Source organism: Phocoena phocoena, chromosome 5, assembly GCF_963924675.1.
Source record: "Phocoena phocoena chromosome 5, mPhoPho1.1, whole genome shotgun sequence".
Classification (NCBI taxonomy): Eukaryota; Metazoa; Chordata; class Mammalia; order Artiodactyla; family Phocoenidae; genus Phocoena; species Phocoena phocoena.
In genome coordinates, this window is record NC_089223.1 from 75,231,952 (window position 1) to 75,337,971 (window position 106,020).

General features: G+C 38.3%; 1 protein-coding gene and 1 pseudogene across 1 annotated transcript; both read left to right on the forward strand.

Annotated features, from left to right (window-relative positions):
* The first annotated feature begins 7,566 nt into the window (after window positions 1–7,566).
* LOC136123645 (bifunctional methylenetetrahydrofolate dehydrogenase/cyclohydrolase, mitochondrial pseudogene) lies at window positions 7,567–8,621 on the forward strand (annotated as a pseudogene).
* An 18,862-nt stretch (window positions 8,622–27,483) lies between these two features.
* On the forward strand, window positions 27,484–105,441 carry RFC1 (replication factor C subunit 1). The gene is made up of 25 exons (XM_065877248.1): window positions 27,484–27,570; window positions 39,422–39,550; window positions 43,996–44,071; window positions 46,964–47,086; window positions 66,829–67,070; window positions 67,911–67,988; window positions 71,291–71,368; window positions 72,718–72,814; window positions 73,866–74,140; window positions 74,854–74,961; window positions 76,033–76,212; window positions 77,585–77,689; window positions 80,787–81,186; window positions 82,770–82,879; window positions 84,607–84,721; window positions 86,233–86,324; window positions 86,533–86,670; window positions 96,698–96,793; window positions 96,917–97,015; window positions 98,207–98,361; window positions 98,488–98,605; window positions 100,889–101,034; window positions 102,376–102,589; window positions 103,684–103,875; window positions 104,899–105,441. Exons 1-25 carry the CDS (start codon window positions 27,484–27,486, stop codon window positions 104,974–104,976), a joined length of 3,531 nt encoding a protein of 1,176 aa, XP_065733320.1. The 3' UTR covers window positions 104,977–105,441.
* Window positions 105,442–106,020: the final 579 nt, after the last annotated feature.

Consider the following 106,020-nt stretch of genomic DNA (forward strand, 5'->3'; position numbering starts at 1 on the left):
ACGCGGGCCTCTCACTGTTGTGGCCTCTCCCGTTGCGGAGCACAGGCTCCAGACACGCAGGCTCAGCGGCCATGGCTCACGGGCCTAGCCGCTCCGCGGCATGTGGGATCCTCCCGGACCGGGGCACGAACCCGTGTCCCCTGCATCAGCAGGCGGACTCTCAACCACTGCGCCACCAGGGAAGCCCCATTTAATGCACTTTTAACCAAAGTCCTCTAATCCCAAATTTTAGTTCAACAAAATTATTGTGGAGGTTCACTTAAAGAATAAATAGGCAATCATTAAAAAAAAACTGAAAAAGAAAATAGTGAAGCTGTTTACTACCTTCAGATATAAAAATATTAGAAAACAATTTAAAGAGCATTGTCTGCAAAAAGAATAAATAAAAAGAAATATTACAGAATCTATAGCCTCCAAATAACCTTGAAAATAGTTAAAGTTTTAAATATTTGAAGCATCACATACTAATGAGAGGCAGAGTGGTTAATGGTTTGGCCCCTGGAATTAGACTGCAAGTCATACAGCTATGTGACTGGGGACAAGTTCTTTCACCTTTCTGCTCCTCAGTTTCCTCTCATGTAAGATAAGGCATAATAATAGTATCAACTGCCTGAATTATTGTGAGGATTAAATGAGTTAATACATGTAAAGCACTTCGAGCAGATACTGGAACATACATAGTAAGTGCTCAGTGAACATTACTTATTTTTATGTGAAAGGTAAGGATTATTCAGTAAGTGACGCTAGGACTTAGCATAAGAGACACTAAGTTCTGGCTCCTGCCTACATTTTTAGCTTCATTTCTCATCCGGTAACCACAAGTAACCCCCTTCCCTGCAGTTATAACAAATAACTTCTAAATAGCTGTGCACACATTGATCAATCCCATCCCTGTGCCTTGGTATGTGTGCTCTCTGCTCTCTGCATAGGATGTGTTCTCCCCCCTTCAACTAGCTCATGTCTGCCTGTTTTTCAAAACTTCAGTACCTCCTCTGGAAAGCCTTTTTGACTCCCCAGTTTGATTTTATTTATTTTAAAATTTAGATTAAAAAATTTTTTTAGTTTATCAATCCTCTTGTGAAAAATCTTCACAATCGCTGCAGATAGTCACTGCAGAATCTACTCCACCTGTGTCCAATCTCCAGCTCACATTATGCCAGTGTTAACATTGGCCTTACAGTCTCCTGACTTTTCTTCATTCTGTTCTTGCATTCCTTTTGCTTGAGGTATGCTTCTTCTTATACAGGCCACGTCTTGCAAGTCTATGTCTGCGTTCATTTTTTTGGGTGTAATCTAAGGAACTGTAAATCAGCTGTCTTGTTACCACCAAAATAGGTTCTGAATCCAAATACAAAGATGACATCTGGTGTAGTCTTGTACATTTTAGCTAGTTTTTCTCGAATTTCTGTCTTAAGTACTGTTGTGTTCCCAGGAAGAAGGACGTCAGTGACCAGTTGTTTCTGCTGAAGTAGTCATTTGGTTATGAACTTCCTGGTCCAGATAGTTACAGTGTCATTCATGATGGCAGTTGATCCTCAGGCAGCCAGGGAGTGAAAAAAGCCAGTTTGATATGATTTAGATGGATATTCTCTGTGTCCCCATGGCAGCCCATGCTTTTGCTGTTTTGACACTTAACATACAATACATTTATTTGTATCCTCTGTTTGACTGTCATCTCTCTCTCTTTTAAAAATAAGGACCGTTACTGTTTGGTTCCCTGTTGAATAACTGGGGCCTAAAGTATATGTTGAATGAAGGAATGTACCTATGGTATACTATGTATACCTCTATCACTGTATTTATCACATAATCTGGGAATTCTTTGTCTCCCTTACTAGACTGTAAGAATATCTCTTATCTAAAATTTTATCATCGCTTATCAGAGTAAATGCTTAATCACTGTCTGTTAAGTGAATGGAGTTGATGCAGTTAATTCCCTATTTTATTTGTTTTTTTTTTTTTTTTTTTTTTTTTTTGTGGTACGCAGGCCTCTCACTGCTGTGGCCTCTCCGGTTGCGGAGCACAGGCTCCGGACGCGCAGGCTCAGCGGCCATGGCTCACGGGCCCAGCCACTCCGCGGCATGTGGGATCTTCCCGGACCGGGGCATGAACCCGTGTCCCCTGTATCGGCAGGCGGACCCTCAACCACTGCGCCACCAGGGAAGCCCAATTACCTATTTTAAAATAAAAATTTTCCAGGTTTGGGACTTCCCTGGTGGTCCAGTGGCTAAGACTCCACGCATCCACTGCAGGGGGTGCAGATTTGATCCCTGCTCGGGGGACTAAGATCCCGCATGCTGTGTGGCGCACCAAAAAAAAGAATTTCTAGGTTTATTGAAATTTAATTGACGTATAACATCGTTTTAGTTTAAGGTATACAACATAATGATTTGATATATATGTATATATTATGAAATGATTATTAAAAATAAAAAAATTTAATGTAATAATTTGAACCCTCATAAATATATTTATTTCAAAAATACATAGCCACAGACATTTAAGATGGTAAATTTTATGTAATGTGTATTTTACCACAATTTTAAAAAAGTGTATATATATAGGGAATTCCTTGGCAGTCCAGTGGTTAGGACTCTACTTTCACTGCTGAGGGCCCAGGTTCAATCCCTGGATGGGGAAATAAGATCCCACAAGCCATGTGGCACAGCCAGAAAAAAAAAAAAAAAAAAAAAAAAAAATATATATATATATATATATAGATAGAGAGAGAGAGAGAGAGAGTAAGAGAGAGCCACCGAACTCTAGAAGAAAACAGAAATAAATATGAAATTATATAAATATATATTTTATATGATCTTATGTATATATGATCACATATAATTTATAATTAAAATATTTGAAAAAATAAAAATTGGAAGACTAATAAGAAACTTGAAAAATGAGCAGATATAGAAAGAAAATGGCCAACTTTTTGTGATATAAGTATTTCATTGCAAATCAATAAGAAAAATACTCTAAATCAAATAAATGGGCAAACAACATGAATGAAAAATATACAAAGAGGACTGTGTAGCTAATGAAAAAAATTTAAATGAGCAATAATTAAAAACACATACAGGGGCTTCCCCAGTGGCACAGTGGTTGAGAATCCATCTGCCAATGCAGGGGACATGGGTTCGATCCCTGGCCCGGGAAGATCCCACATGCCGTGGAGCAACTAAGCTCGTATCCCACCACTACTGAGCCTGTGTTCTAGAGCCCGTGAGCCACAACTACTGAGCCTGCGTGCCGCAACTACTGAAGCCCGCGCGCCTAGAGCCCATGCTCCACAATGAGAGAAGCCACTGCAATGAGAAGCCCGCGCACTGCAACGAAGAGTAGCCCCTGCTCGCCGCAACTAGAGAAAGCCTGCGTGCAGCAATGAAGACCCAACACAGCCAAAAATAAAAATAACAACAAAAAAAACACATACAAAAAAAACTACATAATATTTTCTTTTATGAAATTAGCAAAAATAAATATAAGTAATGAAAATCAGTCTTGATGAGATTGTAGGACATTGCTGCTTAGAATATAAATTTGTACAATATTCATGGAAAGCAATTTTTCAATATATCATGAACCTTAGATTTTTGTCATATCTTTTAATCTAATAACTTCAGAAATGTATCATAATAAGTTATTACAAATATATAAAATGCTATATGTGCAAATATTTTTATAGCAGCATTATTTATGACAGAAGGAAATTAAAAATAATTTAAGGGTTTATTCATAAGAGAATAATTACCTAAAGCATGAAATATTCATTTGGTGAAATGTTGTAGAGTCATTAACATTTTCAAAGAATATATAGTAACATTAAAATGTTGAAGATAAAAAACTAACTGAAAAAATCCAGATAATAAATTGAATAATAGTATGATTATAATGATGTAATAAAAGCTATAACGAATACTTAGAATTATAAGAAAATACCCACATTTTACCATATTGTGTTTGGATGGTGAAAAATAGGTTATAATTATTTCCTTTATTTTATATATTAAAATTTTTTACTTTTAATAACAAAAATGAACATAAAAAAGTCAATATTAGATATAAAACTTTATTGATGAGAAATTAGATAGTTTCCTGCTAAGATTAGGAACAAAGCAAGGATTTCTACTCTCACCACTTCTGTTCAACGTCATACCAGAAGTCCTAGCTAATGTGATAAGACAAGAAAAGGAAATAAAAATTATTATTTTTATAGATCGGGAAGCAAGAAATAAGACTGTCTTTGTAGATGATGATCATTGTCAATGTAAGAAATCCCAAAGAGTTAACCAAAAAAAAAAAAAAAATTCTGGAACTAGTGAGCAACTATATCAAGGTTGTAAAGTACAATTTAATATACAAAAAAATCAATTGTTTTCTTATTTACCAGCAGTGGACAATTGGAATTTGAAATTAAAAAGATAATATCATTTACATTAGCACCAAATAAAGTTAAATACTTAGGTATAAATCTAACAAAATATGTGCAAGATCTATATGAGGAAAATTACAAAACTCTGATGAAAGAAATCAGAAAGATCTAAATAAATGGAGAGAGATTCCATGTACATGGATAGGAAAATTAAATATTATCAAGATGTGAGTTCTCTGTAACTTGATCTATAGATTCAATGCAATCCCTAAAAATCCCAGCCAGTTATTTTTATGGATCTTGACAAATTGATCCTAAAGTTTATATAGAAAGGCAAAAGGCCCAGAATAGCCAACATATTATTGAAGGACAATCCAGGGACTGATGATACTTGACTTTAAGACTTTCTCTAGGGACTTCCCTGGTGGTCTAGTGAGTAAGACTCTGTGCTGCCAATGCAGGGGGCCCGAATTTGATCCCTGGTCAGAGAACTAGTTCCCACATGCCTGCCACAACTAAGAGTTTGCATGCCACAGCTAAAGGTCCCACATGCCACAACGAGGATCCTGTGTACCACAACTAAGACCTGGCACAGCCAAAATAAATAAATAAATATTTTTTTAAAAAAGACTTTCTCTTAAGCTACAGCAATCAAGACAGTGTGGTATGAGCAAAAGATACACAGAGAAATGGTACAAAATAGAGAGCCCAGAAATACACCCCCATAAATATGGTCAGTTGATCTTTGACAGAGGAGCAAAAGAAATTCAATGGAGTAAGGATAGCCTTTTCAACAAGTGTTGCTGGAACAACTGGACACCCACTTGCAAAAAAATGAATCTAGTTAAAGACCTTACACACTTCACAAAAATTAACTCAAAGTGAATCACAGACCTAAATATAAAGTGAAAAACTGTAAAACTTCTAGAAGATAACATAGAAGAAAATCTAGGAGACCTTGGGTTTGACAGTGACTTGTTAGATATAACACCAAAAACATGACCCAACAAAGAAAAACATTGACAAGTTGAATTTCATTTAAAACAAAACAAAACAAAACAAACAAAAAACCAAAAGCTTCTGCTCTGCAAAAGACATTGTTAAGAGAATGAAAAGATTATCCACACATTAGGAGAAAATCTGTGCAAAACAGATAAACATCAATAAAGCACTAGTATCCAAAATGTACGAAGAATGCTAAAACTCAACAAAAACAATAATAAAAAATCCAATTAAAAGGATGCAAAAAACCTGAACAAACATCTCAGCAAAGAAAATATACAGATGGCAAATAAGTATATGAAAAGATACTCTGCATTATATGTCATTAGGGAATTGCAAATTAAAACAATGAGATACTGGTACATACCTATTAGAATGGTCAAAATCCAAAACACTGACAATACTAAATGCTGGCAAGGTTGTGGAGCAACAGAAACTCTTATTTATTGTTGGTGGGAATGCAAAAACTTATGGATGATTTGGAAGGCGGCTTGGAAATTTCTTACAAAACTACTTATAAGTTTCTTACAAAACATACTCTTATCACACTATCCAGCAATCATACTCCTTGGTATTTTCCCAAATGAACTGAAAATTTATGTCCACACAAAAACCTGCACATGAATGTGTGTAGAAGCTTTATTCATAATTGCCAAAACTTGGAAGCAACCAACATGTCATTTAATAGGTGAGTGGATAAACAAAGCTGTGTAATATCCATACAATGGAATATTATTCAGTGATAAGAAGAAATGAGGTATTAAGCCAGGAAAAGACATGGAGGAACCTTAAATGTACATTACTAAGTGAAAGAAACCAATCTGAAAAAGCTACATACTGTATGATTCAAACTATAATATATGTTAAGCTGTAAAAAGATCAGTGGTCCCCAAATACTGGGGAGAGGAAGGGATGAATAGGTGAATCACAGGGGATTTTTAGGGCAGTGAAAGGAATATTTTCTAGGATACTGTACTTCCCTGGTGGCACAATGGTTAAAAATCCACCTGCCAATGCAAGGGACATGGGTTCGAGCCCTGGTTCAGGAAGATCCCTCACACCACGGAGGAACTAAGCCCATGTGCCACAACTACTGAGCCTGAGCTCTAGAGTCTGTGAGTCACAACTACTGAGCCTGCGTGCCACAGCTAAGCCCATGTGCCTAGAGCCTGTGCTCCACAACAAGAGAAGCCACCACAATGAGAAGACCGTGCACTGCAAGGAAGAGTAACCCCACTCGACACAACTAGAGATAGCCCACGTGCAGCAACGAAGACCCAACGCAGCCAAAATAAATAAATAAATAAATTAATTAATTAATTTTTAAAAAAAGAGTGAACCCTAATGTAAACTATGAACTTTAGTTAGTAATATATCAATATTGGCTTACCAATTATAACAAATATACCACACTAATTCAAGATGTTAAAAATAGGGGAAATGTGTGAGGAGGGAGTGATGGAGTGTATGGAAGCTATAATTGCTCAATAAAAGTCTTTTAATTAAAAAAGGTTAATTGACAAAGGGAAGTTTTGAAATGTGTACTGAGTATTTTTTTAAATTTATTTTTATTTAACTATAGTTGATTTACAATATTGTGTTAGTTTCAGGTGTACAGCTTCAAATTCTTTTCCATTATAGATTATTACAAGATATTGAATATAGTTTCCTGTGCTAAAAAGTAAATCTTTGTTATCTATTTTATATACAGTGGTATGTATCTGTTAATCCCTTACTCCTAATTTATCCCACCCCTTCCCCTTTCCATTTGGTAACCATAGGTTTGTTTTCTATGTTTGTGAGTCTGTTTCTGTTTTGTAAATAAGTTCATTTGTGTCATATTTTAGACTCCACAAATGAGTGATATCATATGGTATTTGTCTTTCTCTTTCTGACTTACTTTACTTAGCATGATAATCTCTAGGTCCATCTATGTTTCTGCAAATGGTAGGGTTTCATTCTTTTTTATGGCTGAGTAATATTCCATTATATATATATTATAGTATATATTACTATATATATTATACATACTATATACATAGTATGTCATATATACATTATATATACAATGGAATATATATATATCACATCTTCTTTATCCATTCAACTGTTGATGGGGCACTTAGGTTGCTTCAATGTCTTGGCTTTTTTTCTTTTTCTTTTTTTAAAGAATGAAAGAGAGGGCGCTGGCCATGGCTGCAGCGTCCCTCGTATCCACTTTGGCCACCCTGCTGCTCCAGCTTGGCACAGAGCTGTTGCCTCCACCATCGCCCCTTCCAGCAATCAGCAGTCCGAAATGAAGCTGTTGTCAATGCTGGAAGGAAACTTGCCAAGCAGATCAAGCAGGAAGTGCAGCAGGAGCTGGAAGTGTGGGTGGGGTCAGGCAACAAAGGACCGCACCTGAGCGCGGTTTTGGTTGGCGAGAATCCCGCAAGTCACTCCTCTGTCCTCCACAAAACCAGAGTAGCTGCTGATGTGGGAATCAACCGTGAGACAATTGTGAAACCAGCTTCAATTTCAGAGGAAGAACTGTTGAATTTAATCTATAAACTAAATAATGATGATAATGTAGATGGCCTCCTCGTTCAGCTGCCTCTTCCAGAGCACATTGATGAGAGAAAGATCTGCAATGCTCTTTCTCCAGACAAAGATGGTGATGGCTTTCATGTAATTAACATAGGGCGAATGTGTTTGGACCAGAATTCCATGTTACCAGCTACTCCATGGGGTGTGTAGGAAATAATTAAGCAAACTGGCATTCCAACCCTAGGGAAGAATGTGGGTGTGGATGGAAGGTTAAAAAATGTTGGAGTGCCCATTGCAGTGTTACTACACACCGGAGGGGCACACGAACATCCTGGAAGTGATGCCGCTGTCATAATTTCTCATCCATACACTCCCAAGGAGCAGCTGAAGAAACATACAGCTCTTGCAGATATTGTCGTCTCCGCTGCAGGCATTCCAAATCTGATCACAGCCAATATGATTAAGGAAGGAGCAGCTGTCATTGATGTGGGAATAAATAGAATTCAAGATCCCATAACTGCTAAACCCAAGTTGGTTGGAGATGTGGATTTTGAAGGAGTCAGGAAGAAAGCCGGTTACATCACTCTAGTCCCTGGGGGGTGTTGGTCCCATGACAGTGGCAATGCTAATGAGGAATACCATTACTTCTGCAAAAAAAGTGCTGAGGCTTGAAGAGCGGGAAGTACTGAAGTCTAAGGAGCTTGGAGTAGCAAGTAATTAACTATTGTGTCTTCTGTGTCATGCACAGCACTCCAAGCTAGTTCATGAGGAAAACCAGGCCGATAGAAATGCAATATTTATTCTACTTAAATGGTTTAAAACAATGCTTTGTATTTATTTGTAAGCTTAAATGGGTGGGTATTTGCACACGTAGTTCTGCAGTTATCCACCAGGGAGCACGCCACTATCCTGCAGGATCATGCCATCCAGCCAAGAGAAGCCATTAACCTACTGATTAACAGGGGGACACTGTTGAGAATGGCTGCCTAACTTTGTCAAGCCACTTCAGTTAAAGTTTGTCTTTTTTAGGAGGGCAGCTATGCTCACTATACCACCAACGCTGCACAAACTTGTCTTTTCTACAATTGCATTTCCCAAGTGCTATTCCAATAATGAGTTGATGCTCACTTTAGGTTCCAAACCTCTTGAGTTCAACTGGTCAAGCCAAAGGAAAAATGTTGCAAGAGAAAATTAGGGAAAAGGTAAAAAGAAAGAAATGATGGTAATTGAGTGGAAAAAAAATTACCCTAATTTAATATATGTATTGATTGATAGCCAGAAGAAAAACTACATGTTAATAGTCTCCTAAGCTGTCATTTTGTAGCTTAGTCATTAGGAAAATGTTTGGGGTTGTTTCATTTGCTATTAGCCCTCATTTTATGTTCGTTACCGTTCCTGAGGTCTCCCCATTTTAGTTTTCGAGGATTGACAGTCTTATTTTATAAGTTAGTCATGTGTGTTGTCATACTTGACTTTCCTACATCCTTCAACTTCATTGTCAAAGTTTTATACTGGTGGGGGTGTCTGTATGGTTTCTTTAGTGTATCTTGAAACCTGTATTTGGACAACGTAACTTGGGCTTGATGATCATTAGGGCAGCTCGTATAAGTATGCAACTTATTTTTCCACCAAAGAACTGTCAACAGCTACCAGCTTTTCTCTGATGCACCTGTTGGCTTTCCTCGATTGATTTCTGAGAACTTGAGTTAATACTGAATTTAATCAGAATTTCTGATTAAAGGACTTTTTGCTTCATTTTGTTTTTTTAAATAAAACACTCTGAGCGGTATAGAATAATAAAAAAAAAAGAATGAAAGAAAAAACACATATGAAGAAATTTTATGACAATGACTTAATACTGAGAATAAAAATTTCTAAATATTTATGAAAACAGACTATGAATTCATGAAGTATTTATCATGACTTAGTGAATCAGGATAGGGCATCATCTTTCCTAAACAATTATCAAATATTTATTCAATATTTTACTCATAAAATGACCCATCTAGGTCCTAGGAGAGAACTATATATATGTCCCTGCCCTCAAAGAGTATACAGTTTAGTCAAGGAAAAAAACATAATAAAAACCATAAAATGTCTAAGAATATAAATAACGTCTGCCAAGTACCAGGTTAAGTGGGACAGATATACACACTCTAGGAATTCTACATTCAAAACATCACTTCATAATACTTTGTACAAATGACAGAATTTTACAGCTGGAAGGGTCTTTAGAGATCATCTAGGTCAGCCCTTTATTTTATAGATGAGCGTTTTGAGACCAAGATATTAGAGGCCAGAATTCATCATTTAATCATTCATCTATTCATTCAACAAATCTTTGTCGACTATCTCCTATGGATCAAGCACTTTGCTGGAGGCTGGAATTTAAAACTGAAGATGTCACAGTATTCATAAATCTTATAGATTTGTGGCCACCTGTAGAGGAAAGGCCGGCTGGACACTCTATTCTCTACTCTATATTCAAAGCTGTGGAAGGGAGAGCACACATTTTGGTGTTTAGCTGGCATCCTCTGCCACAGGAGAGTGCCCTGATCAGATCCGCACTCTAGGAGAATCACTCTGGCAGGGAGTGGGTAATCCTGGGGGCAGGGAGATTGGTTAAGAGGCTCTTCTGTTAACCTGAGCGAAAAATGATTTGGCTTGAACAAAGGTAGTAGTAGTGTAGGTGGCGAGAAAGAGACAAGTTCAATAACTAGTTAGAAGGGCTTCCCTGGTGGCGCAGTGGTTAAGAATCCGCCTGCCAATGCAGGGGACACGGCATCGAGCCGTGGTCCGGGAAGATCCCACGTGCTGTGGAGCGACTGGGCCCGTGCGTCACAACTACTGAGCCTGTGCGCTAGAGCCTGTGAGCCACAACTACTGAGCCCGTGTGCTACAACTACTGAAGCCCATGAGCCTGGAGCCTGTGCTCTGCAACAGGAGAGGCCACCTCAATGAGAAGCCCGAGCACCACAACGAAGAGTAGCCTCCACTTGCCGCAACTAGAGAAAGACCGCGCGCAGCCGCGAAGACCCAACGCAGCCAAAAAAAAAAAAAAGGAAAATGAACTAGTTAGAAGATAATATCGACAGGCCGCAATAATCAATTGGATGTTGAGACTGAGTTTAGGAGAAGAAGGAGCCAATGGTGACCCAGAATTCTGATTTGGGCAACTGGGTAAAACAGAATACAGAAGACTTTGGAAAGAAGATGGTGTTTCAAACATTTTGAGTTTGAGGTATGAGATATCTGATGACCAGGTAATATTTGAGACTAAAGTTTGAGGAAAGATTTTTTTCTGAAGGTATAGATGTGTGCATTATCAGTATATAGACAATAGTTGAAGTTTCAGAAATAAATGGAGATGCATCACACAAGAAGAAGTGAAAAAGTAGTTTTTCTCAAGTCTTTAAAAACATTTTTATTGTGGTAAAATATATGTAACATGAAATTGACCATTTTAACCATTTTTAAATGTACAGCTCAGTGACCTTACGTGCATTCACATTGTTGTGCCACCATCACCATCATCCATCTCCAGCATTCGGTCATCTTCCCAAACTGGAACTCTGTACACATTCAACAATAACTCCCCATTTCCCCCTCCCCTGAGCCTCCTGCAATCAGCAATCTACTTTCTGCATCTATATGAATTTGACTTCTCCAGGTATCTCACATAAATAGAATCACACAATACCTGTCCTTTTGTGTTTGTCTTATTTCACTTAGCATTATGTTTTCATAATGGTTCATCCACTTGTAACATGTGTCAGAATTTAATTCTCTTCTAAGGCTGAACAATATTCCATTGCGTGGCTATACCACATTTTGTTTATCCATTCATCCATTGATGAACATTTGGGTTGCTTCTAGCTTTTGCTTATTGTGAATAACGCTGCTATGAACGCGAGTATATAAATACCTGTTAGAGTCCCTGCTTTCAGTTCTTTGGAGTGTATACTTAGAAGTGGAACTGCTGGATCATATGGAAATTCTATGTTTAATTTTTTGAGGAATTACTGTACTGTTTTCCACATTCTCAATTTTTGCTATGCATCAGAATCACCTCTTGAGTTTTAAAAAAATACATATGCTCAATCTCCACCCCTGGAGACTGATTCAGAAGATCTGAATATATACCTGACTTCCGTTTCTTTTTAGAATTCAAATTCTTTAAAATACTAGAAACAAATTATTAAGAGGTGATTTTAAAAGAGTAAAAATAAAAGAATATGGAGTAAAAAGCTGAAGTCCCCCCTGTTAACATTTGGAGTCTATTTTGCTTCATTTTGTTTTTTTAAATAAAACACTCTGATAAACACACACACATACACACACACTTTTTGTACTTTTAAAAACCATAAATATGATCACACACCATACACGGCATACTACAACATGCTCTATTTTCTTTTTTTAAAAAATATATTTATTTTCTTTTATTTATTTTTGGCTGAGTTGTGTCTTCATTACTGTGTGCGTGCTTTCTCTAGTTGCAGCGAGAGGGGGCTACCCCTCGCTGTGGTGCGCGGACTTCCCACTGTGGTGGCCTCTCCCGCTGCGGAGCACGGGCTCTAAGTGTGCAGCCTTCATCAGTTGTGGCTCGCGGGCTCTAGAGCGCAGGCTCAGTAGTTGTGGCGCACGGGCTTAGTTGCTCCGCGGCATGTGGTATCTTCCCAGACCAGTGCTGAAGCCCAGTCCCTTGCATTGGCAGGTGGATTCTCAACCACTGTGCCACCAGGGAAGCCGTCTATTTTCTTAATAATTTATTGTGAAACTCTTTCTATGTCAGTACACATGAATCTAGCTCAACGGTTTTCAACAGATGCATAATATTCCATGGCATATATGCACCTATATATTTTATTTATTTAACTATTTACAAACTGGTAAACATATAAGTTTTTCTATTTTTTCTATTACAAACAATTCTGCAATTAATAACCTTGAATCCATAACTTTGCATATGTGGGAGATACAAGACATTGCTAAAACTGGAATTGTTGGGTTAAAGAGTATGTACATTTTCTATGTTCAGGGATATTTCCCAACTGCCTTCAGAAAGGCAGTAGATACTTTCAAGCTCCTACCATTAGTGCATGAGGGCCATTTTCCCCTATTTTCCTCAGTATTGGGTATTATCAATAGTTCTCTTTTTTGTCAATATGGTAAAAAAATGTCATTTCATTTTTGTATTCATTTGGGTTTCTCTGATTACTAATATTTTCATATTTTTATTGGTCCTTTGAATTTCTTCTTCTGTGAGTTACCTTTTCATCTCCTTTGTTTACTTTCTTATTTTTTCTTTTTCTAAAGAATTAGAAGAGGAAGCTCATTATATATAAAGTATTAAATCCCTTGTCCTATGTATATGTTGCAAATATTTTCTCCCAACGATCTAAGTCTTTTTAAAAACAGCTTTATTGAGATAGAATCTCCATACCATACAATTCATCCACTAAAAATATACAATTCAACAGTTTTTAGTATATTCAGAGTTGTGCAACCATTACCACAATCGATTTCAGAATATTACTGAACTTTGCTTTAAAATATTTACATGTGCAAAAGGCTTTCACTTTGTACAATCAAATTATTCATTTCCTTTTGGGTTTCTGGGCTAGGAAAGCGGTCCCCACTCCAAAATTGTAAAGATATTCTCCTATATATTGTTTTTAGTCCTTTTATAGTTTTGTTTTTCATGCATGATTTTCTTAAAATTAATTTTTATTTTTATTAAGGTATTTACTCCCATGTCCCCTCCCCTATTTTCAACTCTGTAGCTGTTTGTCTAGAATTTGTACGTCACCACATTTGTATTTTGCATAATACTCAGGTACTGCTATCTGTCAATTCATTAGTTTTAGACTATCTATTGATGTCCTTTCATGGTAGATAAAGATTTAAGTTTCTGGTATCACCGTTTTCTGTTGGTTAAAAAAATTACCTTTTTGTTAAATTGATATCTAGAGTTTACATTATTTTTTACATAAACATAATTCATTGCAGAGTACTGTAGTATACTATGATTATGTTCTCTCTCTTTCTTTTTGTTTTTCTTATAGGTTAATAATTGCCTTGTTTTTCATTTGCTTAGTTGTCTGTACCTATTGCCAAGTTCCCACACCTGCCAATAGCTCTTAGTACAAGGTCAATCTCTTCTATTACTAGCTTCAATCTTTTTTCTTGGAGTTACTCCTCCTGCAGACCTTTGTTCCCCTCTATCTACTGATGCTCTGGGCCTGCACCTTTCTGCCTCTTTGTCATTTTGGGACTTCCCTTTGCTGACAACTTAGGAATTCCTTTACCTTTTCCTAGTTTGGATTCCATTACATGAATCTCATTCTTTCATTTTTCCTGGTTTATTCCCTCCTTGTCATGGAGTAAATGTCCCAGTAGCTTTGTCCAGAGGGCACAGTGATGACAGCCCTTGCTACGCTTGTCTCCTAAGTGGCAGTCCGGACCGCTTGCCCTCTCTGTACACCTGGGACACACCTGGGGATTCCCCTCCCTTTTCTTTTTCTGTGCTAGATTGCCTTTTTCTTTACCTGATATCTTCCTTTTTGTTTGCCCCCTTATTTTGATGAAGCACATTTTCTAGTAGTTTCCTGAAAAAAAGATACAGAGGGAATACATTTTGGAGGACGGGAGGGGGGATTACATGTCTTCCACCCACCCCCCCACATTTGTTTGGTTGTTTGGCTGGTTTTAGACTTCTAGGTTGGGGATCATTTTCATATAAACTTTCGAAAGGAGACAGAGGTGATGCTTCCTGTGATGGTAGAAGCTGATGGGCCACTTCTAGTACCACTAGTAGTTGAAGCAGCCAGCTCCACGTTCCCCGGACTAACTCCAAATTCCTAAGGGTGGGAGGCCTTGGCAGTGGCAGGGGTCGTGAAAGCAGCAAGAGTAGTTGCAGTTTCCAAGTGTGACCTTTGATGAAGCCAAAAGTCTAGCGATAGTGTCTGGCTTCATTTCTTAAACCTCTGCCTCTCCAACATATTAAGTACTAAATTCCTGTAAAAAACCAAAACAATACTCTTTTCTGAATGAAATATCCAGAGTGATTTCTGCTTCCTATACTGTTGGTCAATAGATGAAATGTTCGTCTCTGTGATTATGTCTGTAAATACTCCATACGTAGCTGTTCTGTATTCTGAATCGCTAGTTATTGGGAACCTAAGTCTGTTTTTTGTTGTTTTTCGCTGACTCTCACTCGTGGTGCTGGTGTTTGGTCATCTTTGATTGTGAGTAGTGGCTTTGCCGTGGTGAGGAGGTAAACTATACAGATAGTTGAGGGAAGAGCACTCGGCAGAGAGTGAGTAGAGAGTGGAAAGTCCTTGAAGCAGACGCATGTCTGGCACCTTCAAGAAATAATGAAGAGGTCAGTGTGGCTGAGGTGGAATGACTGAGAGTAGTAGGCAGTAAGTATAGAGAGGTAATAGGGCCAGATGGTGCCCGGGAACAGGGAGGAATTTGTCTTATACCCTTAATGAGAAGAGGAGCATTAGAGAGTTTTCAGCAGAGAGTGACACAATCTAACTCACATTTGAAAAGAATCAGTCTGGATGCTGGGTTCAGAGTGTACTGTGAGGGGAACAAAAGCTGAATCAGGGCAATCAGTCAAGAGATGATAACCAGGTGAGAGCTGATGGTGGCTTGGACCTGCATGGTACTGGTAGACGTAGTGAGATTTGTTAGGTTCTTGTTATGTTTTTTTTGTTGTTGTTGTTTTATTTTATTTTATTTTTTTTGCGGTATGCGGGCCTCTCCCTGTTGTGGCCTCTCCCGTTGCGGAGCACAGGCTCCGGATGCGCAGGCTCAGCAGCCATGGCTCACGGGCCCAGCCACTCCGCAGCATGTGGGATCTTCCCGGACCGGGGCACGAACCCGTGTCCCCTGCATCGGCAGGCGTACTCTCAACCATCTGCGCCACCAGGGAAGCCCAATAAATGATCTTAAAAATTTCATTAAGCTTCATAGCCATGTTATACATTACTTGGACATAAATACAAATTTTCTAATTTCTTTGTTCATGACTATTTCTTTCATTCCAAGTCTAAAAGACATCTCAGATTTAACATGTCCAAAAAACAAATTCTTGTTTCCTACCTCCAATCCTGTTTGTTTAACAGCACAGCCATCTACTTTGGGGTCATCTTTTTTTTTCTTTTTACTTAAGAATAGTTATAGGAAAGTTGCAAAAAGAGTACAGAGAGTTCACACACATCCTTCACTCAGTTTTGCTTCATATTAACTTATAATCACTTACAACGATCAAAACTGGGATACTATGCTATGCTACTATTTACTAAAGTACGGATCTTATTCAAATTTTACCTTAATTCCTTCTAATGTCCTCTCTGTCCAGGAAGCCATATTGCATTTAGTTACTGTGTATTTTATTTATTTATTTTATTTATTTACTTTTGGCTGTGTTGGGTCTTCGTTGCTGCGCACGGGCTTTCTCTAGTTGCAGTGAGCGGGGGGTTACTCTTTGTTGCGGTGCGTGGGCTTCTCATTGCAGTGGCTTCTCTTGTTGTGGAGCATGGGCTCTAGGCACGTGAGCTTCAGTAGTTGTGGCACGTGGGCTCAGTAGTTGTGGCTTGCAGGCTCTAGAGCATAGGCTCAGTAGTTGTGGTACACGGGCTTAGTTGCTCTGCGGCATGTGGGATCTTCCGGGACCAGGGCTCGAACCCGTGTCCTCTGCATTGGCAGGTGGATTCTCAACCACTGCACTACCAGGGAAGTCCCCTATTGTGTAATTTTAGTCCTTTCCAATCTGTGACAGTTCCTCCATCTTTCATGACCTTGCTTTCATGACCCTTCATAACTGTTGCTGAATCCTGGTCAGTTAATTTGTAGAAGGTCTCTCAGTTTTGGTCTGTTTAATGTTTCCTCATGATCAGATTTAGATTATGCACCCATGGTGCAAGAAGGGAAAAGAGGTGAAATTCAACTATTGTAATGGTTTCAACATACAGTAATGTTACATTTTTGCAAATCATATTCTTAGACTAAAATAAACATTTTCTGAAAAATGTCTAGGGAATCCCAGGTATTAGTGATACTCTGTATTTACTTTACCAGTTATAACGCTTCCCACCATCCCAGAGCTAATGATAATATTTATAGAAAGCCATCAAACCAGGTAAAATATTTTAAAATAGAGTCCAAAGCACTTGACTTTGTCTTAAAGCAAGGTTAGCTCTTCCTATAGGAAGTAGCAATTTAAATGCATATGTTAAAAGTATTGTTTACATCCTTTTTGTAGCAATGAATCATACTTCATATGAATAAGATTTTGCTGTATATTTTATGGAAGATGAGAATTTATGGGAATTCCTTTTTCATGCGTCTTTTCTATTCTGACTTGTGTTCATTTACAAGATTTTTTTTTAACCTCTAATATACACTACTCTGTATAAACAGTGATTACATTCAATTCTGTTTAAACTGCATGTTGAGAAAGATGACCCGTAAGATTTCCATGGAAGTTCAAAAATGTTTTTATTGCAAACTTTGTTGAAATATGAATAATAATTCTAGGTGTATCTTATTATAGAAGCTCAGATTCTCGAGAGTTTTAAAGGTCTATAATATCCAAGTATGTGGTCATTCTTACTATAGCAGCAATTCTCAAATAACTTATTGTAGTTTCCTTTATTTGCTATGCCTCACATTATTCCTATGAAACAACAAAAAAAATTCTAGAATTACTTTGATTTGTAGGACTTGAAGAATGAAAGATTATCCTAATCGTAAAATCTACTATAGCTACAAAATACTGTTGGCATTCCTGTTACTCTGTCTATAAACACCTTTAAAATTGCCAATGAATATTTTAGGGAATTAATTCACAATTTGAGATACATTACATATATAATCAAATGTGCATGTCAATAGTAAAGTTATATACTTTTTGTTAAATTTACTTTTTTAAATGTAAATGTTTCTTCTAACTTAAGTGAAGAGACTGATTTATTAATGTAACAAACTTTATTATTTGTAAAATATCATCAGTCAAGTTTATATAAATTTAGATTACTCAAGAATAATCATATTAATGATTGATCATATTAATATGATTAATATGATAATCTTAATTCATCCAAGAATTAAGATAAATGACATAGTGCCTAATTTCTTAAGTCCACTTTAATGGTGACAGATTATGACTTAATGATTATGTTCATAAATGGATTACAAGGTCAACATCATTGTTCTGGATCTCTGCAGGTATCACAAACACAGAAAAGGACAAGCTGCCTAACGGATTGTTTTCTATAAGGAAAATGTTCCAATAAACCCTGACAAAGCAGGACATGCTAATATTTATCTAGAGGGTAGAAAGTCACATTTGTTGTTGCACAGTGAAAATTCGATTGATTTCTGCTGATTTATAAAAGTCTGTGTGAAAGACAATGTAACTATTGTGCTCTTGAAAAGCATTTCCAAGTGTCTCCAAGTAAAGAGTTATTCCCATCACACAGATAAGTTAACTAAGGCACAGACATTAACGCTGAGAATTTATACTGCCCTTTGCAATTGTTTTTCACTTATATATGGCAGTAGTTAGTTAGATTATAAAGAATGACCAAAATTCAAGTCATGCACTTTCTAATACACAGCTTTTGAGTCATTTTGGGGAGGGCAATGATTTAACTCCCTGTACATGTTATGGAAAGAGAACCAATTATTATTCGCTTAATCCAACTATTCACACATTTAGAAACATACTACTAGAGATGTCACTGTCAATATTCTAACTTTTCAGGTAAAGAGTTCTTCAGGGAATGTCAACAATTCTTCTACCAGTGATATATCCCTAAGTGGAGGAGGGAAAGAGATCCCTAACTTTCACAAAATTGGCTTTGTTTGAAGCCCTTTCTTTTAAGGATTAAGAGAAGGCCAGTGAGCATCAGGTGATCAGATCCAATACATAATATATCCCTTAAGATGGGTCTTCTCTGTGATAGGTCTCAAACCATTATTAAAAGAAAAAAATATTTTAAAAAATATTTTAGGCTTTTAAAGATGCCCTTAATTCTGGAAACTGCAGTATTTATTCAATATCTGTGTTATGTTACCAGTGTTACTCTACAAATGAATTATTGGTCTTATTTATTCATCAGCTGGTTTCAGAAACATTTATACCAAGAACAGCTGAACTAAGGAAAGCATGACTAAGGAAAACATGAGCAGACAGTTTTTATGAAAATACTTTCAAGAAAACATGCAAGGAATCTTTGTTAGCTAATGTTTACATCACCGATAAATGACTTTCTGGGCTTCTCTAAAAAAACTATCTAAAAATCAACAGCCCTAGTTTGTTGTATTCTTTCTTTGTGTATCCTCAGTTTCTTAGAGATGCATTATTGTAGTCTTTCAGTTAATAGTGAGAGATGGGGAACTTCCCTGGTGGTCCAGTGGTTAAGACTCTGCACTTCCACTGCAGGGGGCACGGGTTCCATCGCTGGTCGGGGAATTAATACTGCTTGACACAGCCAAAAAAAACCCCCTGAGAGATGGGAGTAGTTATGACCTATTATCATTTTATTCTCATTGTCGAAGAAAGGCCACACAGAGATGGAAGGGACTGGTCTTTTGCCTGGAATAAATTCAAACTAGACACTGTTATAGACTAGTGCCCTGTAAAGGTTAAAATCCAGATGCAGTTATTATGCAGAAACAAACCTAACAGGAGACTCTGCTGCTCTCCAACACACAAATTAAAAAAAAAATCATGTTTGGTAATGTTTTTAGCACTCTTCAAATTTCTCTGCATGGGAAACAAATGAGTATCATATTTTGCCACAAAACACAGCAATCTTTTTTTTCCTTTTTTTGGCCATAAAATACAAAGTGTAAAATGATGGGATCACAGCAATCTTTTGGCTTGAAGTCTTATTAAGCCTTTCTTTATAGCACTTACCTTATCTGAAAGTACAGAATTTATTTTTGTCTACTTACTTATTTTTCTCTTTTCCTCAAAAATATGAACTTTAGGGAAGCTGGGACTGTCTGTCTTGTTTACTATGGTTTCCCAGCATGCACATAAAAAAGTGCCGACACACAGCAGATGTTCAATAAATATTTGTTGAATGATGCATCAAAATCACCACAGTGGAGAAAATAAGCATGAATATTCTGTTCCTGCTTATTTTTTGTTACACTTTGGGTTCTTTAAAACATTTCTGTTTATCTATTACTTTACAACAATCTACCCCAAACTTAGTACCTTAAAAGAACAATAATTTTATTATGCTCACACTACTGTGGGTCAGAGAATTTAGGCAAGCCTTGACTAGATGATTTTTCTACTCTACGTAGTGCTGACTGGGGTCACTTAGTGGAACTCCACTAGCAGCTGGTATGGTGGGTCCAAGATGGTTTCACTTACAAGTCTGGTACCTGGTGGAGATGGCTGTAAGCCTGGGCTCAACTGGCCCCTTCTCCTGCTTTACATGGTGGCTCAGGGCTTCAAGAGAGCAAGATGAGGGTTGCTGGTCCTCTTAAAGCTGACATTTAGAACCGTCATAGTATCATTTCCACCATATTCTTAGATCAAATCAGTCACAGGTCAGCCCACATTTGGGGAGAAGTATCAAAGCATATACAGCCATTTTAAATCTGGAACATTTAAAACATTTTTTATTTTATTTATTTGTTTATTTGTGGCTGTGTTGGGTCTTTGTTGCTGTGCATGGACTTTCTCTAGTTGCAACGAGTGGGGGCTACTCCTCGCTGTGGTGCGCAGGCCTCTCGCTGCGGCAGCCCCACCTCTCGTGGAGTGCGGGCTCCAGGCGCCTGGACCCCAGCAGTTGTGGCACGCGGGCTCCATAGTTGTGGCTCGTGGGCTCAGTAGCTGTGGCTCGCGAGCTCAGTAATTGTGGTGCACAGGCCTAGCCTCTCCGCGGCATGTGGGATCCTCCCTGACCAGGGCTCGAACCCATGTGCCCTGCATTGGCAGGCGGATTCCTAAACACTGCACCACCAGGGAAGTCCTGGTACATTTTTGAGATAGAATATTTCCAAGTAAATGTTCCTAAAGAGAGCTCCCCTGGCGGCGCAGTGGTTGTGAGTCTGCCTGCTGATGCAGGGGACACGGGTTCGTGTCCTGGTCCAGGAAGATCCCACATGCTGCGGAGCGGCTGTGCCCGTGAGCCATGGCCGCTGAGCCTGCGCATCTGGAGCCTGTACTGCGCAACGGGAGAGGCCACAACAGTGAGAGGCCCGCATACCGCAAAAAAAAAAAAAAAAAAAATTTTCCTAAAGAAAATAATCCAATGCCACGGGGCAACTAAGCCCGTGCACCACAATTACTGTGCTTTAGAGCCCACGCGCCACAACTACTGAAGCCTGTGGGCCTAGATCCTGTGCTCTGCAACAAGAGAAGCCACCGCAATGAGAAGCCCGCTCACTGCAGTGAAGAGTAGTCCCCGCTCACCGCAACTAGAGAAAACCCTGTGCAGCAACAAAGACCCAACGCAGCCAAAAATAAATAAATAAACAAACACACAAATAAATAAATAAATTTATTGAGAAAAAAAGAAAACAATCCAACAAATTCAGTTCAGTATCTTTCTGGAAGTTATAGTCTTCTGACTTAATTCTCACCTGAATTCAAGGAAGGCTTCAACATACTAAAAAAGGAATGCAAAAGTTTAAAGTAGTATAATGTAAAAGATATGTAAAACATTTAATATACATCTTATTTGCTTATTTATAACACAATGAACATTGTAAATTGGTTTAGGTTCTCTGAAGTTATAGGCAAAAAGTTATGTGATGTGTCTGCTATGTACAGTTTTCTGGGGAGTAGCTTCATAGCTTATTGATTTCTCAAAGGATCTAATGACTCCCCTCCTCCCCAATCAAGTATTTTCCTGAGTAAAATTATGGTGTAGATAAGTTCATTTTTGGAAACATCTCCCTTGATAATACCTAGCCTTGTGTAATAATAATGATAATAGCTGACTTAAAAAAAAAGATTATTATCTGCTTATGTGCCAGGAGCAGTTTCATAACCTTATGAAGGACATAGTACTATTATCCTTGTTTTACAGTTGAGGAAACTTGAGGCATAGTAACTTGCCCATGGTTACACAATTAGCATGTGGTGGGGCTAGGAACCCTAGCATATTGGCTTCAGAGAGTCACATGCAATGAGGCCCTGTTCATGAGCTATACTTTACTCCTTTGTAAATTGGGGATAATAATAGTAGCCAGTGTCATTGTGGGTATTAGATGAGTTAAACTGGGATAGTCCATAGCTGCATGCCTGGCACATACTACAGTGGGCAGTTAATAAATAGGAGCTCTCTATGCTTAGCCTCTGTTTTATTCCTGAAGACTTTACTATCTTTCACTGTAGAGATATGGGTGTGATAAAATGCAAGACGGAACAGGGGGTGGGTGGATAAGGATTTGAAAGTCTAGGGCCAAAGCTGGAGATATTGCTCTTCCCATTATACTCCTTAAGGCCTCATGTCTTCTCTTAAAATTGTATGCATATGTCACATGCTATTCCACAGTTCAGTTGCTTATCTATTAATATAAAACTTGTTTACTCCAAAGCTTTCGGGATCATTGTTCTTCTACGGAGAAGATGTGCCTTGTTTATGCCTTGGTTTCACACACACCCCTTTGAGGGACTCAGCCACGCAGGTTTGGGAATTTGGAGGCCTAGATTCCCAGCTAGGACCCTTAGCTTGTTTGGGCCTTATATTTTTCACTTATAAAATGGTGTGGATAGTAATGACTATTTTATCAAAGTCCTTTTTGCCCCGGAATTATACAACATAAAATTGTCCTAAATGTGTTTTCAAACTGTGGGTCTCCACTTAAAAGTAGGCGAAAAGACCAATTCGATTGGTCAAACATTAAAAAAAAAAAAATCCGGGTAAGTACTGTTTGGTGAAATTTTTGTTTCAGAATAGATAATAAAATGTAATATGTGAAACGTACACCTAAAAGGTGTCTTACTGCGGCTGGTAATAGAAACATTTTAAAGCTTCATTTAAAGGAGGGCATTGCATTCTCAAAACGTGTCCGCCCTCGGGGGAAATCAATCTCAGAACCTCCCCACTTGACAGGCCCTTAGAGAAGCGGAAGACGCAAATCTGGGCGCGGTCCTGGGCCCCGCCTCTCCTCGCGATTGCCGCGGCCCGCGGGTCTCGGGGGCTGCACCTGGGCCCACGTGGCATCTCCCGCCTCCCGCCTCCCGGCCTGGGCCCACAGGAAGCTGCGCACCTCGTGACGTCATCACAGGGCGCCGCTGCCTCGACCTCCTTCCACTTCGCGGGAGAAGTTGTTGGCGCGAATGGATCCCGAGCCGCGGTAACGGTTTCCCCAGCCGGCCGGCCTGCCCGCCCGCGCCTTCTTCATCCGTGGGCTGCAATGGTGAGCCCCCGGGGGAGGCTATGCGGCCAGGGGCTGGAGAGTTTGCAGGCTGGGCGTGGACCTGGCATTCCTGGCATGGAGGGTCGGGGAGGATCGCGATGCGTGGCTTCGGAGGGGAGCGAAGGCAAGAAAGGGGCCACAAACTAGGCACTGGTCTCACAGCTTTCCTTGCACCGCGGGCTTCAGCTCTCAGCCGCAGCCAGCGCTCAGGGCTCTTGGTGCTGCGCAGCAGTTTTAACTTTTTTCCACTCTTGGGGGAAGGGAGAAAGGAAGGGAGTAATGAAGGTGATTTTGGGGGCTCAGCGGTACAGTTGCTTGTCCTGTTCAGTGTTGCCTCGAACCTCGGTTTGAGTCCTGCCTAGAGAGTTGATTTCAGGCTTTGGGTCTCGAAGGAGAAGAATGTAACAGACTTTCCTTTCTAATGAAAAAGTTGTCTTAGGCCTTCAACTTTCATGATTAACAGCTCAGCGAAGTGCTCATCACAGAGCCGTTTTGAAATCGATGGCATGGGAAGGATGTTTTATTTTGTTTAGATGAGTTCATAGAAATCAAAGGGATAACACGGTTTACCAGGAAAAAAACAAAACAAAAAACCTGGTAGAAACAGCTGTAATACATTTGACAGCTGTCATCGCTTATCACCTGATGTTAAAAGTAATCTTTAAAAAAAACCCCTCAGTGCATTATACCACCTCCCTATAATGATCAAAATTGCATTTTGGACTTCAGGCACTATGGTAATTGTGTAAACTTCATGAGATTTGGAGTCTTGAAGGTGAGAGTGAGGCAATGTTTTGGTCTTGCTCTACCATTTAATGGTTAAGTGGTTCTGATTAAGTAAATATCTTAACTTTAACCTCTTAAATCCTCTGTTTCCTTACCTGTAAAAGGGGGGAAATATAGCTGCCTTAAGTGATTGTCTTGAGGATTAAACAAGATAATAAATGTAAAGCTTCTATTCTGTTTCCTGGCATGTGGTAGGAAATATACAACTACGTTACTAATGATCTAATTTTCTCAGGAAGGACTCTATGAAACATTACAAAGAGTTTTAAAGGACATCAAAGATGCCTCTGATGTTGTCAGTTATGGTGAACAACAGCTTATTTATTCAACTTTTGATTATTCAGTTACTTTAAATGATTGGTTCTTTTCCCTCTTAGTACTCCTGTTCATAGTGCATAGGAAAAATAAAGCCCTTCTCAGAAAAGAAGTGGGGAAAAGGTTCTATAAAGTACATAAGAGTTTTGGATTATATTAGTGTTTAATTTAGTCCTTCTGTCTTGTAGTACAGAAATTAGCAGAATCCTAGACCAGAATTCTGTTCAACCTATGTTTATTGAACACCTATGCACAAGTTATATTGTACAGTAGTTCTTAACTTTTGCTTGGGTCACAGCTTTCTTTCATGTTGTGGTGAATGGTATGCAAGTTTTCTGCCCACAGAAATACATATGGATACATACACACCATTTTAGGGGATTCGCATGTCTTCTGAAGCCCTTCTACAGGTGCAGGGTTAGCAACTCTTGCCCTGGGAGCTGCATCTTTTTCTCAAATCTTTTCCAATTAAAGTTATCAAAGGAATAAAATACTGTATATCCACAAAATGGAATACTATGCAACCATTAAAAAGGAGAAAACTTTATACCCTGATGTGAAACAGTTGCCAAGATAAGTGAAAAAAGAAGGTGCAGGACAATATGTAAAGTATGCTACCACTTTATGTAGGAAAGGAGAGAAAAGAATATGCCTGTTTTGCTTGAAGATGTGAAGGATACACAAGGAACTAACTGATAACATTTGTTGCCTCCAAAGATGGGAAATATGTGTCTGAGAGGCACGGTGGGAGGGAGACGTTATACCCATTTGAATTTTTGAACCATGTGAATATAATGTCTATTAAAGGAATCGAAATGAAATTAAACAGAATAAAAAGTAGCCATGTAAATGATTTGAATTGCTACGAGGATTTAATTATTTGCTCAAAATGTGAATAAAACTTGAAAGATGCTGTTTTTAAGAAATCAACATATATAATTAATTGGCTGGCATAGTTATTTATTGAAAATATGCATAAGTTTGAATTAAACATGCATGAGACTTAAGGGAAAGCCTTTTTGAAGAGCTGTCAAAGAGAGTCTGACTACATCTAAGCTGCTTCATTGCAGCATTCTGGGGGAGACCTTTCACATTGTAGTTTACTATGCAAATGCTCTCCCGGAGCAGTGTTGTCACCCTTTTATAATGTGTTGGGTTTCTGTTGCTGTGCGCGGGCTTTCTCTAGTTGTGGCGAGTGGGGGGCTACTCTTCGTTGTGGTGCGCGGGCTTCTCATTGCAGTGGCTTTTCTTGTTGCAGAGCATGGGCTCTAGGCACGCGGGCTTCAGTAGTTGTGGCACGTGGGCTCAGTAGCTGTGGCTTGTGGGCTCTAGAGCGCTGGCTCAGTAGTTGTGGTGCATGGGCTTAGTTGCTCCGCGGCATGTGGGATCTTCCCGGACCAGGGCTCGAACCTGTGTCCCCTGCATTGGCAGGCAGATTCTTAACCACTGCGCCACCAGGGATGTCCTGGAATTGTTTTCTTAATTTCACTTCTGGATTGTTCATTGCAAAAGTATAGAAATATAATTGGTTTTAGTATATTGATCTTGTGTCATGCAACCTTGGAGAACACATTTTGTAGTTCTAATAGTTTTTTAGTGAATTCCTTAGGATTTTCTCCATTTAAGATCATTTCATCGGCAAATGAAGATAATTTTTCTTCTTCCTGTCCAATCTAGGTGCCCCTTTTATAATTTATTTTTTGCCTAATTAGTTTTTTTTTTTTTTTTTTTTTGCCACAGTGTTGAATAGGAGTGGCAAGAAGGATCTGTCTTCTTCCTGACCTTAAGGGACTACATTCTAACAAATTACCTGTTGTTTTTAAAGTATAATATAATTTTAACTATTTTAAAATTAGTTCATTTCTCTCTTCTGTGCTGCTATCAATACGCAATATTAGTCAGATGTATAATTTTGCATTTAAGTGGTTTTAAAGATAAAAGATTTTTATATTTGGATAGGTTTTGTGAAGTGTGTTGGTGATAATCAATTTCTGCTTGTGGATTTGGTGGAGGACTTAAAAATATTAATCAGAAATATTTATATTTCTTTACTTTCAAAATAGAGAAGTAAAGCCAAAATGTAATATTTTGGTAGCTACCCCACAGAGCACTGCAGTACTTATTTTGCATAAAATCCTGTACTTGTCAAAGTAAGTGAACACGGTGGCATGATTTGCTTTCTCTTTGCATTTTTGGTAGGCACAAACAACTTGTTGGTTGGTTGAGCCCATTAGCAGTGGAAAAAAGTTATAAGAGCTGTTTGGTTGTACTTCAAAGTTGATATATATCAGCTTTTGTACTTTGACTTTTTAAAGTTAAAAGGTCATTATGATGGCTTACTTTGTGCAGGTTTAGGAGTATTTACTGCAAAAAAATTTTTTTCATCTCTATTAATAGATTTATAATCAACCAAGTTAGAAAATTCTAAAAAATGCATGATTTTTTTGAGTACCAGCGAGGTCTGGTACTTTGTCTTGACTTATGCATATTAAAATTGCGTTTGGGTTGCCTGATAGGTGATGCTTCTCTTTAATAGCGTTGTAGAGTTGTTAGTTACACCTTAGGGTAGGAGAGTGCAATAAATCTTTTTTTTTTTTTTGCTTACACTTAAGAGCATTTAAATTTCAAAACTTTTACTAGAAAATGCCTTGTCATTCACAGTTTTTTCATCTGTGAATTAAAGTTAAAGAATGTCATAGATTTGTTCTGTGGATTAAATTAATTTTTTTAAGTGTTTAAATCATTGTCTGGCACAGAGTAAGTCCTATTTAAGGGTTTGTTAAAAAAGTAAATAAATGAAGCCCTAAATCAGGGCACTGGCAACAGAAATAGAGGAAAGAAGACAGCAGTATTTTGGAGATTAGGTTGGGTTGGTTGATTAGGTGGAGGGTCAGAATGAGGAGGAAAAACAGTGCTCATTTTTCTGTTTTTGGTTAATGGTGGTGCTATACATTGAGGAGGGAAATAAAGAGAGAGAAGCAAGCCTCCAAAATATGGGCTTAGTTTTGGACATTATGAGCTGGAGGCACCTTTGGGGCATTTGGTAGAGGTGGAGATGACAGACTATTGGCTACATGGATATGGAGCTCAGAGGTCTTGAGTCGAGACAAGATTTAGCAGGTAGCAGTGTGTTTTTAAGTGGTACTGACATTGAGATGGATGTGAGTTAGCTTGTGCAGTGTGAATATGTGAATCAGAAGTTTTTAACTTAGGGTTCATGGAGAGCCATTAATAGGCTTCAGGAAAAGGCCCTGAAGAAGAGGAAGTATTATACTAAAAGTGAAAGTGTTTTTGCTTTTTGTAGCCACAATATTGTAATATGACAAGAGAGTACTATATGATAGAAGTAATAATACACAATAAGTGTTAATACCCACTTAAAGTTTCTTAAAACAAAGTGCAATAGGTAAAGTGATGGCAAAAAATTAGTCTCAAATAAAGATTATTTTAATACACAATCTTTAAAAACAAATTTACCATGAATTTCATTTTACATAATTAAGAACGTCTCTTTCTGAGCCCAGGTGTGAAGGTCAGTGACCTTAGGAATAACCACTCATGTGTTCAACCATTATTAATTAAGCATCTGCTTATCTGAGCTGTTGGCCCTGTACTTGAGATACAGAGGTGAGTAAGCTAGACAGGCCTGCTGTATGGAACTTACAGCAATGTTTTCAAACTCAGATTACTATGACTATCAAAAGTATCTCCTACTAATCATTTTGGGACCCATTTCAGGTGATGCTTCTTTTGGTCAACTGTCCCTGAGGCTCTCTGTGTTAGGGGCTCCTGGTGCTTTTACAGTTTTGTGATTTAGCTCTGTCTTAGCACTGTTTTGTATTTAATTCTTTATATACTAATTTATCTCCCAGGTAGCCTCATGAGGGCATTTTCCTGTTTGTGTCCTAAATGCCTGCCTGTAATCACACAAGGACCAAATGGATCAGGAATAATGAGAATGGAAAGGCCATATTGCTAGTTGTGGAGTATGGCTACTTTTGCATAGATCCTTAGAATTATGGTAAAACTATGAGGGAGCAGTCATGGTCAAGTAGAGAACTTTGAAAGGGATTTGTAGTCAGAGGACCAGGTTCCATTCTGTTGTGCCATCTCTTCTAATCCCCACAGGAATCCTGTGGAGTAAGTGGCATTACGAGGAAACTAAGGGCCAGAGAAGTTAAGTAATTCATCCCAAGTGTCTGGAAGTAAGTGGCAAAACTGACAAAAAGCTTTTTTTTGTCTGACTTAATTCCACATACTTACCTATAAAATGGAGATAAATCATTCTATTTGCCTTTATACCTCACAGAAACATCAGAAGAGATAAATCTATGTCCAGTAGCTGTAAGTAAAAGTGTGAAAAACTTAACTTGTTACTATTAGCTGTGTGTGCTAAAATTTAATTTTTATGCAATTTTTGCCTAAATCTTTTGTCTTATTTGAACTGACCTGTTCAATTAGTAACTATTAAAAAAGAAAGTAAGAAGAGTGAATTACTACTCTACTTTTGGTTACTACTTACTACTTTGCTTACTACTACTACTTTTGGTTCCCGAAATAAAACTATTTCTTTCACCATTTCCTTTAGAAATGAAATTACTGGGACAAAGGGTATGCACATTTAAAATTTTGATAGATACTGTTAGATTGTCTTGGAAAGGTTATACCAATTTTTACTTTTTTTTTTTAACATCTTTATTGGAGTATAATTGCTTTACAATGGTGTGTTAGTTTCTGCTTTATAACAAAGTGAATCAGTTATACATATACATATGTTCCCATATCTCTTCCCTCTTGCGTCTCCCTCCCTCCCACCCTCCCTATACCACCCCTCTAGGTGGTCACAAAGCACCGAGCTGATCTCCTTGTGCTATGCGGCTGCTTCCCACTAGCTATCTGTTTCACGTTTGGTAGTGTATATATGTCCATGCCACTCTCTCACTTCGTCACAGCTTACCCTTCCCCCTCCCCATATCCTCAAGTCCATTCTCTAGTAGGTCTGTGTTTTTATTCCTGTCTTACCCCTAGGTTCTTCATGACATTTTTTTTCTTAAATTCCATATATATGTGTTAGCATATGGTATTTGTCTTTCTCTTTCTGAATTACTTCACTCCGTATGACAGACTCTAGGTCCATCCACCTCATTACAAGTAGCTCAATTTCGTTTCTTTTTATGGCTGAGTAATATTCCACTGTATATATGTGCCACATCTTCTTTATCCATTCATCTGATGATGGACATTTAGGTTGTTTCCATCTCTGGGCTCTTGTAAATAGAGCTGCAATGTACATTTTGGTACATGACTCTTTTTGAATTATGGTTTTCTCAGGGTATATGCCCAGTAGTGGGATTGCTGGGTCATATGGTAGTTCTATTTGTAGTTTTTTAAGGAACCTCCATACTGTTCTCCATTGTGGCTTTACCAATTCACATTCCCACCAGCAGTGCAAGAGTGTTCCCTTTTCTCCACAACCTCCCCAGCATTTATTGTTTCTAGATTTTTTGATGATGGCCATTCTGACTGGTGTGAGATGATATCTCATTGAAATTTTGATTTGCATTTCTCTAATGATTAATGATGTCGAACATTCTTTCATGTGTTTGTTGGCAGTCTGTATACCTTCTTTGGAGGAATGTCTGTTTAGGTCTTCTGCCCATTTTTGGATTGGGTTGTTTGTTTTTTTGTTATTGAGCTGCATGAGCTGCTTGTAAATTTTGGAGATTAATCCTTTGTCAGTTGCTTCATTTGCAAATATTTTCTCCCATTCTGAGGGTTGTCTTTTGGTCTTGTTGATGGTTTCCTTTGCTGTGCAAAAGCTTTGCAGTTTCATTAGGTCCCATTTGTTTATTTTTGTTTTTATTTCCATTTCTCTAGGAAGTGGGTCAAAAAGGATCTTGCTGTGATTTATGTCATAGAGGGTTCTGCCTATGTTTTCCTCTAAGAGTTTGATAGTTTCTGGCCTTACATTTAGGTCTTTAATCCATTTTGAGCTTATTTTTGTGTATGGTGTTAGGGAGTGATCTAATCTCATACTTTTACATGTACCTGTCCAGTTTTCCCAGCACCACTTATTGAAGAGGCTGTCCTTTCTCCACTGTACATTCCTGACTCCTTTATCAAAGATAAGGTGACCATATGTGCCTGGGTTTATCTCTGGGCTTTCTATCCTGTTCCATTGATCTGTCTTTCTGTTTTTGTGCCAGTACCATACTGTCTTGGTTACTGTAGCTTTGTAGTATAGTCTGAAGTCAGGGAGCCTGATTCCTCCAGCTCCGTTTTTCGTTCTCAAGATTGCTTTGGCTATTTGGGGTCTTTTGTGTTTCCATACAAATTGTAAAATTTTTTGTTCTAGTTCTGTGAAAAATGCCAGTGGTAGTTTGATAGGGATTGCATTGAATCTGTAGATTGCTTTGGGTAGTAGAGTCATTTTCACAATGTTGATTCTTCCAATCCAAAAACATGGTATATTTCTCCATCTATTTGTATCATCTTTAATTTCTTTCATCAGTGTCTTATAATTTTCTGCATACAGGTCTTTTGTCTCCTTAGGTAGGTTTATTCCTAGATATTTTATTCTTTCTGTTGCAGTGGTAAGTGGGAGTGTTTTCTTGATTTTACTTTCAGATTTTTCATCATTAGTGTATAGGAATGCCAGAGATTTCTCTGCATTAATTTTGTGTCCTGCTACTTCATTGATTAGCTCTAGTAGTATTCTGGTAGCATCTTTAGGATTCTCTATGTATAGTATCACGTCATCTGCAAACAGTGACAGCTTTACTTCTTCTTTTCCGATTTGGATTCCTTTTATTTCCTTTTCTTCTCTGATTGCTGTGGCTAAAACTTCCAAACTATGCTGAATAAGAGTGGTGAGAATGGGCAACCTTGTCTTGTTCCTGATCTTAGTGGAAATGCTTTCAGTTTTTCACCATTGAGGACGATATTGGCTGTGGGTTTGTCATATATGGCCTTTATTATGCTGAGGAAAGTTCCCTCTGTGCCTACTTTCTGGAGGATTTTTATCATAAATGGGTGTTGAATTTTGTCAAAAGGTTTCTCTGCATCTATTGAGATGACCATATGGTTTTTCTCCTTCAATTTGTTAATATGGTGTATTACATTGATTGATTTCCGTATATTGAAGAATCCTTGCATTCCTGGAATAAACCCCACTTGATCATGGTGTATGATTCTTTTAATGTGCTGTTGGATTCTGTTTGCTAGTATTTTGTTGAGGATTTTTGCATCTATGTTCATCAGTGATATTGGCCTGTAGTTTTCTTTCTTTGTGACATCCTTGTCTGGTTTTGGTATCAAGGTGATGGTGGCCTCGTAGAATGAGTTTGGGAGTGTTCCTCCCACTGCTATATTTTGGAAGAGTTTGAGAAGGAAGGTGTTAGCTCTTCTCTAAATGTTTGATAGAATTCGCCTGTGAAGCCATCTGGTCCTGGGCTTTTGTTGGTTGGAAGATTTTTAATCACAGTTTCATTCTCAGTGCTTGTGATTGGTCTGTTCATATTTTCTGTTTCTTCCTGATTCAGTCTTGGCAGGTTGTACATTTCTAAGAATTTGTCCATTTCTTCCAGGTTGTCCATTTTATTGGCATAGAGTTGCTTGTAGTAATCTCTCATGATCTTTTGTATTTCTGCAGTGTCACTTCTCCTTTTTCATTTCTAATTCTGTTGATTTGAGTCTTCTCCCTTTTTTTCTTGATGAGTCTGGCTAATGGTTTATCAATTTTGTTTATCTTCTCAAAGAACCAGCTTTTAGTTTTAATGATCTTTGCTATCGTTTCCTTCATTTCTTTTTCATTTATTTCTTATCTGATTTTTATGATTTCTTTCCTTTTGCTCACTTTGGGGTTTTTTTGTTCTTCTTTCTGTGATTGCTTTAGGTGCAAGGTTAGGTTGTTTATTTGAGATGTTTCCTGTTTCTTAAGGTAGGATTGTACTGCTATAAACTTCCCTCTTAGAACTGCTTTTGCTGCATCCCATAGGTTTTGGGTCGTCGTGTCTCCATTGTCATTTGTTTCTAGGTATTTTTTTGATTTCCTCTTTGATTTCTTCAGTGTTCACTTCGTTATTAAGTAGTGTACTGTTTAGCCTCCATGTGTTTGTATTTTTTACAGATCTTTTCCTGTAATTGATATCTACTCTCATAGCGTTGTGGTCGGAAAAGATACTTGATACAATTTCAATTTTCTTAAATTTACCAAGGCTTGATTTCTGACCCAAGATATGATCTGTCCTGGAGAATGTTCCATGAGCACTTGAGAAAAATGTGTGTTCTGTTGTTTTTGGATGGAATGTCCTATAAATATCAATTAAGTCCATCTTGTTTAATGTATCATTTAAAGCTTGTGTTTCCTTATTTATTTTCATTTTGGATGATCTGTCCATGGGTGAAAGTGGGGTGTTAAAGTCCCCTACTATGAATGTGTTACTGTCGATTTCCCCTTTTATGGCTGTTAGTATTTGCCTTATGTATTGAGGTGCTCCTATGTTGGGTGCATAAATATTTACAATTGTTATATCTTCTTCTTGGATTGATCCCTTGATCATTATGTAGTGTCCTTCTTTGTCTCTTCTAATAGTCTTTATTTTAAAGTCTATTTTGTCTGATATGAGAGTTGCTACTCCAGCTTTCTTTTGGTTTCCATTTGCATGGAATATCTTTTTCCATCTCCTCACTTTCAGTCTGTATGTGTACCTAGGTCTGAAGTGGGTCTCTTGTAGACAGCATATATATGGGTCTTGTTTTAGTATCCATTCAGCCAGTCTGTGTCTTTGGTGGGAGCGTTTAGTCCATTTACATTTAAGGTAATTATCGATATGTATGTTGCTATTCCCATTTTCTTAATTGTTTTGGGTTTGTTATTATAGGTCTTTTTCTTCTCTTGTGTTTCTTGCCTAGAGAAGATCCTTTAGCATTTATTGTAAAGCTGGTTTGGTGGTGCTGAACTCTCTCAGCTTTTGCTTGTCTGTAAAGGTTTTAATTTCTGCATCAAATCTGAATGAGATCCTTGCTGGGTAGAGTAATCTTGGTTGCAGGTTTTTCTCCTTCATCACTTTAAATATGTCCTGCCAGTCCCTTCTGGCTTGCAGAGTTTCTGCTGAAAGATCAGCTGTTAACCTTATGGGGATTCCCTTGTGTGTTATTTGTTGTTTTTCCCTTGCTGCTTTTAATATGTTTTCTTTGTATGTAATTTTTGACAGTTTGATTAATATGTGTCTTGGCGTGTTTCTCCTTGGATTTATCCTGTATGGGACTCTGTGCTTCCTGGATTTGATTAACTATTTCCTTTCCCATATTAGGGAAGTTTTCAACTATAATCTCTTCAAATATTTTCTCAGTCCCTTTCTTTTTTTCTTCTTCTTCTGGAACACCTATAGTTCGAATGTTGGTGCATTTAATGTTGTCCCAGAGGTCTCTGAGACTGTCCTCAGTTCTTTTCATTCTTTTTTCTTTATTCTGCTGTGCAGTAGTTACTTGTACTATTTTATCTTCCAGGTCACTTATCCGTTCTTCTGCCTCAGTTATTCTGCTATTGATCCCTTTTAGAGTATTTTTAATGTCATTTATTGTGTTATTCATTGTTGCTTCTTTCATCTTTAGTTCTTCTAGGTCCTTGTTAAATGTTTCTTGCATATTGTCTATTCTATTTCCAAGATTTTGGATATCTTTACTATCATTATTCTGAATTCTTTTTCAGGTAGATTGCCTATTTCCTCTTCATTTGTTACGTCTGGTGGGTTTTTATCTTGCTCCTTCATCTGCTGTGTGTTTTTTTGTCTTCTCATTTTGCTTATCTTACTGTGTTTGGGGTCTCCTTTTTGCATGCTGCAGGTTCGTAGTTCCCGTTTTTTTTGGTGTCTCTCCCCAGTGGCTAAAGTTGGTTCAGTGGGTTGTGAAGGCTTCCTGGTGGAGGGGACTAGTGCCTGTGTTCTGGTGGATGAGGCTGGATCTTGTCTTTCTGGTGGGCAGGTCCACGTCTGGTGGCGTGTTTTGGGGTGTCTGTGGACTTATTATGATTTTAGGCAGCCTCTCTGCTAATGGGTGGGGTTGTGTTCCTGTCTTGCTCGTTGTTTGGCATAGGGTGTCCAGCACTGTAGCTTGCTGGTTGTTGAGTGAAGCTGGGTGTTGGTGTTGTGATGGAGATCTCTGGGAGATTTTTGCCGTTTGATATTATGTGGAGCTGGGAGGTCTCTTGTGGACCAGTGTCCTGAAGTTGGCTCTGCCACCTCAGAGGCACAGCACTCACTCCTGGCTGCCGCACCAAGAGCCTTTCATCCACATGGCTCAGAATAAAAGGGAGAAAAAGAAGAAAGAAAGAAAGAGAAAGGAAGAAAGGAAGGAAGGAAGGGGATAAAAGAAAATAAAGTAAGGTAAAATAAAATTATTTAAATAAAGATATAATTATTAAGAAAAAAAATTTTTTAAAAAGTAAAAATAAAACAGACGGATAGAACCCTAGGACAAATGGTGAAAGTAAAGCTATACAGACAAAATCTCACACAGAAGCATACACATACACACTCACAAAAAGAGGAAAAGGGGAAAAAATAATAAATCTTGCTCTCAAAGTCCACCTCCTTAATTTGGGATGATTCGTTGTCTATTCAGGTATTACACAGATGCAGGGTACATCAAGTTGATTGTGGAGATTTAATCCGCTGCTCCTGATGCTGCTGGGAGAGATTTCCCTGGAGATTTAATCCGCTGCTCCTGATGCTGCTGGGAGAGATTTCCCTTTCTCTTCTTTGTTCGCACAGCTCCCGGGGCTCACTTTGGATTTGGCCCCGCCTCTGAATGTAGGTCGCCTGAGGGCGTCTGTTCTTCACTCAGACAGGGTGGGGTTAAAGGAGCTGCTGATTCGGGGGCTCTGGCTCACTCAGGCCGTGGGGGAGGGAGGGGTACGGAGTGTGGGGCGAGCCTGCGGCGGCAGCGGCCGGCGTGACGTTGCACCAGCCTGAGGCGCGCCGTGCATTCTCCCGGGGAAGCTGTGCCTGGATCCCGGGACCCTGGCAGTGGCGGGCTGCACAGGCTCCCGGGAGGGGAGGTGCGGAGAGTGACCTGTGCTCGCACAGAGGCTTCTTGGTGGCGGCAGCAGCAGCCTTAGGGTCTCATGCCCGTCTCTGGGGTCCGTGCTGTTAGCCGCGGATCACGCCCATCTCTGGTGCTCCTTTAAGCACCGTTCAGTGCTCTTAATCCCCTCTCCTCGCGCACCAGGAAACAAAGAGGGAAGAAAAAGTCTCTTGCCTCTTCGGCAGATCCAGACTTTTCCCCGGACTCCCTCCCGGCTAGCCGTGGTGCACTAACCCCTTCAGGCAGTGTTCACGCTGCAAGTCCTCAGCTCCCAGCCCACGCCTGCCCCGGCGGTGAGCAGACAAGCCTCTTGGGCTGGTGAGTGCTGGTCGGCACCGATCCTCTGTGCGGGAATCTCCCAGCTTTGTCCTCCGCACCCCTGTGGCTGCGCTCCCCTCCGTGGCTCCCAAGCTCCCCCACTCCGCCACCCGCAGTCTCCGCCCACGAAGGAAAGGGCTTCTAGTGTGTGGAAACCTTTCCTCCTTGACAGCTCCCTCCCACTGGTGCAGGTCCCGTCCCTATTCATTTATCTCTGTTTATACTTTTTTCTTTTGCCCTACCCAGATACGTGGGGAGTTTCTTGCCTTTTGGGAGGGCTGAGGTCTTCTGCCAGCGTTCAGTAGTTGTTCTGTAGGAGTTGTTCCACGTGTAGATGCACTTCTGATGTATCTGTGGGGAGGAAGATGATCTCCGCGTCTTACTCTTCCACCATCTTCCCCCTCTCCCCCCCGCTCCCAATTTTTACTTTTATTAGCAGTGTAGTATGTGAGCATGTTTCCCCACAACTTTGACATATCTGGGCATTATCAGTCTTTTAACGCGTAGGGAAATACAATCAAGTTCTAATTTATCTGTTTATTATTTGTGAAGTTGAGCATCTTTTGTTATGTTTGTTGGTTATTTGCATTTCTTTATAATTTGTCTACTGGTAGCTTTTACTCATTTTTCTACTGGGTTATTTTTTATTGATTTGTAGGAGCCCTCTTATATATAACATGTTGTAGATATTTTCATGTTAGCTGCTTATATTTTAACTTTGTTTATGGCATCTTTTGTTTTATTTTTATGCAGTCAAATCTTTCTTTATGGGTGGTTTCTAGCCTTCATGTTCTGCTTGGAAGGACTTCCCTTTGCTAAGATTATAAAAGTAAACTTAAAAATTTGTTCCTTACTAATATACTCAGCAAGAATTATTCCGTGCAGGTAAGAGTGATGTCTAGATCCATTATTTGGAAGTTCGATTAGTCACTAGTCTTCGAAGACCTGGAATACCAGGCAGGGAATGTGAATTAAGAGTAAGGTGAAGTCACACTATAAATTAAAGTCAAATTGGTGACCTTTGGCTCTTAAATGTTCATACAGCAGATGGCTGCTCACACTGGAGATAATCCCTAAAAAGGTGTGAGTAGAATCGCTTTCATTCTGATGTAAATTATTTTCCAAAAGTTTAGATTTTTAATGTATATTGAATTAGATCAGGATGCTGTAATTTAATTTTTCAGCTGCCATCAGAGTATAAGGGCATGGGGAGTGGGAGAGTAGGGTAGAATAAAGGGAAAGGAAAAGAAAGGGGTTGTGAATAGGAAGAATTACTTAGGGAGGAAAGGTGGCAACAGTGCTGAGGATTGGCAGTATGGAACAGACAAAAATCAGAGAGCTCAACGTTACCAACAGTTCCATTTCCTGAATTATATTTTGTTTTCTTCCTCTTGCTTTTTTAAGTATTTGTGGTTCCAACACAGATGGAAAACCACCATTGACTTTAAGCTGATTATTAATATTTAGTTTTGATATTTCCATGGTACATGTGTGCTGTGTGAGTGTATGTGTGTGTGTGTATGTGTTTGTATGTGTTTAAAAAATCACCACTGTTTGAATGAAGACTCACTTGGTCATTTCAAAAGTGAAACTCCAATGTGAAACTCTCATTTCCTCCAGAAGCAGTAAAGTAAGTAGTTGTTAGCCTCAAACTCAATTCTTTGCAAATTATATGGAAGACTGTGGCTTTCTGGCTTTCTTATTCTTCTAACTTTTCTTTAGCACCTGACACAAATGTCTCAGTTTCATAACTGAGGTATCCATTCTGCAAACAGTATTTTTTATTTATTTTATTTATTTATTTTTTTAACAGTATTTTTTAGACTTAGATTTTATTAGGATGGATTTGTGACTTTTTTATATTAAGAAATTTACAAAAGAGGATATAAAACTAGGGAAGTCTGTAACCTTTCAAAAAAAATTAACATGTCTGTGTACCTCATTTATCTGTTTTCTTTATTGCCTTAACCACAAAGCTGTGTGTGTGTGTCTTTGTATAACACACTTGTTTGGGATTTTTGACATTTTAAGGGTTTGACAATTACTGCCATGATCAAGGAGAAAAGTTGTTACCTTTCTTACACTTGGTAAAGTACTTTTAACAGGCATTTTCCTCACTACAATAGAGATAGGTTGGAACAGGTAAAAAGAATTGAAGACTCAGGCTTATGACCATTAAGGATAGGAATAGGGAAAACAATACAACAGGCTCTTGAGCCCATCCTTTGGAATTCAGATCCTAAATTCTCACTATACTTTGTTCCTTATACCCTTGCCTGTGAGCAGAGACAACTGTAAATGGAGATGTTTCAGTGACATGAAGGGATAATAGTTCATAAATGAGAGAGAAGGGAAGTTTTTACTGAGCCAATATTGTGACAGATGCATGATTAATCCTCATAAAGTGTAGAGAGTATTAGTCTCACTTTACTGATGAGAAAACAAATTAAAGTAACTTCCTCAGGGTCACCCAGCTAGAAGGCACTAGAGCAGAGATTCATACCAGAGGTTTCTCATTCTAAGGTCAATTCCCTATTCTGTATACCACAGTTTCTTCAAAGCTAAAATATAAAAGGGTAGGGAAGAATATGTATGCGAAGGATAAGAAAGGTGAGTGATATTAATTGTAAATTACATTGTAAGTGTTTCAGTATGATTAATTTGATTCTGTTGTTTAACACGGGGTAGAGTAATTGAAGAAAGTATTGTAGTCAAAATTTTTTCTTCAGAATTTGGAAAAATCATGTAAAGGAAAATAATTTCAAGGTTCTTAGTTATTAAGGTCTTAAATGATCAGTGTTCTGAGAGTTATTCTTCTCTCAAACTGGAGTATAAATCCCATAGGCGGGACTTCCCTGGTGGCACTGTGGATAAGACTCTGTGCTCCCAGTGCAGGGGGTTTGGGTTCGATCCCTGGTCAGGGAACTAGATCCCACATGCATACCATAACTAAGGAGCCTTGGAGGTATAACTAAGGAGCCTTGGAGGTGCAACTAAGGAGCCTGCCTGCCGCAACTAAGACCCAGTGTAACCAAATAAATAAATATTAAAAACAAAATCCCATAGGCAAGGATTATGTTCTTCAACTCTTTGTCTTTTCACCTACTGTGCCCGAGATGATGGGGTATGTGCATGCATGATCAATAAATGCTTGTTACTTGCCTCTTTAGTAGTTGTGCTGTCGTTAGGAAAAATTTCCTTTGTTTATTTTTGCCCTGTTTTTGGCCAGATTCTGAGAATTAATATTACTTTTCATTAGGCACACTAGTTTTTAAATCTTTTTTGAGGGGCGGGGGGATGCACACCACGTGGCTTGCAGGATCTGAGTTCCCCAACCAGGGATTGAACCCGGGCCCTCAGCAGTGAAAGTGAGTAGTCCTAACCACTGGACTGCTAGGGAAGTCCCTGGACACATTATTTTTAACTGAGGTAATTTTATCAGTTAACTTTTGCATATAGAAAGAATGCTGCTGCACACGTGGAACTATCTCATTATGAAGAAATTACTGAGAGTAAACCAGTGTGTGTGGAGAGTTGTTCCTTTTTACAATTGAAATTAGAGTTTTTTGCAGTTAATGTTTGTTTATGATTCTCCTTTTTTGCTTCTAGGATATTCGAAAATTCTTTGGGGTTATACCAAGTGGAAAGAAAGTTGTAAGTGAAACAGCAAAGAAGAATGAGAAAACGAAGTCTGCTGAAGAAACCAGAAAAGCGAAGAAAGGAATAAAGGAAATCAAGGTCAGTTTTCCAGATACAATATTGAATTGTATAAAATAAACTCAGTTCTGAGATTTGATATATTTGGAGCCTCGAGTAAATATAGATTTCAACTCAGCAGAGGAAGAAGAAAAGTAATAAGGTATTACTTATTTCTGGTTAATATATCTTACTGCATTCATAGCTTGGTGTTTTCCTTCACTAGACATGGAACCCTTTTTAGTTGTTAAAACTTTGTGTTTTAAGACCAAAATTTGCTCATAAAGACAGGAGTGCCAGGTGAATGGTATTGGGCTTCTGGTGAGGGAAGGCTTTGGAGGAAAGCTTTATTCTTTTTCCTGTCCTACTTGGGCCTCAGAGAAGTTAAGATATAACATCACTATGAAAAGCAGGCAATGACTACAATAGTGTATTTGAGTTAATATTGTTCCACTTTGTGTAAAATGTAAGAATTCTGCAACTCTACAGGTCTGATTACCACCACCCCATCCTTTATGCCCTAATTGGCATATGTCTTATATTGACATATATTAATACTCCATACTCAGTGTAATAATTATTGCTGTAAACTGACCTTATTTTGAAGAAATTAAAAGAGGAAAATTGATTTGTAACCACGTGTGGTGATGGATGTTAACGACTTATGATCATTTTGCAATATATACAAATATCAGATCCTCATGTTATACACCTGAAACTAATATAATGTTACATGTCAATTATTTCTCAAAAACTTACCTTAAATTAATAAGATAAAATTAAACAAAATTTAAAGAATATATAAGATTAAAATTATAAACAAATACATATAATAATTTAAAATAAGCAAACCATCAAAATCATCAATAAATTATAATTTAAACACATAATTTTTTTTATTTCTTAGGTGAGACTAAAATAAAAACCTCAGTTTTCTGCTCTGCAAAAAAATAAATAAATAAAAGGAGACTTGATCTTTTATACTTAACTATGTATTTGCTGCTTCTAGTGCTTTTCATTTCTTATTGAAGATCTGAATTTCCATCTAATATCATTTTCTTAAAACCTGAAGAATTTTTTTAAGCATTTCTTGTAGAGTAGATCTGTTGGCAATGAATTCTGTAAGTTTTTGTTTATCTAAAAATGTCTTTATTTTGCCTTCATTCTTGAAGGATATTTCTGCTGGATATAGAGTTTTGGATTGACAGTTTGTTTCAGCACTTAAAAATGTCTCATTCTTTTTTTGGCCTCCATTTTTTCTGGTGAGATGTTAGTGGTCATGTTGTATTCTCTTGTATGTAATGTATTATTTTTCTCATGCTGCTTTAAAAGATTTTCTCTTTATCTTTGGGTTTCAGCTTTGCCCATGGTATACCTGTGTGTGATTTTCTTGTGTTTATACTGTTTAGGGTTTCTGAGCTTCTTGACTCTGTAAATTTATATCTTCAAATTTGAGAACTTTTGCCATTATTTCTTCAAATATATTTCTGCCTCATTCTCTCTCTCCTCTTCTTATGGGATTCCAATTATATACACATTACAATTTTGGAATTACGGGACTTCCCTGGTGGTCCAGTGGGTAAGACTCCATGCTCCCAGTGCAGGGGGCCCGGGTTGATCCCTGGTCTGGGAACTAGAACCTGCATGCATGCCGCAACTAAGAGTTTGCATGCTGTAACTAAGAAGTCCTCACGCCGCAACTAAAGATCCCGTGTGCCGCAGCTAAGACCTGGTGCGGCCAAAATAAATAAATAAATATGTAAAAAAAAAAGAATTTTGGAATTGCGTCACAGATCATTGCAGCTTATTCATTTTTATTCTTTTTTTCCTCTGTACTTCAGATTGGATAATTTCTCTATTACTGTCCTCAAGTTCTTTGACTCTTCTGTCATCTCCAATTTGCTATTAAGCCTATGCAGTGAATATTTTGTTTTAAGTATTGTATTTTTCAGTTCTAGCATTGCCTACTAATTCTAACGTCTGGATTCATCTCAGTTTAGTGCCTTTTATCTTGAGTCTGTGGGTCATGTATTAGTCAGTTTGGGCTACCATAAAATACCATAGACTGGCTGACTTAAAACAACAGGAATTTATTTTCTTACAGTTCTGGAAGCTAGAAGTCTATGATTAAGGTTCCAGTCAATTCAGTTTCTCTCGAGAACTCTCTTTCTGGTTTGCAGATGGCTCCCTTCTTGCTGAGTCTTCACATAGCCTTTCTTTGGTGTGAACACGTGGGGAGAGAGGTTGAGAGACAGAGTGAGTGAGTGTATGCACGTGAGTTCTCTGGTTTCACTTCTTATAAGGACACTAACTTGTCAGATCAGGGCTCTACCCTTATGACTTCATTTAACCTTAATTACCTCCTTAGAGACTCCATCTCCAAACACAGCCATACTGGGGGTTAGGGATTCAATGTATGAATTTTGGGGGGATACAAGCTTTCATTCCATAATCTGCCAATGGTCCCCCAAAATTCATGTCCTTTTTGCATGCAAAATACATTTATTCCATTCTAAAGCCCCCCAAAGTCTTAATTCAATGCATCACCAGTTCTAAAGTCTGAAGTCCAAAGGCTTATCTAAATATCATCTAAATCATATATGGGTGAGACTTAGGTATGATGCATCCTGAGACAAAATTCTTCTCCAGCTGTGAACCTGTGAAACCAGACAAAGCATGCGCTTCCAAAATATAATAGTAAGACAGGCATAGAATACACATTCCCATTTCAAAAGGGAGAAATCAGAAGAAAGAAGGGGTGACAGGTGCCAAGCAAGTCTAAAACCTAGCAAGGCAAATTCTATTTGATCTTGTTTGATGAAATATCTGGGCACCTTGTGGCCCAGTCAAGTTGACAGATAAAAGTAACCATCACAGGTCACATTTCCTATTTCTTTGTACATCTGGTTATTTTGGATTTACCTTGCATAGTGTGAATTTTACAATGTAGGAACTTTGGATTCTGTTATTTCCTCCAAGGAGTGTTAATTCTTTTAGTTTAGCAGGCAGTTAACCTGCCTGAACTCAAACTCCAAACTCTTGTCCACTCTGTTATGGGCAGCATCTGAAATCTTTGTTCAATTTTTTTTAACCTTAGCTGGGCGCTTCGAGTTTTTCTGTGCATATATAGTTCAGGAGACAGCCACTGATTTGGGCTAAGTTTACTGACAGAATTTGGAACACCCCTTCTGTGGCTCTCTCCCTCCTGGGATACCCCTTTCTCTCACTTCTGAATTACTGTCATTGTTTCTAACCCTGTCCTCTAGTCTGGTGGTGTATTTGAATTACAGTGGTTTATTCATCTCATTTTCTTCCAAGCTAGTTGATTGTGCTTAAGTTTTTTTTTTTTGTGCTTAAGTTTTTGAAGTTTTATTATAATGGATAGAAACGTATTTCTACCTTGTAATTGATTATTGTCAGTTTTTTTGCTGTCTGCTTTCTTGTTTTTTTTGGGAAAATTTGAGAGTGTTAGAAATGTGATGTATAACTACAAAATATATAAAATATATAAAATATAAAATACAAAATATTAGTAATACCTTACGAATATGTTAGAAATGTGTATATAACTAAAAAATATAAATATTAATTACCCTTTGCCTTGGTTTTATTTAGTTTTCCACCAGGCAATGAGTAGTGATAGGCCCACAACTCCTTAGCTTTTATTTCTGTCTCAATTTTTCATTTTCAGGAAGCACTTGCCTTGTAATATCTGATATCCTTTTACTCTTTGTTATACATAGGTTAGTGTTGAAAGTGGAAATGAATAATGATATAGCGTTTTCTACGATCCTGCCTTTGCCATCTGATGCAATTATTATCCGGCTTATTCTCTCCCCTGCTCCTCCCCCCGCCCCAAGTTTTATTGAGAAATAATTGACATAAACCACTGTATAAGTTTGAGGTGTACAGCATGATGGTTTGACTTACATATATTATGAAATGATTACCACAGTGATTACCACATGTGGGTGCAGATACCCTTTCAAGTTAGTGTTTTGTTTTCTTTGTTTATATTCTCAAAAGTGGAATTGCTGGGTCATATGGTAGTTAGTTCTATTTTAAATTTTTTGAGGAACCTCCATACTGTTTTCTATAGTGGCTGCACTGATTACAGTCCCACCAGCGATGCACGAGGGTTCCCTTTTCTCCACATCCACACCAGCATCTGTTATCTCTTATCTTTTTGATGATGGGTCTGGCCTGTTCTTTAGCCTAATTCGGGCATTACTGACATTTGGAGCAGGATAATTCTTCATTGTGGAGATAATTCTTCGTTGTCCTGTGCATTGCAGGATGTTTAGTAGTATCCCTCGTCTACCCACTATATGCAAGTAACACCCTCACCCCAGTTATGACAAGCAGAAATGTTTCCTGGGGGGGCAGCGTTCCTCTAGTTGTGAACTATTGAGCCCAAATCTAATGAGGAAAAAACAGCTAAGTTATATGGTCTTCTCTGTGTTCTAATTATACTGTGATGTTTATAGGTAAATCGTTCTTGTAAAGAAGATGACTTCAAACAGAAGCAACCAAACAAGAAAAAGAGGATCATCTATGATTCAGGTAATATTTCTTTTGAGGAGCTTTCAAGTTTAAAAACTATTTTATATCTGTTAGAACAGTGTTTTCCAGACTGATGTTCTGAGACATCAGAACATAGCTCTCTATGATGTTAACAGGTGCTGTGAGAAGAGGGTTCTATGTTCAAGTAAAGTTGAAAACAACTTTGTTACACTACAGAATTTATCAGAGCCGAAATATGTTAATATATTAAAGTTTTGTTCGGGAGGGGAGATAGTATATACAGCATGTCTGAAACTTACTTTGAATATGGTATGTTTATTTTTTAAAATATTCATATTAACTTCTCTTCCAGCTGAGGTTCTTAGAAACTGAATTTGAAAAATAGTGCCATAAAGTGTTGCTTTAGAAACAAAGATCGAAAATATAATTCTTGTGCTTTTGATCTGGTCCTTTTTTGTTGCAGTTAAAAAGGAACAAACACAATTTAAAAACTTTGAATATACAGTTGACCCTTGAATAATGCAAGGGTTGGGGCTTCAATCCCCCTTGTAGTTGAAAATCTGCATATAACTTGACTCCCTGCAAAACTTAAGTACTAATGGCCTGCTGATCAGAAGCCTTGTCAATAACATAAAAAGTCAATTAATACATATTTTGTATGTTATATATATATTTTTACTATATTCTTACAATAAGTAAGCTAGAGAAAAGAAAGTGTTATTAAGAGAATCTTAAGGCAGAGAAAATACCTTTATAGTACTGTACTGTATTTTTGATACCGTAAGTTTATGTCATCTGTTTACAAGATGAATCATCTCTTACTACCTATATCAACATTGTCTAATATGATACAAAAGACTGTAGATGTTATATGTATTACTAATGCTAGACATCAAAAATGAAAAGATAATGTGAAAAGGGAGTTCGTATTTATTTACAGATATAACGATTCATGCATTGATAATGAAGAAGCAGCAGTGTGATTGCTTTATGGTAGACTAGTGTTGTTGATACAATTGCTTCATGGTAGCCTAGCCTATGCACTAATGAATGAATCTGTTATAAAATTTTGGCATACAGTATTACAGTCATATTCATAATACAGTATTGGAAACATTGTTACATTAAAAAAAACTCACCTGTGATGATAGATAGGCTGATATGCAGTTTCTCCAGTTATAGAGAGGCATACTGTATAGTAATGTAATTCTTTGAAAGCAAAGTTACAAAACAGAAAACTAACACATTAATTTTATATTAAAGATCACCTTATACCTATGTAGGGATAGACTAGTATCTACATATATTTTATGCATTCATAACATACTTTTTAATTAACTTTTTCGATATTTCTAGGCTACGTGCTTTGTCTCTTTTTTCAAATTGTTGCAAATCTCCAAAAGTTTTTCCAATGTATTTATTGAAAAAAATCTGTGTATAAGTAGACATGTGCAATTCAAACCCATGTTCAAGGATCAACTGTCCTTTTAAGATAGGGAACATACACTTTTATGCATGCCTTTTATGATATGTTAAAATAATGGTAGAACTCAGGAAGTTTTAGGTTTTGCTTTTTTGGAGAAGATCTATTTGGTATGAATTCTTAAAATTAGAAATGTAACCTAAGGAAGCATTTATAGATTGTTAGGATTTTGACAGTGGTAGCAAAGATTCTGACTCATTTTCTAAAAGTACTTGAGTGTTTATCGTGAGTCTTTTACTGCTGTATAGAATTGTAAAGAATTTGAAATAAGTACATATCACCATTTCTCAGGAGTTTCCATCTTTTGGGAAAGTGGAAATTTAATTGTTTGATACATTTTAGAACAATATGAGACAGGATTTAAAAATGCATGGTGAGAGGAAGAGGAAGGACACTAAAGTTTCGAAAACTCCTCTATTGTATACCAGACGTATACTAGGTATTTATACTTTGTCTTGATTTATATTTAAGTGCTCTGGGTGACTAGATTGTGGTAGACAGAATAATGGCCCCCAAAGATGTCCACACCCTAGTTACTAGAACCTGTGTATATGTTAGGTTACGTGGCAAAAGGGAATTAAAATTGTAGGTGACATTAAGGTTGATAATCAGATGACCTTAAAGTAGGGAGATTATCTGGATGGGCCCAATGTGGTCACAAAGAAGAGGAAGGCAGAAGAAGAGATTTAGAGAGAGATTGTCTATGGAAGAAGGTTAGAGAATTAGAGAGATGGCAGCATGAGAAGGACTTTGCCTAATGTTGCAGGCTTTGAAGATGGAGGAAATGGGGGCCATGAGCTAAGGAATGCTAGCAGTCACTAGAAACTAGAAAGGTGAGGAAATGGATTCTTCCCTATAGTATCCAGAAAGGATCACAGCCATCCTGATGCTTGATTTTAGCCCAGTGAGACCCAAATTGGATTTCCAACCTCCAGAACTGTGAGATAATACATTTGTGTTGGTTTGTTGTTTTTTTTGGCTGCTTCATGCGGCATGCGAGATCTTAGTTCCCTGACCAGGGATAGAACCCGTGACCCCTGCAGTGGAAGCACGGAGTCCTAACCACTGGACCGCCGGCGAATTCCCCATTTGTGTTGTTTTAAGCCACTGAGTTTGTGGTGATTTGTCACAGCAGCAACAGAAAAGTAATACAAAGGCTTAACACTGGATAGAAGGCAACCTATGAGAATTTATAAAAGAGATTTGCCTTGAAAAGGGTCTTGAGGAATTGGTTAATAATAACCACTTTAAGGGAATTCCGTGGTGGTCCAGTGGTTAGGACTTGGTGCTTTTACTGCTGTGGGCCCAGGTTTGATCCCTGGTCGGAGAACTAAGATCCTGAAAGATGCATGGCACAGCCAAAAAACAAACAAAACAAAAAAACCCACTTTAAAAACACACTATATTATACTATTTCTTTTCAAAGTTTTAATTTTCCTTTCATTTAGATTCAGAATCAGAGGAGACAGTGCAGGTAAAAAACTCCAAAAAGCGACCAGAAAAATTGCCACTGTCTTCTAAACCTGCTAAAATTCGACACCAGGATCCTGTTACATACATTTCAGAAACAGGTAAGGGTACTGAATATGTTTATTGTTTTAGAAAAAAGTGCAGTGTGTGTTATGTTCTTGAGCTTCTCGTTGGTATCTAAATGTACCTCCTTCACTTTGAACTGAATTTCTGTTGCCTTTTTTGGTTTGTTGAATTATATTTACCAGGGGAAGGTTGTAATCATCTTTGGCATTTTCTGTGAGTTAAGGGCCAATTACAGGGGAATTGGTTCTTAGAATTTTTTTTAAGTGCTGTATATTGAAGCATATATGTTGAAGCTCTGTCTTGAATCATATATTCAAATATTATTGGGTTGTTTTAAAACTTTTTAATATAAGTTTTTTTATCTTGGGTGTTAAAGTCATAACAATCTAAGTATATAATGACTGTTCATATTTGTGCTTTATAATCTAGCACAGATGTGACCTAAATTCCTTATATTCTCTGGTGACACAAAAGATTTTAGCATTGGCTTTAAAAAAAATGATTGTTATTGTATTTATATTTATTTGAGCTGTTTTGAGTGGTCAGAAAATAAGACATTTATAAATGTACACTAATCTTAAGATATCATAGTATAAATAATTGTTTCATAGATAGTATTCTTTTATGGTGAGGAACCCTGAATTATATTGTCATCTTAGGAAAAAACACTTAGATGGGTTCATTATAAAGTCATTTAGATTTTAGCATTGTTAACTCCTAGAGGAGACCATCTTCAAATTCACAGAACCTCTTTTATCAGTTCCTATATAGAAATTGCTTAAAGGGGCCATGAGAGCATCTGATACCTCATTAGTTTGTTCATCTTAAGGAAAACCTCTGACACCATTATTTTTAGCACTCTGCTACTTGTATTGCTAGTGAAGTGAATACACCTGGTTTGAAGAGACAGGGTAAAAACCACAATTATTTTGACACAGCATGTTACAACTTACATTCAACAGACATTTATTGATTGTCTTTTCTGTCCTAGATACTAGGTGCTGGGATACAAAGATGATTAAAGGCTCCTAAGTACTATAGGAATTGCCTGAGGCTGCAATATACAATAGTCAGGGAGAGGGCTTCATGGAGAGGGTAAGATTTGATCTAACCCTTGATGGATGAGCCCATGATGGAGGGAAAGAACATGTCTGGTTAATAAGATGGGATTATTTAAAGCACAGCATCCAGCACAAGGCTTGATGTATTCGCAGGACACTGAAGAGATTGCTTGCCCACATGATGAGGAATAATGAGAGGTGATGAAGCCAGTTTAGGGAAGATCTTGAAAGCTAGGCAGAGGAATTCCACATAGCAGGGAAAAGGGAACCATTAAAGTTTTTGAACAGATATAGAATGATGAAAATAGTATTTAAGAGTGATTGCTAGTATTTAAGGTGGGAAGGAGAATAGAAAAATCATAATTGGGGAGGCTGAGGCATTTATGGTAATCTACGAGTGAAGTAATGAGAGTCTTAAAAGTTAGCAATAGTTAGGGACTGATCTATAAACATTTTGGGGATGAGTTATAGGTTAGGTTTTTGGATTACCTATGGGCTTCATTCAGCCATGCTATCTATGGTTTACTATTAGGATAATTAGAGAGCTGATGTTATTAGCATGCTTACATGTAAAATTTTTTTATTTTTTAACATCAGCTTTATTGAGATATAATTCACATACCATACAATTAACCTTTAATGGTTTTTTTAATATAATTTAAAAAAATTTATTTTATTTTTATTTTTGACTGCGTTGGGTCTTTGTTGCTACATGCGGGCTTTCTCTAGTTGCGGCGAGCGGGGGCTACTCTTTGTGGCAGTACGCTGGCTTCTCATTGCAGTTGCTTCTCTTGTTGCGAAGCACGGGCTCTAGGCACGCGGCGTCAGTAGTTGTGGGGCGTGGGCTCAATAGTTTTGGCTCGCGGGCTCTAGAGCAAAGGCTCAGTAGTTGTGGCGCACAGGCTTAGTTGCTCCGCAGCATGTGGGATCTTCCCGGACCAGGGCTCAAACCTGTGTCCCCTGCCGATTCTTAACCACTGAGCCACCAGGGAATCCCCACCTTTAATGTTTTAATGTTATTGGAATTTGCTTTCATGTATGGGCTGTTACTTGAGAGTATGAAGGTACTCATGGTAGATAAATTGGTCCATAAGTAGGGAATGAAACAGGAAAGAAGTCCTTGAGTTGTAGAAGGAAGCTGAGACTGGAAGGTCAGAAGCCCTGCCTGGAGGGTACATCCTTAGTTCCCATCTAACAGCTGTGTGACTGGGCTAAAGGGCAGTGAGTCTGTCTCCCTTTCTGTAAAGCAGAAACACTAATTGAATAGGCTAGTTGGGAAAAAATGGGATGATGCATATGAAAGGGCCAGACCCAGTGCCTGAAACATAAATAACAGGCTGTCAAAAGGAAAAAATAAAAATGAAAGAAGCCCACAGATGAAGCTTTGTAGACTCTCTGAAACATTTACATATTTGATAAAGTTGTTCAAATGACCAAAGGGAAAATCTAAGTGACATGAACATATTTTCTGTAAGCTGAGATAAATTTCTTCATTATGGCCTGTGGCAGATTGACTCTTGAACCTTTCTGTTCTGTTGCCAAATATCTGTTCAGGCACGTTGTGCAAATGCGCTCTTCCATTAAAATGCTCCCTCTTACATCTGGCCACCTTTGTCAAGTTTTGAATATGTGGGAGGGATACTAAAACCAGTATGGTGATAGGTTTATTATGTAACCGAAGGTGGTGTGATCAAGCTTTCCAGTGACACCCTGAAAACGTCAAAGTTAGAGTGCAGACAGCGATGGCCTTCAACTGTGGATCAAGGCTATCGTTATCTTGTGATTTTAGGTACACAGAAGGGTCAAACAATTTAAGCTCTGATCATAGGTTTTCTTTAACACGGGACTGTTTATTTCAGACCAGGTATTTTCGAATGTTATTTTCTGAAATGATAACTATCATCTTATCTGAAATTTTTATGACCATTAGACAGTATTTATATCACCCTGCCAAGGTATGTACATGTGAAAGTGAATGTTGTCATCTTGTCCTAGCAAAAATTCTTGGGGTACAGTATATCTGTCTCATATGATGTTCAGTATTACATAGTATTCTGCTTTTTCCTGGATTTGAGATACAGGAAAGAAGTTAGCTGTTTTTTTGCCTGTTTTATCTTCTCATACTTTTTTATGCCTTGGAATGATAGGTGAATGGGAGAAAAGCCCTTTTCCTTCCCATCATAAAAGAGAATGAGATGGTTAAAAAGAAGTCTGCAATAAAATTAGCATAATAAAATCAGAAATATAATGAGTTTCACAAAAAGAAAAGTGCAGCTTCTTGAAATTAATAAACTAACTAGAAATTTCTTGACCATAAAATAATTCTTTTATTCTTTTTTTTTAAGCTAAAACTACATACAAAATTTCAGTGCTGGTTATGAATAAGTATTCATATTGTAGAAATAAATATTTATCAGTATATTGGGACTTGCCTGGAGGTACAGTGGTTAAGACTTCATGCTTCCAACTCTGGGGGAATGGGTTCGATCCTTGGTAAGGGGAACTAAGATCCCACATGCCACGTGGCCAAAAAAAAAAAAAAAAAACCCACAACAACAATTTATCAGTATAAGGTTAAATAAAATATTTGTGGTAATAAAATTGTACTTTTTTTTTTTTTGGAGTTTGGAGCTTCTTGTGGAAAAGGATTATATGATATGATTCAGTTTTAAAAACCTGTTAATTCCAAAAGAAACAATTTTCTTTACTATTCCATATTTTATCTTTTATAAACCAACTTTTTTTTTTCCTTACAGCATAGCATGCGTAGTGTTTAAGAACATGAGCTCTTGAGTAAAACCTCCTGCCTGGGTTAAACCTTCATTTACCTTCCCTGTGTCTTAGTTTCCTTGTTTGTAAAATGGGGTATTACTAGTACCTACATCAGACGCCTTTGTGCTTGATCAAATGAGATAATGCTTGAAAAGCAATTAAAATAGTGTCTGTCACATTACTGAAATGCTCAGTAAGTATTAACTGTTATTATTATATTTTGACCTGATCATATACCTACATCTGCCTTTAAGATTATGCTAAAGACATTTGCTTTTGCTTAGATACTTAGGGCTTTTTTTGATTATATAACTGTGCTTTAGAAATTTAGAAATTGTATTTGACCCACTTATGTTATAGATGTTCTTTGTCCAGTATGGGAACTACTACATGTGAGCACTTGAAATATGATTAGCCCAAATTCAGAATGTTTTACTTGTGAAGTATAGATTTCAAAGACTTACTACAAAAAAAAGGATAAATTATCTTATTAATAATTTTTTAGCATTGATTACATGTTGAAATAATAATCTGAATATGTTAGGATAAGTGAAATATATTATTAAAATTAATTTCATCTGTTTCTTTTTCCTTTTTAAAAATGTGGCTTGCATTTTATTCCTGTTGCACAGTGCTTTATAAACAATGAGAAACATACTTAGGAAATAACCTTACTTTATTTATTTATTTTAAAATATTTATTTATTTATTTACTTTGGGTGTACTGGGTCTTAGTTGCTCCATGTGGGCTCTTAGTTGTGGCCTGTGGACTTCTTAGTTGTGGCATGCATGTGGGATCTAGTTCCCCGACCAGGGATTGAACCTGGGCCCCCTGTGTTGGGAGTGCAGAGTCTTACCCACTGGACCACCAAGGAAGTCTTGGAAATAACCTAACTTTAGAAAATAACCTACTAAGCAACTATACTCCAATAAAAATTAATTTAAAAAGTTAAAAAAGAAAAGAAAATAACCTACTTCAGGTGCTTTTGGTTGTACTATTACACAGTTCTTTAGGCTATATTGTTACACAGATCTTTAGGCTTATCATTTAGCTCCATGACACACTTTTCATCATCACTTTGTTTGATTAAATTTGTCTTCTATTATGTATTGATTTTTTAAAAGTTTTTTTTGATGCAGACTATTTTTAAAGTCTTTGTTGGATTTGTTACAGTATTGCTTCAGTTTTATGTTTTGGTTTTTTGACCGCGAGGCATGTGAGATCTTAGCTCCCCGACCAGGGATCGAACCTGCACCCCCCTGCATTGGAAGGCGAAGTCTTAACCACTGGACTGCCAGGGAAGTCCCTTATTGATTTTTAAAGTACTTTAACTACATTAGTTTCTCATATTACAGGAAAAGGAAAAAAAATTGCTTATACATATCTTCATAGCTAACCATTGACTGTAGTAAAATGTTCTTGTAGGTTGGTAAAAATCCAAATACTTGTTGTACTGGGTAAATATGTTTACTTTTAGTTGTTTAATGAAGTGAGAGACCTTGAGTTTTGTTTGACACAGGTGACCTTTTATTATGCAGTTTCATCAGGGGCTGCTTGTGTTTGGTTGAAAATGGTGGGGGTTTTCCCAATCTTGAGAATTGTTTATGACGGGTAATTTAAAAAAAAATTTTTATTGGTGTATAGTTGATTTACAATGTTGTGTTAGTTTCACGTGTACAGCAAAGTGAATATATGCGCATATATATATGTCTCCACTCATTTTTAGATTCTTTTCCCATACAGGTCATAACAGAATATTGAGTCTAGTTCCCTGTGCTATAACAGTAGGTCCTTATTAGTTATCTCTTTTATACATAGTAGTTTGTATATGTCAATCCCAATCTCCCAATTTATCCCCTCCCCACTTCCCCCCTGGGTAACCATAAGTTTGTTTTCTACATCTGTGACTCTTTTTCTGTTTTGTAAATAAGTTCATCTGTACCATTTTTTTGGATTCCACATATAAGCAATATCATGTGATATTTGTCTTTGTCTGACTTACTTCACTTAGTATGACAATCTCTGGGTCCATCCGTGTTGTGGCAAATGGCATTATTTCATTCTTTTTTATGGCTGCGTAGTATTCCATCATATATATGTACCACATCTTTATATCCACTCCTCTGTCAATGGACATTTAGGTTGCTTCCATGTCTTGGCTATTGTAAATAATGCTGCAATGAACATTGGGGTGCATGCATCTTTTCAAATTATGGTTTTCTCCAGATATATGCCCAGGAGTGGGATTGCAAGATAATATGGTAGTTTTATATGTAATTTTTTAAGGAACCTCCTTACTGTTCTCCATAATGGTTGTACCAGTTTACATTCCCACCAACAGTGTAGGAGGGTTTCCTTTTCTCCAGTTGTACCAGTTTACATTCCCACCAACAGTGTAGGAGGGTTTCCTTTTCTCCACACTTTCTCCATCTCTCTACCCCCTCTTCAGCATTTGTTATTTGTAGACTTTTTTTTTTTTTTTTTGCGGTACGCAGGCCTCTCACTGCTGTGGCCCCTCCTGTTGCGGAGCACAGGCTCCGGACGTGCAGGCTCAGTGGCTATGGCTCACGGGCCCAGCTGCTCCATGGCATGTGGGATCTTCCCAGACCGGGGCACGAACCCATGTCCCCTGCATCGGCAGGCGGACTCTCAACCACTGCGCCACCAGGGAAGCCCTGTAGCCGTTTTAATGATGGCCATTCTGACTGGTGTGAGGTGGTACCTCATTGTTGTTTTGATTTTGCATTTCTCTAGTAATTAGTGATGTTGAGCATCTTTTCTTGTGATTTTTGGCCCCCTTTATGTCTTCTTTGGAGAAATGTCTATTTAGATCTTCTGCGGATGTTCTGATTGAGCTGTTTGTTTTTTTTTTTTAATATTGTATTAAAAAATGTCCAAACAGGAGCTGTTTGTATATTTTGGAGATTAATCCCTTGTTCGTTGCTTCATTTACAAATATTTTCTCCCATTCTGTGGGTTGTTATGACTGGTAATTTTTATTGAGCATATAAATTCCATAGGCTGATAGTGTTCTTGAAGTTATAATTATTTTGGAGACATTAAGTGGGAAAAAATTGGGAATGTGGTGTTCTCCAGGTTACCATGTAATATCAGTGACTTGTGACTCGGGAAAATAGCAGCAGAAAATATTATTGGGGAATGTGTGTGCTAATGTTTAGTGACATATAGCTTTGTGTACCAGATAAATAGGAATAGATTTCTGTATAGGATAGAGAACTTCTCTTAGATATTTTCAGGGAAACCCAGTGTGGCTGAGACAGAGAATTTCCTTGAAGTGAGAGGAAACCTAAGAACTGTGTATTATATTTCTTTCATTACACTTGTTCAAAAATTAATATGGATTTAAAATCAATATTAAAAAATTAATAATACTATTAATATTTATAGTCTTTATAAGACTATAAAAGAAACTAAGTTTAGATTTTTGAGGATGAGTATTTAGATTAATATTATTCAGAATTACCTAAGTAACACATTCTCACTGAAAAAGAAACAATTCAGATAAAAAATGTTCCATTCCTTCATCCATCCCTTTTGCCCTACATAGCTATATAATTTAAAAAATATATATATACACACATGTATATTTACATATATACACGTATTTGAGAGTGGCATCTTGTAACATTTCTGCAGCTTGCTTTTTCATAACTTAATGTTTCCTTCCCTTCCTCCTTCCTTCTCTCCTTTTCTCCCCTCCCTTCCTCCCCACCCCTCAGCCTCTCTCTCTTTCAATACAGAAAGATTCCTATCTCATTCTTTTAAACTTCTGCATAGTAAATTTTAATAGTATGCATTTAATTTTTCTCATACTCTTATTTGGGATATTAGATTATTGATGTGAACATATTTATGCTTCATTGTAATAGAACATATTTAACCATCAATAAGTGGACAATTCCCAATGAAGAATATTATCACTTAAAAGAGAATAGAATTTCTTGAGGTTAAGTGGCATTTGTTTTAAGGGTGTAATTTATTCACCTATATTATGAAGAATAGAAGGGGGTTCCACTTTGTGCTTCTCAGGTCCAGAAAAGGGACTTTATGTTTATCCTTATTAAATTTTTTTTCTGAAAATTTTTTTCTGAATCTCTTACGTTTTTATCCTGTTAGCTTCCAGGGTTTTGTATTCTGATTCTGTCATCTTTTTTTTTTTTTTTTATTTTACATTTGAATAGTTTCATTTAACAATATTAAATTCTCACTGATTTATTTATTTAACAAACAAACGTGATTGTTCACTGTTTGTGCCCAACAGCATACTGGACAATCTATGAAATAGATAAGAGAATAAAGTTCAGCCCTGTCTTCAAAGGCTTAAACTCTACTGGGGAGATAAGCCTTTTACATAAAAATTGTAATACAAGGAAACAGTTAACAGTGATAAAAATATCTTCCAAGGATATTTGGGCATGAGAGAGGTAACTTTTATTTTGGAAGTTCAGGAAACATTTCCTGGGAGAGAGAGAAATTTGAGATAAACGTCAAAGGTTTTGGTAGGATTTAACATGGAGATTTACGTACTGTGTATACTAGAAAGGAGAATAATGTGAAGTTTGGAAATCAGTAGTGCTATTTCATGTGCATTATTCACTACTTTCTAACTTATAGAAAGAGGAAAATCTACTTTAAAAAATTCAATTTATAAACTTTCACAGATTTACTTACACCAGATTAATACTACCTAGTATTGTATCGTACCTTGTATTTTCTTAATTACAGTATCATCTGTGTAGGAATCTCTTACTTTACTTGAAACCTCTGTGTCCATGTGAAAGGCAGGGAGAATTCGACCTTAATAATGTTAACATAAATTTTGTCTTGTATACTATTATAAATTTTTTTCAAAACACTTTTATACTGACTTCATGGAATGGAATAACATTATTTATTATATGGCTTATGTTTCCTGTCTGTCTCATTTGATCTTCAAAACTACCTTATATCAGAGCTGACTTGCTTTAAGAAAACTTACTCTCAAAGAATCAATTTTCAATCTAAGGTTGCACAAAGCTTCAGTGTGAAAGAATCCTGTAGTTCTTTGGATGCCCCTCATCCACTTATTTTTTATATCATCTGATTTCATATCTTCTACAAATTTGATAAACCTATCTGTGTATTTCTTTCTGAATCATTAGTAAAATTGTTTAGTATTAAGGGACATGTAAAGAAACCTTTTTCAAAATTGACGTGATCGAATATCAGCATCCTGGATACAGCTTTTCAGTTTCTTCTGAAGAGCTTTGCAATTAGTTATGAATCTCAGAAACCACTGTTACGTATCTTTTATTTCTCCATCTTGCCATAAATCAGTGCTTCTTAATCAAGGGTGATTTTGCCTTGCAGCAAAAAATCTGGCATATCTGGAGTGCTATTTTTGGTCATCACAACTGGCGGATGCTGCGGCATCTAGTTGGTAGAGGCCAGAGTTGCTACTAAACATCCTACGGTGCACTGGAGAGCCCCCTACAACAATTATTTGGCTCAAGATGTCAGTAATGCAGAGGTTAAAAACCCTGCCATAGCCTATCGGAAGACAATTTGGTAGATGCTTTGTTACAGTCCAGACATCCCTGTTTCTAATATTCATCTCATCTACTAGTCCTAAAGAATAAATGATGGCTCAGGCCAGCATAGTTTAATCTCAGTGAATCTCTGTCTGCTTCTGTTAAATACTCTCTTTTTGGTTTTTGTTTGTTTTTTATTTTAATTTTTTATTGAAGTATAGTTGATTTAGAATGTTAATTTCTGCTATACAGAAAAGTAATTCAGTTATACATATATGTACATTCTTTTTCATATTCTTTTCCATTATGGTTTATCACAGGATACTGAATATAGCTTACTGTGCTATACAGTAGGACCTTGTTGTTTATCTATTCTATATATAATAGTTTGCATCTGCTAACCCCAAACTCCCACTCCATCCCTCCCTCACCCCCCTCCCCCTTGGCAACAACAAGTCTGTTCTCTATGTCCGTGAGTCTGTTTCTGTTTTGTAGATGAGTTCATTTGTGTCATTTTAGAGTCCACATATAAGTGGTATCGTATGGTATTCGTCTTTCTCTTTCTGACTTCAGTTAGTATGATAATCTCTAGTTGCATCCATGTTGCTGCAAATGGCATTATTTCATTCTTTTTTATGGCTGAGTAGTATTCCATTGTGTATATGTACCACATCTTTATCCATTCATCTGTCGATGGACATTTAGGTTGTTTCCATGTCTTGGCTGTTGTGAATAGTGCTGCTGTGAACACTGGGGTGCACGTATCTTTGAATTATAGTTTTGTCCAGATATATGCCCAGTAGTGGGATTGCTGGTTCATATGGTAGTTCTATTTTTAGTTTTCTGAGGAACCTCTGTGCTGTTTTCCACAGTGGTTGCACCAACTTACATTCCCACCAATAGTGTAGAAGGGTTCCCTTTTCTCCACCCCCTCTTCAGCATTTGTTATTTGTTGACTTTTTAATGATGGCCATTCTAACTGGTGTGAGGTGATATCTCATTGTAGTTTTGATTTGCATTTCTCTAATAATTAGCCATGTTGAGCATCTTTTCATGTGACTGTTGGCCATCTGTAAATACTTTCTTTTTGCCCTGCTCTTATATTGTTGTGTAGAACTGTAACCAAACCTTTCTCCTTCTATATTTCTGTAGTTGGGGATCTGCCTTTCTCTTTTCAACAATTAGAACTCCATTTCTCCTCTTTAATCTTTAGAGACTTCTTCCATTTTATATGATGATTCAGGGTCACTGATATCCTTTAGCAATTTCATTCCCAAATTCATTTTGACTAAAGCATCATTATAAGAGCTAGATGCTTTCTTGTAGTCTTTTTTCCCTAGTTTGCTCTTCAGTCCCCTTTCAGTAGTGCATATTATGAGACCTGAAAAAAAAATCAGTGGCATATGAAGAAGGAGAACTGAAAAGGACATAGTGAATAATGAAGCACTAGAGTATCTGGAATGATTATTGAGTGTCTGAAACATCTTTGAAAATGAACAGACTGTTGTTTTCTGGTGACACATATTTTGTTGTCAGGTACTTCTGAAAGTATGAGAGATACAGGATCGTATTCGAGAATGCTAAGGAAGTAGGATTATGTTATGAAAATGTCATTAAGCACTGATAAAACAATATACAGGTGATTTATACTTGGTCTTAGCATAGAAACCAGCGTTGTTATGTCCTCTCATGTGCGGGGAAGTGGAATGTGAATGGAAGTGGTGAATCGCATTGCTGAACCACTCCCTTAACTCTTCTGGTCAGTCGAGTTTTCCTTCTGTTGCCTGTTTCATGCTTTAGAGTTGTAAGAAGCTCTGGATAATGCACCTGTGGCTAGTTGTCTAAGCCCTCCCTCCCCTAACCCTGAACCTCCTTTTTCTTTTCCTGTGAGATGCAGTGGAGATGGAAGAATGAGGTGAGTAAGTAGTAAAATGTTCCACTTTCTTCTCCTGCATTGTTTTCTTAGTAATTGAAACCAGCTGTGACTTTCCATGGCCTGTTCTTCCTGCTCTGGGGAGGACTCTATATGGTACATAACATCACAGCACAAGCCAGTACTTTTTTCTCTTAATGATAAATATCATTACTTAGCTACCTCACTAGACCTCATGAATTATTAAGTAATTTTATTCTTAAAATATAACTGACTCCATTTGATTCTAAGAGGATTTATTAGTGAAGAATCATGATATCTCTAAATTTCTTGATTAAGGATGAGCAGTCTCAGTTTTATTTCATTATACTGAAATATATCTGATTCACCACATAAATCATTCAGTGATTCACCCCAGAATGTCCGATTCTCACACCCCATAAGCGGTGCAAAGATGATATGTGTAGTTTCTTTTCCAACCACTTAATTAACAAATATTTATTGAAGACTTGGAATATGCATGAACCTTTCTCTACGTCCACAACCAAAATGACAGTTTGGATTTTTGACTCAAGGAAGTATTGAAAAAGAACTTAGTAGAAAAAGGCTCTAAAGACTCAGATTCCCTTTTTAGTTTTTGACTTGTTGCAAAATAAATTATTTTTAATCTCTGTAACCAGATTCTCTAGGATGGTCTCCATTAATTTGGTTTCTGTGTATTTCACACTGAGGGAAAAAAATCAGGATCCCAAACTCTCAGCAGTAGGAACTTCAGAATTAGATTTTTTTAGAGAGCTGCACATTATTTTCTTGCTCTTTCATTTGTTTTCCTTTTAAATAAATGAATGTATCTTAATCAGAGTGGCAAAGCAATCTTCTCTTCCAGGCAATTCCTCTGCTGTATGTTGGATAATGCTAGTTTACGTGGTGATTCTTACCACATTTGAGGTTATGTTGTATATAAATAAAAATAAATGGTGTTTTTATAAGGAGTCAGATATCCTGGGGGGAGGTTCTAAGTGTTCCGTTGCCCATGATTTTCAACTAGGTCACAGAAATTTGACTTAGATCTATTTATCATTATTTTAAGTTAATGCGAAGAAGAGAACACAGTTTTGCCTTTGGCTTCTGACAAGGCAGAACAAATTTAGGCTTATTAGAAAACAAGAACAAATGTTAAAAAAGAAAAACAACCATAACTTTATTTGGGATGCTTCATGTCTACACACTGTGTAGAATCGTAAAATATTTATTTTACATAAGGATGGTCACAGCCTTATAGTTACAGGTCCATGTAACTATAAGGACTATGGAGAAGTTCACAAATCACAGGGCACTAAATAAGCATTAAATCAAGCAAGTCAATATTTTGTTTCCTTTTTGCATAACTGTATTTCACTAGAATTGCTCCTGTTTTCCAAGGGGACTTGGAGAACCATTTATTTTGTGGTTAATAGAGAACAAAGGACCTTGTATACAATTTTTGCTCAGTACAGTGAAAACATACTTGAAATTTCATGCAGAATATTTCCATATTTTTTCTTGAAAATTACATTTTTACTCAGTATTTATGAAAATGTTTATAAAATTATGTCTGTGTTTAGATGTAGTATATTTTTGGGATCTGTAGCTTGAAGACATTGTTAACTTTAAACCCATTGTAAAAAGATCTCTAGTAGAGAAGGCTATGGAAAGAAGCTCTCTTTTAGGAGTGATGTTTAAGGCTAACCTAAAGAACAAAGTGATGCATTTTTGGTTTTTTGCCAGCTTAATTTTACTGTTTTCATAATTTTTTTTTGAGCTTTGAAATTTGGGCTTACTTTTTTATGACTGCATGAATTCATTGTATGACTAGATCACAATGTATATAGCTCTTCCACTTTTAATTATTTTTGTTGCCTATATTTTTAATGTTTTTAGTAGTGTGATGAATATATTTGTATATAAATGTTTGTCAGCACCTCTCATTATCTCTAAGAATTACTATGCTAAAGGTTATGAACTTCTTTAAGGTTCTAGATATATTTTGCCCAGTTGCTTTCTAGAGAAGTCATACTGTTGGGTTGACCAAAAAGTTCGTTCAGGTTTTTCATAAGATGTTACGGAAAAACCCAAACAAACTGTTTTGGCTAACCCAGTAGTTTACACTTTCATAGTTAGTGTTTATATTAGTACAGACTTATCACATTCTCACCAGTATTGAGTATAGTAGCTACAAAATCTATGTGACTATCCACAGATTTTTCACAATTATAGAAGGGAAAATCTTAAAAGAGTTTGTCTGGTCCAACATTTTGCAGAGGACAACGAATCCCAGATAATTAATTAAAATAACAATAGAAAGCCGAAGTCAGGTTAGCATTTTAGTTTTCTGGACTTCTGGTTCAGTATTGTTTTCACCAGAGAATACTGCTTTATTGTTTATTGAATGTTTATTATAACATGGCGAGGTACTATACTGGGCACTTTGATTTTTAAAAATCTAATCTTTCCAATAACCCAAATGGTGAGTGGTTTGAAACTTTACCATTTGTAGGGAAGAGGAGCTAAAGAAGAGAACGAAGGCAGTCTTCAAACACTGAAGATGAAAAAAGATTAATTGAAAATAGGTGGAATTCACAGGGAAGTGTTTTGGCTTAATGTAAGGAAGAACTTTTCTAAAGAATACAGTAGTGCTGTTCACCAAAGAAAGAGGAGGTCACGTTGAATTACACCGCTCCATTTTGAAAGTATTTAAGCCCAGTCTGCGTTTGCCAGGAATGTGGAAAATGGAATCCATGTATGGAATAAGAGAACTAGTTGACTAAAGATAATGCATTATAAAGAATGTGGTAGAGTACCTGGCATGGAGTTTAATGCTCAATAATGATAACTATTATAAACTAATTATATCATAAATTAGATAAAAAGATACCATGAAGCCCCTGAAGCTAGTGACAGAATAAGCAGAGATGCTAATGAATAATGAAATAAGTAAGCAAAGAAAAATGGAGAGGAGGGAGAAACTAAAGCCAAACCTCTTCTGTCTCAGAAAGCCAAGGGGACGGAGAGTTTCTGGGAGATAGTCAATTTGTTGTAAAATATTAGATGTAGGTTAAAAAGAAAGAGAAGTGTAATATACAGATAAAAAAGATACGATGAAAGAAATGAAAAATCACCCACAATCCCCTATCCAGAGATAAAAGTTGAAAACATTTTATTCTTTTCAGATCTTCGAACATGAATTTAAAAGCATATCTATAAATATATAGATGGGTAGATTTAGATATATCACTAAACATCTTGTAATATCTCTTTTATCATTTAATACACATATGAATATCTTGATGTCAGTAAATATGGATATGCATTATAATTTTCTGTTGCTGCATAATTCATTACATGGTTGAACATAATAGTAGGTATTCAGGTTATTTGTTTTCTCACTTTATAAACAATGTTCACTTATCTCTATCTTTGGTGCAACTGTCATAGTTGAGGCTGTCTATTTTGCCTAAACTGTATTAGTCCCTTAATTTTTCCTTCATCTTTTCTTGCCCTCTTGCAGTCTGTTCTCCATACTTTTATTTATTTTATTTTTTTTGTTTGTTTTTTGCGGTACGTGGGCCTCTCACTGTTGTGGCCTCTCCCGTTGCGGAGCACAGACTCCGGATGCGCAGGCTCAGTGGCCATGGCTCACAGGCCCAGCCGCTCCGCGGCATGTGGGATCTTCCCGGACCGGGGCACGAACCCGTGTCCCCTGCATTGGCAGGCGGACTCTCAACCACTGCGCCACCAGGGAAGCCCTCCATACTTTTGAATGGACAAATGCCATGATAAGCATTTTTGTACATATATCTTTGTGTACGTGTTCATTTGTTTTGTTTGTTTTTTTTTGGCCTCGGTGTGCAGCATGTGGGATCTTCGTTCCCAGACCAGGGATCGAACCTTTGCCCCCTGCAGTGGAAGCGTGGGGTCTTACCCACTGGACCACCATGGAAGTCCCTGTTTTTATTTATTTATTTTAAATTTTATTTAGTTAACTTATTTATTTTTGTCTGCGTTGGGTCTTCGTTGCGGTGCGCGGGCTTCTCATTGCGGTGGCTTCTCTTTTTGCAGAGCCCAGGCTCTAAGCCCGTGGGCTTCAGTAGCTGTGGCTCGTGGGGTCTAGAGTGCAGGCTCGTTAGTTGTGGCACACGGGCTTAGTTGCCCCGCTGCATGTGGGATCTTCCGGGACCAGGGCTCGAACCCGTGGCCCTGCATTGGCAGGTGGATTCCTAACCACTGCGCCACCAGGGAAGACCCCCTGTTTTGTTTTTAGACTAGTTAGTTAGAAGTGGAATTGCTGGGACTTTCCTGGTGGTCCAGTGGGTAAGACTGTGCTTCCAATGCAGGGGGCCCAGGTTGGATCCCTGGTCAAGGAACTAGATGCCACATGCATACTGCAACTAAAGATCCCGTGTGCCGCCATGAAGATCCTGCGTGCAGCGACTAAGACCCGGTGCGGCCAAAATTTAAAAAAATTAAAAAAAGAAGTGGAATTGCTGGGTCCAACTAATGGGTATGCATATGTGAGGTTTTGATACATGTTGCAAGATTGCCCCCCATAAAGATTTCTTTAATTTACTATTTAAAAATACTATTGCCTATTGCGTATGTAAAGGTCCCATTTCCCTACACCCTTGCCAACAGTCTTTTTAATCTGATAGTCTTAGAAATTCTTGATCTCACTAGATTTCATGCTCATCTGTTACCTGTGAATATTTATGAGATTGCTGGAAAAAGCGTTAAGCTAGGGGTTGCAAATATCTACAATACCATTGTTTCCCTTTCTGAGTCTATACCAGATATCAGTGATTGATCTTGTTTGAGTTAATTGCTTAAGGACAGTTACAATATTTTATATACTAAGGAAGTTCTTGAGTGTAGGGGAAGAACTATAACAGAAAAACATAGTGGTTGACTTGGTCCGTTCAGTTCTGGGATTTTCTGTCATACTGCTTGTACACATGGCTGGGGTAGTGGAAATGGAATGTTACTGCTTTGGGCATTTTTAAAGTGAGGGAGAAACTAGTAGAAGACTGTCATTTTGCAGATACAATTTAATTTTGTCCTTTCTCCATTAAGGAAATCCTTCCTTCCCAGAAGTACAGTTGTTGAATTCAAAAAAAACCAAGTAAAAATTATAAAATTTAATAAGCTCTCGATAAGATTGGAAGTCTTGTCTTGTATACACTAGATATGCTTTTAACTTTGCACTTACTGCCTAAGGAGATATATTGGATATCTATACTTAGGAGGTTCCAGTTTTGTGGCTTTCTTATTTTATTTTATTTTTATTAAAGCCAGGATATCAGCAATGTTATTATTATTTGTTAAAATAAATTTATTTATTTATTTATTTTTGGCTCCATTGGGTCTTCGTTGCTGCACGTGGGCTTTCTCTATTTGCGGCGAGCGGGGGCTACTCTTCATTGCGGTGCGCGGGCTTCTCGTTGCAGTGGCTTCTCTTGTTGCGGAGCATGAGCTCTAGGTGCGCGGGCTTCAGTAGTTGTGGCTCACGGGCTCTAGAGCACAGGCTTAGTAGTTGTAGCGCACAGACTTAGTAGCTCCGTCGTGGCATGTGGGATCTTCCCAGACCAGGGATTGAACCTGTGTCCCCTACATTGGCAGGAGGATTCTTAACCAGTGCGCCACCAGGGAAGTCCCAGCAATGTTAATTTTGTTTTGAATCTTCTTTTAAGGACATTTCATATAATTTGTTTTGACTGCTAAGGTAGAATAGTTTGTTGTTGAATGCTACTGGTTTGGTTATGCTACAGCTTAACTGTGTCTAGGGATTTAAAATAGACAAACCTTAAATTATAAAAAATTGGATTTCAGTAATATAACAATTCATCATGTTGTTATCTTAGAGAAGAGGGAAGGAGTTTCAGATTATGTTCTCAGTGGTTACTAGGACTGTTAAGAGTGATTTGCATGGCTATTGTACCTAAGTGGAATGGGGATAATGTCTCCTAGCCTTTGCAGAACCATCTGAAGCAGATGGCAGAGGCAGAGAAGGACTCGTCATGTAGGAAGAACAGATATATGAGTGACTAAACTTAGTCTGTTGACTCTTGTCAATACATGGATTGAAATCTGGTACGTGTATCAAGCCTTGGATGTGCTTAGAAAGATTGATGAATGAATTTTTAGTTTAATCTTGAAGGTAGATTGGCTATAGTTGAAGATAAGAAAACAAGTATGCTTTAACTAAAATCTTTGGTTGCAGGTTAAGAAGAAAACCTAGCTTGTTGTAAGCAAAATGGAATTTATTAGAAGGCCATTGCTGAATGTCATTGAATGCAAAAATAAACCTTTAGCACCTTAGTTTAAACACATTAGTTCAGCAAACTGATCAAGGGTAAGATTCACCCCACCTTGTTCAGGTGCTCACTCCTGGTCCAGTTTGTGATGGCAAGGAATATGGAACCATCTAATAAATATATCTGTGGTTACTGGAGGCCCTTGGAGGGTGGAGTGGGGTGTAAGTCCTTAGGGAAAGTAGGCTTATAGTGAACTGTATGGACATCCTCAGAGGTGTCTACTCTGCTCCTGCTTTAAATAATGGATTACTTTTTACATTTAGTACTCAGAAACCTGTAAGTTATTTATGCTTTGTAAAGTTTATAGTTTAATTTTAATATAAATATAATAATTAGAGAGTAAGGCTAAATCCTTTTTGATTTTTACATATCTTGGATACTTTTTTGTTTGAGATGGCAGCACCTAGGAACAGCACAGTGCTTGGCACGTATGACCCTTAGTAAACACTAGTAGTTGAATGAGTACTTGAGAGGAGGTAAGACCCATTCATGTGTGGCCTTGAACACCAAACTTATAAAGAGAACCCTCCCTCCCCCACATTGACCTGACCTAGTCTTCACGGCTGCTGTTTAGATTTTTCTTTTTATTGGATTTCTTTTGTTATTAGGCCAAAGTAAAAAGCTTTTTATCTTGTGAATCACTGAATCAGACAAAAAAGTTTACTGAGGCCCTTTTGAGGTACATTTTTGGGGTCTTTAATTATCTATGCATTGTCATGAATGCTTAGAAAGACTTTTTTTTTTTTTTTTTTTGTGGTACACAGGCCTCTCACTGGTGTGGCCTCTCCCGTTGCGGAGCACAGGCTCCGGACGCGCAGGCTCAGCGGCCATGGCTCACAGGCCCAGCCGCTCTGCGGCATGTGGGATCTTCCCGGACCAGGGCACAAACCTGTGTCCCCTGCATCGGCAGGCGGACTCTCAACCACTGCGCCACCAGGGAAGCCCTAGAAAGACTTTTAAAACCAGATGTTCAATGGAAACTTTCTGGAAAGAAAATGTTACAAGACAAAGTGTTTATACAGTCTTCAATGAATGGTTAGATATTGCTAGATACTCCACCTTCGATGTATAGCTAGACTCTGACAACTTCGTAACACCTCTGCAAATACCACCCTAGTCCGAGGCTTCAGCATTTCTTCTGGAACTGTGTAGAATATCTTCCTAAATGGTCTCCCTGCATTCGCTTTTATCCCTTGACAGTGTGTTCTCCAAAGGACGTGACTTAAGTTGGATTACGCACAACTCTGCTGAAAATTCTCTGGTGGATTCCCATTCTAAAATAAAACCTAAAATTCCTTCTGTGATCTACAGAGTTCTATGGGATTTGGCCTCTACCTCTCTCACCTTAACTCTTGTGGTGTACCCCCTTCATTCTGCTGCAGTCACAGGGACCTCCAAGCACACTCAGTTTAAGGCTTCTGCACTTGTAGTTTTCATTGCCTGAACATTCTTGCCTGAGGTAACTTCATTTCAGGGCTCTGTTCAAATGTGGCTTATCAAAGAAGCTTTCCCTGACTACCCTATCTAAAAGAGCACCCTTCATCACTCTCTAATTCTTTCATTCTGTCTTACTTTTTTTTTTTTTTTTTGCGGTACTCGGGCCTCTCACTGCTGTGGCCTCTCCCGTTGTAGAGCACAGGCTCCGGACACGCAGGCTCAGTGGCCGTGGCTCATGGGCCCAGCGGCTCTGCGGCATGTGGGATCTTCCCGGACTGGGGCACAAACCCATGTCCCCTGCATCGGCAGGTGGACTCTCAACCACTGCGCCACCAGGGAAGCCCCTGTCTTACTTTTCTTCATAGCACGTATAACTTGACAGTATATGTTTATTTATTTCTGTATCTGTTTCCTCTTCTAGGTTCCAAGCTCCATGACGGGAGGGATTTTGTCTTTTTTATTTGCTGCTGTATCCTCAGTGCCTAGCACATAATGGATGCTCAGTAATTATTTGTTGAATACATGAGTAAATATACACGTTTGTGTACTCTGGGTAGTAATTGGGGGAGATGGTGTATTACAGACCTGGCACTGGTAAATGTGAGGATAACTGTTGAATTTAGGAGATAGGAAGAAAAGAAAATCATTAGCATCCCATAGCACTTGTATATTTTTTATAAAGTTGGTGGAAGTGGTTGCTTTTGTAATCAGAATTGATATTTTATCAAGCCATATTTGGTCATATTTCATTTAAGATGAAGAAGACGACTTTGTGTGTAAGAAGGCAGCCTCTAAATCAAAAGAGAATGGAGGATCTCCAAATAGTTATCTTGGAGCATCAAACATGAAGAAGAATGAAGAAAATACTAAGACACTAAACACTAAGAATAAGCCTTTGTCACCAATGAAGCTTACCCCCACATCAGTGCTTGATTATTTTGGAACTGCAAGTGTCCAAAGATCGGCTAAGAAGATGGTGGCAAGCAAAAGAAAAGAGGTGAGTGTTCTACAGGCAAGCAAGAATGTTCAGGATTTGTACCTGTTCAGTTATTAATAAGAGGTGAAATTGGATTTTATGAATAGACCAACATTTTATTGATGAAAATAATTTTCCTATGATTATGGGTAAAATGTAATTGCTATTATGTTGGAGGACGACCAAGTTAGAATATCACACATTTAAGTTTTTGATATTTGAAAGTGAGAAAAGATCATTTAAATCATAAGAATAAATTGTGATTCTTAGAATTTAAATACTCAAATGCAAACTCATTTTACTCTTGACCTCAGACAATATAATTGTTCCCAAATGAGGTCATGAACACATAACTTAGAATAGAGCCTCCCTATGCTATACTTGTGACCTACTCTATTTTGGCTGATGTTGGATTCATCTTTTCCTGGACATTTAGGAAACAAATACAGATAAGTTAGTGAAAGTAGTTCCCTGCGTGGAAGCCTGCCGAGCAGTGTGTGTGTTGATTTCATCAGTACCTCCATTAGAGGTAATCTTTCTCATGTGTTGGTGTGCCAATTTTCTGGACTACTTCTGAAGCAAAGACATTAGTCTCTAGGGTTTTTTTTGGGTACTTCTTTTGAACATTTCAGTAGAATTCATTGAGAATCATCTGTCTGTAGCATATTTGCTTGTTAAGAAATTGGGTGTGGTCACGGAGTAGCCATGAACATAATTTTTTGGCTGGTGTGCATTGAGTCTATTTCATAACTGATACATTTATCTCTCATTGGTGTATTTATTTAGCTACAGTTAAGAAAAAGCACCTTACTTTGAACTTAAGGTTTATGCTGATCTTGCTTGATTTTCCTTGAAATATAGCCTTCACAGAATGCAGATGATTCCAGATTAAATGATGAAGCCATCGCCAAGCAATTGCAACTTGATGAAGATGCAGAGGTATTAGCATTTTCTTTAGATATCATTAGCACCTTGATGTTGTCACTTGCTATTTAGTCTACCCAGGCAGGCAATTAAGATAGTTCTAGTTTCATTTTGGATTGAGCCTCATTGTAAGAGTTATGTGTAAAATAAGTTAAGATCTAATACTATATGCAAATCTAAGTTTATATAAAAGATAAATGATGAGAGCAGGGGATAACTAAAGATTTATTATTAGATTTCTTTGAATGGAAGCCTCCTTTAGAATAGTAAAATAATTTAACTTGGTCATATCTCTTCTCTTTCCCCTCTGGGCAATCTCATCTACTCCTCTGGCTTTAAGTACTATGCATATGCTGGTGATCTCTAAATCTATCTTCAGTTCAGAGTGCCCTTTGTAGTGAACCTGTTATATTCATTCAGTAAGTATTTATCGAGCACTTACTGAGTGCGTGGCACACTTCTAAGTGTTAAGGATACTGAAATTAAAAAAAAAAAAGTCAGATCATTATAAATGCCACGAGGAAAAGTAAAGGAATAGATGTTTGGTGTGATCAGTGGGGTTATGAGTGTTCTATTTGAAACACAGGGGTCAGGAAAACCCCTCTGAGGAAGTGACATTGGGGCACATAATTCATGATAATGGTGAGCCATGGGGCTTCCTTCTACCTGGAGGAAGGTTTCCTCTAAACATAGAGAATAGCAGGTGTAAGCATCCTGAGGTAGAAATGTTTGAGTTTGATGAGTTTGGAAGAAATGGCCAGCAGCAAATCCTGTTATGTCATGACTGGTCTTTGGTACCTACCAGAAGGACTTGGGATGGTAAGAAGTTCGGTTTTTAGTCTCTGTGAGATGAGAAGCCATTGGAGTATTGAATAGAGAAATGACATGACTTTTGATGGCTCTTAAAAGAAAATTATTCTGGCTGCTGTGAAGCTAAAGAAACCACGGTGGGCAAGAACAAAAGCAGATCATTTTGGAGACTGTTAGGGTAGGGAAGGTGAGAGAAGATGTTGGCTTGTACCAGGATGGGGGTAATGGAAGAGATAGTGAGAAGTGGTCATCATCTGTTTATGCTTTGAAGGTGCAACCTTCAAGTTGTTGCAGATAGACTGGACGTAAGGTATGAGGGAAAGAAAAGATTCAAAGGTGACTCCATGTTTTTCGGCTTGAGCAGCTGGGTGAATGGTGATATCACTTTTTTTTTTTTTTTTTTTTTTTTTTGCGGTACGCGGGCCTCTCACTGCTGTGGCCTCTCCCGTTGCGGAGCACAGGCTCTGGACACGCAGGCTCAGTGGCCATGGTTCACGGGCCCAGCCGCTCCACGGCATGTGGGATCCTCCCGGACCGGGACACGAACCCGCGTCCCCCGCATCGGCAGGCGGACTCTCAACCACTGCGCCACCAGCTAAGCCTTGGTGATATCATTTATTAAGACTGGAACACTGATACAGGAAAATCAAGAATTCTGTTTCGCACATAAGTTTGAGATGCCTAATAGGCTTCCAAATGGATATGCAGAGTGGGTAGTTCGGTAGAGGAATCTGGAGCTCAGGGGAGAGGTCTAAACTGAAGATGTTTATTTGGGATCATTAACATTTGAATGGTATTAAAACCAGTGTAACTAGATGAGATCATGGGGAGAGAATGTAAACAGAAAAGAAGTCTCAGGATTGAGCTCTGGGGCACTGTTAACAATGAGAGGTCAGGAAGAGAAGGATGATCCAGCAGAGGAGATTTAAAGAAAGTGGCTAGTGAAGTAGGACAATCAGGAAGGCTTGGTATTTTATGTAAGCCAAGTGAAGAAGGTATTTCAAGGGGGAGTGTTGTCTTTGTCAGAGGCTTTAGACCTTGGTACCTGCTGTTTGAACCTCCTTCCTGTTTATTAGCTTAAGTGTCACTTTCTCATATTCCCTAAACTATGTTAGAAATCCCTTCTGTATACCCTGTAGCTACTATTAACGTTTATTTGTGTCTTCTTAAATTGCTCTTTCAGTGTCTTCCTGTATGTAGACTTTAAACTCCTACATACCAGGGCTGTTTATGTCTCAACTGTTGTGACATCATTGTTCATCTTAGTGCTTGGCATAGAAGAGGCTCTTTTTTTTTTTTTTAAACATCTTTATTGGAGTATAATTGCTTTACAATGGTGTGTTAGTTTCTGCTTTATAGCAAAGTGATTCAGCTATACATATACAAAGAAGAGGCTCTTGATAACAATTGTTTTGAGAGAACAGTATTCTAGTCTTCTGAAATATACTGACTGTTCACGTTTTATTAATTTGGCAGTTTATAGTTTGTGTTTTCAAAATCTTTTTCCATCTTATTGACGACACTGAATTTTATAAACTACATACAGATATCCACATGACTCAGGGTAGGACAGATGGCCTAGGTAAAATCATGAAGTGATTTTTTTAGGGACCTGACTTCTTATCTGTCTGAAATACTGGAGGCTTACCCTGTCTTTTCCAAACCAGGTGTGGCAGTTTGTATCACAATCCTCTGTTTTCCCATTTCTATCACATTCTTTCAGAATCCTGTTTGGGTCCTGTTTCTCATATATAATGAGAAATACATTCTACTTCCACACGTTCTCTTCTGGAAGAGCTCCATTTTACTGAAAGTAAAAATATTTGGAAATAACAGCGAGGTGAATGTCTGCGTGTTACATTAGCATTTTAGGAAAACTTCTGATATAATGACTTAAATTTTCAAAAGTCAGGACAGATAAATTACTACTGTGTTGTACCCCTGAAACTAATATACTATTGTTAAGTCTACTGTACTTCAATTTAAAAATATATCAGAACAGATACATTTGAATTAGTAATTGAAAATAGAAGTTTGATGACATTAGCGATAGTTGCATTAGTATGTATCTTACTGTGTGTGCAAAGAAGGTATATAATTTTCTTGGTTTATAGATTCATTTCTTTGTGTGCCCTCCACATCCCCCACAAGGCTATTGTTTTTCTGTTAGAATAGTGATTCTCTCCTGAACTCTTTTTAGAGTTTAAAATAAATAGAGATGAGAGATCTGTAAGTGTTGCATTGGGACCATTAAGAAAAAGCTAAAGACTTGGAACTTTATGCTCAATTTATCTATCAGGCCTGCAAAACTAGAAATATATGTTCTGCAGTCTAATTTGGCTTCACGAAACAAACTTGTGATACTCAGCTATTAAGTGAAAAAATGTCCTAGCTACTTTATGGAAAATGTTTTTCCAGTTTCTTTTAAGTATCACGAACCACACATTTTAAAACTCTTTATTTACAAAAAGAAAAAAAGCAGCTCACTGTGTTGACACTTTTTACAGCTAGAGAGACAACTGCATGAAGATGAAGAGTTTGCCAGAACATTAGCCATGTTGGATGAAGAACCCAAGACCAAAAAGGTGGTGTTTTACCAGGCTGTTTGCACTCTGAATATACAGTACAGATCAGTGTGCCCTTTCAGACCTGTGTAGTCTAGGCTCTGGAGATATAACCATGAATAACTCTGCTAGAGAGAAGCTAAATTATTTTCATTTATAAAAATGTTTTTGGAGAAGCTCATTGAGAAACTTCTTCTTCCTAAAGGAAGATTGATAGAGCCAAAGCCAACCAAAACCATTCTTCACAAAACAAGTTGTAACTTTTACTTACTGTCTGTCACAAAGGGGCTCTCATGTACTTGTTCAGAGAATAACATTTATAAAGATTCCAATGGAATCTAAAGTTTAATAACTTTAATATTACTGTCTTTTTAAAAACATAATTTTGCTGTTTCTAGTTAGCTAACTTTAAGATCTGTATTAGGACAGTCTCAAAAAATAATGAGTGTATTTTTGGGAATCTCTAAAAGCATCAAGATTTTTTTCTTTAAGCACTTGATCTCCAAATAATTAGCCTTATTTCTGTTGAATCACATTCTGTTAATATTGTCATTATCAATACCTGACTAAAAGATTTTACAGCAGGCAGATATAACACAATAGGGTATGGTGGGGACTCTGTCATTTGAAATGCCTTACTTCATCTAAAGGCATTTAAATTAGAATTATTTAAAAAATATGCTGTGTCATGCACCCCAGTTTGTGACCTCTTTGTAAAATGGAGAGTTTTTTTTTTTTTTTTTTTTTGCGGTACGCGGGCCTCTCACTTTTGTGGCCTCTCCCGCTGCGGAGCACAGGCTCCGGATGCGCAGGCTCAGCGGCCACGGCTCACGGGCCCAGCCGCTCCGCGGCATGTGGGATCTTCCTGGACCGGGGCTCGAACCCGTGTCCCCTGCATCGGCAGGCAGACTCAAATGGAGAGTTTTGAAGGAGCAGTGAAGAGAATGGACATTTTTTTTCTCTTGAGAAAATACTCTTTATTTTTCTTTTGATCTTTAGATTGTTTTTAATTTACTCTTTTACGTTTAGATTTTAGTTTTTAACTGCATAATGCTAACAATTTGAGAATGGAGATGAAACCAGCAGAAACTAGGCTTTCATTTTCAGACTCACAAGTGGGGAACAACTGGCATGATTTTTTATAGATGTATTTTTTATACCCTTTCATCTGTTTCCTCATCTGTAAAATTAAAAGTACTAAAACATGTTTCATTTGCCCCAGAAATTTTGTGTATAAATGAATGAACATTTATTGTATTGTTCCTCTACTTTGGAAGATGACCCTTAAGTTTGGTTGATTTTAACAACGTATTTTGTGGTAATAGTTTTCCTGTTATTTGTCACATTTGACACTTTTTACGTTTTCTTAGGCTCAGAAGGACCCAGGAGAGAGAGAGACGTTTTCATCTGTGCAAGCCAGTTTATGTAAAGCAGAAAAACCTAAATATCCTCATAAAGGTAAAACTAGCAGAAAAAAGTAAGCTGGAACATTGATCTTTATCGAAGAAAATTCATGTAATCATTTTTAAACGTTCTGTTGAGTAATTGCCTGGTATTCTTAGATAGATACTTCATAGGAGTACTGGAGCGTGTTCTACTTAGATACCTGGATAAGCTGTTTGGATATTTGTTGGTGTAGAATGCCTGTCTGCTCTGATTGCGAGAAATGTATCATAGCTCTTGGCTTCATGTTTATTTCCAAGTGTAGTGCAGCTGTGTGGACTTCAATACATGAAGACAAAAGCCTAGATGTTTCAGGCTCATAGAGTTGGCTCATAGTTATCCAGGTCATCTGAAGCTCTTCTGCTGGTTGTCTGTAGGTTTTCGTTTTTTTTTTTTAGTGGTCCTGATATCTAACCATCTGTTAATATAGATGGGCTTAATCTTATAAGTATATCTGTTCATATAATTTTAGTCTTGAAATCCCAAGATTCTTTCAGACTTTATTACAAACAGAATTTTTTATGTGACATATTTTAATTAGCAACTTTTCTGTGTGAATTTCAGATCATTGACGTTTATCTGTGGAATAAAGTTCATGTTCTCAGATGTAGTTTACCATATTATTTCAATTAGTGAGTAATTTATATTGAAAAAGGCAGATCGCTTAATTTGAACTGGTTATACAAAGAAGTAATATACAGATGTTTAATTTTTTTTTTTTTTTGTGGTATGAGGGCCTCTCACTGTTGTGGCCTCTCCCGTTGCGGAGCACAGGCTCCGGACGCGCAGGCTCAGCGGCCATGGCTTACGGGCCCAGCTGCTCCGTGGTATGTGGGATTTTCCCGGACCGGAGTACGAACCCGTGTCCCCTGCATCTGCAGGCGGACCCCCAACCACTGCGCCACCAGGGAAGCCCCAAAGAACTAAAATCTTAATGTGCGTGTTATGAAGTCACCATATGACGTTGTGTCCTACTAAGATTATTCAGTTGAAAAATGAAAATATAATCTTGATATTGGGTATCATTTTCCAAAAACAACAATCATAATCTTTTCCTTCTTCCTAATAAAAACAGAACAATTTTCAGATGACAGGAAGAACTGCAGTCCTAAGAAGCAAACTAAATGTGGAAGTTCAAAAGAATCTCAGCAACATTCCAGGTCATCCACTCATAAAATAGGAGAAACTTCTTCTCCAAAAACCAGTTCCAAGCTGGCACCACTGAAAAAAAAAGAAGAAAGTTCTAATAAAGAAACAGAGCCTATGGCCTCAAAAAGAAAAGAAAATGCCATTGAGTTGAAAGAGACAAGAACTCCTAAGAAAATCAAAAGTTCTCCAGCTAAAAAAGAGGTATAAATTTTCTAAAAGCATATCATTTGGGGGCTGTGTGTTGATCTTGGTTTGATTGTTTTCAAGTTTTATTTCTAACTTTATAAGTCATTATAGTACTTTTTTTAAAAAAATAAATTTATTTATTTATTTTTGGCTGCGTTGGGTCTTCGTTGCTGCACGCAGGCTTTCACTAGTTGTGGCGAGCAGGGGTTGCTCTTCATTGCGGTGGCTTCTCTTGCTGCGGAGCACGGGCTCTAGGTGCACAGGCTTCAGTAGTTGTGGCACGTGGGCTCAGTAGTTGTGGCTCGTGGGCTCTAGAGCACAGGCTCAGTAGCTGTGGTGCACGGGCTTAGTTGCTCCACGGCATGTGGGATCTTCCCGGACCAGGGCTTGAACCCGTTTGCTCTGCATTGGCAGGCAGATTCTTAACCACTGTGCCACCCGGGAAGTCCCCCTTTTCGTTTTTTTTGCTTGGGGCTGACAACTTGGCTTATACACCCAATCTACCCTGAGGTACGTGCCTTTAGAGAGAGTCAAAAGGTTTGAGAAGGGCTGATGGCAGGGATGTTTATAAGCCAGGCACGTGTAAATTGGGGAGTACCTCTGTAGCTAAAATTGTTAATATCAGGACCAAACACTGAAGTGACTTAATGTTTATTTATTGATATGTATTTTTAATTTTACATTAAATTTGCATGACTTTATTCAATTTCCTCTCCCTCTCCCCAAAGTCTGTAAGTCCTGAAGATTCTGAAAAGAGACGAACTAATTATCAAGCTTATCGAAGCTACTTAAATCGAGAAGGTCCCAAAGCTCTGGGCTCCAAAGAGATACCAAAGGTAAGAGTACTGAGAGGATATGTCATGGCCTCTGGCCTGTGGGTCCATGTATGTATTTACTATGTTTACAGTAGCAGAGAATTAATAATTAAAAATGAACAGAAAAGCCTTAGTCACCATCTTTACGAATTAGGAGATAGGCTACGGCAGTCACAAGATTAATGCTCTTTGCCTTCATGGTGCTTATGGTCTAACTCAGGAAAGAGACATTAAGTAAATTATTATTTAATTATAATTGTGATATGTGCCATAAGGGAACAATCCGAAATTCTTTTAGGGGGTGTAACAGAGGAACCTGGCCCTAAGAGGAGTTGTAAGTGGGGGAAAAGTATGACCAGATTTGCATTTCAAGGAGAGCATTCTGGCTGCTGAATATAGAGTGCAGTGGAGGGGGAGGAATAAATATAGGGAGATCAATTAGGGGAGATGGTGAGAAATAATAGTGACTTGTCTAGGCTAGTAGCAGTGAAAGGGCTGAGAAGTGAAGTAGCTTCAATGGAAGAGGCAAAATCTGTAGGACTTGGCTCTCTTTGGCGCATGTCTTTTGTATTATCAAGTTAAATTTCCAATCAAGAGATTATGTGCTATTGCCTTTAAGTTGCTCGCAGGTTGTTAGATTTACTATCATAGGGGAAACAGCCAGAGAGAAGGGCAGGAGCTCAAACTTGTTTAGTTTTTTCAGAATTGAAACTTTCATTTTTTAACAATAGCAAGATATTCTGTAGGTACATTGCATCTGGTTGTTAAAGTGTTACAAGTTAACTAGTAGTTTAAATATTAAAAAAAAATGAGAATAGTATGAATGGATAATTTTAATACACTTCCCTAACCACGTCGGACGTATATTTTTTATTGCTTGTTTTATAAGTTTATTAAATGTTAACCTACATAAGAATTTCTCAGGATTTAATTTGTTCCTGCTTATTTGCTGTAAATTTCCTGTAAATTTTTTCATGCTGAGATTATTTATGATGTCAAATGAGAAAAATCAACTTCCTGCAGCTTTGATGCCAAATATTTCTTTGGAAAGCTGCCATGTAATTTCCTCTCTGCTTGAACACTGGTTTTTAGGGAGCTGAAAATTGCTTGGAAGGCCTTACATTTGTAATCACAGGAGTGCTGGAGTCCATTGAACGAGATGAGGCCAAGTCTCTAATTGAGCGTTATGGGGGAAAAGTAACAGGAAATGTCAGCAAGAAAACAAACTACCTTGTCATGGGTCGTGATAGTGGTCAGTCCAAGAGTGATAAGGTGGGTACTGCTGTGTTCTCAGCACAGTGAAGTAGGCTGCTTGCCTTGGCAGGCTCTTCATGTGACCATATGTAGTATAATGTCCTTTACACGGAGTGAGATGAAGGAAAAAAATGGAAAAGTAATTTCTTCACTACATTATTTCTTCTCCACAGAAGTGTTGTTTGGCTTTGACCCTGGGATTTTGGTTTTCCAGTTGAAGGCACAGTTCCTATTTACTTGGCTTTCTTAGCATACTATTCTAGTCAAAATCTTGTTTTGAAGATAGAAGCAAATGAAGTTTTCCTCTTTTTCTAGTCCTAAGTATACCTATATATGCTGCTGTGGACTCCATCTTAAGTTTTTTAACTGGAATATCTTTTTATTGGAAGGTCTGTTGGGTAGTATTGCATTTAGTTCCAAGTAATAGAATACCTGACTAACTGTGGTTTTGACAAATAGCTGCTTATTTCCTTACCTTATGAGAATTGCAGAGGCAGGCAGTTGCGGGGGATGGTTCAGCACCTCGGTGATGTAGCTAGACTTAGTGCCATCCTCCACTTCTGTCTTCATGCACGTTGCCTTGTGTTGCAAGGTAGCTGCCACTCTCAAGTTCACATATAAGGCAGGAAATAGGGAGCAGTGACAAGATGTTATACTAGCTGTGACTGACCTTATAAGAGTTTTCCTGGAAACACCTCTTACAGAATTCCACTTAAGTCTCATTGGCCGGGGCTGTCACATGGCCATTCACAGCTACACGAGAGGTTGGGGAGGATGAGGATTTTTCTGATTCTCAGACCAATCATAAGTCATCACTTGGAGATGGACACATTGGAGTTTTGTTAGCAGGGATAAGGTAGAGGAGAGTGTCTGCCAGCCGATATGGCTTTGACCCTAGTGGCTTTGACCTTTGTAGGGCAGAGGGAAAGGTAAAGCAGTCCACAGAAGTGGCAGTGTGATACCTCAGGTGCCAACCCACCACTCTTAGACGAGGTATCTGTTATTTTCTTTTTTTCTTTTTTTTTTTTTTTGCGGTATGCGGGCCTCTCACTGTTGTGGCCTCTCCCGTTGTGGAGCACAGGCGCCGGATGCACAGGCTCAGCGGCCATGGCTCACGGGCCCAGCCGCTCCGCGGCACGTGGGATCCTCCCGGACTGGGGCACGAACCCGCGCCCCCTGCATCGGCAGGCGGACTCTCAACCACTGCGCCACCAGGGAAGCCCTATTTTCTTTCTTTTTAATGATACTTTTTCATGAACATGGTTTTAGAAAATATTCCAGTGTTATCTAATTTACATATGTGGTTTTTCACCTTCTGACAAGCCTGAGAATCATAATTTTTTTTTAACCGAAAGTAATGGTTTCAATGATTTGCATTTTTAATTAATAGGCAGCAGCCTTGGGAACAAAAATTATTGATGAAGATGGCCTATTGAATCTGATTCGAACTATGCCAGGCAAGAAGTCCAAGTATGAAATAGCAGCTGAAGCTGAGGTTTGTATACAATGAACTTGACTTATTTAAGTTGGTGTATAGCAACTTCCCTGTTTCATAGAGACATTTCTTGGGTGGATGCAGGTCTGTGGGCTAAAAAATTAACTTTTCCGTCTACCACAAATGAACTTACCTTATTTCCTTTTGAGTGGTGGACTGTGCTGTAGGCTGTCGTCTTTGACATGTTTCCTTACCTTTCTCAAAGGAGTATGAGGAGGGAGAGGGGACCTTGTATTGCACTTACCATATCTACTTAAACCATCCATATTTTCCATATTCTTGCAATAACATTGTGCAAAGGTTCTTGCTTAAGAGTTCTTTGAAGGATATACTATAGGTATCAGCATGGTAGTATTTTCATTTAGAACTATATTAGGACTTGTCCAGTTGTGACAGAAACCAAGCCGATATTAGCTTTAGCAAAAAGGGAAAAATTTTGACTCACATAACTAAACTCTGGGCAGTCAGATGTAGGAACTACTGCATGTACAGACTGCAGTGCTTTTAGGACCCTTTCAGTTTCTGTCTCTGTACTTCTCCTAGTGTTAGCTTTATTCATTTCCACTATATACAGGTCTTTTCCACGTGTAGAACACAGGGGTGCCAGCAGCCCAAGTTAAATGTCCCCAGCTCTGTCACCCAAGTGGTGAGGTGGTCTTCCAATTTATTCCAGTTAGAAAAATCTTGGGGAATGATTTGGATTAGCCCGTCATCAGTGTCCCCTAATGTTGACAGCTTACATAGCCGTAATACAGTTACCAGAACCAGGAGGTTAACATTGATGCCATGCTGTTAACTTCACAATTCCCCCCCGTTATCCTTAGGATCCCACACTGCACTGAGTTGTGTCTTCTTAGTCTCCTCCAATCTATGATAGTTCCTCAAGTCTTTCCTTGTCTTTTTATGACCTTGATTTGATGAGTACTAGTCAGTTGTTTTGTAGAATGTCTCTCAGTTTGGGTTGTTGATGTTTTCTCATGGTTAGATTGAGGTTATGCACTTTTGGCAAAGAAGACCACGTAAGTGATACTCTGTCCTCCTCAGTGCATCGTATCAGCTGTGCATGATGTCGGTATGTCTTATTACTGGTGATGTTAACCTTTGTTACTTGGTTAAGATGATTTCTGCCTGGTTTTCCCACCAGTGAAGTGACAGTTTTTCCCCTTTGTAACTGATAAATATCTTGGGGAGATACTTTAATACCTTGTTGTTCCTCAAACATTCACCCACTAATTTTAGCACCCACTCACTGGTAAAGAGGCACTTTTTTTTTTTAACATCTCTATTGGAGTATAATTGCTTTACAATGGTGTGTTAGTTTCTGCTTTATAACAAAGTGAATCAGTTATACATATACATATGTTCCCATATCTCTTCCCTCTTGTGTCTCCCTCCCTCTCACCCTCCCTATCCCACCCCTCTACGTGGTCACAAAGCACCGAGCTGATCTCCCTGTGCTATGCGGCTGCTTCTCACTAGCTATCTATTTTACGTTTGGTAGTGTATATATGTCCATGCCACTCTCTCACTTTGTCACAGCTTACCCTTCCCCCTCCCCATATCCTCAAGTCCATTCTTTAGTAGGTCTGTGTCTTTATTCCCATCTTACCCCTAGGTTCTTCATGACCTTTTTTTTTTTTCTTAGATTCCATATGTATGTGTTAGCGTACAGTATTTGTTTTTCTCTTTTTGACTTACTTTACTCTGTATGACAGATTCTAGGCCCATCCACCTCACTACAAATAAATCAATTTCATTTCTTTTTATGGCTGAGTAATACTCCATTGTATATACGTGCCACATCTTCTTTATCCATTCATCTGTCGATGGACACCTAGCTTGTTTCCACATCCTGGCTATTGTAAATGGAGCTGCAATGAACATTGTGGTACATGACTCTTTTTGAATTATGGTTTTCTCAGGGTATATGCCCAGTAGTGGGATTGCTGGGTTGTATGGTAGTTCTATTTTTAGTTCTTTGAGGAACCTCCATACTGTTCTCTGTAGTGGCTGTATCAATTTACATTCCCACCAACAATGCAGAGGCACTTTTTTTTTATTGAGACATTATTCACACATCATAAAATTCACCCTTTTAAAATGTACGTTAGTGGTTTTTAGTATATTCACAAGACTGTGCAGCTGTCACCACTGTCTATTCCAGAACATTTTCATCACTCCCCACAGAAACGCTACACCCATTAGCAGTCACTCTTCATTCCCACCCCTGGCAACCACTACTCTACTTTCTGTCTATGGATTTGCCTGTTCTGGAAATTTTCTATAAAGGGAAACATGTAATATGTGGTCTTTTTTTCTGGCTTTTTTCACTTAGCATCGTGTTTTCAAGGTTCAGCTATGTTGAAGTATAAATCAGTGTTTCACTCCTTTTTATTGGTGATCAGTATTCCATTGTGTGGGTATACCACATTTTGTTTATTTGTTCATCTTTTGATGGCCATTTTGGGTCGTTTCCATTTTTTTGGCTATAAAATATAATTATTTGTATATATAAAATATAATAATGCTGCTATGAACATTTGTGTACGAGTTTTTGTGGAGAAATTAAATATTAACTAGTCAGAAAACAAATTCTTAATCCTTTACCTTTTTTTATTTTTTATTTTTTGCGGTACTCGGGCCTCTCACTGTGTGGCCTCTCCCGTTGTGGAGCACAGGCTCCGGACGCGCAGGCTCAGCGGCCATGGCTTACGGGCCCAGCCGCTCCGTGGCATGTGGGACCTTCCCGGACCGGGGCATGAACCCGTGTCCCCTGCATCGGCAGGCGGACTCTCAACCACTGCGCCACCAGGGAAGCCCCTTCACGTTTTTTTAAACTGATTTTATAATACTTATTACTTTCAAAAAACTAATATATTCTCATTTTTAAAATTGTATTTGGGTGCTTTTTGGTGTGCTGGTAATTTTTTTAAGGTTTGGAAGGTGGGGATTTCCACAAATAGCAGGGTCCATTGTGAAAAGACAGACCCAGGTTGGGTAGCTCATTTGGATATCTTAGATTGCCCTCTAGAGTACATTTAGAAGGATAGAAATTCTCTATATCTCATCAGGTTTCTTTTTTCCTCCAATTTTTAAGATGAAGAAAGAAAAATCCAAATTGGAAAGAACACCCCAAAAAAATGACCAAGGAAAAAGAAAAATTAGTCCAACTAAGAAGGAATCAGAATCTAAAAAGTGCAGACTGACTCCCAAAAAGCAAAGCTCTATAAAGTCAATAAAAAAGGAAACAAGTATGTTTCAGAGAGGCCTGGACTTCACGGAGCAGGTGGCTGAGGAAACAAATGGTGACAGCTGGTCTAGGAATTTGGCTGATGACAGCAGTGAAAACAAAGTGGAGAATTTGCTCTGGGTGGATAAATATAAGCCATCCTCGCTCAAGACCATAATTGGACAGCAAGGTGACCAGAGCTGTGCCAACAAACTCCTACGCTGGCTCCAAAACTGGCACAAGAGTCCATCCGAAGATAAGAAACACGGTGATTTTACAGCTTCATTCATTTTTCTGTGTGTCTGTCACCATGTCATTGCTCAGTGACACATGTGTTAGGAAGTGTAGTAGTTGGTTCATTGATCTCTCAGCAAGCATTTATTGAGAGCCTGCTCTGAGCCTAGGTGCTGTGCTAGACCCCGGCAATGCTATTGTGAACAAAACACAGTCCCCTTTAAGGCACTCCTGGTCAGTGAGGGAGACGTAGGTAAACCAGTAATTAAAATGTATTGTGCTAAGTACTGTTACAGGGTTAAGTATAGGGTCCTCAGGGGGTGGAAGTGTGTGGTCAGGGATTCCCATCCCTAGAGGAAGAGATATCTAAGCTAAGACCTGGAAACTAAGAAGGAGTTAGCTAAGTGAAGGGAGGGGAGTGTCGGGTGGGAGAGCATACATGTACCAAGGTCCGAGACATGTGAGAGCAAGACCCCTGAGAGGGCCAGAGAGGCTTGGGAGGAAAGGTGCAAATAAAAAGCTGAGGCAGCTTACTGAGTAGGCAGCCTGAGAATCCCAGTAGCATGTTTGCTTTTGGTAGGCACGGAAAATGAACAGTTGCAATATATATTTAATGTCCAAAGTGTTTATTATTGGAACTGAAGTTTCCAATCACAGATGTTAGTAGTGTTGTCTTGAGCTCCAGCCACAGCCCTGGGCGATACTGTGTGAGAAATAAGAAGGAAGAATTTAGTGAGCATCATAGTGAATTCCCAAAGCAATGACTGGGTTATTAATGTCTAGGTGGTCACTAGACATTGGCCAACAATGCCAGTTTATTTTATTTATAACAGATAATATAATTGTAATAATACAGGGTTAAACTTAAGCTGACCCCTTTTCTCTTTCCAGCACCAAATAAAAGGTGGTATAAGTGCTTTGTGTACCTAGAGAAGACTTTTTAAGGCTTCGGGTGAACTATAGTCCGTTTTCCCATGCCTGAAGTAGGTTTAACCATCTCTCTCTCAGTCCTTGTATATGAATTGAGAACCCATTATGTGCCAGGTCCCCATGTGATAAGGGGAGGAGTTGAGCTGGGCAGGAGAGTTGCAGATACAGCATTTTCAGTTCATTATTTTTGTGATCATGTAGGTGACTGTGCTTGTTAGTATTTACTGAGACATGCCAGGCTCTGTGCTCAGCATGTCCATCCTCACAGCATGCCCACTACACGCATTACTGTTGTTACCCTCATTTTACAAAGGAGGAAACAGACACAGAGGGGTTAAGTCACTTCTGAAGTTCTCCCAGCTGCTGGTGAGCGGTAGAGTTAGGATCAGAGCCCAGGTAGTGTGCTCCATGACCTGTGCTTTTGTAGGAAAGGAAACTCATAAGATTATTGTTTCAGATCAGATTTTTAAAGTTTTCGTGTTTTATTTTGAGTGGAGGTGAGATAGGGAGTAGAATTTCACTAAATGCTCTGGAAACTGTTGTTTATACTTTGTAAAAAATATTCTGCAAATTTCGAACTAAACTGGAGGTGCTTCTGATGCTAACTTTACGCAGTTATTCCTGCCATTCCTGCATTTCTGTTAGGTAGTAGAGATTAACATTCTGGAACTTCTTTTTTCCTAGCAGCAAAGTTTGGTAAATTTGCTGGCAAAGATGATGGCTCCAGTTTTAAAGCTGCATTGCTCTCAGGCCCTCCCGGTGTTGGCAAAACAACCACAGCTTCTCTGGTTTGTCAGGTGGGTATTCTGTCCTTACTTTTCTAAAATCAAACCTCTAGAATTTGCTTTGGTTCTGGGCATATTTGTCATTTTCATCCTTTTTTAAATATTGGTAATTATAATAATAGGTGATATTCACTTGTGTGCCAGACAGTGTGCAAATAAGCCCTTGGGTGTATAATCTTATAGATAATATGTCTTACAGACTCTTGTAGATACAGATATCTTATATACCCTTGTAGGAAGAATGCTGTGTACTCAATATAGGTACTGTTGCCATCCTCCTGTGACAAACGAAACAGGCTTATAGAGGAGGGTGGTGGCACAGTGTGAACCCAGGTAGTCTAACTCTTCACTGCTATGGGATCCTGCCTTTGCTCTTGTTGTCTCTACAGCTGCCATATCTCTGGACAATGAGAGGACGAGGCACTAGAGCCAAGCAGGGCTCATGTATCAGGATGCTATGAAACGATACGTGAAATAGTATCAGCATAATAAAATGAGAGGTTTTAAACTTACTTTAAATTTATTGCTGGATTGGGACTTCCCTGGTGGCGCAGTGGTTAAGACTCCATGCTCCCAATGCATGGGGCCCGGGTTCAATCCCTGGTCAGGTAAATAGATCCCACATACATGCTGCAACTAAAGAGTTCACATGCTGCAACTAAGGAGCCTGTGTGCTGCAACTAAGACCCGGTGCAACCCAATAAATAAATATATATATATATATATTTAAAAAATTTATTGCTGGGGCTTCCCTGGTGGCACAGTGGTTGGGAGTCCGCCTGCCGATGCAGGGGATGCGGGTTCGTGCCCCGGTCTGGGAAGATCCCACATGCCGCGGAGCGGCTGGGCTCGTGAGCCGTGGCCGCTGAGCCTGCGCATCCGGAGCCTGTGCTCCGCAATGGGAGAGGCCAGAATAGTGAGAGGCCCGTGTACCGCAAAAAAAAAAAAAAAAAAAAAATTATTGCTGGATTTCCCAACCCTCTGTTGGATAGGCTGGTGGTTCCGTTTAGTCTTTGTTGTATGGACCAGACCATAAATTTTTAGTTGGTGTAAGAACTATATATTTTCTACTCTATTATTCAACATTTAAAAAAACAAAAAATTTTTTCCCTAGTCTTTACAGTTGTGAAGATGGCTCTTTTTTCCCTTTATTATTGTCATTACTTTTTTGGGGAATTGAATTACGGTCTTTCATAATGCCTTATGATCAACATAATGATCAATTTTGGGAAATAAGTCCAAATTACTTTTCACAATTTGACAGGAAGATTGTGTATCGGGATAGTTTGACAAAGAATGATTTAGCTGTATAGTTTATCTTGAAGAGTAAATAATTACTTTTTGTTATCCTAATAAAGATTAATTCTAGATCTACTATTGAAATTTTAGGATGGTTATATTTAATTCTTTTGGGGACTTTAAGAAGCAAACTTCTTAAAATTGCTTGTGTTCAAATATACTCTTCCAGATTAGTGCTATGTGAGCTGAGGTTTGAAGACCAAACTTGTGTGTGTTTACATGTGTCTGGTATGTTATGTATATGATATTTTTAAAAAATCTCTTAGTAATGTGAGGCATATTATAGTTCATCTTATTGTCTGTTAGTATCCTACTTTATCTTTTCACCCATGGTTACTTATGTGACTTCTCTACCCTCTTTCTTTCTTAATTGCCTTGTTTTTGGGGGGTGAGTTATTAATTTGCATTGTGATAGTAATGGTGTCCAATATTTTGATTAGGAATTGGGATATAGCTACGTGGAACTGAATGCAAGTGACACTCGGAGTAAGAACAGTTTGAAGGAGATTGTTGCTGAATCGCTGAATAATACCAGCATCAAAGGCTTTTATTCAAGTACGTGGATTTTTAAACTGGCTTTTTTTGGTGGAGGGGAGAGGTTATGTAAGAAAAACAGTTAATTTCAATGTTCAGTAACCAGTATTGAACATTACTATGTGTCAGGCACCCTTCTAAGTCCTAGAGCTAATGAGAGAATAAGAAAAGCCTCTGACATAATTCTGATAGGACAGTAGTTAACTTTTTTTTTTTCTTTTTTTTTTTTGCGGTACGCGGGCCTCTCACTGCTGTGGCCTCTCCTGCTGCGGAGCACAGGCTCCGGACGCGCAGGCTCAGCGGCCATGGCTCACGGGCCCAGCCGCTCCGTGGCACGTGGGATCCTCCTGGACCGGGGCACAAACCCATGTCCTGTGCATTGGCAGGCGGACTCCCAACCACTGTGCCACCAGGGAAGCCAGTAGTTAACTTTTTTTTTTGGTCAGGTCTTAGTGGTTTCTGAGAATGTGATAAAAATGTATATGTGGACACATTTATGCAGATTTTAGAGGATTCAAAAGTAAATCCTGTGAAGAGAGAAAGTTGATAAATAATACAGTGCGATGAGAGAGGAGATAAAGGCTGTAAGTGAAGGAATGATTCTGTTTGAGACATTGGGGAAAACTACCAGTAAAAGGGTGACGTTTGTTCAAAGGGCCTTGAAAAATGAGAAAGAGAATAGTTTGTGGGTGGAAGAGGTTATTTCAGGCAAAGGTGGTAGAGGAGGAGAAAGGACATAGTGTGAAAGTGCCACTGTTTCAGGTTGTAGCTAGTGGTCTGGCATGGCCAGAGTTTATGTGGAAAACAAGATACCCAAATTACAGACTATACTGCATATTTAGAATCTACAGTATATTGCATGGTCACCTGAATGGTAGAAGATGATAAAAAGAATTTGCTCAGGAAATGTCACTCTTATACATGATTGGGGGGAGTATAAATCAGTACAGCTCTGGAGAGCAATCTGACAGTATTGCTCAAAGTTAAATTATACATACCCTTGAACCCAGAAAATCCAGTTCCTGGAATTTAGCAACCGTTATACTTGTATATATGCAAAATGACAGATATATGTAGGGGTATTCATTGCACACGATTCATAATAGCAAAAGATTGGAGGCATTTCATATTTTATCAGTGGAAAGTGGTTAATTATGATGTATGTGTAAAATGGAATATTTAAATAGCCTTTAATAAATAAGGTGTTCTGTATGTGCAGATAAGGAACAGATCACAAAAACATATTAAATGATAAAACCAAGGTGTATATTTTTATGTACACATGTTTTTAATATGTATAGAATGTCTCTTAAGGGATATACGTACAGGAGACTGTGCCCATTGTTTGCCTCTAGAAACTGCATATCCTAGGAGACAGAGGTGGGAAAGAATTTCTTTTCACTGCTTACTCTTGTGCCTCTTGAATTTCACGCCATGGACATGTGTTACATAGATACATTTTTAAAGCAGCCATGTTTGAACAATTGTGATTTTGTTTGTGTCCCGTCCCATTGCTTCTCAACGTGGGGCAGGTGGAGCAGCCCATTCAGTAGGCACGAAACATGCTCTCATCATGGATGAAGTAGATGGCATGGCCGGCAATGAGGACAGGGGAGGAATTCAGGTAATAAAATCACCGTATTTTTGAAGTTTTACTGTTGATTTTTATTTTTTAAAAAAAACATATATTTAAAGAACTAATTATCATGCTGTGATATTTACGGCAATTCAGGCATGTTGCTGAGGAGGTTTTAAAACCTAAAATACATACGTTGGGTGGTATTTTGTTGTTCTTTTATAAATTGTTTTTATGTTGCAAATTTTCCTTTCAGGAATTAATTGGCCTGATAAAACATACAAAAATTCCCATTATTTGTATGTGCAATGATAGAAATCATCCCAAGATTCGATCTTTGGTTCATTATTGTTTTGATCTTCGTTTTCAAAGACCTCGGGTTGAACAAATTAAGGTATGATAATTGGAATATTTTTCTCCATCACACTGTCCTATATATTTTTGGGTCAAATTTTTTTTTTTTCATTTCTAAATCTTGACAATATATTGTGTTGTCTAGGGTATGGGAAAGGGTATTTTCATATGTTAATGACAGATGTATAAATGAGTACAATTTGGGAAGGAACTATAGCTATTACAGTTTTAACATAAACGTAACTTTTGAACCAGTGCTTTAAGTTCTGAGCTTTATCACAGCATATACACAGAGAAAATATGATTTCTTTTTTGTTTTTTTATACTGCAGGTTCTTATTAGTCATCAATTTTATATACATGAGTGTATACATGTCAATCCCAATCGCCCAATTCAGCACACCACCATCCCCACCCCACTGCGGTTTTCCCCCCTTGGTGTCCATACGTTTGTCCTCTACATCTGTGTCTCAACTTCTGCTCTGCAAACTGGTTCATCTGTACCATTTTTCTAGGTTCCACATATGTGCATTAGTATACAATATTTGTTTTTCTCTTTCTGACTTAACTTCACTTTGTATGACAGTCTCTAGATCCATCCACGTCTCAACAAATGACTCAGTTTCGTTCCTTTTTAGGGCTGAGTAATATTCCATTGTACATATGTACCACAACTTGTTTATCCATTCGTCTTTCGATGGGCATTTAGGTTGCTTCCATGACCTGGCTATTGTAAATAGTGCTGCAGTGAACATTGGGGTGCATGTGTCTTTATGAATTATGGTTTTCTCTGGGTATATTCCCAGTAGTGGGATTGCTGGATCATATGGTAATTCTATTTTTAGTTTTTTAGGAACCTCCATACTGTTCTCCATAGTGGCTCTATCAATTTACATTCCCACCAACAGTGCAAGAGGGTTCCCTTTTCTGCACACCCTCTCCGGCATTTGTTTGTAGATTTTCTGATGATGCCCATTCTAACTGTTGTGAGGTAATAACCTCATTGTAGTTTTGATTTGCATTTCTCTAATGATTAGTGATGTTGAGCAGCTTTTCATGTGCTTCTTGGCCATCTGTAGGTCTTCTTTGGAGAAATGTCTTTTTAGGTCTTCTGCCCATTTTTGGATTGGGTTGTTTGTTTCTTTAATATTGAGCTGCATGAGCTGTTTATATATTTTGGAGATTAATCCTTTGTCGATTCATTTGCAAATATTTTCTCCCATTCTGAGGGTTGTCTCTTCGTCTTGTTTATGGTTTCCTTTGCTGTGCAAACGCTTTTAAGTTTCATTAGGTCCCATTTGTTTATTTTTTGTTTTTATTTCCATTACTGTAGGAGGTGGATCAAAAAAGATCTTGCTGTGATTTATGTTAGAGAGTGTTCTTCCTATGTTTTCCTCTAAAAGTTTTATAGTGTCTGGTCTTACATTTAGGTCTCGAATCCATTTTGAGTTTATTTTTGTGTATGGTGTTAGAGAGTGTTCTAATTTCATTCTTTTACATGTAGCTGTCCAGTTTTCCCAGCACCACTTATTGAAGAGACTGTCTTTTTTCCATTGTATATCTTTGCCTCCTTTGCATTGATTAGTTGACCATAGATGCATGGGTTTATCTCTGGGCTTTCTATCTTGTTCCATTGATCTGTGTTTCTGTTTTTGTGCCAGTACCATATTGTCGTGATTACTGTAGCTTTGTAGTATAGTCTGAAGTCAGGGAGTCTGATCCCTCCAGCTCCGTTTTTTTCCCTCAAGACTGCTTTGGCTATTTGGGATCTTTTGTGTCTCCATACAAATTTTAAGATGATTTGTTCTAGTTCTGTAAAAAGTGCCATTGGTAATTTGATAGGGATTGCATTGAATCTGTAGATTGCTTTGGGTAGTATAGTCATTTTCACAATACTGATTCTTCCAATCCAAGAACATGGTATATCTCTCCATCTGTTGGTATCATCTTTAATTTCTTTCATCAGTGTCTTATAGTTTTCTGCATGCAGGTCTTTTGTCTCCCTAGGTAGGTTTATTCCTAGGTATTTTATTCTTCTTGTTGCAGTGGTAAATGGGAGTGTTTCCATAATTTCTCTTTCAGATTTTTCATCATTAGTGTATAGGAATGCAAGAGATTTCTGTGCATTAATTTTGTATCCTGCAGCTTTACCAAATTTATTGATTAGCTCTAGTAGTTTTCTGGTGGCATTTTTAGGATTCTCTATGTATAGTATCATGTCATCTGCAAACAGTGACAGTTTTACTACTTCTTTTCCAATGTGTATTCCTTTTTTTTTCTTTTTCTTTTCTGATTGCCGTGGCTAGGACTTCCAAAACTATGTTGAATAATAGTGGTGAGAGTGGACATCCTTGTCTCGTTCCTGAGCTTAGAGGAAATGCTTTCACTTTTTCACCATTGAGAATGATGTTTGCTGTGGGTTTGTTGTATATGGCCTTTATTATGTTGAGGTAGGTTCCCTCTATGCCCACTTTCTGGAGAGTTTTTATCATAAATGGGTGTTGAATTTTGTCAAAAGCTTTTTCTGCATCTATTGAGATGATCATATGGTTTTTATTCTCCAGTTTGTTAATATGGTGTATCACACTGATTGATTTGTGTATATTGAAGAATGCTTGCATCCCTGGGATAAATCCCAGTTGATCATGGTGTATGATCCTTTTAATGTGTTGTTGTATTCTGTTTGCTAGTATTTTGTTGAGCATTTTTGCATCTATATTCTCTAGTGATATTGGTCTGTAATTTTCTTTTTTTGTAGTATCTTTGTCTGGTTTTGGTATCAGGGTGATGGTGGCCTCATAGAATGAGTTTGGGAGTGTTCCTTTGTCTGCAGTTTTTTGGAAGAGTTTGAGAAGGATGGGTGTTAGCTCTTCTCTAAGTGTTTGATAGAATTCACCTGTGAAGCCATCTGGTCCTGGACTTCTGTTTGTCAGAAGATTTTTAATCACAGTTTCAATTTCATTACTTGTGATTGGTCTGTTCATATTTTCTATTTCTTCCTGGTTCAGTCTTGGAAGGTTATACCTTTCTAAGAATTTGTCCATTTCTTCCAGGTTGTCCATTTTATTGGCATAGAGTTGCTTGTAGTAATCTCTCATCATCTTTTGTATTTCTGCAGTGTCAGTTGTTATTTCTCCTTTTTCATTTCTAATTCTATTGATTTGAGTCTTCTCCCTTTTTTTCTTGATGAGTCTGGCTAATGGTTTATCAATTTTGTTTATCTTCTCAAAGAACCAGCTTTTAGTTTTAATGATCTTTGCTATTGTTTCCTTCATTTCTTTTTCATTTATTTCTGATCTGATCTTTATGATTTCTTTCCTTCTGCTAACTTTGGGTTTTTTTGTTCTTCTTTCTCTAATTGCTTTAGGTGCAAGGTTAGGTTGTTTATTCGAGATATTTCCAGTTTCTTAAGGTAGGATTGTATTGCTATAAACTTCCCTCTTAGAACTGCTTTTGCTGCATCCCATAGGTTTTGGATCGTCATGTCTCCATTGTCATTTGTCTCTAGGTATTTTTTGATTTCCTCTTTGATTTCTTCAGTGATCACTTCGTTATTAAGTAGTGTATTGTTTAGCCTCCATGTGTTTGTATTTTTTACAGATCTTTTCCTGTAATTGATATCTAGTCTCAAAGCATTGTGGTCGGAAAAGATACTTGATACAATTTCAATTTTCTTAAATTTACCAAGGCTTGATTTCTGACCCAAGATATGATCTGTCCTGGAGAATGTTCCATGAGCACTTGAGGAAAATGTGTATTCTGTTGTTTTTGGATGGAATGTCCTATAAATATCACTTAAGTCCATCATGTATTATTTAAAGCTTGTGTTTCCTTATTTATTTTCATTTTGGATGATCTGTCCATTGGTGGAAGTGGGGTGTTAAAGTCCCCTTCTATGAATGTGTTACTATCGATTTCCCCTTTTATAGCTGTTAGTATTTGCCTTATATATTGAGGTGCTCCTATGTTGGGTGCATAAATATTTACAATTGTTATATCTTCTTCTTGGATCGATCCCTTGATCATTATGCAGTGTCCTTCTTTGTCTCTTCTAATGGTCTTTATTTTAAAGTCTGTTTTGTCTGATATGAGAGTTGCTACTCCAGACTTCATTTGGTTTCCATTTGCATGAAATATCTTTTTCCATCCCCTTACTTTCAGTCTGTATGTGTCTCTAGGTCTGAAGTGGGTCTCTTGTAGACAGCATATATATGGGTCTTGTTTTCGTATCCATTCAGCCAATCTGTGTCTTTTGGTGGGAGGATTTAGTCCATTTACATTTAAGGTAATTATCGATATGTATGTTCTTATTCCCATTTTCTTAATTGTTTTGGGTTCGTTAATGTAGGTCTTTTCCTTCTCTTGTGTTTCTTGCCTAAAGAAGTTCCTTTAGCCTTTGTTGTAAAGCTGGTTTGGTGGTGCAGAACTCTCAGCTTTTGCTTGTCTGTAAAGGTTTTGATTTCTCCATCAAATCTGAATGAGATCCTTGCTGGGTAGAGTAATCTTGGTTGCAGGTTTTTCTCCTTCATCACTTTAAATATGTCCTGCCAGTCCCTTCTGGCTTGCAGAGTTTCTGCTGAAAGATCAGCTGTTAACCTTATGGGGATTCCTTGTGTGTTATTTGTTGTTTTACCCTTGCTGCTTTTAATATGTTTTCTTTGTATTTAATTTTTGACAGTTTGATTAACATGTGTCTTGGCGTATTTCTCCTTGGATTTATCCTGTATGGGACGCTCTGTGCTTCCTGGGCTTGATTAACTATTTCCTTTCCCATATTAGGGAAGTTTTCAACTATAATCTCTTCAAATATTTTCTCAGTCCCTTTCTTTTTCTCTTCTTCTTCTGGAACCCCTATAATTCGAATGTTGGTGCGTTTAATGTTGTTCCAGAGGTCTCTGAGACTGTCCTCAGTTCTTTTCATTCCTTTCTCTTTATTCTGCTCTGCCGTAGTTATTTGCACTATTTTATCTTCTAGGTCACTTATCCGTTCTTCTGCCTCAGTTATTCTGCTATTGGTCCCATCTAGAGTATTTTTAATTTTATTTATTGTGCTGTTCATCGTTGTTTGTTTCATCTTTAGTTCTTCTAGGTCCTTGTTAAATGTTTCTTGCATTTTGTCTATTTCCAAGATTTTGGATCATCTTTACTATCATTATTCTGAATTATTTTTCAGGTAGACTGCCTATTTCCTCTTCATTTATTAGGTCTGGTGGGTTTTTATCTTGCTCCTTCATCTGTTGTGTGTTTTTCTGTCTTCTCATTTTGCTTATCTTACTGTGTTTGGGGTCTCCTTTTTGCAGGCTGCAGGTTCGTAGTTCCCGTTGTTTTTGGTGTCTGTCCCCAGTGGCTGAGGTTGGTTCAGTGGGCTGTGAAGGCTTCCTGGTGGAGGAGACTAGTGCCTGTGTTCTGGTGGATGAGGCTGGATCTTGTCTTTCTGGTGGGCAGGTCCACGTCTGGTGTCGTGTTTTGGGGTGTCTGTGGCCTTATTATGATTTTAGGCAGCCTCTCTGCTAATGGGTGGGGTTGTGTTCCTGTCTTGCTCGTTGTTTGGCATAGGGTGTCCAGCACTGTAGCTTTCTGGTCGTTGAGTGAAGCTGGGTGCTGTTGTTGAGATGGAGATCTCTGGGAGATTTTCGCCGTTTGATATTACGTGGAGCTGGGAGGTCTCTTGTGGACCAGTGTCCTGAAGTTGGCTCTCCCACCTCAGAGGCACAGCACTGACTCCTGGCTGCAGCACCAAGAGCCTTTCATCAACACGGTCTAGAATAAAAGGGAGGAAAAGTAGAAAGAAAGATACAAAAACAGAGAGAGAAAGAAAGAAAGGAAAGGAAAAGAAAGAAAGAAAGGAAAAGAAAGAAAGAAAGGAAGAAAGAAGGAAAGAGAAAGGGAGGGAGGGAGGAAGGAAGGAAGGAAGGAGGGAAGGAAGCAAAAAAAGAAAGGAAGAAAGAAGATAAAATAAAATAAAGTAAGATAAAATATAATAAAGTTATTAAAATAAAAAATAATTATTAAGAAAAAAATTTAAAAAAACAAAAAACAAAAAAAACTGGACGGATAGAACCCTAGGACAAATGCTGGAAGCAAAGCTATACAGACAAAAATCTCACACAGAGTATACACATACACACTCACAAAAAGAAGAAAAGGGGAAAAAATCATAAATCTCGCTCTCAAAGCCCACCTTCTCAATTTGGGATGATTTGTTGTCTATTCATGTATTCCACAGATGCAGGGTACATCAAGTTGATTGTGGTGCTTTAATCTGCTGCTTCTGAGGCTGCTGGGAGAGATTTCCCTTTCTCTTCTTTGTTCTCACAGCTCCCAGGGGCTCAGCTTTGGATTTGGCCCCGCCTCTGCGTGTAGGTCGCTGGAGGGCGTCTGTTCTTCGCTCAGACAGGACTGGGTTAAAGAGCAGCTGCTTCAGGGGCTCTGGCTCACTCAGTCCGGGGGGAGGGAGGGGTGCGGATGTGGGGCGAGACTGCATCGGCAGAGGCCAGCAGGACGTTGCACCAGCCTGAGGTGCGCTGTGCGTTTTCCCGGAGAAGTTGTTCCTGCATCCTGGGACCCTGGCAGTGGCGGGCTGCACAGGCTCCCTGGAAGGGAGGTGTGGAGAGTGACCTGTGCTCGCACAGCGGCTTCTTGGTGGCGGCAGCAGCAGCCTTAGGGTCTCATGCCCGTCTCTGGGGTCCGCACTGTTAGCCGTGGCTCACGCCCGTCTCTGGAGCTCCTTTAAGCAGCGCTCAGCGCTCTTAATCCCCTCTCCTTGCGCACCAGGAAACAAAGAGGTAAGAAAAAGTCTCTTGCCTCTTCGGCAGGTCCAGACATTTCCCCGGACTCCCTCCCAGCTAGCCGTGGTGCACTAACCCCCTGCAGGCTGTGTTCACGCCGCCAGCCCCAGTCCTCTCTCTGTGCTCCGACCGAAGCCCGAGCCTCAGCTCCCAGCCCCGCCTGCCCCGGTGGGTGAGCAGACAAGCCTCTCGGGCTGGCGAGTGCTGGTCGGCACCGATCCTCTCTGTGGGAATCTCCCCACTTTGCCCTCCGCACCCCTGTGGCTGTGCTCTCCTCCGTGGCTCCGAAGCTCCCGCCTTCCGACACCTGCAGTCTCCGCCCGCGAAGGGGCTTCCTAGTGTGTGGTAACTTTTCCTCCTTCACAGCTCCCTCCCACTGGTGCAGGTCCCGTCCCTATTCTTTTGTCTCTGTTTATTCTTTTTTCTTTTGCCCTACCCAGGTACCTGGGGAGTTTCTTGCCTTTTGGGAGGTCTGAGGTCTTCTGCCAGCGTTCAGTAGGTGTTCTGTAGGCATTGTTCCACGTGTAGATGTATTTCTGGTGTATCTGTGGGGAGGAAGGTGATCTGTGCGTCTTACTCTTCCGCCGTCTTCCCCGCGTCCATTTCTAATTTTATTGATTTGAGTCCTCTCCCTCTTTTTCTTGATGAGTCTGGCTAATGGTTTATCAATTTTGTTTATCTTCTCAAAGAACCAGCTTTTAGTTTTATTGATCTTTGCTATTGTTTTCCTTGTTTCTGTTTCATTTATTTCTGCTCTGATCTTTATGATTTCTTTCCTTCTGCTAACTTTGGGTTTTGTTTGTTCTTCTTTCTCTAGTTCCTTTAGGTGTAAGGTTAGATTGTTTATTTGAGATTTGTCTTGTTTCTTGAGGTAGGCTTGTATGGTTATAAACTTCCCTCTTAGAACTGCTTTTGCTGCATCCCAAAGGTTTTGGATCGTCGTGTTTTTATTGTCATTTTTCTGTAGGTATATTTTGATTTCCTCTTTGTTTTCTTCAGTGATCTCTTGGTTATTAATCTCATAGCGTTGTGGTCAGAAAAGATGCTTGATATGATTTCAATTTTCTTAAATTTACTGAGGCTTGATTTGTGACCCAAGATGTCAGCTAGCCTGGAGAATGTTCCATGCACAGTTGAGAAGAAAGTGTAGTCTGCTGTTTTTGGATGGAGTGTCCTATAAATATCAATTAAATCTATCTGGTCTATCTGGTCTAGTGTGTCTTTTAAAGCTTCTGTTTCCTTATTTATTTTCATTTTGGATGATCTGTCCATTGGTGTAAGTGAGGTGTTAAAGTCCCCCAGTATTATTGTGTTACTGTCGATTTCCTCTTTTATAGCTCTTAGCAGTTGCCTTATGTATTGACGTGCTCCTATGTTGGTTGCTTATATATTTATAATTTTTATATCTTCTTCTTGGATTGATCCCTTGATCATTATGTAGTGTCCTTATTTGTTTCTTGTCATGTTCTTTATTTTACAGTCTATGTTATCTGATATGAGTATTGCTACTCCAGCTTTCTTTTGATTTTCATTTGCACGGACTATCTTTTTCCATCCCCTCACTTTCAGTCTGAATGTGTCCCTAGGTCTGAAGTGGGTCTCTTGTAGACAGCATGTATATGGGTCTTGCTTTTGTATCCATTCAGCGAGCACGTGTCTTTTGGTTGGAGCATTTAATCCATTCACGTTTAAGGTAATTATCAATATGTATGTTCCTATTACCATTTTCTTAATTGTTTTGGGTTTGTCTTTCTAGGTCCTTCTCTTCTCTTGTGTTTCCCACTTAGAGAAGTTCCTTTAGCATTTGTTGTAGAGCTGGTTTGGTGGTGCTGAATTCTCTTAGGTTTTGCTTGTCTGTAAAGCTTTTGATTTCTCCATCGAATCTGAATGAGATCCTTGCTGGGTAGAGTAATCTTGGTTGTAGTTTCTTCCCTTTCATCACTTTAAGTATATCATGCCACTCCCTTTTGTCTTGTAGAGTTTCTGCTGAGAAATCAGCTGTTAACCTTATGGGAGTTCCCTTGTATGTTATTTGTTGTTTTTCCCTTGCTGCTTTCAATAATTTTTCTTTGTCTTTAATTTTTGCCAGTTTGATTACTATGTGTCTTCGCATGTTTTTCCTTGGGTTTATCCCGTATGGTATTTGCTGTGCTTCCTGGACTTGGGTGGCTATTTCCTTTTCCATGTTAGGGAAGTTTTCGACTATAATCTCTTCAAATATTTTCTCTGGTCCTTTCTGTCTCTCTTCTCCTTCTGGGACTCATATAATGCGAATGTTGTTGCATTTAATGTTGTCCCAGAGGTCTCTTAGGCTGTCTTAATTTCTTTTCATTCTTTTGTCTTTGTTCTGTTCCACAGCAGTTAATTCCGCCGTTCTGTCTTCCAGGTCACTTATCCGTTCTTCTGCCTCAGTTATTCTGCTATTGATTCCTTCTAGTGTAGGTTTTTGTTTTTTTGCGGTACGCGGGCCTCTCACTGTTGTGGCCTCTCCCATTGCGGAGCACAGGCTCCAGACGCGCAGGCTCAGTGGCCATGGCTTACGGGCCCAGCTGCTCCGCGGCATGTGGGATCTTTCCAGACCGGGGCACGAACCCGCATCTCCTGTGTCGGTAGGTGGACTCTCAACCACTGCGCCACCAGGGAAGCCCTCTAGTGTAATTTTCATTTCAGTTACTGTATTGTTCATCTCTGTTTGTTTGTTCTTTAATTCTTCTAGATCTTTGCTAAACATTTCTTGCATCTTCTCGATCTTTGCCTCTGTTCTTTTCCCAGGGTCCTGGATCATCTTCACTATCATTATTCTGAATTCTTTTTCCGGAAGGTTGCCTATGTCCACTTCATTTAGTTGTTTTTCTGGGGTATTATCTTGTTCCTTCATCTGGTATATAGCCCTCTGCCTTTTCATCTTGTCTATCTTTCTGTGAGTGAAAATATGATTTCTGGGATATATGAGGTTTGGGAAAGGTAATATCCAAGATCCACAACGGCTCTTCAGTTCCACAATTTTACAAGCTCCTAGAAGATTGGAAGTGTCGGCAGAACCTCATCATAAAGCGGAAATCTTTTCAGATGAAAGCTTTGTAGAAAAATGCCCCATAAGATCTCCAGTCTTCAAAAGCCTGGAGACTGAAACTTATAATATTCTTTGGGAAAGTGTCATTTTATTTTTTCCGTGTTTTCTGGGTCAGTTTTTAAAGGTACCTGATAAATATTTTTTAAAAATCTGATTATATGAATTTAAAAAAATGAGTGAAGATTCATTCCCCTTTGTCAATTTCAGGGTGCTATGATGTCTATTGCATTTAAAGAGGGTTTAAAGATTCCCCCTCCAGCTATGAATGAAATAATTTTGGGAGCCAATCAAGATATCAGACAGGTAAAATGAGATATATATTATATAACATTGATGATGATTTTGAATGGATGCCTTCAGTGTTTTGGGGATGGGGAGTGGCAGTATTTTCCTGTCTTAACAGTGTCTTACTTGTGATTCTTTCAGGTTTTACACAATCTGAGTATGTGGTGTGCACGAAGTAAAGCACTAACCTATGACCAGGCTAAGGCTGATTCTCTTAGAGCCAAAAAGGATATCAAATTGGTAAAATAAATTTCCACTTCTTAAGTGCCAAAGCACTGCTTTTCTTGTTAGTATTAATTTAATTGAAATAGTTATAGTTCCTTGAGACACCTGTGGAACCTATGGATATTTATAGTAAGAGATATAGACAGCTGCTAAAAGTGTTTCTAATTCAAATGAATGTTTCCTTACTGGACTGTCAATGTAATTGTAAATTTTGAGAAAGGGAAGTTTTATGCCTCAGTAGTTATGAAATGGCCTTTCTCGAGTCCCTTATATATGGATTTCATGTTTTGAATGGTTTTGGAACTGTTCAGAATAATCTTGTTTCAGTTGGCTTATAGTTTAAATGACCTCTCTGAAACTACAGGTGTGTATCAATTATCTCTGTGTTGTTTCACCTAGTCACCAGTCAGAATTTATTATTACAGTTAGAGCAATGACTAAACAGTATTTTTCCCCTCCCTTCCTCTTTTTAAAAAATCAGTAAACATTTTCAGAGCCATTTTAGGTTCACAGCAAAATCGAGATTGCCTGCATGTCCCCCTGTGTAATGTCCCCCACTGTCAACACCCACCACCAGAGCGGCACATTCGTTACAATTGATGACCTACACTGACACACCATTATCACCCACAGTCCATAGTTTACCATTAGGGTTTGCTCTTGGTGGTGTACATTCTGTGGGTTTTGACAAATATGTAGTGGCCTTTATCCACCATTGTAGTATCATACAGAATACATTCACTGCCCCCAAAATGCACTTTGCTTTGCCTGTTCATCCCTCCCTTCCCCCAGCCCCTGGTAACCACTAATCTTTTTACTGTCTCCATAGTTTCACCTTTTTCAGAATGTCATATAGCTGGAGTCGTATAGTATGTCATCTTTTCAGATTGACTTCTTTCACTTAGTAATATACGTTTAAGGTTTCTCCATATCTTTTCATGGCTTTGTAAGTCATTTCTTTTTATGTGGATATGTTTTCAGTTCACTTGGGTAAATTCCAAGGAGCGGAGTTGCTGGATGGTATGTTAAGAATATATTTAGTTTTGTAAGAAACTACCGATCTGTCTTCCAAAGTGACTGTACCATCTTGCACTCCTACCAGCAGTGAAAGAGAGTTTCTGTTTCTCCACATCTTAGCTAGCATTTAGTGTTGTTAGGGTTTTGGTTATTGGTCATTCTACTAGGTATGTCCCTCTTTCTTTTTAGGGCCCATTTGATGTTGCCCGGAAAGTGTTTGTAACTGGAGAGGAGACTGCTCATATGTCACTTGTGGACAAATTAGATCTCTTTTTTCATGATTATTCAATAGCACCCCTCTTTGTCCAGGAGAACTACATACATGTGAAGCCTGTAGCCGCAGGGTGAGTGTTCAGAGCTAATGAGGGGTAGAATTAGTACCCCTCCAAGCCCTACAAAGGCCAGATACCTGGGAGGGAGGGGTGTGGAGTGTGGACAGTGGTTTAATTCGGACTGGTTTATTCCTGCAGGGGTGACATGAAAAAGCACTTGACGCTTTTAAGCAGAGCAGCAGACAGCATATCTGATGGTGACCTAGTGGACCGTCAGATCCGGAATAAGCAAAACTGGAGTCTTCTGCCCACACAGGTAAGCATAGGGCTTTCCTTAAAGTGCAGACCCTGCTTTAGTTAGAACAAAATAGCTTTTAGCTCCTGTAATTATTTGAAATACCAGATAAACATTACGTCTCTTAATGGCAAAAAATATAATCTGTTATAAAGTACCTTGTGGTCACTATTATCTATTTCTTAATCTACTCTTATTTTTCAATGTTTTTAATGTAAATGGACATATGGAACTAGGAATGTCAGATTTTGGTCATAACTAAGATGTAAGTCAAAAGTTTCATTTGCTCTCTTTTACCTTAAGAATCCATTTCTTTTTTGTCATTCTTGGCTCTCCCAGATTGTTACTAAGTAGCTCATCCCTGAAGAAATGCAACCAGGGCAGGTTTGCAGCCATTTTTCTGATATATGAATTCTGATCTTCTTTATTCTTCCTTGCTACAGAGGCAGCTTTGTATTGGGTACTTTATTTAGGTTGATATCTTTTACTCAAAACAGGGTTTTGCAAACTTTCATAATTAAGACTGGTTATTTATTCTTGAGTTTTGCATATTTATGTAATATTGACCTAACAAGCAAGGGACTTCTGGAAGTCTACTCTTCTTTTAAAGATTCCTTTCTCTTATGTTTTAAAAGTGTTCATTTTTTTTTTGTACCTAATAATTATACCTATGAGAATTTATCCTGAATAAATAATGTTAAACACAGGAAGAGCTTAATGTGCAAAACTACTTCCTAAAGCAGGGGTCCCCAACCTTTTTGGCACCAGGGACCAGTTTCATGGAAGACAGTTTTTCCACGGATGGTAGCGGGGGGATGGTTTTGGGATGATTCAAGCACATTACATTTATTGTACACTTTATTTCTATTATTGTTACATTGTAATATATAATGGAATAATTATACAACTCACCATAATGCAGAATCAGTGGGAGCCCTGAGCTTGTTTTCCTGCAACTAGACAGTCCCATCTGGGGGTGATGGGACCGCCTCAGCTCCACCTCAGATCATCAGGCATTAGATTCTCATAAGGAGCACATAACCTAGATCCCTCACGTGCACAGTTCACAGTAGGGTTCACGCTCCCATGAGAATCTAATGCCACCACTGATCTGACAGGAGGTGGAGCTCAGGCAGTAATGCGAGCGATGGGGAGCGGCTGTCAATACAGATGAGGCTTCGCTCGCTTGCCCGCCGCTCACCTCCTGCTGTGCAGCCTGGTTCCTACCGATACCGGTGTGTGGCTCGGGGATTGGGGACCCCTGCCCTAAAGCATTAATTTTGATAGCAAGAAATGGGAGAAAATCTCCATGTTCAGCAATAGGAGTCTGATTAATTATGGTAAATCCTCTTGATGGAACATTATGCAGCCTTTAAAATTACTTGTAAAGATGATCTAATATAAAAAATACTTGAGAGAATATTATTAGAACAAAGCAGGACAAAGATCTATGTATAATTCCAACCTTTAAAAAAGTAAAAACCCTGGGACTTCTTTGGTGGTGCAGTGGTTAAGAATCCGCCTGCCAATGCAGGGGACATGGGTTCGAGCCCTGGTCCGAGAAGATACCACATGCCACGGAGCACCTAAGCCTGTTCACCACAACTACTGAGCCTGTGCTCTAGAGCCCATGAGCCACAATTACTGAGCCTGCATGCCACAACTACTGAAGCCTGCACACCTAGAGCCCATGCTCCACAACAAGAGAAGCTGCCGCAATGAGAAGCCCGTGCACTGCAGAGTAGCCCACACTTACCGTAACTAGAGAAAGCCCACAACGAAGACCTAACACAGCCAAAAATAAATAAATTTATATATAAAAAAAGGTAAAAACCCTGGATATAGACAATATCCAAGGATACCTTTAAAAAAAACTTTTCTCAAGTGTCCGTTTACTTAATTCTCTAATTATTAGATTTTCCATGCTTTGATCCACCTGGTTTATTGATATCTTATGTTGAAGACAATCATATTCCTCTTAAACAGTATTTTCTATAACACTGGCATTGTGAGGTTACTGGTGTATGTTGAGATCAGTTGGCTGAGGAGTCTGTGTTGGCTAGATGATCTGTGAGGGCCATAACATGTTTTGGACCAAGGCATTTACTGCAATTAATTGTTTTCTCAAGTTGAAGTTTCCCATACCAACAGATGAGGGAGAGAGGGAAGGGGGCTATCTTGGAATTAGGTACTGGGAGCAATGTTACTGCATTTTCCAGAGACTGCTTGGAAGCCAACAGCTGCTAAAGAAGCAACTTAACTCAGTACTGAATTTAACTTGTGGACTGCAATTAATTTTTTCAGGCCATTTATGCCAGTGTTCTTCCTGGAGAGTTAATGAGGGGATACATGACCCAGTTTCCTACCTTCCCAAGTTGGTTGGGGAAGCACTCATCTATGGGCAAACATGATCGTATTGTTCAGGACCTAGCTTTGCATATGAGTCTCAGGTAAGCGGGGTATTACTCTATGTGTGGCATTTTATCAGGGTAGTATATCTAGCCTTTAATAAGGATAGCATGAGTCACAAAGATTTGTGTTTTAGTTTTGATTTCATCACTAACTAGATAAGTGAACATGGATAAGTTCACGGCCCTGAGTTTTATTATCTGTAACTGGTATGACACTCGTTTTATTACTTAAAAGGATACTTTGGAGAATAAAGCCAGATGGTAGATGTGCCATAATGTTAAGATAAGTTTTAAAGCTATATAAATCTGAGGTAGTGCTATTATTTATTGTTATTGTGACTATGCCTATTACTAGTAGGCATACATAATATATTGGCCTCCAAATAAATTACTAGGAAAAAGGGAACTATTTAAATAAATGAACTAGTTTTCACCTCCTATCCTAATAGTAAACTGACCTAGTCATTTGGGACAGGGGGATACAGTTTAGCGTATTACAGAAGGTGGATACTCAGATGAATGAAAACCAATGTCCTTGGAGAAGTTTAAGGACGTTCAAAAATTCTTATTTGGTTAAATTTTTTACAGTTTAGAAACTTAGAAATGTGCTTGCATACAAATATTAAGTGAACTTTAGGGATTAATTTTTAACCATGAAGAACTACTTAAGCAATCTTATTTTCCTTTCTAGTCCCTGGAAAAAATATTAATATTAGTCTAACCTTAACTTTTGTTTAAAGCTGAACTGAGATGTTCCTTTCTTCTGTTTCTGTAGAATTCTTCTTCCTACTATGATCCCTCTTCATAGTTTATGGTGTGGGTCATTTTTTTGTCACCCCATGTTAGTTTTCTATTGCTGCTACAGCAAATTACCAAAACTTACTGGCTTAAAACAACATAAATTTATTCCCATCTTGAGATGGGAAGATTACCCTGGATTATCTGATGGGCCCAATGTAATCATAAGTGTTTTTACCAAAAAAAAAAAAAAAAAAGGAGTGGTGGAGGTAGGCAGCAGCATCAGTCAGAGAGATGTGAAGATGTTGTGCTCCCACTGCTTGCTTTGAACATGGACAAAGGGACCATGAGCTAAGAGATACAGGTGGCCTCTAGAAGCTTGAAAGGGCTCTTCTCCCCTGCTCTTCTCATTGCTCAAGCTGAAGGCCTGTCTTTCAGCTCCTTTCCTATTCCCTACCCACCACTTTTTCAAGGTGACGTATCACTTTGCCCTGGGGTGTGCCTCTTTGATGTTTCCACCATATTTGTGTAGATACATTGTGTAGATACATTAACATTATTAAAAGTGAATTAAACTCCAGCAAACTATGAGTTGGTCGTAGTTTGCCATGGATTACAGTGTATCTTTTGTTTTGGTTTAAGAACTTACTCCAGCAAAAGGACTGTAAACGTGGATTATCTGTCACATATAAGGGATGCACTTGTACAGCCCTTGACCTCACAAGGGATAGAAGGAGTACAGGATGTTGTTGCTCTTATGGACGCGTATTATTTGATGAAAGAAGACTTTGAGAATATCATGGAAATTAGCAGCTGGGGAGACAGACCTAGTCCCTTCTCCAAGCTGGATCCCAAGGTAAATTGTGTACCCCACTGGTTCTCCATCATTTTGTAATTACCGTGTACTAGGAGTACTTCAGAGATGTTTTAGATGCTTTTAAAAGTTTAATTTCTTTTCTTAAATGCTTTTTACTTACGGTCTGTGCTTTCCAAAGATACTATTTGAGTACAATATTAAGAGTAGACTTTGGGATTTGACTTTTATAATTTATAGTTTTATCTTTGCCTTATCCTGCATGGAAAAGCAAGGTGTGAAATCTGAGGAGCAAATGTAGATGTATTCCTTACAAGGATAGGCAGATGAGCCTGGGGAAGTAAAAGTGAGGTGGTGGGAATGCATTATGAAAAGAAGTGTTTACTGGCTGAGCATTTTTAGACTTTTTCTTAGTCTGCCTAATCTGTGTTTTAGTGTATTTATTACAGTTGGACAATCTATTATGTAATGATGTATCCCCTACTTTATATAGTGAACATGAAAAAACTAAAGTGACGTAACATGAGTTTGTGGTATCTAATATGTCACCCTTGTGCTTGTTTACTTGGTGCTGTTCTAGAAGACATGTTCTCTGTGGCTTGTCTTCTCTAGAATTTTGACCTGACTACGGGTATTACTATAGGTAAATTCTCACAAGAGACATTCGTTGTTAGAATTTGTGGACTAATTCTACAGTTAGGTTTAGAAGCTTGAGGTTAAGGCTTTTCAAGTTACTATTTTATGGTAATTAAAGGACAGCTTTAACTTGTACTTTATTATAAGCCTTTTTTGATTTATTGGTTCACTGACTAACTTTGCTTGTCACTTTGTAGAACTGCAGAGAACACTGAATAGACAAAAACTGATGACATAAAGTGACTTTTAAAAATCTGCCTCATGTTCCCAAATACTGATTCTTATTTTTTGAGTCATGGCTCTATTAAGAATGTCATGAAAAATATGGAACTTCTCCATAGGAAAATGCATATAGATATACTTACATGTACATGCATACATATTTTACAAACAATTTCAAGGGGCTCCTAGGGTCTCTCAGAGCCTCTAGGCCTACAGAGTTTAAAGGGGTTGTTTGGCAGTTAGAGTTTTAAAAACCTCCCTCTATTCCTTTTGTTTAGGTGAAAGCAGCCTTCACAAGAGCTTACAATAAGGAAGTCCACCTTATTCCGTATTCACTCCAGGCAGTAAAGACACACAGACACAGCACAGGCCCAGCGCTGGATGCTGAGTACAATGAAGAATTAAATGAAGATGACTCTCAATCTGATGAGAAGGACCAGGACACTTTGGAAACTGATGCTATGATCAAGGTAGTATTTTCATCTGCAAATAGGAAAAGCTATGATACTCCCTCAAAATAGCTTATCTTGTGTATAACTTGCCTTTTGAAATTATTCAGAGCCTGTTTAGCAAGTAACAGAGGAAGCTGAAAATACTTTTTGTTTTGTTCATCACAGTTCCGAGCGTGAAGAAGATGTAGATTTCATTTTTATAAACAGTCAACTTCTTATAACCGTGGAAGAGCCAGACAGCAAAAAAATAGGCCATCATATTGATGGTCATATGCTGTGTTAGAAAAAGGACTATTTTTTTTTTTATTTGCCATTGGCATGTGCTTTACCCACAGACACATATTCATAGCATAATCAAGAAAAGCATTTTTAATGAAACCATTTCTCCTTTCTGTTATTTATTTTTTGCTATAGCTGTTGAACTGCCCATAGAAGTTTCCCAGAGCAAAACATCCTCATCTTTTGCTAGGAAAGATTAAAATTATTTATGGTATCAGCCCCGTTTACCATTGGCTGAGGCAAAGGAGTCTAGTTTGTATCCTCTTCTGTCCTTAGTGTGTGTGTGTGTATCATTCTTGCTCCTCGATTCTGTTTTGTATGTGCAAGGGTGGGAATAGTGGCCTTCTCCAGTGTGGCTCTCTAGTCTTGTGTAGACATAAGAAGTCTACTCCCTCCCCTGCTCAAACTGAGTGTGTTTGGATCTCTAATCTGAAACTGAAAGAAAAGGAAATTCTTCATGAAAACATTACCATGTGTGTAAATTATATCTTGCTTATTTTGTCTTTCCTAAATATGTCGGTGTTCTGGGGAACATATCCTAGTTCTAGAGTCTAAATAGCTTTTCAGTAGTTCAAAGCTACAGCTAGCCAGTTGTTATTAGTAAGCTCATCGAGGGTAGCTGTAGTTCAAGATCTAGGTGTTTGCAACCTTTCTTCTTTATTAAGTTGCAGGTAAAGATTTGCTTTCTTGTAGAGATGAACTTACTTCATTTACTCATAAACACAGCTACTAACTATTTTGTGCATCTTTCCCTCCCAACAGAAAAAGACAAAATCTTCAAAGACTTCAAAATCAGAAAAAGAGTCCAGAAAAGGAAAAGGAAAAAGTTCAAAGAAATAAAACCATTTTTTACTGCTGACCGCTACTTTTTACTCAACCTGCTGACCAGTCTAGCTGGTCTTAGAGAATGCCTTGTTTTTCCAAAGGAACCATGTTTTAGTGTAATGGGGCAACCTCATGGTCCCATTACAAATAAACGGTGGTACAGCTAGAAGGATGTAAACAGTAGGCTGATGTACACCTCTTATAGAGGTTGATAGGACTGCTTGGGTCCTCCACTGTCCCCTGTCAATCTAATGAGATTGTACTTCAAGATGACTGTATATTCAGAATTAGAAACTACATGTGGGCTTTGGAGTCAGATTTTTAGTTAACAGTAATATGTCTGGGAACAGAGGTACTAAGGCGGCTTTTGTAGGCTTAAGAATTTATCCTAATGGCCATTATAGGACCAATGCCGATTTCTAAAAAAGAGGTAGGTAGTTACTATTATGTGGAGAAATTTTGTAAATAAAATACAAAACAGTCACCACCTAGAACTGGGTATTCTTTGTACATTGTCAAATATCTTGCAAAATAGAAATTAGAAATAAAAATGTTTCACATGATACATGTACAAATTCTTAAGATTGTCATCTTGTACAGTAGGATACTATGTTGGTATATTTTTTCCTTATTAATTTGCAAATGATTGGATACAAAAGCTAACTATATTCCTACTGACCTGTTCTGTGAAACATAACTTTGGCAGTTGAAGAGTCAGAACTCTAATTCCCAAGTTCATTACCCCTATGTGTGTCAACCACACCTCTGCTGTGAATAGAATTTCGTGGAGAGGGCTCTTTGTTATTATTAGAGGGTATTGTGGCTGCAGAAAGATTGTCAGACATTCCTAGCCTTCCAGAGTTTCAACTCATTACTTTAAAACCAGTAGGGCCTAGGCTGGGTCAAACTCTTATCCTCACTCTGATTTGGGACTAAATGAACACTGGCTTTTGTTTACTTTGTCCCTGAGGGATCCAGTTCTGTCCTGACAGATTCCACAAACACTACTGGAACTTTAGATTGTACCTGTAACTGTGCTTGTTGACGGGCCTGAGGCTG

Excerpts from the sequence above, each read along its gene's own strand:
- RFC1 (XM_065877248.1), top strand. The coding sequence starts at position 27,484 with ATGGATATGGAGCTCAGAGGTCTTGAGTCGAGACAAGATTTAGCAGGT. Across the intron at positions 27,571-39,421 it reads GTACTGACATTGAGATGGAT|GATATTCGAAAATTCTTTGG; the intron begins GTGAGTTAGCTT and ends TTTTGCTTCTAG. Across the intron at positions 101,035-102,375 it reads GCTTTGCATATGAGTCTCAG|AACTTACTCCAGCAAAAGGA; the intron begins GTAAGCGGGGTA and ends TTTTGGTTTAAG.